The 144,179-nt window shown below is 40.1% G+C and overlaps 2 protein-coding genes and 1 long non-coding RNA gene across 3 annotated transcripts; 1 reads left to right on the forward strand and 2 right to left on the reverse strand.

Moving 5' to 3' along the window:
* Window positions 1-8,103: 8,103 nt before the first annotated feature.
* ptf1a (pancreas associated transcription factor 1a) lies at window positions 8,104-9,159 on the reverse strand. The gene is made up of 2 exons (XM_061083693.1): window positions 8,541-9,159; window positions 8,104-8,321 (listed from the first exon to the last, which is right to left on the reverse strand). Exons 1-2 carry the CDS (start codon window positions 9,157-9,159, stop codon window positions 8,104-8,106), a joined length of 837 nt encoding a protein of 278 aa, XP_060939676.1.
* Window positions 9,160-25,061: 15,902 nt separating this feature from the next.
* On the reverse strand, window positions 25,062-110,186 carry dlgap1a (discs, large (Drosophila) homolog-associated protein 1a). The gene is made up of 15 exons (XM_061083694.1): window positions 109,568-110,186; window positions 108,780-109,519; window positions 99,104-99,318; window positions 89,458-89,653; window positions 66,631-66,913; window positions 47,015-47,139; window positions 43,924-44,049; window positions 43,669-43,827; window positions 43,373-43,455; window positions 42,900-42,945; window positions 40,090-40,341; window positions 38,236-38,368; window positions 37,610-37,701; window positions 30,724-30,876; window positions 25,062-25,286 (listed from the first exon to the last, which is right to left on the reverse strand). Exons 1-15 carry the CDS (start codon window positions 110,184-110,186, stop codon window positions 25,062-25,064), a joined length of 3,447 nt encoding a protein of 1,148 aa, XP_060939677.1.
* LOC133017883 (uncharacterized) lies at window positions 82,116-82,764 on the forward strand. The gene is made up of 3 exons (XR_009682789.1): window positions 82,116-82,198; window positions 82,309-82,402; window positions 82,494-82,764. It is a non-coding gene; the product is annotated as an uncharacterized LOC133017883 (long non-coding RNA).
* Window positions 110,187-144,179: the final 33,993 nt, after the last annotated feature.

A 144,179-nucleotide genomic window follows, 5' to 3' on the forward strand; every position in this document is an offset into this window, starting at 1 on the left:
TGGAAAGTGGATAAATAGCAGTAGCTGGTTGTAGGAGGCTTCCTGCCGAGTTTGACCGCTCCTGGGTTAATCACAGTCCCTCTGAGGCTGAAAGCTTTCCCAGTCAACACTGGCCACCAGCCACTGGAAGCTCTGGCTTACAGCACAGCCAGCTGGGGTTCAGCTGCAGGGAGAGGAAGAGGCAACTGTTAGATGTATTTTTTAGACCTAATGATATTCACTAAATGTATTCCAATCCACATATACTGTATTTGTTTGACCATTTCCATTTAGTCTTATTTTTACCCATTTTATCTATTCCCTATGTTTCACAAGAAAGGTTGGAAGTAAAAAAAAAAAGTTAGAATTACACAAATGTTAATACTTAGTTAGCAGTGAATGACAGACTAGTTAAAGGGTCTTATCAGAACCAACCTATTAACAGTTTATATGAATTTACATTGTAATACAGTTGTACATAGATACTTTTTTTTCTGTTTTCCTGTTTTTTATATTGCCAATCGATGATACACCCTCTGTTTCCACATTGGCTGTGTTGTTGTACAGTTTACAATGAACAGAGTGAGGCTGTTAGTAAGTAAAATTATCTAATTAAGACGAAGGAAAACGGAAATTATTTTCTTAATAAAAAACTAATAATAATTAAACATTCCTCCACGTGTTAACAAGTAATCATTTAAAACTTTCCATTTTTGGGAACTTCTCCTTTTAGTTCTTGTTTTACATCTCAAATCCGAAAAAAAACGGGGATTCTTGTTGTTGAAAAAAACACATTAGCCTTAAAAAAGTTATATCCTCAGCTTATTTTTCCAATTGTCACAGGAGAACTGGCACTAGTTAAAGAGAAATACGTGGCTCTCATGGGGACTTTAGGCTGAAACTGTGATTATTCTGTATAAAAAATACATACAAAGTGGTTTATTCGCAGGGACTTAAAGTGTTTTGACCGTTTATTTAACTTTGCTGACAGCACAAATCACGCAAGACTGTTTCACTGCAGTATTTAACAAAAAATAAGCTGCCATTTCAACAGCAAAAAACTATTTTCTGCATGCGGCTTTTGTTTTTGATTGATTTGACGTTCGCATAATGCTGACTTTCTCCATCCCATCGGCTGACTGAAACGGCCTTTTTGTGCCACTTGACTCCGTCTTACACACTCAGCTGCATTTGTCTTGCAAATACATCCCCGCTGCGCCTCGTTCAGACGAGGAAAAGAGAGCAGTCGGACATCAGTGAAGTTCAAGCCAGCGAACAAGCGGAGAGGCTGTTCCATGGCAGCCGCTTTTGTCGATATCAAAACGGAGAGCTGGTGAAAAATGATGCATGCTTTTACACCTCTGAATCCTGGCAACTGACAGAGTGGGGATGTTGGGTAACTTAAAAAAAACACTCCCCTCCCTTGCGACTGAAGTCAGTGTTGGAGGCGAACAAAGGAGTCACGGTATAACCGGGTTGAGTGTCCTCCAGCGCACGACGGGGATCAGCAGCGCAGAATGCAGGAGATGGATGGTGACGCACACGTACAAACGGCCGTGACCTAAATTAGCATTTTAGTGATTTATCATTTGTGGTTTTAGTCGTAGATTTTTTCAGAATTAAAAAAGAAAATCGACTAGTTGTCAGTACATGAGGGCTGCAGTTTGGGAGTTTTTCTGCAGAACATTTATTTGTGATCGTATGAGGATGTTTTGCTGGTAAAGGCCTGAGCTTTGCCTGAAAAATGCAATAACTAATTACGAATATTTGTTTGTTCAGGCCTATTTATTTCTTGCTCTTTGTCCACTGCCTTGAAATCCGCGCTGACATCAGCCCAGCCTAGTTCATTTCAATAGCTTTTCAAAGGATCTTAATCGTGAATAGACTGTAATATTTCATGATGGGGCACGCAAAAGCTGTGCACAATGCCTCTCATATCCACTCTGCTTTCAACCGCAACAAAGATCATAGCAAGACGTCTTTGTGGCTAATTCAGTCAAAGGCGCATCTCCCGTGCTCCAGCGTGGAGGTCAGGCCGCCGTGTTCCGTCCACCAGGGGGGTTTTCAGGGGCCAAAGGCAGCCAGCTGGCTCCGACACACCGAAAGACAAACACACACACACACACACACACAAACAAACACACACACACATACACACACGCACACACAAACACAAACACCGAAAGAGAAACACACACACACACACACAAACAAACACACACACACACACACACACACAAACACAAACACACGCACACACGCACGCACGCACACACACACACACACACACACACACACACACACACACACACACACACACACACAAACACAAACACACGCACACACACACATGCCATTCAGTTATTTCTGAATGAAAATAGGTTAATGCTCGGACTGACTGACTGACTGAAGGAAAGATGTTCAAAACAAGTCTTGCTTTTAATCAGACAAAGATGACATCTAATTCCTCTAATAAAATCGACCTGGGAGAAGGATCCCTCACCTGTAACTCTTGCCGTGGTTTCTGTATTTGTTCGTCTATTTAAGTTTTTTTCATGTATTTGTTCTCACTCTCAAAGGTTATGGACAGAGGGTAGAGGAATATGGGCCATACAAATATATTTATTTTATTTTTATGTGAAAATAAAATAGAATGAAATAAAACGAAATACAACGTAAGTAAACAATTTAGGGTTTGGAAGGATGTTATACGAGTGATTTTTCCACCAGAATCAAAATGCAGTGACATTACGTAAATACAATTTTAACTCTAACCAAATGCCCGGCATATCGAGGTACCAGACGGAGAAACATGTTTGAATCAATTGCAGTAAAACACACTACAACAACACCGTGCATCCGTCTCAATCACTTTACTGTATTATGTTGAGATGCCAATTAAACATATTGTGTGTTGTCCTTGACTGGACGCGGGCATTTTTTCATCACATCCCTGTTAAATTGCATTGATAGCAAACTTATATTGGATCATTATGAATCTATCAGGGGAAGCTTGATGTCAGGCCGCACTAATGGAATGTTGCCTAAAATCACACAGGGAGCATTGTCAGACCATCAATCTGGCTTGTCATCGTCACTTCACATATAAACCACGTCTTAAAAATACAAGGAACTGCTCCTGTCTGTTGATTCGACAGATCACGATGCTCTCGTGAGGGTGTGAGCTGCAGCCAAGTGCAAGAACATTCAACCTGTGCACGACAGACGCACTATTACGCAATACGCAGGCGAAACTGGAAACAAGCATTCAGCTTTTACGCATGAATGCACAAGCGCTTGGGATCAGAGTTTATGGAGGAATATTATTTTCACTGGAAGTTTTGTGGGTAGAATTTTTATTTGACAAATTATATGACAAATTATTAGCCATACACAACATACACACATTCACTAAAATTCCCATTTTATTTGTACCATAGAACAGACAGTAGTTTTACAACACACTATTCATCATTAAGATGCAGAAAAAGTGAGCTGTCGTACTAATCAAGCTCATTTTATTATAGCTTCGTCATACAAGGTCCGTAAAAGGTTCGAATTTAGTCCATGCACACTTACGTCAGCCAAAGTATGTCCATGCGCTTCACGGATATTCGTGCGCAAAAACAACAGCCAAATCCAAGGTTATGCATCTCCTACCAACATCAGTAACATACAGTAAATTCCTTAAACTGAATGCCACAAAAAATATAATCATTCTCTAATTATTTCCCCACTCATTCTTCTGTCTGTGCCACTCATATTTTCTCAATAAGAGAAGCTGTCCGTGCGTCCCATAAGTGTTGATGGCGCATAAAGTTGGAGCTTTTGAGAAGTTAAATATCCCGGAAAAAACACAAGTTAGTGTCTCAAGGGCTTCACGTGGACAAAAGACCAGCGCCTTAGCACCATATGCTTAATGGCTACAGCCGTCCAGCCTTTATTAAAGGTAAAAAGTGGCCCTTAAAAAGTTGGAAAGGCTCCTTTATTTGAGTTAGATGGAGCACTTGCGCACAAAACCAGAAGCGCGCATTGCCATTGACTCGCCCCTTTCTCTCTCTCTTTCAGGAGTCTGGAGCAGCCACCGTCATCGCCCGTTTCACTCCAACATAAGCTTTTCATCACCCTGCTTTGTTCTCAGTGAAAGTAATGCTGCGAATCAAAGAGATGACAATATTTTCCATCAGCTTGGAGACCCAAGACAAGAGCCCTCGAGCTTTGGCAAAAATCAGGGCCGGTTATTCATCCTGTCACTCCGCACCTGTGGTCCCGCATTCAAAGTATACAAACCTGTCCCTATTAACATTAATTATTCACAAACAACACAAAGGCTGAAATAGAGCAGGTTGAAGTCTGTTTATGGCTTCTAAATGTTTTATTCCTCTGAAGATGTGCCCAAAGCTTTTTACTCGCCCTTGCTCGCACCGAGTGCCGTCTCTCTTTCAGCCTTGAGTAGCCCTACAGTTTGGGATTTTACAATCGTAGCATCTGCTTAATCTTATAAATGAAAATATGACACAAAACATAGCGGACAGAAGGTTTGGTAAATCCTGGTAATGAGTGATCAACGCGGGAAACAATAGTGCGGGATGGCGAGAGCCGTATGGTTCCGGGGGCATTTGGGCAGTTTGCTCTCTTGTGGAGAAAGCGCCAGGTGATGGCTAGAAAATCGCCGTTCTGAGGCGGAGAAAACATCAAATCCACCTCCTTTCTCTCTTTGAAAAAAATAGAAGACATAAATTTAATTGGCTTATCAAGGCGCGGCAAAGGCCTCGCTGTTAATTGGCTGGGGGCGCACAAAACAAACGTGGGGACATGTTTAGCCTGGCTGGCCGACGCTGCTCTTTCAGCCTGGTGTCACGTCATTGAAAATGTGTTTTATTATTGCAAAATGTCATGCTCTACAGTTGCCATATTGTGTCCTAGACAAAGGCTGATAGAACATTAAGACGTGGAAAACGGTGCCAACCCGTCTCGAAGACACTGCAAGGGCCTCTCTCTTTGCTTGCTTTTAGGCAGCTGCTGTCCAGAGACTCAGGCGCAAGGACATGAAAAGAGACAACGTTTGAGCCACCAGGTGCATCCCCAGAGAACACGGCAGAGAGCGTGCCTGTTTCAGCAGGACATGGAGGGACTCATAAAGGTGTCATTTAGATTGGAAGGTCACATCTGAAGGGAAATAGCACACTAGAAGGGTGAACCTAGCTGTACCCTCCCCTTGCCACACATCACCTCCTGCTTCTTCATCTGTCAGTAAGAACACATCAGACACCTGTTGGTTGCTAGCGGTTCACCGCGGCCACAGCTGAGCCATTTTGCTGGCAAATCTGAGTTATTGGCAGACAAATAGGGTTTAATACCTCCACTGATGTATAGGGCCTAATAACATTTTCTCTTTATTTATTGTTAATAGCCTACCATTTTCTTTTTCAGCTGTGTGTGCAAACCAAAACACAGCCACGAATGCATTAAGGTTCTAATCGACGCTTTTCTTTTCCTTTTAAAGACATCAAGAGACCGTTATCATCACTACCACTGCATCGCAAATAACAAATGCCTTAACGTAATAGAAGAGAGGCGACTCATTGATAAGCTCCCTGGTATCGTTATTAATGCGTGTTCAGTGATGAGCAGAGAAAAATAATAACTACTTTTATAATAGTATATTAATGTTACTCCTGCAAGCCCATGGAATTATTATTTAGAGCGTTTCGTGTTCTAATGTATGTGAAATGTATTTTAAGAGTTAAAGCAGTCGACCTCAATTATTGTTTTATTGATCCAATAAAACCACCTTGAGATCATATTAAAATAAAATAATCCGATCTGAATAGAATCTACTTTATTTGATATCATCTTTTGTATTATGGATATATAAATACATATTGAAGTCTTAGGGTTAGTAAATAAAGTTATAGTTCTGTAGTTGTTTTCTAGTATTGTATTAGCCTATAAACTTGTTTACGTCCATAGATTTGGAATTTAAATCTAAAAGGACCATTCACGATTATAGAACAGATAGACTGACAACGGCGATTACATAAAGTCATATAAAACCCCGTGATTCCCCTGAGGCAAACTACTTAAATTGAGAGGTTTAATGAACTTTGGAGAACCTTTAGTTCCATCCTGTGGAAAAGGGTAACGGGTCCTTTTTACTCAGAAAAGTGGACTCAATACTAGTCGTGAAATATGACTGTATCGGTGTTCATCGTGTGATCAGAATTTACCTCACAGTTTCTGAGGGTCATCTCCATCCTCTCACACGCGATGTGTTCAACTTCTTTGCTGTCTACCCTGTACTGTAGGTATGAAAGCGCTGCGCCTGTCTATGGTGCATCAGCGGCCTTTGCGCTCAGCGCCGAGCCTTTCTCAACCAAATTACCGCTTGGCGTGGCCAATAATGTCCAGGCCTGCCGAGGGCTGTGGAAAATAAAACCTGTCACACAGTAAAATCGTCGTGTCCTTTTAAGCCTTGCCAAGCCCGGGCCGGAGTGACAAGATAGTCGGGGATATTTCAGCCTGTCCTTTACGCTTCGCTGCGACCGCACCAAAGGATGCTGAGAGGCGTTCTGCGCTCCGCTCTCCAAGAACCATCAACGAAACAAAGACGTTAAGGTGCGAGAAACTACAAAGCTACCACTGTTTTAACCCAATGCTTTGCTGCTGCACAATCAAAGAGGAACCTTCCCTCCTGCCAAAGAGATGAAGTTGCCAGCATTGACTCCCTAACATTTGACTTTCTAATGGCTTTAATAGGATTACATGCTCTTGACGCGCTGGTAATGAGAAGCGGACGGGGGGGGGGGGGCAGAGAGAGAGAGAGAGAGAGAGAGAGAGAGAGAGAGAGAGAGAGAGAGAGAGAGAGAGAGAGAGAGAGAGAGAGAGAGAGAGAGAGAGAGAGTGTGTGTGTGTGTGTATAGAAATATAAGATAACTCACCTGTTTTGTGTTCAGACTTTCAGAATCCAAACATTCCGCATCCCAAGATCGACCTTGCATCCCTGCGTTTCCCGTCACGCTAGTGTCGTGTTTGCAGCTTTTAGGAACGCACGGTCCATAAATGCAGCATGGAGGGGGGGGGGGGGGGGGGGTAGTTCGTGCGGAAATATTGGAGGGATCCGCTACCACGGGAAAATCTGTCCTGGCAGCACCTGGCCGCGTAGAGAGCAGCATTCAACAGATTCCCACCATACTGCTGCCTGCGCTTTCAACACATTCAGCTGTTGTTGGTATACAGCGTCTACGCGTTAGCATCTCATTAGCGTATTGATGTCACAGCATTAGTTTGTGTTAACTCTCTGCGTCCCCCTCTACTTCTCAGAGTTGGACCTCCCTTTGTCCATTGGCAAGGAAACACCATTGCAGTAGGCATCATTATGTAGGTGATGAGGTGTGTATCGGTGTGTATTTTATAGACATGCTTAGTTGCAATTTCCAACCGAATATGTCTTTGCTATGATCTCCCGGGGAGGAAAATAAAGGGTGATAGGATTGACAGGTGATTTGGCGTGCTTTTTCAAAACAGGTGATTGAGATTCAGTAGCCTTTTGTGTTTAAATGTCAGATCACCTGAGCGACACCTTGAGCGACACCTTGTTTGCACTATATGCGTTTTCAGTTACATTCGTTGGACCTCATTTTAAAGCCAATTTAATCAGTTAAATCTTGCGTAACATGTCTACTGGATGAGCCTTGGTATACTAATTTCAGTTTCCCAGGATAAAAAATGTGTTATGTAGGCTAATAAATAATTATAGCTAATTAAGGTTCGTAGTATAGTAAAGACAAATGGTTGAGGAAAGAAAGATCGTTTTTATAAACAGGTGCTTTTATTTGCAGATTGTATATAAATATACGAAATCATGTACAATAGTATAAAAATAATTTAAATTCAGTAGAATTAAATTAAAACATATTATCACTTGTGACAAAATAAATACATGATTGTCAGTTGCCTGAATTACAAAGAAATTATCAACATGATAAAAAAAATTACGACATTGAATACAACAACTGTACAGTGAACTCTGGTTCTCACATTTTTCAACAGTGCATTTGGAAAAATAGTAACGTAATGCATTTCTTAGTCTTCACATTTACAGTGTGCGTTGTACAAGGCTCATCAGATGGACTGGTAATTTGCCACAAGGCCGAGAGGAGGCTCGTTTTCAATATCCGTGTGGCCCGGTTTGTTGGGCCGTTTTCTCGGATCTTCAGGGGTCCAGACCTTGGTAGTGCGGATGATGTTCTGCTCCCGGAGTTGTTTTTCATCCGACCATGACAGAGAGTGACCGGCCAGCGGAGGCAGGCCGTAGTCCGGGTCGCTAGGGGAGGGAGACCCTGAGGGAAAAGAAGAAGAACATGTAACTTTTTTTATATCTCTATATACAAACTATTATTGTCGTAGAGTTTTTGTAGACCAAGACCATGCAGGCTTTTATTAAGTATACATATAAATGACTGCAGACGACTGTTCTGAACATTTTTCTACATAGTCTCGTCATCAATAATGGGACTACACCACAGAATTGGTCGGCTAAGATCTTTAGATGGACTTACTTGTTCCCCTGTGACAGATGATAACTTTCTTGGGTTGCACGTGGATTTCAGTGCTGGAGTTTCTGATTGGCAGATCGGATTGCACAAGCTCGGCAAGGAAGTTGATGTAGCCGATGGCGAGCCGCAGAGTGTCCACCTTGGACAGTCTCTTTTCGTAGGGCAGAGTGGGGATGTGGGTGCGGAGACCCTCGAACGCGTCATTGATGGACTGCATCCGTCGTCGCTCCCTGACGTTGGCCGCCTGTCTCAAGTGCTGCATCTCCCTGTCAGACCGCATCCGCCTCCTCCGCTTCAGTAGTGGTCCGCCGTGATGGCCCGTCTGTGGGGACAGGTCCGACGTGCTGTCCGCACAGCCGTATGAGAAGGTGGAGGATGAGGAGGAAAAGGACATGTTGCCGATGTCGTAGTCCCCATCATTAGGCGCTGCTCTGCTGCAGTCGTCTTTGCTGTAATAGTCTTGGAAATGACTGGTGAGGAAGTCGACGTCGTCCTCCAAAAAGTCATCAGTGTCCAAGTGTCCGTCTCTTGACGAGTGGTCGGTGAAAAAGTCGTCATCGTCGAAATAAGGAGGAGAGGAGAAAGAGTCGAGTGCAGAGAAAGGGTCCAGCACACTGTCCATCTTTGTCTGCGCTGCTTCTTTTCTCTTGTGATAACAATGACACGCTGTTTCTTCCGTGCTCACTGCTCACGCTCAACACGTAGTTTTAGTTGAGAACCGGCACGCGAAGGTTGTTTATAGCGACATTCATTGTCGCGTGCCGTTCGCCAGTAAAGCCAACCAATCACAGCTCTGTCCGAAGGCGCAACTCGAGATATTCTCCGGCAACGCCCCGCCCCTTGGACTCCAGTCAGCATCTGAGCCTGCTCTCCTGTGCTGCACGAGACTCTGTGCACAAATCAACCCTTTAACAAACAGCTCCGAACCAGTCAACAGCTTTATGACACAGACTTATAGACACAATGTAGCCAGCATACAAACACGTTCCAACAATCATTTGTCTGTCTGCAATGAAGAATGTGTCCGAATTTAGGCGTCTTAAAACAGACTGGTAGTCTATCGAAATACGCCCAGCTCATAGTGAACTAACTTCCCTTTTGACATATCTGCAGGATATGGTGACACGTTGAGGAAAATGCAATGTAAAGTGTTTCATAAATGTGCGCGTATTAATCAATAATGATGATTCGAACAAATTGCAACCTGTCCGATACATCAACCCCCCCCCCCCTTACATTAAAATATTTGTTTTATTTACAGAGAAGACACTACAAGTTGAATTGAAAAACTGATACTTCTTGATAATCGCTCAGTTTGAGATCTTAGCTGTCATACAAACGGATTCATGTGAGTCATTAATGTTTAACATGACGAACACATAAAAGAGAGTTCAATGATAGGCTGCTCTCCCTCCAGTGACCCGGTGCTGCGGCGGGTGATGTGTAATAACTCGGTCATTTGTTCCCTAATAAGTGGGTAGCACTGCCGCCATAAACACATTTACCAGTAGAGTGGTCGATGCGCCACTTGTGCCAGCCAGTGCTGTTTCGATTGGGAGAACTGGTTGACATTTAAAGGCACAGTGGTGGGCCTCGGGGCGCGCGCCTCTCTGACACCTCACACGACAAATTAACGCTCTTTGGTATACCAAGAGAAGGCTGCCTACTGGTCTGGGGTCTGTAAGTATGCATCTATTCAGTCCATTGAGTGAATGGGCTCACTTTGTTCTGTGGCGAAAGGGGAGTATTTGCCGGGCGGGCTGCGTGTGCATGCACTGCGTGTAGTGGATAATGGTGTTAAGACAGGATGTTGCCACACGGGCCGTGACCGTGGGAAGACGACCACTTGCGTTCCCATCGCTGGTCAATGCAACATGTCGTGTTATAAATGGGGCCTGTGCTGCTGTCTATAATAAAGCTGTAGACCGCGTGCCTCAGAACAGACACACAATACACACACATCGCGGTACCAACCAGGTGCTGAACACAACACCAAACACTGACAGGATCCTGCTGCAGCATCATCAGGAGAGGCCCCCAACTGGCTCCCACCAGCTTCATGTGCATGGCTTCCTCTTCTACCTATAACCGGGCCGCTATTTAACCTACAGAACTGCTGCTATATGCAACCCACAGCATTCCTCTCTGTCATCCAGTCATTTATTGGAATAGCCACAAATATGAGGAATATGGTGTCAACTATGACCAATTCCAGAGCATCTATATTGAATTTTTGTGTAATGTAGATGGTCATTTTTCGCACGCAGACAGAATCTGATACTCAAGTACAGGGGTTTATTTGATAGGAACCAACATGTAAAAATGGGGCTGGGGTTAAGTAAATTAATAAATGCAATCAAGTTATTTACTTAAGATAGTAAAAGACTATTAAATCAAAGTTGATGATGTATTTTTGTTATGACACCGTTGACATTATAATTGATATGCAAGAGAAACTACTATAACTGAGATGGGGCGTTAACGTCTGTTGCGTGTAAACAAAAAGTCATCTAAAATAAATTAATAAAAATAATACATTACATGCCAGCCACACAAAATAAAATGATTAAATAAAATATTTAAGTAACTTTGGTAGGTCAGGATTTAGTTTTAAGTGGCAATAAATCCCAACAGCTTGAAATATCCAAATATCGAAATTCAAGATCCAAATTGTCTGTATTTTTTTTTTTCATTACTTCCACTTTGAATCGTCTTGTTAGTCCTGGGTTATGTCAGGGATTCATTTTTGGTTCGGCTTTCTGCCAGGAATGGATATAATATCCTAATATGGATGATTGAGAAAACCTATGTGTGTTAAGCAGTGGCATGTTAGAAAAGTGTTTACCCAACCCCTCACTTTGCTGAAAACCAAATGATAATTCGAACCATGCAGGTTTTTAATGCGCCGTGACTGCGCGCTCCACGCCGTCCTATTGATGAAAGCGCTGTGATTCTGTACGGACCGACCTGCGCGAGCGGAGCAAGTGTTTCGGTTCCCATGTAGCTCCTCGCTCTGCAGCATGCAGTAGGCTGCATGGTGCACACCAGGGGTAATGGTGTCGTATACGGCTGTGTGTGTGTGTGTGTGTGTGTGTGTGTGTGTGTGTGTCGGGGGGGTTAAGCAGATGAATAAATACAATCAACTAAATTACTTACAAATAGTAGTCGCCTATATGATAAATCAAAGTTGATATGAAAGAAGAACTAATAGCACAGATAAGTGGCGTTATCGTATGTTCCCTGTAAGTCAAGCATCGTTTAAAAAAATCTAAAATAAGGAACATATTGCATGCCCCCCTTACAAAATAATAGGAATATATAAAAAACACTTTTGCAGGTCAGGATTTATTTTAAGTGTCAAGAAATCCCAAATAGTTTAATAATCAAGATAGACTGTATTTGTTTCTGCTCTAAATAATATTATAAAAATGTTCAATCTTAATAAATGTATTAATCACTTTAACACTTTAAAATGAATTTATATTTAGTATGGATACTGTATATATACAATTATTTGCCGTAAAAAAAATTGTCACATAGGTTTTTTCAGGAAACGATCATTGAATTTAAATGAGACCTTTAACATAGATTTCAAAGCAGCCTACAGTTTCATCTAATTTATGACACCGCTGTTAGTTTCTTCCAGGTGCTGCCAAAGTGTTTATGGGCACCTCGCTTGTCAGGAAGTGGAAAAGGAAAACCTGAAAGTGAACTAACGCTGACAAAATGTGTGGAGCTAATCCTCCCTGGGAGTTATTCAGTGGTAATCCCTGTAATCTCTTTTTACAGGGGATTATCCATCTGGATGACAAAAACAAATTAAAAGGATTTACGGAACAGTAATTTAACAACTTGATTAGATGAATCCCCAGCCCTCACCATAATCTTTGGTTGTTTGTCACTTAAGGTAGCTGCATTTAATTGATTCTTGGTTCATACCCTTTAGATTTAAAAAAAAAATTCAAGGTCAGATTTAAGTGAGATGGTTCCAGGTAAATGGTCTGGACCACTCCAAGCTCTTATAGTACAGTATTTCATTCACCCATTCACAGACACATTTCATTGCACATAGAGTGCATCTAGGTGCAGCACTTTTCTCTATGAGAAGGGGCAATTTGGGGTTTAGTATCTTGCCCAAGGACACTTTGGCATTCAGAAATTGAAAACACCCACTGACCTTCTGGTAAGAAGTCGACCACTAACCCCTGAGCTGCTAGGTGGCAATGTTCTAACAGCATTCTACCATTTTTGTGCACAACAAATTTTTGTTGTTGTTAATTTTTCAATTTTTAACAGTTATACCATTGAACCCACCTACGGAATTTGTATACACTTTCATATAGGTGGGTTGGGTTACTGGGAGAATTTAGAGCCACAAGCTAAGTATTTCTTAAACTGTGACAACACTGAAAGTAATTTGTTGCATGTTCACATTGTAGCAATTATGCACAGATTAATAAGTGATTTCATAATACAAAATTTTAATTTCTGCTGAGTCATCTTGTGTGTTGTCATCTCTGGTGATAATCATGAGTGGTTCAACAACTTCTCTACTCAGAGAATGTATAAAAACTTTGATTGATCTGATCACATGCGTGGCTTTAGGAGAATGTATCAATAACCATCTCCAGTGTTAAAAATTAAGACAATGTACATGCACACTCATTCACCACTCTGATTTCTGCACCCTTAGTTTAGATTTCAAGAATTTATCTAATTTCCTCTTGCTTCAAAACTCTACATACTCACATGTTTGCTGTCCTAGCTCCTAAATGGTGGAATGAGCTCCCACTCGACATCCGGACATCTGAAAGTTTACACATCCTTCGCCGAAAACTAAAAACACACCTCTTCCGACTGTACCTTGAATAATATAAAAAAAATAAAAAAAAAAAAAAAAAAACTAACCACTTTTGAAAAATAACACTTTGGTAGCACTAAAATGGCACTTACTTATAGCACTCTGTAGTTTTGCTTTATTTCGAATAAATTTTACTGTCTTGATTCTTGTTGTTCTTGGTTTGTACCCTCAGGGTTGAATGCACTTATTGTAAGTCGCTTTGGATAAAAGCGTCAGCTAAATGAAATGTAATGTAATGTGGTTATAAGCTGTTTGCGCTGCTGACTGTCTTTGACAGACAGTTTTGTGTGTCTTCAGCAGCCTAATGGCACAGACTAAAAAGGTTCTGCCGTCACACTGTTGACTGTTTGATTTTTGGTACAACGAACAATACACAACCAGAGACATTGTCTGGACCAACCAGTATCATCATTTCTACCCACCTGTTAAAATATACTGTATAAAAAGCAGGTCACAGGATGTCAGTATTCGAGTTGCTGCCTGGGCAGCAGGGAGGCCTGGGAATTCTGTCACATGCAGGCAGGACGCAGACAGCACATGGACAGACATCATGCTGGCCTGGCTTTCAGATCACACAATATGGTGGATGCACATATTGATACCTCCATATTTCATATAACAACACCCATAGTCAAGTGTGTTGTCTAAAGTTTAGCTTTTTGCCCACCTTAAGAAAGAGATACAATAGGGACAGAAATTATGCCGTACTTCATAAATTAGAATACAAGCAACTAAATTAAATTTCTAATGTGGGTTGGGGGGCATTCCACTGAAAATGTGTAAAATGCCCATAATCCTGAAGAAATAAAAATGTTTTTTGAAGCAGAATGACCATACATGTGTTTTGAATTTTCAAACATTTCTGCACAAATAATTACACTTTTAAGTGAAGCCCAAACTTCTGTCTCACACTGTGAGCATCACCTAAAACTGCACCTACCTCTAATGTCACTTTCAAATTACAGTATAACATGCCTGACAAAATAATTTCATTTAACAGATAAATAAAATAGCACTAAGGAGAGCGCATATTCACCAAGGCCCAACAGTCCCCCTATGAAACCACATTTAAATTGACTACATCCATATTTTTATTTTCAGGTCTTGCACCAGCCCTCTACAAAATCGAATGTAAATCGGTAAAGTTGTTTTTTTAGCATAATCCTGCCAACAAACTAATTAGAAGGCTTTTCTTATGGTGCATACCTCTGCCAAGGCTAATGCGTTTTATCATCATGTACAAGCAGTGTTTCCTATTAATAATGTAGACTATGTTGGCCTGCCATAATCTAATTTGACCCACCAGAGTTGCATAATGAACCAAAAACGTGTTATAATGGGTACTTCCACTAGTTGATTGTATCTTGCTTACAAAAACAAACCATCCAACAAAACACAAGCTTAAAAACAAACGTAGAAAGGCATGATCAAATGTTTGCTTTATCTCACATTTCTGAAGATTTAAGCATTTCTGGTTCAATTAGAAGTTCATTGCCCTACTCAAGGACGCCTAAACAGTAGCTGTAAGACGATAGGGGTTATTTCACCGTCTTTCCCCTGCCAGACACTTCTAGGCAATTTAGAGATTCAGACTCACCATTCCGCCTCTTTAACCTCCTAACAACCACATCACAATTAGACCAAAAACCCCTCCCTTTTCCTTTCTCCTACAAGATGATAAGTATAAACACCACTTAAGGCTATAATATAATCCTCAAAAGTCCTTGAGGGCGCTAGTTTGGGAGAGAGTGGGGGGGGGGGGAGTCAGTCTGGGGGGGTTAACTAACTCATCTGCTGCTTGCTCTAATTGATTTGGGCGTTAATCTGGTGGCTCCTGATTTAGCCAGGCCAATATGTGAAGAGACTGGAGAGAGTTTAGCTCTGCCTGGGGGCTTCTTATGACTGAGAGGAGGATTGGAGAAGATTAGAGGAGATTTCTCAGCGTCTGGTATGATGAATTCAAAAAAATAAAAATAATAACTGTTTATCCGCTTGTCTGGTGGACAAGATCTGATCAGGATCTAGTTTTGCAAGCAAATATGGACACGATTACTGCACATTCAAATATATTAAAGTGTGGGCTTAGAGGGGAGCTTCTGGGGCCCTTGTTTGGCTCCCACGTGCTTGTCAAGGGACTCTGGCCATCTTCACCCGGGATTTATGTGGTCTCTTTTACCAGGTATAAGTGTCCTTTCCAGTGTGGGTATAGATCTTGGACTGGAAACAATGGGGATCTATGGTGATCTTGAAAGTGCTGTTGATATCATTGACTACATGTCTGTGGTCCTTAACCATTTTTAAGGATTTTGTTCTGGAGGTATATTACTTTGTTCTATTAGTTTTGATATTGCACCGACCTGCAGGAGAGGGTTAGTAACACAAATAGGGCATTGTGGTAAAGTCTCCTGCCACTGTGGGGCTCCCAACACCAACCAGACAACAGGTGCTCACAGGGACCATACATTTATTTCACATAAATTCAATAAATCAAACATAAATTGTCCTGTGCACAGCCTGGCTTATTTCACTCACTGGACCAACTCTTGTCAGTAGTACCCTTCTCTGTCTGTAGCAGCTATATCAAATATAAGCAGGGGAGGGATATGCTAACTGGAGTCAGCTCTGGTAATCAAGCTCCTGCTGCAGCTGGAGGTGCTTAACTGAGCCACCTCACCACCACAGCCACACTTACCAGTTTTGTGTAAAAAAGCTTGGAACTTCTCAAGTGACAAATTTGTACTGTTGAGGCGTGGATTATATATTTGCACTGGAGGATTGATGATCATTTATATTAGAAAGCTGCTAGGAGGTAATCACACTTTATTGTTCATGTAGCTTTCAGTGATGTGGATCTCATCTATTTTTTCTTTCCTTATCTCAGCATAAATCACCCCATGGAATTATTCCTATAAACTATTTGCTTTGGATATGAAAAAGACTCCCCTATATGCCACTGTCTAAGTGTCCCTGAGCAAGGCACCTTACTCCCCTAACATCTGCTCCCTGTGCGCTTTCCATAGCTGCCCACTCTCCATGTGGTCACTGTGTGTGTTACGTCCGTGTGCTGTGTTCACACGGAGAGTCTATTTCTCCATTGCATCTGCGGGACAATAAAGGAATCTTAATCTTATCATAGAGAGACAACTGAAACACCTTTCCTCCACATACTGTCTGTAAAAAAAATCTGCAAAACATGATTACATGGTGTCAGCAAGCTTTGAAAACAGTTGAAGGTTATCTTCCCAACAATCATTTGAATGTGGATGCACTGCGTACTAGATATTCACTGCAGGGGCGTAAATAACTGTTTTACTTAAAGCAAATAACCAAGTTATTTGCTTTAAACTGTTACTCTGCAATAATGCCATGTGTTTCCTGTATTTTTATAAGCAAGGAATATGAAGGACACCACTGTGCTGACCATGTTCTGTCTCCAATGGCATAGAAGAAATATTGATCACATGGTTATTATCTCAAGTTTATAAAATTCTTAAATGAACTAGAATTCAGTAGAAAGAAAAAGATGAAAAGCTGATGTTGTCTTTGTATTTTGGAAGCCCCCTAGGAGACATTATTCATGTTAGATGATGAGAGTGTCTTGTGGATATTGCACAATTATCATGAAAAAGGCAAAACACACAATCGGCTTACAGAATGCACATAGTAGCATGAGATGCATCAGCTGAACTGTTACTTCTATTCCCCTAACGTAATTTATTCTCAATGTTTTATTTGTATTGTATGAGTTGATTATCTTTGAAATTGACGCAGAAGACCTGTGTGCAATCAGACTCCCATCCATGGCTCCGTTGACCAAACCACATCCCCGTTCTCTCCCTGCTGCAGTTGACGCTGTCCACACTCCACTCCCACAGTAAGTGCTGCAAATATATACATAATTTATTTAAATGTGTCACTTGGATGACACCACAGGAGCAGTATGGAAGCATTTTATGTTTGTTTCTGTTATTTTTAACCCTGAAACTCCAAAGTGTTTTTTGGACTCATACACTTCACCCACCCCTCCTTCGTCATAGAGTGAATTTTCTTTCTTTGGTGAACTATCCCTTTGAGCTGAGAACATTTTTCTGGCAAATTGTTTCAAAGTGTAGGGGACCTCACGTCAAAGGTTCTATCTTCGTTGGTTTTCAGCCTTAATTTTGGAATGACACTTTACCAGAGGATCTCATACTGTGTCCTAGCTCTAAGGGAGATAAAATGTCTGAAATATAGGCCTAAATTGTGCAGAAGAATTTCAAATGTACATATGATATTCAACATCTCGTCCTATTTTCTATAAAAGAAAAAAAGAATATAAACAGTTAGCCAGTACAAGGATGCTAAAACAGTGGTCCTATGGTTCCATTTTTGGGATTGTGCCAAAAGCCTAGTGTCAGCATTCTGGATTAGCTGTCGTTATAATCAATGATATACGTCCATTAACGGGTATGACCTTGTGTCGAAAGTCGAGGTGGTGTCGTAGGAGTAGGTGGTCGAGCACATCACACATCACACACACACTGTCGGCACAACTGTCAGGGGCAATTTGCCCAAGGAGACTGAGATTGAACTGCCAACCTTCCATACAGTGGACGACACGCTCTACCTTCTGAGCCACAGCCACCTGCAAAAAGTGGTATAGATGGATAAATGGATGTATGGCTAGATGGAAAACCTGAAATGATGAAATGAAATGATGGTTGAACTTTAACATTGTAAATCACATACGGAAATAGAGACTGTGTTATTTCGGCACTGCTTCCTCTGGGGGGACAGTCACTAATATTGTGCAGCAGATGTACAATTAATTATCTGTGCACTACTGCCATCATGTGGTTACAGAGGTGAAAAGCATCAAGGCCAGGGTGAAGGCTGATTACTGTACCAGTTATTTTATCAAATACCTATTTGTGACATGTGGCGCTCCTTAGAGGCTACATTTATAATAACACTTGAGAGTGTGGCAGGAATAATATTCTGCTATTTTTACAGTTAGAAGAGAAAAGGCAACAGAAGCAAACAAATTCAGCAAATTTCATGAGGATGACAAAGATTATGTAAAAGTTGAATTTTGGGCATGATGGGTCAGTAAAAATATAAAAATTCTTGACAAGCATTATGAATTTCAAATGATTTGATCCAATAAAAAATTCTGTTGGTATTTGTCGCATATACAATGTCAAATTGTTTATTTCATGTTTGAAAGGAAAAGGTCAAAATTAGAACATTTTGAACAATCAAGTTTCAGTACAAACGCAAGCCAATCGCAAATATAACGCGAATAGCCCCAGAACTCAAAGGCATACATTCGCTTGGGCTTAAATAGTCCCTTAAATTAAATTGCCACTAAATGGCTTGAAGTCCCATAAATGTAAGTATGAAATATGAAAGTCAAAAAAGAAGATAGATCCACCTTCAGATCTGGATCTGCACCAAAATTAAATGGGGTTTTCCTTGGGTCATACCCCGCCCCTACAATAAGGTGAGTCATAGTTTGTGATTGCATTAAAAGTAAGCATACTGTGGAATGTATTTCAAAAACGTATTAGCTACTATAATTGCTGCCAGCCAGTTACTGTACATTTCACTCTTTTCTTTAAAGCTGCACTGGCTCTGTACGTTTCAAGTAGCTAAAAAGATGAGTCATGGAAGGGGAGTCGATAATTCATTTTATTATGGGTTCATCAATAGTTAAGGACATATAAACATCTCTTTACAGTACAACATAAGATCAGAGAAGCATGATTGACCATATCAACAGAGTCTCAGTTTAAAAAACAATAAGAGCATAAATAAACCAAATACACATATTTTAAATTAGATATAGGTTCTTAGGAACTAATTGTATGTCTGCATGCGTCAATAATCACACTCTGTCATTTTTTTGTACAAACACAAGAAATCGGTCGCAGGTTCAGGTGGAGAGTAAATATACAGCATGGTTCTATGAGGCTACTACGTACTGAGGAAAGGCCCGACATAGAATAGAAGGACTCGGGAAGCACTTTAGAGACTACACACAACCACACACAGTGCATTTTATGTATATATATATGTATATATATACATACGTATATACTCTCTCTCTCTCTCTCTCTCTCTCTCTCTCTCTCTCTCTCTCTCTCTCTCTCTCTCTCTCTCTCTCTCTCTCTCTCTCTCTCTCTCTCTCTCTCTCTCTCTCTCTCTCTCTCTCTCTCTCTCTCTCTCTCTCTCTCTCTCTCTCTCTCTCTCTCTCTCTCTCTCTCTCTCTCTCTCTCTCTCTCTCTCACACTCTCTCTCTCTCACACTCTCTCTCTCTCACACTCTCTCTCTCTCACACTCTCTCACACACACACACATTCATTAAAAAACAGACCACCATGTCTGGGAGACCCTGATTTTAAACTACTAAATACATTTGCCATATTTTCCTGAGGAAAAAAAACACACAAATCCGGCTCAAGTGCACCACTGGTTGGAGTGATATGTGTTTTCAGCAGCAATACATCCAAGGTCGTCCACTCTGAAAGTCCAGGACTACCTGGGCTGAAATTATAAGCAAAATCATTGTGAAATTGAAATTTTCCATTTTGTGTGTACATTTTGTATGATTGATTTAAACAAATAGTAAAAAAATCCCGGACCCTTGGATTTTTAATTTTAAAACCTTAGTTAATTTGTTAAAGACCATAAAAAGACAGTTTTCATTTCACTTTCATTAAATATGAACTTAATTATACATCTCAAATTAAAGATGATGCTTAGTAATTACTAAATTGAATTACCTACACACATTTTAAAGGTATATTGATTTGATGAGAAACTGGAAAGTACTTATGAAAGAAATTTCAATTCAATTAATATTTGTTTAAGAATATTGGCAACCCTCCATTAATAAAACCATGTTTTATGTAATTTTTGACAAATAACTTTACAGTCTGGTTGCTCCCGAAAAACATTTTACATCACAAGTGTTCAACTTAATGTTTTCATTTAAGAAGCTTCCAGAGCCTCAAAGAGACATTAAAGATTCACTGTGTGCGCTTCATCCTGTCCCTCTGGTTCACCCTGGAGTCATGTTGTTCCTGCTCTCCTGCTCCTCCCAAACACACAGACACAAGCTTGCTACTTGAACACTAAAAATAAATGACTCACTAAATGTTGAAAAAAAAAGACAATTTCAGCTTCTGTATGGCCCTTTCCTCTTCAGAAGTATTTCACAATGAATATGGCTCACTTTTATGGTCACTGTCATTATCACAGAGGTAAATACAGAGGTTATCAGATCCTGTACAACTCCCCCCCCCCCACAACCAAAACCACACACCCAACCTTTACAAAAGAATAGTAAGTGGTCTGTATATATATATACACTGCTCTAGTCTTGATGACCACTCAAAGCGCTTTACAGTACAAAATAAGAAAATAAATACAGAATACTTTGATCCACAACACATCATCATCATCACCATCTGTATAATCCTATGAAAGAAAATTGATTTCCAGATTGTTTCTCTGTAGAAATGAATGGCAGTTATATCACTTAGTTATAAACAAATGAAGGCTTAAGTAGAAGTTATATAAATGTCGTTATCACAAATAAACAACATGGCTGTAGTGGCTCTAATAAGATGTTTTCTTTGAAACTGTTAACACCAGGAGTTCAGCTGTACAATATGTAGGAGATGAAACTTGTGAATCCAAACAAGTTGTGCAAGTTTTGGAGTGCTTCCTAATTGCTTGTTTTGGCTTTCTTTCGTTTTTGCCTGCGGCAATTTTGTGATGAAGTTAGAGTTCTTATGAGAGACGGATCATAAAGAGTGGTCAAAAATGAAGTAGCAGAGGTTGAGAGATCCTGATCTTTTGACTTAGTGTGGGACAAGCGTCAGAAACGCCTTATTCTTCTTTTCAAATAAAGCAAGTTGAAAGTATCTTTCTTTTAGACCCTTTCTATCAAGTAAACCCCAGCCTCTTTAAACGCAACATATGCAGTTTGTAACCCAATCTCTCTGTTTTCCACTTGCAGTCAAATAAGATATAACCCTGTTGACATCACTCTGACATCATGGTTATTTTTTGGGACCGAATATCTTCCAGATAAAAATTGGACTATTGTTTTCACATGCTAAGTAGGACTGAAAGATAAGTAAACAGGCTTTGAGTTGTGACTTCTCTTTCAATGTGACTGGAGCAGAAATTACAATAATAATGTTATTTTGAAGATGCAAAGTCAAAATATGATTAATATTTTTGTTTGATTTATCATAGGAAAATCCATTGTAAAACACTTAAGTATGTGAGGCGAGCTAAGTTAATAATAAAAATAAAAAACAAATTTGTCTCATGTGTATCTATTGTAATTCAGTGTGCCGGCGGAATTTAATGAATATAGTATATACCATATTTTAAAGAACTTAAAATAAATTGGGTATAAACCAGTCATATATTTTGTTGCATACACCAATCAGCTGCAACATTAAAACTGTTGACTGATTTATATAGAGCTTTTCTAAACTTGAAAACCTCTCAAAGTGCTTAACAGTACAGTTTTTCCATTCACCCACATCATACACACATATCGTGTATCCATATGCAGCACTTCCTGGATCAAACTTCAATCACACACTAATGGCACAGATGCAGGCGCAATTGGGGGTTCACTATCTTGCCCAAGATCACTACAGCACGCAGAATGGTGGAGACTTGGATCGAACCACCAACCCTCTGGTTAGTGGACAACCCACTCTATCTCCTTAGCCGCAGTAGATTGTGGCTGATTAGACACAGTTCATTCATTTGGATCAAAGAGAGTTGGATACTTAAAACGTCTTTTACCAGCTTTAATGTATAATGTTTTATCTCTATGAACTTTAGGGATCAGCTTAACTCTACTACACTTCAAAACTCAAAAAAACGAATTATGTGCAGTTTTATTAACGTGTGCAAAACAAGAATGTTTCACATTGCATTTGTATTATAAGTATTATTGTCATTCCTGTCCCTGTCATTCGAATGTCAGATAGTGTCTGGATATTTTAGGGGAATTGATTAATTTTCGTACTTAGTCAGAGTCACACAAAGCCTTACATACATGACAACTTAAAAAACTTCTCTGGATGGAGAAGCTGATTATTATTGAATCTGCTTATGGAATTTTAACCATGCAGTGTTCCCTCTCTTTCAAATAACATGCACAGGAAAAAAGGACTCTGGCTAAGAAGAAAAAATAGGACCATTCCCATTGACTATGAAACATTTTAAATCCTTACAGGTTTTACTGAGCGCCTGGTAACACAAATAATTTCACAAAAACAATTGTGATATGCTCAACACTCGTTAAACAAGTAGAAAAAATGCATTGGTTCTCCTGCCCTGTTCCTCAGCAATTTCAATTTGGGTTACGATAGCCGTTGAGTTGGCCGGTTTGCTATCTCCACTGATGGTATATTGGGTACTGCCCATAATCACCACAGCCTCCCATTAAAACTATTACAGCAATGTTAAAGAGTAGGTGATCATTTCAGGCAAACTCGTTTTGAGTTTCTGTCAGATTTTCTGTTATTGGAGACTTATTATAAAACTGCAACTTTTCACTGCTCTTTATTTGGTTTACTGGGGAGGCTACCAATACAAAAAGGCCATATCTCAAGCCGGGGGTTGCCTAGGACTGAAAACATGTAAATCAGTGGGCCATTCAAATCTGGAGCCCCAAATGATCTCAAGTTAGACCCATCGGAATCTGAACACAAGATTCAACTGGATTGAGTTTGTTTATAATGGCAAATAGGCACTCCTAATTCCCCACTATCAATACATCAGCCCTGCCTTACACAGTATTCCTTGCACACAATATTGCTTAAGAGTAATTATACCTTGTAAAAGATACATCACCCCTAAATCTAAAGAAGAGGAGCAATGTAAACATTTAACCAACATAGTTGAAATGATGAAAATCATCCACACACCCAAATTAATTAATTTCCCATCATTATTACAAATAGTTAATTCCCCCTATAACCATGTCTCTTTCACTTAGAACTATATAATTTCCACTAATGGTAACTATGTTACACAACGAAGATTAAAGATTAAAATTCTGTGCATTTATAACTTAACATTTGACACAAATTCTCATTCAGAATCTGAATAAACCTGTGTGATGCCCTGTGGAGTCCACCTGACCCAAAATGAATGATGTCCACATACATGTATACATCTAAATTGTAAGGGTTGTTGTAAGAAAAACAGTGATCATGGCGTTCTCTTTTCAAGAGGGAAGAGAAAGACACTGCTCTTATATTACAAGGGCCTAATGTGTTCATACAACTGCAAGACCTGAAAGAATTACCTCTAAGTACTGATCTTTTCAGAGTGTTTGAACCATTGTGGATGTGCAGTGTTGTCAGATGACACAGGGATTGTGATTTTTTTGTGATTTTGTGTTTACTACTGTGTGTGTTTGTGTCGGATAGTCTATCACCTCTGTAAATACGATAAGACCCAAAGAACAACATTCAACATCGACCAAAGGTCAAACCAAGTCCTGTCTGATTTGACAAAACCTGTGAATCCGAAAATACACAGCTACCACTCTGCAGCACATCACATGCAGCAATGCTCTGCAGGGTAAAGAATGTCCAAGTGCTTCTTCCTGTTCTACACCGGGAATCTGAGTCAAATAAAGTCTGTCCCTCCTCCTGGCTGCCTCTTTCCCCCCCAAGTCCTCTCAACAACTGACTTCTTTGTGTCTTCCAACTCTAAACATAGTGGACTGTATGAATTGATATTACTGCTCACACTTGAGGACAGTCTTCCCTGAAAACACTGAGGAACTAACACTTTCGTGTTCACATAAAGAGTGACAGACTTTGATTGAAAAGAGGAAAATATGACACCTTCTAATACCTTAATCCCAATCAACCACAATCTTTCACTCAAATTAACCAAGTTGGAGATTTAACAATCTCAACTTCTACTCAGTCCAATTTTTTAGAGCCCCTGATTATACCAGGGAGGTTTTGAGGTTTGAGGCAACCCACTGATAGACACAGTGACCAGGATCTGATGGGTCTTATATTATCAACATTGTTAATGATGTTTTTAATACAGGTTGGCTAACTTCACTGCATTCAGCACCTGAGCAGCTGAGCACAAGAGCAGCAAACAGAAACATGTACTGCTACTCTGCATTATGCTGTCTCGTTTTGCATCACAGTTTTGTAGTTAGGTCACTTTGAGAGAGCGTTGTTTTTTTTAAAGTTAAAAGCCTGTCATGCAGTTGCTTCTGTGTTGCTCTGTGTTCAATGGAGCAGCAGTTTAAAAAAATGCTATGATTCTTGTAACGACATTGCTGCAGTGATGTACTGGTGAATTGATTAACTGTGTTTAGCAGACACAGACCCAAGGAGGGAAGCTGAATGCAGTGCTGTCACATTTGTGGTAATTTGATTAAATCTGCAGACATGATGGGAGAGTGGTGGGGGTTGAATATCAGTGAAATATTTTCAAGGTTGTCTTGAGAGTGCATTCATTGTGCATATCTGGATTAAATATATATGTGTGTGTGTGTGTGTGTGTGTGTGTGTGTGTGTGTGTGTGTGTGTGTGTGTGTGTGTGTGTTCGGTGTGTGTGTGTGTGTGTGTGTGTGTGTGTGTGTGTGAGTATGAGAGTATCTGGAATTGTCCTCATAGCCTTGTTTGAGCTTCTGGAATGTAGATCTCAATGCTGTCTGCGCTCTCTGTTGCTGAGTTTTGTCGTACAGATGCAGCTCTTTTTGCTGCCATCAGGCGCTTCCTGGCCTCCTGACGCTGTTTCTCTGAGCTCTCCAATGAGCGGTCCCTGGCCAGAGGAGGGTGGTGGTGGGGGCCCTTGGGTGGCTTTTTTGGTACTGGAGGTGGAAGTCGCCTCTCCTAGTGGGAGAGGATGGTAGGGGAGGGAGGGCAAAACATTTCAGGGAAAGACAGACGTGTGTTTTGGGATTCTTAACGCGTTCCTTAAATGTGTGGAGTAACTGTTTCCATTTTCAAACATATGAACTTTGCTGTACAATAATCTATCTACACGACTAAACTGTAAATTAGCGTACATTACATTATTGACACATGTGGGTAACATGGCTCTGTATTGGCTTTCTTTTTTAATAATATAGAAGGGAATTTCAGTTCATTACATGTAAGTCTATCTTGTGCCAGGATTTGTCTTTGCACGAATTGTTGTCTTTAATTAGTAGTGCAAATATAAATATTTTTCAAGCATAATTAAAGCATATTTCTTTTTTCATACTTTGTCCATCACTACTATAAGTTATGGCAACACTATACTCAGCAAATTAAAGGCTGACATCCTACAACACAAGGCTCCATCAAAGTCTGAGGTATCATGACACACAAGACACAAGCATGAATTATCTGACAGGTGGAGAATCCGAACCAGTTTATCTGAAGGTCAAATTGGGGTTGAGTGCACCCAAAATGATTCTGGGTTCATACAACTGCAGGAAGTAAAGTGGGAACAATTTTAAGCAGGATATTGGTCTGTGAACTTTGACGAATGGACAGAAAAAGTTTGTTCATTTCGTATCTGTCTTATCATCTGCCAGCTCATGTTTCTTGTACTGTCAGACATATTTCTAACATATGCTGCCATGTCTGTGGACCTTAACAATCATCTTGGAAGTACAGCGTTGAGACTATGGACAGAAGTCTGAATATGAGACCAATGTTGTAACAAATAAGACATATCCTAAAACAAGTCTACTCATTTGCTATGGAGTATACTTAAAACCACAAGACATACAAACTTAATTATATTAAGAGGGCGTGAATTAATGGTCGTGAAATGCACATGCATTTAATGAAAACAAAATCAGCATTGTCCAGCAATGACAGCTACTAATAGAAGTGTTATTATTGTTTACGGTAACTGAGATGTAAAGCAGAGCCAAGAGAATGAGTGAACAATTTCCTGTAAAATTTAATATTCCCTTGTGTATTGTTTTCATTTATTTATTGCTGAAATTTAAATAGAATTAAATACTGAGCTGCCAGTCCAATAAACAGATAACATAGTACACAGGTACCCCGAACATAGACAAATTGACCAGAAGGCGATTAGTAAGACTTACTTAGCATACCCATTGTTTTACTGGTATTAGTCTCATAATTTATTTCTACTTTGATATTTTACAGATGTAATGTATAAATCTCTCTTGTCCAGCTTTCTTTACCCTGACAGCTAAATCACAAACAACAAAAAATGCACATGCTGAGAAAGTAGCAGGCAACAGAAAGAACGGAGTAAGTAAGTAAGTTAGTAAGTAAGTAAGTAAGTAAGTAAGTAAGTAAGTAAGTAAGTAAGTAAGTAAGTAAGTAAGTAAGTAAGTAAGTAAGTAAGTAAGTAAGTAAGTAAGTAAGTAAGTAAGTAAGTAAGTAAGTAAGTAAGTAAGTAATTCAGTAAGTAATTCAGTAAGTAAGTAAGTAAGTAAGTGAGTAAGTGAGTTAGTAAGGAAGGAAGGAAGGAAGGAAGGAAGGAAGGAAGGAAGGAAGGAAGGAAGGAAGGAAGGAAGGAAGGAAGGAAGGAAGGAAGGAAGGAAGGAAGGAAGGAAGGAAGGAAGGAAGGAAGGAAGGAAGGAAGGAAGGAAGGAAGGAAGGAAGGAAGGATGGAGAGACAGACATGATGGATCTACGGAGGCCCAGAGGTGTCAAGGCTTTTTTGGTGTTGGAATTGCAGTTAAGTTGACTGATGCGTGGCTGTTTGCAAGCACCTTCACTGTAAACGAAAAAAAGAAAGAAAAAGACAACGATGACAGCAAATGAGGAAGCCGTCAGAGGCAACAATCACAATGATGCAAAATCACAACCCACACTGCTGAGAGAGAGCAACAGAACAGGGAGCAGATACATGTCACAAACTAACATCATCCCCCTGCCTCTTTTTTCAGAGTAAGCTACAATAACAAGTTGAGGCCATGGATCAGGCCGTTTTTTTTGCAGCCTATTGTTTATATCTTTGTGACTGTGTTGCAATTAATATATAGATTCAGCAACATTCAAACATATTTGCCTCACAATGACAAATACAATACAAACCACTTAGCTCCTGTATATAATTGTGGGGATGACCGTGGCAGGTAGATTTTGTGTGGAAAAACACAATAAACCATAAATGATTCTGTTCACAAAGTGCATCTTACTCCAGAAGACTATGGGCAACATGAGACATGTCTTATACTTTGGATATATCAGAGGGATATTTCACATGTTACACATACACGACTTGATCAAAGATTGTGCCTCCCTTGTGCCAGCCTGTTACAGCAGCTCCTGCTCACTTTAAACGAGTTAGGAGTAAAGGAAGGGAGCTGGCAGTGTTTGTGAATGAGAGATGGTGTAACTCTGGTTACATCTCTATTAAAGGATACACCATTGTCGGGATATTTTACTGTTAGTGCTTTGCATGAGACCAAGAGACATGCCACACAAGAGAACATAAAATTATAGGACCTAGACCCATGCCTGCGCATAAGCAGGTCACCAGCTGTGACTTGCACAAAGAAGAGGTGGTCAGATGAGTCTGATGAGGCTCTGAAGGACTGTATCTAGTCAATTGTGTCATAAGAAGGGTCATGGGGAAGACATCAACATCCTCACTTACTGCATCACGGAATACATTGACGTCTGTATGGAAAACCTCCAGAACTGTACATTTCTTCCCCAAAAAACAAACTGTGGATTAATCCTGATATAAAGGTCCTCCTAAAGTGAATAAAAGAGGGGTTTTTGGCCAGAATACAAGGAGGAGCTTAAGGGTGTACAGAAGGAGCTGAGAAGAAGGATCAGGGAGGTGAAGAACAGCTACAGGAAGAAGATGAGAACCTGCTGCAGCAGAACAACATCAGTGGTGTCTATAGAGGCCTGAAAACCATCTCTGGCCACAAGAAAAGTGACTCCCTGGCTACGAGTAGCCAAGGGACCAAGGGAATGGGCAAATCATCTGAACCTGTGCTTCAAAAGGCTTGATCTATCAACTGCACCTTCCCCCACCCTGAAAGCACTGCGGCAATTCCCCTTGTGTGCACCCCCAGTATACTTTGTCGAGCACGTGTTCAACATGAACCTGACACTATGGAGAGAACTACAGCTCCAGGAGACCTCCTGCATGGCATCGGTGCCAAAAACCTCAGCAGCTACAGACAGGTGGCACTAACATCCTTCCTGATGAAGATCCTGGAGCGGCTTCCCCTTAAACATCTCTGCCCCTTGGTAAGACCATTGACATGATACATGATAATCATGTTCTTGATTTCCCTGTACGCCGTAGGTATGAACACAGCCTACACACAGGGTCAAGCATTCATAGTTGTGTGTAGGTGTGTGTGAGACACGCTGCACTACGCTACTGGCGGTATAGTTTCTTTGCAGGTGTTGTGCCTTCCGATTTCTGGTCCACTCATTTCCAAATTCTCTGGCATCTCTGTTTACTTCAGAACAAAGGCAAGTGTTACTAAGCGGATCATGTTGGAGTTGGAGCTGATAGATGTTGAAAAGCATTTATTTTTTCTTAAAGAACTGCAAGGAAAATATAAATATGTGGTCCATGCTTGTTCCTTCAACTGGGGAGGTGCACGTCAGGGTTCGGCATAAGACTCAATTAGGCCCCCTTTGTTTTTGTTTTTTTGCCCTTTTCTCCCAGCCTGAGTCAACCCTTGACTCTGCCACCTCACTGCTTCAAACCTAAAGCAGCTGCAGTGCTTCCTTGGCTTTCCAACCTTCCCATTGGACATCTGAAGCCCAGAAGGCTTTTTAGAAGCTCAAGCATTGCTTTGTCTCTGCGACAGTCCTCATACAACCAGATCCTACCCTTCAGTTGATTGTGGAGGTGGATGCTTAAAACACAGAGGTAGGTGCATTGTTAGCTCAAAGATCACCTGTTGACAATAAACTCCATCCATGTGCATTCAAATGTAGGCTTTCTACTGCAAAGAAGAACTCCCTGCACCCCATTCTGCTGTGTACCTACGTCATTACCATGCTCACTACAATCCAGACTTCTGCAAAGACTCAGCTTTGCCACACTTATATTGCTGGATCGTGGTGCCTGATTAGTCAGTCTGCGTTCCAGCTTTTACTAGTTTTGCTTGTTGCCAGCTTTAACTATAATTTTCCTCTTCTGAAACTCCACTCCAGACTCTGCTCTCCTTGCCCTTCCCACTCTGCAGGGGTCTGCTCATCTGTTTGCTAGCTAAATGCTTAGGTCTACAAGCCAACAGCATCAAAGTCGTCAGAGATCCTCAGCCACTCTCCACTTGCCACCAGCCTCCACCAGCAGAGCTCCACCAGCCACCAGCTCAGTTTCACATTGCCCAGGTCATCTGTGCTCATAATTATTTAAGAACTGAAAATACACTTCGATTGATTCTAACTCCAGTCTCCTGCCTCTTTGTAGCTAGGTCTTGGGTAGACCTGTGTAGCTGTAACGTATTTAGCTTTCATATTCGTACAAAATCATTGCTGACATGATTGAAACTTAAATTTCGGGATTTCCGCGATGGTAACAGGGAAAAAAATTTTTTTATGTCATGTTGTCACATGTGTTCAGACAGAACATAATATTTATTTTCAGAAGACCTTTCCCAGATGTTTGTTCTTTAAGAATGTAATGGGAACACACTGTATTTTAATCTTCGCTTGAGGTATGATCAGCTGGTTTCTATTGAGCATGGATAGTATGTGTGTATTGGCTTACATGAATATACTGCAAAGCATTGTGTTTGTTGTTTTGAACAGCGGTAGCGTGAAATACTTTGCAGTGTTTGTGTATATTCGATTTTGGAAAAAGAAAATATTAACAGAGGTATGCTGAATTTTTTGTTGGCAAATGAGACATTCATTAGTCCAATAAATATGAATGGAGTGATATTTCAGTGTATAGGAAAGTGTGCTTAGGTAAATTGACTTGCTTGTGTTTCTTGAAGACATTTCCCTTCTCATCCAAGAGGCTTCATTTGCTCTAAATGACTGGTGGGAAGTTTGAGGTACAGCATAAAAAAGGGATAGTTCACAAAAAGAAGAAAATCCACTCATGATCTGCTAAAATCGGACTCGAAACCCTCAGGTTAAATACCTGAAACATCCAATTTTTCAGTTACACCTGAATAAGAGTTTGGGATGAGAGGTGAAAACATCTTCAAGGAACACATCAAATAAAGTTGGCTATGTACACATATATAAATTCTGATGATACCATGATTTGAAAACCTTCACAGACACAATGTAATACCCATTTAGATGATGGTGTCATCGCTCGTCAAGCAGTGAACTAGTGAACTAGGAGCTTCTGTGAGTGTACCTTTCTCTCAGGGGGATCCAGGGGTCTCCAGTTGTTTGCCCTGAGCTGGTGAAGCTCATCAAATTTCAGGCTTATGTTCTCGATTGACAGCTGAAGCATATCCCAAAAACCAGCCAGGTCTGAGGCCACGGGACGAGGGTGGGCTTTGGGGTTCTGTGACAACAGAAAAGAATGAGAAGGTAGAGAATAAGTGAATTATTTCAAACATTACGTCATTTAATCAAAATTAAATTTTGTCATATTTTTGACCAAAGGTGATGCAAAACATATAAAATAAAGAATTCCAAACCTATTAGGCAATACAAAAACTAATACAATGCCTGGTGTTAAGATTTAATAAATAAGTGGACTCAAAGGCAGACTCTGGGACCATCGGAGTGAACTCTGATGTGTGGCAGGTGTGTGGAGCAGGCCGAGAAGGAAGGAACACGCCGCCCGTTGAACACATATACACACACACACAGAGTGAGCCAGGGGGAATGAAAGGGATAGGGGAAAGACACAAAAAGGGGAGAAGAGGGCAGCTATGGCACGGATAATAACACCTGGATTGGGGCCTGTTCAGCCTCTTACTTTGTTTGCTCCAGCATGTGAACCGTCTTTAGATGCTGCCATATGTCATATTCCTGAAGTTGACTGTACATGATGTATTATTTGAGAAGATTACTGATATATGTCCAGTTGTTTCTGTTTCCTTTTGAATAGCAATAATGCTCTGATACGTTGCCCCCATCATTTTCCCATTAGCTCAACAACCCCACCCATGCCATCCAGTGCTCATCCCCCCTGCTTGAATCTGTTCCACATAAGAACACAGGTGAGGGAGGAGTTCAGAAAGATGATAAAAGCTACAGGTCATGTTGGGATCAGTTCCAGGCTCCTTGAGTCCTGTGCAGATCAGCTGATCAGGATTGTAGAGCACATCTTCAACATGAGCCTGACGCAGGGAAGATTGCCACAGCTGGGGAAGACCTCCTGCGTAGTACTGGTGCCAAGACCCTGCACCCCAATATCTCAGCAGCTAAAGGCCTGAGGCACTCACATCTCCCCTGATGAAGACCCATGAGTGGCTTGTCCTCATTCATCTGAAAACCCCCAGGTGAGACCATCAATGGACCTACTGCAGTTCTCCTACCAGCATAACATTAGGGTTGATGACAAACAGTTCTGTTTAACCCGAAGAAGCCGTGCAGCACTGCGATAATCATATATTTTCTCTCATTTTATTTCTCCAGTGCTTTCAACACATACACATTATTTTCTGCTGTATAAGGTGCATGGCTGAGGCACAAATCGTGGGAACACCATCTCCAAAAACCTTTACTCTAGCTGGGTATATTAAATCAGGATTAACTTGTTTACTTTAATTGTTCTCTTATTGGACCTGCCATTTATCATCTCTGTTTTTCTTTCCTGGAAAAATTTGATTTAGTTTTCTTCAAACATAATGTCCTTTTTTTAACCAAGATGCTTACAAAATGGTAATATACAGTCTGCACTTCTGTGGGACATACACAGGATCCCACATCGCATCCTGGATCTTGAACAACCTGACCAACCCACCCCAATATAGGGACTGTCTGTCTGTTAGACATGGCAATCTGCAGTACAGGGGCCCTGAAGGAAACATCTCCGACAAATCACCCTCCTCCTGATGACTCTGCAAATGTTAGCGTCATCATAGATGAAGACTGAACAAATTCTAAATGGACTTTTGCCAGTGGAACCATCTCCAGATTTGAAAAAACAAGGAACTGGCAGTGGAATCTTACCTGGGTTTTCACTTGATCAGTAAACTGGACTTTATAAGACGGGTAGAAGCAAACATAATCTTATTTTACAGTGCAGGGTGCACTCCTAAAGACCTTCTATGACTCGGTGGTCATCTTCTTCTATGTGGACTGGTGGCTCAGAGAGAACTAGCTGAGCAGTCATCTTTAATGAAGAACCAGCCTCAGCCCCTATCTTTTTTTTCAGAGTTAATATTGTTTCTTAAAATTAGCTTTAATTTGTCTTCAAGCTTTTTAAATCATCCGTCAACTTCAAGCGGAAAACCTTTGGAAATGTCTTTGGAAAAGAAAAACTGTTATCAAAAGAGGGAGCCAGGCGAAGGATGGAAAATACCTTCATAATAAAGAATATGGTTATGCAGCTTTTCACAAGGAAAGACACATTAAAGAGGCAGCAACACACACACATAGATATTATTTTTCAAGTTAATCTGATGGTGAATCTGAGACAGAGAGTGAAGATAGTATGCCAAACATGGCACAGATTAAGTACACTCAAATACGTGTTAAGACTTCTATTTTTATAAAGCACCTGCATGATGATCTTGTCACAGTCTGCTCATCTCCTGTCTGCTGGTATTTTTCCACTCCTCTGTCTCTGCTCCACTCTACCTGTTAGCCACGCCTCCTCATCAGGCCAACTCTCCACACCTGTGACAGCCCTGGCTGCATTTAAGCCTGCTCCTGTCTCTGCTTCAGTGCCAGATTGTCTTGTGTTATGCCTGACCTCCAGCATTTCTTTCCCCGGACTGATCACCTGTTGCCGACCAGCCTGCCTCGTCTCTGCCCTGGATATTACCTCAGCCTTCTGTCTTCGACCACGAGTTTCGCCTATCCCCTCCTGGAAATGCACCTGCTCGGCTCTGTGGCTACACAGCTCCCCACTGGACCTGTCTGCCATCTAGGTAATCCTCCTGCTGTTGACTTTGCCTCCAGTCAGCAACACCAGGCTCACTCCTTTCCAGATTGCTGAAGATCACTGGGAACAAAGACTTTTCACCCTGCCACTGTAAAGAACTGTTAAAGACTGCAGTGTATAATAAAGTTCATTACCGATTAAGATCTCGTCTGCCTGTGCTGCTTTTGGGTCCTCACCATACCCGTGACAGATCTACCTTACAGCCCTGGAAAGGAATGTTCAGAATCTGCAATAAAGGCCTGCCCTGCTTCTTCTCCTGTCCAGGCGCCTCCAGCCACTTCACCACTTGAGCCGCTCCAAGCTCTTCCTCCTCTGCAGGTATCTCTCACCCCTTTGCCACATCAGGCGCCCACAGCTGCTTCTCTCCAGGCTCATGTGAATGACGGAGCCCTATCATTCACATGAGCAGAGGTCTAAACACTCCTTTAACAGCCTCAGTCACAAAGTTCCAAGATGATTTTTCCCGAACTTTAGTCTGAAAAGGTCATTACAGAGTTCAGATGGTCATACTGGAGTCTCCATGGCTGGTAAGACATTGAGCCTCACCAGCTTATTGGATAGAGAGCAGGAAGTTTAGACATAAGCCTATAACCCCCAAAATGGCTGACCTGCTCCAATCTTGAGTCTGTTAATGTATAACATGATTTGGCGCTATACAACTAAAATTGAATTAAATTGATCAAAGACTAAATGTGTGAATTGATTAAGGAATATCTGAAAGTAAATTAATTAATTAATAATTTTGTTGAGGACCCAGTCATTAATAACAGAATCAAATAATTAGAAAGAGCTGACTTGAATGAGATAGATGGATACTTTATTAATCCCGAGTGAAATTTAGAGTATCACCGAGCTGAGGACTGCCTCAGCTCAGATCGTGGTTGATAGCTGTTGACCAGAGATGACCTCTCCCAGAGGAGTTGTCAGCTACCTTGCAACAAAGTTCTACCAGCGGCCCCCTCTCCTCTGGCACTTGCGTCTGTTACTAATAACAGCATTACATCAATAAATATCCCTCTTATCATTTTCATCATAACAACCACTCTGCCAGAGCCTAATAATGACAGTTATACAACTGTTCCCGGACCCCCCCTACCCCCCCCTCATCTCTCCTGTCTCCTCCCTTTTTCTCTGCTCACCCTCAACAGTCGAGTCAGTTGGCCACCCACATTGAGTCTAGCTCAGCTAGAGTTGTTTTTTACCTTTAAAGATTAGGTTTTTTTCGTCACTGTGCTTATTTATTAAACAGTTGGGTTCGCCAATAATATTGCTAGGTCTCAACCCCGCCTTGTAAAGTGACTTGAGATAATGTATGTTGTAATTTGGTGCTATACAAATAAAATGTTATTGAATTGGATCACTGAATAAGACTGTTGGTGTAGGTGTGCAGTCAACGAGCTTAGATTGAAAGTGATTAAACACAAAAATTAACATAAATATTATAATGAATAAGATACAGATGCGGAAATGTTGAAGATAAAATCCTTGAGAAAAACATGCACCTAATTAACAGTGGGACTTTCTCCAGAACATGAATGTAAATGTTGTCTTTCAGTCAGGTTTTAGATCTCATCACAGCACGGAGACATCCTTGGGAAAAGTCACAAATTAACTTCTTATTGCTTCAGATAAAGAGTTTGTCTTTGTCCTTGTCTTGCGAGATTTCCGTGCAGCTTTTGACACCATTGGTTACCACATCCTACCAAGACACTGGAACAGTTCATTGGCATTAAAGAAAAAGCCTTAAACTGGTGCTTTAGAAATTCTGATTTCTAAGTTTGATGTTATTTATTTATTTATTACTCCTTATCTTAAAGGGACTCTTACCTTTGTTGCATTTTTACACTTTTTTTGGATAAGGTTAAATTGGTATTAATAAGGTAATGACACTCTAAAATGCAAGACAGACCCACCAGGAGTAAAAACAAACAATTATTTCACTCTCATAATATTTAGTGAAAACTTCAACCAATAAAATTCTTCGGACCGAAGGACCTTAAAGTTCTTCAAAAAAACACTGCGGATGGGAACGAGGGGGTGGGGCATTGGAGGAAGGCGGGATGATTTGAATGTGCTGTAATTCTCAAATGCAACAAAGGTAAGAGTCCCTTTAAACGTAAAATGTGTTTTTCATCTGACACAGTATTCTTTGTATTCTTCGTCAGTATCTTTGCATGACATACTTGTGCAAGCCAGCACTTCACTGCAAGTCCAAGGCTAGGAGAAATGAGCTAACCTGAAGTGCTTGCACCCACCAAAATATTGTTTCTAATGATGAGTCATCTGTGCACACTAAAACATGGGATTCCTCTGGGTTCTGTGCACGGCCCAATTTAATTTACCCAACATATGTCTCCATAAGAGAAACATTATCAGGAAAGACTTGCTGTTATACAGATGATATGCAATTAAAACCAGAAGAAAGTAATCAGCTAACTAAACTCCAAGCATGTTTTAAGGACATACAAATCTAGATGACCTGCAATTTTCAGTTAAAAGTTCTGTTAGTTGGCCCTGAAGACTTCAGAGATGCATTATCTAATGGTATAGCTACTCTGGATAACACTGCCCCTGCTCCAATTAAACCCTCAGAGATCTAGGAGTCATCATTAAACTATACATGTCCTTGGATTGTCATTTAAAACAAATTTCAATGACTGCCTTTTTTCAGATACATATATTGCAAAAAACCTGGCAGATCATGTCTCTAAAAGATCCATCAATCTAGTGAACGCCTTTGTTACCTCCAGACTTGATTCTTGTAATCCTTTTTAAATAACATGCCTAAATTGTGAACAAAACATAAAATAAAATGATAATCTAATGGCTCAAGTGAAACACAAACAAATACACAAAAATACAAAATAATTGGTTCTAAAATCTAAAAAAGACAGAATAAATAAATAAAGTCAGAAAACTTCAATAAAAATTATACAAATAGTTGGTTAGTATTGTCACAGTGGAAAGATCTCATTGCTACATAGAATCAGAGCACATCTAATCAGGTTAAGCTAATGGTCAGAGGTCCATACAAGGTTCCCATCCCAAACACTCAATAGATGTGTAGAGTTAGGATATATCCTACTCAAACGTATTGGGGTAAGGTACATCCTGTGCGCAAATTAAAAATTTAGTTCAATTATTGTATCACAAGAAAATTTAGTAAATACATTTTGACACATAACATCCCAGCCCTAAAATCCCATCCCAGATCCTGCCATTCAGTCTTCAGTGGGGTCAAGGAGGAACTATGATGTTCTGACAGAGTACTGTAGATGAAAGAAATGTTCCCTTTCAATGATATAGAGTTCTCCAGAATTCTGAATTCTGATCTTAAATCTAATGAGAAAGGAATTAAATTGATGTATAACTTCCCATAGTCTCTCTCTCTCTCTCTCTCTCTCTCTCTCTCTCTCTCTCTCTCTCTCTCTCTCTCTCTCTCTCTCTCTCTCTCTCTCTCTCTCTCTCTCTCTCTCTCTCTCTCTCTCTCTCTCTCTCTCTCTCTCTCTCTCTCTCTCTCTCTCTCTCTCTCTCTCTCTCTCTCTCTCTCTCTCTCTCTCTCTCTCTCTCTCTCTTGCTAACCAGTGCTGTAAAGTTGTACATAGGCACAGCAGTTCTTTCAGCTAAATGATAACATGAGCATTCTAACTATAATGAATAAATAATGCAGATATTTAGCAGATATAATGTCCATCATCTTAACTAGCATTGTAGCATGTTCAGATTTGATCATTTATTGTAGAATATCATTTGTTCATACACCAAGGTGAGTGGACAAATGACCTGATGGTGTAATTTAAGGAAAGTCAGCGAGAAAACTGCCATTTGTACAGCAATGCCAGCAGCACGACAGGTTTAGAGATTGTGGGCTTCATATCTATAGGCGAACTGAACGTCAAACCATACATAGGAACCAGATCATTGAGATATCAGAGAAGACAGATACAAGGGCTGAGGAGAAAGGTTTCAAGAAAAGAGGTGTCAAAAGGAAATTGATGGAGCAAATAGGAAAAAATAAATGAACAGGCAAAGGAAATGGATAGAATATAGCAGTAGGGGATATGTTAATCAAGTATTTGTTTGTTCAAAAGTCTGTTGCACAGAAAGTTAAAGATGACAGATCTTTGAAAATGTCTGACTGTATGTCTTCAGTGGGAGTAAAAGTGTTGTGACTCACCAGGTTCTCCTCACACAGTTCCCTGAACTGCTGGAACTTCTGAGACATCAGAAGCTGAGCGCTTCCCATTGCACTCCTCATCTTCCCAAGGACTACAAGCAAAGACAAAGTTTATAAAGAGACTGCGCTATCAGTCCAATTCATCTGTGTTGGAGAATATGTACAACTTACTATTCTAAACCCTACGAGGCCAATTCTGATCTGGGGATATGAGCTATACTAATAGAATTTGACTGACTGACATGTTATTGTCCTGCATACCAAGGACATAGTATGTCTTTGTTATAATGTATAATTTGCAGTTTGTTTGAATACATAAGTAATGATTTTAATACATACATGTATTAAACACGAACATTACCTTACATTAATATAACAGTATATTTTTCAAGTCATGTTAAAGGTAATGGAATTAGGTCGTAGGTATGTTTCCTCTGAAACAGTTGAGTTAAACAGAAAGGAGACTAAGATCTAAATGTCTTATCATTACATGACAAATTAGTTTCAGTTTTTCACTCTTCACCTTCCACAGGTGTCAGATGTCAGATTTGTTTGTGTGTAATTTATTTCATAGTCACAGAAATACTTGCAACCTAGACATGATGAACACACACACAAAAACATACTATCTTCAGGCAGGTCATTTTCGCGTTGGTCGAGCTCCATCTGGTCACACCAGCCCTCCATGCGGTCTGTCTCAGCCTGAAGCAGCTTTAGGAACCAGCGTCCATCTCTATGACACACTGAACGCTGCACCACCTGCCAGTCAAACATCCAGACTTTCACAACATGCAGAGACTCACCTGCAAAAGCAGTCTTTATTCACATAATGATTAAATCAGCTAATAATGTGGAAATTATCATTTTAAACTTTTTTCCTAATTTGCAAGGTCAGAATTCATTGATTGACTGATGAGTTAAATATCATAAAACATAACATAAAAAAATAATAAACTGTATGCTTTTGCAGCTTTTAAAAAACTGTAGACCTCACTTTATTTTCACAGTTATAGGACAACAACTATTTAGGTTACCATGTCATGACTCAAAAAATGTCTTCAACAAAAATGATGTATACTTTACATATTTGCTGGGTGTTTTCTAATACACTTGTTGTACATGCACTACCTCGTTTGACATGTAACTCTGTTGGAAATCCAACTTGATTTTAAGTATGATGAAGTGAGCTCAAAAAGCTTGATGAGTATACTAAATATTCTCTAATGCTTACACACAACAAAAGTGCTGCTATGTGATAAATATTCCTGCTGTATTGCCACATCACTGATTTGTTAGCAATAATGCTCCAAAAAATATAGCAAAATGGGTTAGGGGTATTTATCACAGCTGTGTTGCTGCTCGGAAAACTCCAAATAAAGGGCCTCATTCTCCAATACCTTCTTACGTTTTTTCTTAAATCTGCTCTGAAGAATGTTCCAAAAAAATTGGTCAGATTCATGATGTTTTCTTAAACTGCAGTAGTCTTCGAACATATGTTCTTATATCGATGAATCCATTATTTTTAGTTGAAAGCACGTGCCAGTTATTCCAAATTACAATAGGTAAAGACCCCTTCAATCTCCATAAAAGGGCATCATCACACACAGAATTCACAGAAAAGGAAAATAACTTTCAAGAATGCCTAAACAAAAATGGAAAGACAAAGTTTTACCAGACTCAAATGCATTTTTTTTTGTTGTTTATAGTGTCAGCAGTGTATATGAAATACATATAAAAAATTATATATAGGAAAAAATTATAAAGTGTACAGTCTCACTGTAAATATTTACAGTCTCACTCTCCAGAAAAAGAACCTTAATATTTTGTTCAATGTGATTATTAATTGATTGATAACTGAGAGAAGCTTGCAGGCACTAAATAAACAAAAACAAATTTGATTCGAGTCTTGTGAAGTGAATTTGACCTAATAAAGTTTGTACTGAAGGATTTTGGTTACCCTTATCAAAAATGTATCTTGATGATGTTCTCCTTTACACTTGACATTTATTGCACTTCTGTCTGTCCTGAGAGAGGGATCCCTCACATGTGGCTCTCTCTGAGGTTTCTAAGTTCTTTTACTCAGTTAAAAGTGTTTTTTAGTAGTTTTTCCTTAATCTTGTTGAGGGTTAAGGGCAGAGGTAGTCACACCTGCCCTATGAGACAAATTGTGATTTGTGATTATGGGCTATACAAATAAAATTGGATTGATGGATTAGTGAATATGCTCTGTTGGTATATCACAACTTTTGCATTACAGATAATTGTTTATTCATTATCATAAGTTGTTTATAAGTGCAGCTTTAAAAACAGCTCAATTTAAGCAAAGTATGAAAAATGCAAATTTACTGCAGTTGCTGTGTGTGCCAATTTAATGCAGTGAAGGATATTTCTGCTGTAATGAATCATCATGGACCTATTATAATAATTACTTTGAATAAGACCGCACATACCTCCAATATCGTTGAGCTGTTAAAGTTGGCATCAAGTGGGTCATCTATTACACTGTCTATCCAAGGGTCTGGAGGGGGGAGAATGGACGGGTCGAATTCCACATCCTCATAATCATCGGAGGCACAGGCATGGTAGTGGTTCCCTGAGCCCTGGATGCTGACGGTGGACGTGGCAGCATCGCGGGAGAATTGTCGACAGAGGCCACCCGATGACAAGACATCTATATCAGTGTCTGAGGAGTCCAAGGGAGTGTCTGGCAAGTCAGGCATGTCAAGATCTGCCTGGATGGATTAAAAAACATATTAATGACTTATATTATTGGACAAACAAATGGTTCTTCAAGTAATACCAGTCTCTTAGCAATTACACGATATGCAAATAAAAACGGCAAGGATAAAAAGATTTAGTAAGAATTGTAATCGGTACCATATTTTGTTTTCTATTGACAGCTATAATGAGGAATTGTTAATTATAAAATTAATACATTGTTTTATCAAATGAATGTTGAGGGTTTCCACTGGCAGTGGCTGACATTTCATGAATTTTCAAAATTCATTTTATATATACATATATAGATATCAACACCTGTAAACACTCAACAACATGGAGACCAGTCGGGCAACCCTTGAGTCCACCTGTAAAGCCCTGTCGCAAGAAAACAAAACTCTCAAACTTAAGATGGTAGATCCTGAAAATAAATTGAGGCGAAACAACATTCAATCAACCGACTTACCTGAAAAAAAATTATGTGCCACTTTTGTAGTCGTATTCCTGAAGGAGACGTTTCATACAGAGGTCTTTACTGTTGTGCGACTTCAAATTCCAAACTGAATTAATTTTTTTAGAATACTATGAATGTAGATTTTTAATCACGTAACGTTAAATTCTTTCGTGAGAATAATACAAATAAATGACCGTATCAGGAGCAGAGAGTAGCTTTTCTAAGCTGAAGCCCATCAAGTCCTACCTGAGGTCAACCACGTCAAAGGAACACATAAGTGGCCTATTTGACTATTTGCTAATTTCATTGCATATAAGGCCAGCAACTTTTTTCCTCACACATGGTGGTACAACTTACACCATACATTGCACCTATCGGCAGCACATTTTTCTGTGAGAACGGAACCTTGAGATAATGTATGTTGTGATTTGGCAATTGAATTTACATGGAGGTCGAATTCTGATGATCTGATGTTCCCATAAAACAGCAATACCGCCAAATATTACTTTAACTCTATTGAAATCCAATTAATTTAGATGAAAGCTGGCCTAACTCTAACATTATTGTTCTTGATCTACTATTGATGTCCATCTTGTCTAGTAGTTTTTCTTGGACTATCAGCTGCCTCATATTGACCTGTAATATATACTTTTTTAGACTTATCACTGTCCATATGTTAAATTATTTGTAGCCAATGGCAATATTAACACTCATGCACTTATGCCCACCACTTTCTCTTTCTCTCTCTTGCCTGACACACACACACACACACACACACACACACACACACACACACACATACACACAAACACACACACACACACACACACACACACACACAGACAGACACACATCAAGTATTCAGAATAGGTGTAAACATGCTTCAAACAAACACAAATGAGGTAAGGGTTTATGACAAGTGTGCACAGGAGACACAAAGAATCTGAGTCTTACTGCCGTCAGCAGTGTTTCTCTAATTTAGATTTTTACCTCAACACAAACATCTGTGTTTTTTTCTCCCTTACACTGTTTTACTGCTGGCTTTCTGCTACTCTATATAATTTGGGGTAACAGCACATTATCATTGGTTGAAGGAAAAGGTAGGGGTGCCTTTTTTTGTTGTAGACAATCGTTGTCATCTAGAAATATGGTTTGAAACAAGATCATGATTTTATTATGGTTAATAGTGCAGCCCCCAAGATCTTGATGATTCTATATTGTTAAAATTGTGAGTTGTATTGAAGTGGCAGTACTGTAAAACACAGAACAGCTTGTTGTAACTCAAGCATACATTGTCTAATCTGCTCCAAATTCCATCCTTTTAAAAAGAGTCCCTACCTGAGGTCAATAACATGGCAATATTCAGTCACCTGTCTGTGGCCAGTGCCACCTACTGGGACATAAAGTACGCCTCATGTCACAATAATCATTTCATGTGCACGACAATTTCAATGTCTGGTCTACATGTTATCAACTACAAAATGCATGTTAAAGGGACTCTTACCTTTGTTGCATTTGAGAATTACAGCACATTCGAATCATCCCGCCTTCCTCCAATGCCCCACCCCCTCGATCCCATCCGCGGTGTTTTTTCTTTTGTTTTTCCCCCTGGGAGCGGCTGTTTCAGTACGCCGTGGACCACTTTGGTCTGCCATCGTCAGTCGCTACGGTCGATACGGTCGCTACTCGCTACTGTCTGCCGTGGAATCAAAACAAACCCTATAGTTGAGGACGCGCCTTGATGACGCGGGCCCGAATGCGCCAGAAGAAGCAGACGGGCTTCCTGTCTGTTTCCATGCAGCAAACAGACAGGTCTGTCGGCCAATAAGGTCCTTCGGTCCGAAGAATTTTATTGGTTGAAGTTTTCACTAAATATTACGAGAGTGAAATAATTGTTTGCTTTAACTCCTGGTGGGTCTGTCTTGCATTTTAGAGTGTCATTACCTTATTAATACCAATTTAACCTTATCCACAAAAAGTGTAAAAATGCAACAAAGGTAAGAGTCCCTTTAAGTCTGGTGACAAGTGGTGGACACAGGAATTGATGAGCAAGAAATTACATCTTACACATTTGCTCAGTGTCAGGTCTATAAGAAAACAACTGGACTGGAGGCTTACCTGCACAGCTGCTGTAACACTGTTTGAGCGTTGAAACCGACGATATCTAACAACCAGAAGAAAACAATCAGTAAATACAGCAATACAACACAACACAATATTTTGAGAAAAGATCCCAAAAAACTAGAATATACTAGATTTAATTATTTATTTGTCACTCGCACATATTTCTCATCAATGTTAATAATAATTACCAATAACCTTGTAACCATTGATATTACCACTGGCACTAGGCTTGTGTTGCCCACTCTACACCTTATAGATATGAGCATTTTAGTATCCCTGGAAGCTGTATTGTTGGAGGCAATTACTTGTATGGTCTCCAAATTGGAAATTTGCATGTCAGACATTTTTGTCTGGGGTCACAGCCTGGCTCAAGACTGTTGACAAGAAGTGCAATGGATGAGGTGGTAGCTCAGAGAGGAGAGGAGGATTTAACTAAGAATAAGTCCAGGGTTAAAAAAAAACCTCACCCCCTATCATCTTCTACTTGTATTCCCACAGAGGTGAATTTAGATGGGTCCTCTGGATCGGTAATCTCGTCTGGTCCATCCACCTAGAGGGGAAAGGCAGGATAAATTTGAAAAAGAGTCAAGACAAATAATACAAATTTAAGCATAGTATTTCTTAACATAGATTTAGTGTTTCTTTATCTTCATTTAGTACAAAGGGATATTTTAGCAATCTTAGATACAGGCTCTATAATGTGAGTACTAACATTGTTCTATCATTGCATTTTTCTTCACATCCACTTCTGTCTCAAGAATACCTGGATGCCTATGGAGAGACATTTGCCCTTCCTGAGTGCTTCTTTCCTGTATTCATTCTGCTGCTCTTCAAGAAAAGCCCCCCTGCTGAGAACTGAGGAGGTGGGGGGGCTGACTACCATGCTGCTGTTACTCACATGCTGACTGGCTGGTCCGTGGACCTACACATTAGTATTAAGGACAGAAATGTAAGTACACTGTGAATACAAGAGTCAGAAAACAAATACACCTTAGCAATATACTTAAAAAAAACGAACCTGTGCATTAGCAGCTTCTATTGCAGCTGTCAAGGCCTTCATGCTGTCAATACTTTCTGTTGAATTACTGAGCCCTGATTGGATGGTCATGTCACCTCTGGGTGCCTCCTCTTCCATGTATGCATCCTGATTAGCATTAGAAAACATGGAATATTGCTTTCAAAGAGAGTTGGGACAAGTTAATATCACAGCACATTTGGCGAGGGTGAAAACAAAGACCAAGATTTCAGACACTTAAATTGGTAGGACTCCAATAACTAAAGGATTATTACACATCTGCTCAATTGAAAATATTGATTTGTTGGTGCAAACCTAATCAAAAAGCACAATGAAAAGAAAATGAGGAGAACTTATCTGGGGTTGAACCAATTCAGGCAAGGTTAAGCGATAAAAGATTAATCAAAAACTTAATGGATAAAGATAAGTGGAACAACTTATCCCTAAAAATGTGACTGGAATTTATCAACAAGAATGGTTGGCTCAAAGATGGTGCTCCCATGATCTTGAGTTGGATGGAACCTATAAAAGATGGACTAAGTGAGGATAAGTTAACCGATCTGACTTTTGCACAGCTAATAACTGTATGCTCAATTCAGAGATAAAATGTAGAACAGAAGTACAAGAAAATAAGTGTTGATGACACAAACTCAGTAATGTTTGCTACCATAATTAAGCCATAAGGTACTGGTTGATGTCGTAAACCTGGTATTTTCAAGCATACCAGTGCAGGTACCTGTAGGTCTTATTATTTTTATAGCACATTTTCATTTAGAGAGGTGGATTCAGTGGGCCTCATTCACTATTATCTTTTAATGTTTTTTTCTTAAATTTTCTCTTGAAGTGATAGTTCACAGAAAAATGAAAATTCACTCATTATCTACTTACCACTATGCCAATGGAGGGGTGGGGGAAGTGTTGAGTACACAAAACACTAGGAGTTTCAGGGGCAACAGTGTTGCAAATGAAGTGCATAGTCTATCTTCAAAAAGGGGGGATACAGCATAGAATTATGTAAAAATACGAGATTATCATACAAAAAAAAGGATCGCTGTCAAGCTAATGTGCTAGCGATTTATTAAAAAGGTTGTTCTGAAAAAAATTATATTAAATTAAGATATTGCAATTAAAATCTTTATTAATTAAATACTACAGCTTGCCGGTGATTCAAAAAGTCATTCTGGGAAATTGTCGTAGCCCCCAGTTTTAAGTGTGGGTCTGAAAAATCAGTTTCGAGGGCTCTAGAGCCCTAACACTTGCTAGAGAACGCGCAAAACAAAGGGTTAGGAGGCTGTCCCTCCTAATCTTGATGACATCACATTGGGGTCTAATATAACTTTCACATCAAAATGTTGAATCGAAGTCTCTCTTGAGGTGTGTGGCCAAATGTAACAGAGTAGAAGTAATTGTTTCCCATTGAAGATGTAACTAAGTAGGAGTTAAAAGTATTCTGCAAAAAAACTACTCTCAGAAGTGCAATGGATTGAAATAACTAGTACAAGTACAGTAACAGCAAAATGTGACGCTTTGTACACCCGCCTCTAGATGTCATCAGTGCATCTGACAAGATTGAATACAGAACCAAGGTTGTCCAAGGTAAGTGAGACATAGTAGGGATGTCATCAGTCTAGGGATGAAAGGAAACACTCCATGTTTGTTTGATGGTACAAAGAGTGAGAATATATATAAACTATAGAAATAGTGGAGCAAGGATTGACTCATTTGGAACACCACAAAAAATGTCAACTTCTTTCAATTAAAATTACTTTTTGGCTAAGGAGAAGGTCCGTCCTTTTAAATATATTGAGAAACCTTAATATTGAAAAAATAGAGATGTATGAATAGAGAGATTTTTGCATCACTATCGACTACAAGAATCATTGATTAATTTGAAAAGAGCTGTTTAAGTGTTCTTATTCAAACTAAACCTGACTGATATACATCTTACAGATTGTTGGGGGTTATATATTTGTGCAGTTGTTTGTATACAATCTTTTCAGGGATCTCACTTATAACAGGATGGGTCAAGCCTACTTTTTAATAATATGCAGGAGATCATCTGATGAGCACTGAAGGATACAATTAAACCGTTTTCTGGTTATATTGTCAAGAGAACTGGTGGAAGATTTAGGTTGATGGACTTTGTCTCCAAGATTACAGAGTTAACAGGCGAAAAATTGCTCAAAGTAGCCAGGATGGTATACTGATGTGAGGGAGAATGAGAGGGTAAAGAGTGGTTTCAGCTTTACATGATATTGAAGTATTATTTCAGATGCTAAGTACATTTATTTAAAAAAAATGTCTATATACACAGGTCATGCTAAAATGATACAGATTGGATCGTCTAGGGTGGCATTAACTGTTATATCATATGCTATAAGTCAAGGGTGTGTCTTTATTTTTGTGCAATGCAGTCAGTCAGCTTTTTGACAGTAGCTCAGCAAACTCATCAGTAAATAATGCTTTGAGCTCGGTGATAGACTGTGAGTAGCAAAGTAGGAGATACAGATTTAACAACAACTGCTCAAAAATTGTGAAATAACCAAGGGAAACACTTAAAAAGTGTATAGGATCAGCATAGCGAGCAGCAAACCCAATCAGTCAAATCTATTGCCACATATTAACCAGGAATGTTTTGCAAACAAAGGATCTCACATTGGACCAGGAAATCTGTCTGTCACAACAGCCTGAATGGAGAGACTGGCTGCTTAGGCAGTAAATGACAGGATGGGACAGTTGGGGAGATCTGTCAATTGGCAAGCCTGAATGGTGGCACCATAGAGGAAGAGTGAGGCGTGTGTGTGGGTGGCATTCGGGCAATCATGTGGACAGGATTGCACGGTGTGGTGTATTTTAGCTGCTGGCATGCATCAACACAGAATATTTGGAGGAATGCCACCTCTTTTATGTCCGAAAAACTACAGAGGGAATCTCGCCTCACCACAATGTGTGTTGTTCCACATGTGCTGCATGTTAAAAAGCCCTCAGGATAAAGTTTCACCCTTACCTTTCCTATACAGTACAATTTTTCACAGATGGATGTTCTAATGCTCTGTAACTACACAGGGGCAGATTAACATTAGAGTCTCTATACCTGTGCAGACTCTGTGCTGCTCTGGGCTGTGATGGAGATGTAAGGCTTGGAGGCTGTGGAGCAGGTGGAGGTTCGGGGTGGCACTGGTGGAGGGGTTTTCTTATATGTTGTAATGCAAGATGAAACTGCAAAAGAAGCAGAAAAAGTAGGGGGAAAAGACATGTTAGATTTCTAATCAGAACCAGTTAAACAAGCAAGGTTCCCTTGTTCACAGTGCCACTACATTAAATTAGAATAGGTTACATTAAAGTTTAAACATTTATTCCACATACAATTTATTTGAGGTGAGTCAGCTTCATATAGACCAAAATAAAATATATGACAATCTGCAGTGGGCGGTCGAAGTGATCTGTAAAAGCAGGCTGTTGTATGGCAGTGTAGGTGCAGAGTTCAGATAACTGTCTCTGTACGCTAATAACGTAGGCAGTCCTAACATCATTTTGAAGCAGGATTGGTCAGCTGGCCAAACCAGACAGAAGCAAACACTTCCAATGAAATCGGACACAAGCTAGCTTGCCTCACTTGTTATTTGGACAAAATGGCTTTGAGTGAGAAGACTGACAAGATACATTTTTTTTACTAGTTTTTATGTTAAATTGCAATTGTTATTTTTATTGTTAGTGTTTTCTCTCATAGTAGCAGTGGTTGTTTGTTTGTATTTAGATTTTTGTAAAAGTACAAAAATTAAAAATATTAATAAATCAAAAAAACGTTTGGCTCCATAATGCTAAGATGGTGAAGGCCAAAATAGGACCTAAAGAAAGTTTATTATTACGTAGTACGAAGTTGGTTATAATTCGCTGGTATTCTGTGCAATCCAAGTCACTGGTCTTCTACTGGGGAAACTGAGAATACAGTTTCTGTGGCAAATGCCCTTGTAAGGCTCATTGTGGCACTTACAGCAATGTGCTTATTTTTCACTCAATGCAAACCAATTACATCAACATTACCTCATGATAAAGACACTGGACGGACAAAGCTGTTTCAAAAGTGCTAGTTTAATTGTGGATGATACTTTAATTATAACTCTGTGCCAGCAACAGCCAGTGTTCCTAGAAATTTGACAGAAACATTGCTTGGACTTATTGATGAACTGATTAGAATTTGTTGTCCAAAGGTCAAATGTGTAGGTCACAGTGAACTCCCAAAACAAATTTTGGCCTATTGAACGTGATATCTTTACCTTGGCATGAGAGAATTTCTTTTTCTTTTTCAATTGAAATCAAAGTCCATCGAATAGATGTTGATGTCTGGAAGTTAAAGGTCAAGGTCGTGGTGACCTGTAGGGAATTTCATGACATCAGGCACAATTCACTTGGATCATGGATGACCTGATTGGAATTTGGTGGCCAAAGTGCAAGGTCATTGTGGCCTCACAAAACATGCTTTTGGGCTGTTTAATATAATATCTTACAAATTTCTTCAACATTTAATTAGTTACCAATTGGACCAAAAGATTAGCTGACTAGATTTCAGTGGTCAAAGGTCACGTTGACCTTATATGAAAAGATGTATGTTGACAGAAACTGCAGTGTGGTATTTCTTTTGTTGACATTTTATAATTTGTGCTTTGAATTATTACTTCAAGAGTTGGGAAATATGAAGATAATCCTGAGTGAGGTAGGTTTTTTCCCTGTCAAAGTCAAATATGCGGCAAGGAAATTATTTTTCCTCCTCCATGTCTCTACTGTATGTATCTTCCACAGTGCTGAGCCTGCAGACTAACATCAGCAGAATATTTATGTTGCTTATGGACAGGGTAAGAGCAGGGCATCGCTTGGCTTCTGATTTATCAGCAGAAAGATAAAGGTTCTATGGGGGCACTTTTGAAAGGGCACTCGTTAGCCTCTTGGCTCTTGCTTGTTTGACTGACGTTATATACTGAGAAACCGCATGGCTCTTTTGATGGTCTGTAAAAGAATATGCTGTGATTTTAAAGGTGATCTTTACCATTTACCAGGAGTCTCGAGTGAGTCTGATGTCATTGATTGCATTTGTTTAGCTCTTAAAGCCTTAGTCACAATGACACACACATTCATACACATGCGTTCATATAGTGTTTCTCTATCAAATATCCTATCGACAACACAGCTGGAAGTGTGTGAATGGGATTGTACTTCAGTGTCTTGCTCAAAGGCATATAGATAGGAGAAGCAGGGATATTCTACCCCCTGACCACTGCCACCCAAGTAAGAAAATATTGGATTTTAAAAAAGAAGTGAGTTAGCCTACATAATGTGTGGAATACAAAGGATAATATTCCTGGTTCTGCCTCATAAATTTTGATCTTTAAAACAACAATAAAATAAACTACCGATTATGAGTCTGACATTAGGCCTCATGCAATAACATTAATCTAATCTCTGTCTTAAACTTCTCTCTCTATATGAAAGACATTACATCACATATCATTTAGCTGACGCTTTTATCCGAAGCGACTTACAATAAGTGCATTCAACAAACCCAGAACAGCAAGAATCATGTAAGTACAATTAACCAAAAAATGCCAAACTACAAGTGCTACATGTTAGTGCAACATATGAGAGCAATTAACTTTTTTTACATATAAACACCAGAGTTGACGATGGTTATTAGACATCATCTTCTGAACCAAAGTGTAGAGATGTGTCTTTAGTCTGCTGTGGAAGATGTGTAGACTTTCTGCTGTCCTGATGTCAATGGCTAGCTCGTTTCCACCATTTGGGAGCCAGCAAAGAGTTGTTATTTTGTTGAGGTGTTCCTCACAGTGAGGGAGCAGCAAGCCGATTGGCTGATGCAGAGCAGGGTGTGAGGGCAGCCTCAGGGCGGAAATCAGTGTCCTTAAGCCCTGACATTCAAATTCAACTAAATGCTTTGTCATTTACACCATGTTTTTAACCTTAATGTCAACTGTTATCCTCAGCCCGGAGCTGGTTCAAAACAGAATCTACACACACCAAAGTGCACTCTTACGCACACTTGATAACTGATAGGCTTGTGTAAAATATAATGTTATTTAGTTTTTTTTACTTTTAATTCAATAGTTGTAGTTGATAAGATTTACATATTAAATGTGTCACATGTTCCATAGTTTTAAATCTTTAAGATACATGTGCCATCTAAGTGTAGCTGGTAAATTCTGAAAACAGTCTATTTCTGTCAAGAGACGAGACATGTTTTCGAGCAGGGCCTGAACCCCGAATTAAACATGTTCACTGCTGACAGTGAAATATAAGAAATAGAACAACTTTATTTATGGTCTTAGTAAAGTGTGGTGCTGTCTTTACATTTTCCTTCAGATTACTTCTGGCTTTTGAAATGTTCTTTTCAGTTTCATTGATTTCCGTTGTGCACATAGTACTGCAGTCCCATGCCCTCTAATTAGCATTGGCTGGGACTATGCTAATTAGCAAAAAATGACACGCACTTTCAACTAGCGAAGACATGGCATTCATCAATATAAGACCACAGATGCAGTTTGAGAAAGCGCCATGAATCTGATGAAGAGTTTTCTTAGAAACAAATTTAATAAATTCTTAAGAAGATACTGGTGAATAAGGCCCAGTCTCGTAGGCTTCTCAATCACTCACGAATTCATCATTCTGAATGATTATGACGATTATGATGCTGATCACAATTGTCGTTCCCCCTCCGGCGTGATGCGCATGATGGGAGCAGCGGTCATGGGTATGAAGCAGTGTTAATTTTGGCAGCTATTTTTGATTTAGTGTTAGTCTTAGTCTTTTGACGAAAATGCATATTAGTTTTAGTCTAGTTTTAGTCATTTTTATCCTTCTTAGTTTTAGTCTAGTTTTAGTCGACGAAAACAAATTACATTTTAGTCTTGTTTTAGTCGACGAAAACAAATTACATTTTAGTCTAGTTTTAGTCGACGAAAACAAATTACATTTTAGTCTAGTTTTAGTCACATTTAATAGCCACATTAAACTCCTTATCTTCCCTTCTCAGGTCCAGGGACCCCCTGTGTTGTGTCTACAACTGCATACTAGCTTGCAGTACTTAGGTTGTCCATTAGATGTCCCTCCTATAGGTCTATAGCAGGGGTTGGCAACCTTTACTATCAAAAGAGCCATTTTGCCCCCTCTTCCCCCAAATAAAATTTGTCTGGAGCCGCAAAACATATTTGATAACAAAGCTGATAAAATTTTATATAAAGTTATACTATACTAATCTATAGATTATTGCATTTATGAAATTATAGAACAACAATAAAGAAAACTGTTGACATTTTATTTATTTTTACCTGTTACAACAAAGGGAAACACCAAATGCTTATGAAGAGGAGAAGAAAATACACAGGCAAGTGTAGGCCTACTTTGAAATAAATTAAACGCAGAACTATGTAGGGTTATTTGAGTCATCCCCATATTTGTGGGAAATGTATGAAATAAAAAGTACCCTATTTTGATAAATAAATAAAAACATATAGCTGCAGCCTATATATTTTAGCTGGCGTTGGCGAAATGTGAAAACAAAAATTGAAAGCAGATCAGACCGGAGGAGGAAGCTGAAGCTCGGTAGAAACCAGCTGCAGCCTCTGCTCTGATCCAGAAGCTGCGGCGCTGATCTCAGTGCAGCTGAGACCAGAAAAACTCTGTGTTTTCACTGTTTCCATAGTTAAGAAGCAGTGAGTGAGCAGTGAGTCAGTGACCGGCTGCTTCAAGTGAACGAGCTCTGATCTCTGTCTCTCTGAGCGAGTGCGCGGGGGCAGGGGGCGGAGCCTCGGGACCGGTGCGGTGTCTGGCAGCACACAGACACACACGCACACACACACAGACACACACACTCGCCGCTCCGGGTACTTCATGACGGCCTGATACGATTATGTTTTTAAAAATTGTTGTGACTTAGTCAACCACCAACATTTTCGTTTCGTCTCGTCTCGTTAACGAAAATTAAAATAGATTTCGTCATAGTTTTTATTTTCAAAGATCCATTTCGTTACGTCTTCGTCTCGTCTTAGTCATGGGAAAAGGGGCGTTAACAAATATTTTTCGTTATCGTTATCGTCAACGAAATTAACACTGGTATGAAGAAAACCTGTTAAGAACAGTTGCATTGAGGTCAACCCAGCTGAGTCTGTTTTTACTCTGTATACCTATTTTTTTTGTTAAAAAATATATATAACTAAAATATATTTTTAATTACTGCCTACTAAGGAATTGATTTAGAATCAATAAACACTTTTTAAGTTGATTACTCATTGAAATTAATTTGTTCCATTTACTTTTTCTACATTATTGAAAAGGAATTGTGGAAGGAAGTGTTTTGTTCTTGTTCTGAATAATTATTATAACAAGGTTTTAAGTTAACCCTTTGAAATCGCTCCAATTAGATATTCCTCTGTACTATAGCTTTTAAAAAATGCAGTCATTCAAATACAAAATTGTTTGGCAATAAGCTTTATTATTTTGAACAACAGTTATGTACTGAACACTGACTCATCTTCATCTTAAATTTTATCAACTCAAATTTTCACAATAATTATCTTGAGATGTTTTACTTTGGTACTGGTTTTCCATCAAGTCAACAGCTTCTGAAACACTTGCCTATCAAGGCTTTCCTCAGACTCTTTGGTGTCCTGCAAAGCAAATGAAAAGATTAGTTAGCATGTTTGAGATAATGAACTGGATGACTACGGCACACTTTTTACAGTCATTCCATTCAGTTGATCAATGGAGCCATTATTTATTTTATTTCAACACTTATACAAACACACACAATAACAGATACACACCCAATTACTCAAATGGTCTAAATAACCCATGCTTAAATTTATCTTATCAATAATTTTAAATTACATGTTATACAGTATGACCAAACTGGCCCACTTGAAAAACAATTACTTACTCCAGGTTAGTCCAGTAAAGTATCGAGCTAAGTTGTTGGGACAAATGCCAGGTACGGCAGCAAAAGGCATTTCGGTGATAGATGAATTGCAAACAAGCACTGTAAAGCACTTTGAGTGGTCATCAAGCCTAAAAAAAAACAATAAGTTTACTGTATAAAACAGATTCTAGTTTGCTTTGTGGGAAAATTAGGGATGACTACAACTTGGGTCTTATTTTTGCAGATTTGTCCATCATTCCTAATAGTTATCTCAACATGCTCTATGATAAATAATAAAATCTGAAAACCCTGTAATATAAATAAACCAAGGTTGGTCAAAACATCTAGAGAGGCAGCAGTGCAGTCAATTACACTCTGCCTAGTGTGGATTTAATTTTCTTTCAAGATGTTGAATTGCTGAAATCAAAATCCTGTCTATTGCTCTGCATGCTACTTAAATGAATATAATCTTAATGAGCGCCTGTAAACAATTATTACTAAATTATAATTAGTTGTACAAGTCTTCATGATAGCTGATGTATTCAAGAAACTCAAGAAGGTTCAGTTGCCTTCTGAACTTCTGAAGATACCATGACCTGTATGAATCTTCACAGACATTCACCATAGAGGTTACTTGAATTCAAAGACCACCAGTGAACAAGACATGACGTTTGACCACTGAAATGTAATCACTTCTTCTTTGAGTCCAAGTGACAACTGATCACAACTTAAAGAAATTTCCAGTCCTGGGCCAGTCTTTGGCCATTCAATACGCCAACACTTGTTTTTATTGAGGCCACCTTGAACTTGACCTTTGACCACCAAAATCAAATCAGTGAATCAGTGAGTCCAAGTGAGCATATGTGCCAGATTAGATGTTCCTGGGATATGACATTTACACGGCAGAACATGTGTTTGAGTGGTCACGGTGACCTTTGACCACCCAATTCTAATCAGGTCATTCATCAGTTAAAGTGAAGCCAGATGTAATAAAATGATCACAAATTACCTTTGACCACCAAATTCTATTCAGGTCATCCTTGGGTCTAAATGAAAGGTTGCCACATTTTATGACAACGTTGCAGAGATATCATCCCCCAAAATCCAAAGAGTGTGATTTGTGAAGTCACTGTGACCTTGACCTTTGACCAAGAAATCCAACCAGATCATCCTGGAGTCCAAGTGAATATTTGTACAAAAAGTGAAGAAATTCGCTCAAAGCATTCTTGTTCACCAGAATGGCAAGTACAGGCCTGGCCGAAAACATAATGCCTTCAGCATGAAGGCATAAAAGGCATATTTGAAAAATTATAAGGGCATAGTTTGTAAAGACAAAACTGTTATATCTTATTGTGATTACATTAAAGTTACGTAAAGTTGATAGGCCTTCGCACAGCAACTTATGGCAGAATTAGAGAGAGTTATTGTTAAAGAGGCAGTGGTGGAAAAAGTACACAACTTTATTACTTGAGTGAAAGTATAGATACTCCTGATAAAATATGCATCCAACACAAATGAAAGTTGCTCAGTCAAATTTTTACTAAAGAAGGTACTTGAGTACTTGCCTTTAAAAAATAATTTAGAAAAAGATCTTTGTATTTTTACAATGCATGAGTGCAGTCAAGAATACATGGCTATACATTCTGCTATGTTATTATATATTATATAATATATATATATATATATTATTAAGAAAACATTGTTAACAGTTTTCACAAGTCACATGGTACAGATGTTAAGATGTTGAAGCTCCAAAATACACAATAATAGGAACAACCAAAAATACCTAATGACCAGGGGGAAAGCAAGGCTTTAAACAGTTAGAAAACATTCCAACAGAAACTTCACATAATCACTCAGCCTGCGGGTAATTGTGGGTAAGTAGTCATGGTAGACAGCTGTTTGGCTCTGGTAAGAGACATGTTGCCCACTAACCAGAAGGTTATTATTTCGATCCCTTGCTCCTCCAGTCTGCATCTCAAAAGGTCCTTAGACATTTTTTTTAATTAATTACTTGATTTATTGTCTTATTATGTCCAAACCTTACATTGACTGGTTGAGAAAAATGTGGTCCGTGGCTAAACTAAGTTGCAAACCCCTGTTTTATTTTTTTACCCAGTCTTTGGATTTTACTAGGGATGAGTGAGTACAGCATTATCTGTATCTATATCTGTATCTGTTAACCATATGAATTATCCGTATCCGTACTCGGAGTGGGCGGGGCCTAACCCGGAAGTGGGTGTGATTTAACCCGGAAGTGGGCTGGTTCAACATAACTTTCTTTTTTAACTTTGAAATTTTTTTATGATTTTTTTATTTTTATTTTTTTTTAATTTATTTCCACACCAGGTGTGTGTGTGTGTGTGTGTGTGTGTGTGTGAGTGAGATGCGAGGGACGTTCGCTGTCTCCCGGAGAGGTGAGCGCTCTGTGTTTTTGGTGTAGAGCAGGGGTGTCCAAACTTTTTATCCCGAGGGCCACATACAGAAAAAAATACAAAGGTCTGGGCCACTCACGCCGCCACGCCCCCCTGCCCTGGAGCAGACTGTTGACAATCGCGTCGCTTAGGGCGGGGGGGGGGGGGCGTAACGGTGTTAACTGAGAAGTACAATACAGTGGGCCATAGTCCATTACATTACATTTAGCTGACGCTTTTATCCAAAGCTACTTATAATAAGTGCATTCAAGGGTACCCGAGTGTACAAACCCAGAACAACAAGAATAAAGAAAGTACAATTTCTTAAAAAATAGAGCAAAACTACAATAAGTGTGCTATAAGAAAGTGCCATTTAAGTGCTACTAAATTGTTAGTTTAAAAAAAAAAAAAAAAGTTTTTTTTTTATTTATTTTTTTTAATTTTAATTTTTTTGAGGCGGGCCAATTTAAAATGGATGGCGGGCCGCAGATGGCCCACGGGCCGTAGTTTGGACACCCCTGGTGTAGAGGGACGTGAATTATGTTCGTTCATGGGTCATACAGACTGGTTTTGTTGTTTTCACTTTACATTAACACTTAAAGTTTAGTGCAGTGTAATTGTTTTCCGTGATAATTAAATGCCAGTGTGATAATAAATGACAATTTCAAACCATACAAACTGTCATGTTGTACTGTATTTAATAGAGGTTTACTTTACTGTAAAGTAAGTGTGAATGTAGGGTGAAAATAACGGGGCCGGTCATTTTTGACTTGTGGGCGAGTGTAGTTCGCGTCTTTCTGTGCTGGGAACGCGGAGTGTTCGTTTCTCCGGGAGACAGTGAACGTCCCTCGCTACATCTGCAGCGCTCCTCTACTGAGTCAATGCAGGTCTCGTGAAAAATTTTCCAAAGACTTGTACCCGAAGACCCAGTCGGGAAATGAACGAATCATTTCTGCTTCCTTGACTGAGCCTATGGAACAGTCCCGATGCGCAGTGAACCTGAGTGACTGAGAGACAGAGAGCTGTTCTGTGAGTGAGTGAGCAGAGCCGTGTGTGACGGGAGGAGTGCTGTGACGCTGTGTGAGGATTTTCATTCAGTCCGAGCACAGATAATGACTCCGATTACTCGTATAATAATCGTACTCGGCAAAAGTGCTTTATCCGTACCGGATACTCGTTTCAGCCGAGTATCCGACTAAACACCAGAAAAAATGAACTGGGCCTCAGTCACATACTCATCCCATATGAAGTAACCGCTGCTTTAATATGACAAGGACAGTTGTGGAGATTTACTGTGAAAACCTCACGTCACCCGCTCGCGTCATCAGCTGATGGGCTCGTCCAATCACAGCCTCGTAAACGCAGTGCAGCAGCATCGAGTGTCCCGTAGACATGTAACTCCGGCTTGTGTTAAGTTTGTTCCGTACAAGTGACTCTGTCTTCGGGGTAAATAACTTGCTGAAGTCGACACGACGCTGTTCCCTGGAGGAGAAGATGAGTGCGTGTGTAAGCAGAGCCGCGGGCCCGGTGTGGACGAGTCGAGGCGGAGAAGACAGGCGCACAGTCCCTGAGTTAAGGTGAGAGCTAAGCTAGGAGCCGCCATGCTAACCACTAAGCTAACCCTACATCTGAAAGCATGTCCGCCACTTTGGGATAGTGAGAAAGTTGCTAAAATACGAATACAGCATTGAGTGCTTGAGCAGATCTAGTGCATGTGTAAATATGTATGAATTACTTAGATGTAACAGTTTGTTCGCGTTAAGTGTTTTCATCAACGTGACTTTTTTCTCTATGTTTTCACAGCCTCAGGCCCCCCCCCACACACAAACAAAGAGGCGGTCACTGCGCGTGAGGCCGAGACGCTGAAAGTCCGGATTTAAAGTGCAGAAAATTAAGCCATTGAATGTAAGTAACTGTTTATGAATTGTTTTGGTGTTTTTTTGCTGTGGATCTTCCAACGGTGATGCAGCGCGGCTATTTCCGTTTATTAATAATAAACTCATGTTACTCGTGTTGTTTTCCAGCTGCCTGTCCATGACGTACAAAGACACACTATGAGCCAGTTTGATCCAACAAGACCATACATCAGCATTGAGGAGTTCAGGAGTTGTCGGAGAAGAAAGAGGGTAAGGTTATATATATATATATCATTAAATAATTTTCCAGTTACATGTGGAGGTGTATGTTGTCATTGAACTGTGCTACTTTTACTGATTGTGTTTACAGCTGATTGAAGTGGGACAGATGACATGGATCCATCCTTCCACAGCCAGGAGCGCACCGACCTGTGTCCCACACTTCATATAAGACTGGAAGCTACACTGGATCTCACAGCTACACACCACAGACGTCTACACACTGGAGAAGATTCAGGCAGAGTCCCACAAAGAAGTCATGACCCAGAGGCTGCAGAGAAACATTTCAAGCCTCACCTGAGTTTTTGTACAATATTTTTGCTGTATGTAAATAAAGCTTTGACTCCACATATACCTTGTTCACATTTGTTCCCTGTACAATATGTTCACCTATAACATCAAGCATCACATGAATGTTTAGTTTTAATTAACTGCAGTGCTTTTGGTAAAGGCTTACTAATAAATAATAATAAATATTAATATATACATTTTTATTATTAATATTGTGTGGGAGGGGCTTACCCCACGTGTGGAATGCTGTGACCCCACGTGTGCACTGCAATGACCCAGGGTGACCAATAGCAACACTTCTACCAGCCAATCACGAGTGACATTTAGTTTCAAGGGTCTGTGGTTTCCTCCAATGGTGAGTAGAGAGAGGTTCTTGCCAGCGGCTGGACTCCGATTCATATGCTAATTAGATCACAAGTCGCGATCGGTCCGCGAGGCTCTGCGAGCCCCCCCACGGCTCTCTCCTTTGTTCTCCAGATCTCCCATAAGGTTCGCAAACGCCGATTGACTCAGCTTATTGTCACTGGCGAACGCCGAGGTAACGTCATGGAAACAGTAGGTAAATGCGGGGGGATTAGGCCTGTCCGAAGAGGTTTCCTGTGACAATAATACTGCTTTTCGTCTAGTGACACTGTTTACCAAGGCTGCAGCCCTCCCCTCTCTACATGATAGAGCTGTTCCAGACTATGCATGCAAGCACTCTCTCAGCCTACTTTACTGGCCAGAATTGTGTCAAGGCATTTCACCCCACATACCACCTGTCCTTTTGACTCGTTTGTGACGGAAATGCGCCTGAGATGGAACCCCAGCATTGTGTCTCCTTCCGCCCAGTCCACAGCATATCCTCCCAGGACATTTTTCATTGTTGTGTCATGGTCCATGCTAGTGAAACTAAGTTAACAATTTAACTTAGGTTCGGGAGCAGGAACCAGCCTCAACCCCCCCTCCAATTACCCATCAACTCATCATATACCTGGTCAACCCATCCTTCTCAGTTTGACTCAGATGTCTCCATCCAACCTCCATTCACCTAATCCATTTACCTCCCTACTCCATCCACATCCCTACCTAAGTCCTTCATCCCTCAATGTTCTTGCCTCATCTCTTCTGTATCCTCATCCCTACCTACATCCCATCAACCTCCCTACCTCATCCTCATCCCTACCTACATCCCTTTATCCTACCTTCCCTCATCCCTCAGCCCTTTCAGCTCAATCAGGTGCAGGTTTCTTTAATTTCTCTCCCTAGGTTCCGTTTTGGGGGTCAAACATCAGCTTGGGTGGAGATGAGCCTGAGATGGAACCCCCACACTGAGCCTCAATCGGCACAGAGACATTCTTTATCCATTTCCATCCTCGCTCTTCACATCCATTCATCCATCTGCAATTTCCAATACAGCCTGAATTTCCATTAAAAGATTTAACAATACATTGTTTTGTTGTGGTCTATGTTAGTTAAAGAGTTGAATTCCTCCTAATGTTGTTGAAACCAGTACATGCAGTCTCCTTATGGGTCAGATTCCTTTGTGGAAAAAAGTGAAAAGAGGGCAAAAACAAAATGATGTATAGCTCCTATAGACAGATCTCAATTTTAAAATCAAGATTATAAACTGCATGCGTCAATTGTGCCTGGGAGACTAAATTCTTTTGTTCCTGAACTAATGGATAATGACCAGACTAGATTTTGAGGACGCCAAACACAGGACAATATTAGAAGATCTTTACAAATAATATAACACATCAAAAAGATGAAAATGAATTCAGTGTTTTGACTGCGTTAGTTGAGACTATTTGTTTTTGGTCTCAGAAATTTTTTTTCTGTAAAAGCAGTAACCAGCGCAGCTGATGACTGTTAGCTGATTACTCCTCAGGTTTAAAAGGCAGTAGAAAAAGCTGCGAGAGAGACACACGCAGGGGGCGAGACACATGATAGAATGGAGAGAACTGAACTGAGCTGTTGAGAGGACAGCATCAACCGTCGGACACTTTAAATTGAGTTGTCAAAAAGAGCTGGCCAGACCATAGGCTGTATGCTGGTTTCCACCTTCATGGAATATGTAACTGGGAGTTCACGAAGCTCATTGTTGTATGGGTCTCTGTATTAAGAGAAAACTGTTTGCTGAAGTCTGTGTCGCTCTCCATGGTATTCTGATGGACATTTAGCCTCATTTAAACAATTCCCATGTTCACACAAGCAAAAAATCCCTGCAGTGTCAGCACCTCATAGTCTACCATGAAGAAGAGTAATTGGTGGTACTGTTTCTTTATAAAGCATGACAGTGTAACTGTTCCATTTTTTTCAATCCTGGTGCCATAATAAGCAACAAGATTTGTGGCTTTTTTTGGCATTGACATTTTCTAACAATTAGTCACTTGTTCTCTCTGTTGTGCCATCACTTTGCATTTTGCATTATTTTCCTCCTCTTCATTCTGCTTTTTAGTTTGAGACTTGACAAAGTCTAAACAATTTTAATTTCAACACCATCCACATAAAAGGTTTCATCTTCACATGTTGTGGGCTGTTCCATGGTCACTTCATATCCTTTTGTGTAAATTACTTGAGCTTTTTGAAAATATAGCACTGTAGTATGTAAGCTGGACACTGTTTCCACAGTTATTGCAGTGTGTGATGGTCAGTGATGCCAGTAATGCGCTACTTAGTAATGCGTTACTCTAATCTGACCCCTTTTTTCAGTAACCAGTAATCTAACGCGTTACTATTTCCAAACCAGTAATCAGATTAAAGTTACTCCTTCAAGCCACTGTGCGTTACTATTTTGTCTACTATTTGTTACTTATATTATCATCTTCCGTCACTCGCACCGTCAGTCGCACTCCATCACTCGCACACATCAACAACCCTTCACTTCCTCATTGCCCCCCCATCCCCAACACAACCAGCCAATGAGGGCCTGACATTCCCAACAACCCCATCTTATTGGTCCAAACAGTCACATGTCCCACCCCGACCCCTTCACTGACCCTCATATCGGAACGCTCCTTCAACACAGTGTTTTACTGAACATACATCAAATCCAAACATAAACATAGACCCAGTCCGTTACAATATATTTGATTTTCTTCTTGCATCTCTGGTTGCGTGCCATAATAAACAAGATCCCTACTACTGTCAATGCCGGGCTGCCTCACAGAACAGCTTTTTGTAAAACCACTCCTTGCTTCTCTAATGCTGTGAACAGGTACAATATTCATAAAACATGTTGAAAAGAATTTAATAGTTACATTTATAAACAATGTAGATCATAAGTAGTAAGTTTTTCCATTACGGTGTTAACAGTTAAATATGTCAGGTCAAGAAAGACTGTCTTTATTTTATTTTTTATTTTTTTATAAAAAAAACAAGTTTTTATGTTAAGTGAATTCAAGAAAGACTGTCATTCTTTTATTTTTTATAAAAACAAGTATTTATGTTAAGTGAAGTCAAGAAAGGCTGTCTTTATTTTATTTTTATAAAAACATGTATTTTTTCAGGAAATAGTTTTTAAGTTCAACTTAAAATGTCAGGAGATACATTATACGTTGTTGTTGTGTACATTACTGTTAAAAATGCACTTCTAATAAAGTGAGTGTTGGCAAAACTGGTTGTCATTTTTATGTTGAGGCGGCGGGGGTGTTGTCGGCAGCTGTTGAATGTAACTAATAAAGTAACTTGTAATCTAACTTAGTTACTTTTAAAATCAAGTAATCTGTAAAGTAACTAAGTAACTTTTAAAATCAAGTAATCTGTAAAGTAACTAAGTTACTTTTTCAAAGTAACTGTGGCAACACTGGTGATGGTCTGAGAGAATGATTGGGATTTTTACTCCTGCTTTCTCCTTGAAACTGGCTTTACTTCATCAACACTAGTGGCTTGTGTGGTTAGCTTCTTTCTACTTTATTCTGTCATCTTTTGAATGCAGCTGATTTAAAGGGTTAACTCGCTATCTGAGAGATTTTCTTGAAGAGTTCCTAGTAGTGCCACACACTATATGATCAGAGATTAGCTTTAACTTTTAGCTCTGATTCTTAAATTACTGATAAATTACTAGATATCTCCGGTTGTTTCAGATTTCTGGAATGAAACTCATGTCTTTCCATTGTTTTGTTGTTTTGTGAATTTCAGACTTTCACTAAACTTCCGCATCAGCCAGTCAGGATCTTCCCTGGGTATAAGAGCTCTGTCTGTCCTGGGTCAGCACACTTTAGCTGCATAGACTAATGAAACTCTCACTTGCTGTCCAGCAATGTTAAAGAGAATAAAATGTATTTGCAGGCTTACTGGAGAAAGCTGCAGTGATAAATATATTGTACTCCCACTCGAAAAATATGCCAATTGTCTGCGACATTTCCATCAAGACAACAGGGTGGGGTCTGCGAAATCCATCTGCCATTACTTCCAGATAGTATATCCCCCGCTAGCCGCTAATACAATCCAGGAAAAAAACAGCAACACATTGACAGATGACTCCAAGTGAGGAGTTCATTATGACAGCATGGAGAATTCCGTCCATGTGTATGTGACTGAGCTGACTGAACAACAAACATGCTGATTGGCTTGCCATAAATAGAACTACAAGTACGGTGGCTCATAGAGGACAAACAGAACAACATTTGGCAAGTATAGCAATGCTATATCATGATACCTTATGATTAATACAAGATGGTAGGCTGCTGAGTAGCTGAAGCCTTTGAGCTATCACATCACAGGTCTAATGGCTACAGCATATAAGTGAGATTGGTTGGTTGAACACGTTGTAGAGTTATTAAAATGCTGTATTAGTTGAAGAAAATATCCTTATATTCAAACAATTTAAACCAAATAGAATGAAATAATAACGTAAATAACATTTTGTAACTAATTATGAAGAAAGTATTCACATTATATAGGAGAACATTAGACATTACCCGACCACCTTTTTTTGACATTTGTAACAAACAAGAGTGACTTAATTAGATGTTGGTGTCACATATTCAGTTTAATTGTTACAGAAAAAACAATGTTCGGTTCTATATTTCAGCCACATACACCACATTTGGAGAGTGTAATTAGTGCATTTGTTAGTGCATATCTGTGTACCTTTTTGACTGTGAAGAACTGATCCTCCTCAATGTGTGAAAATTGCCAGTTCACTTCAACAATTGCTTCAGTCTGTCAGCCCCTGGAAGATTGATGGCTATTAAAAAACATACAAAAGCATATGAGCACAGAGAAATAGTAAAAGTATGCAAGAATTAGCAGGCAAAAGGCAGTCTATCTGGTACAGAAAATCCAATATTCACAGACCAGGGAGAATCACTCATATGGATCTAATGTAGTAAACTTTTTGGTAGATGCTATTTCTACCAAGTCAACATAATCTGCATAAAGCTACATAATACTTTTTTCAACTGTTGAAATTTAGACTGTAGGCATTCAGAACTAACAAAAATCAATGCAGAACAGTTTCTGCTGTTTTACCACATTGAAGTTACCTAAACATTATAACATTAATGTAGTGCAGAAACATTGTAATATTACATTTTTTTTATCAAGGTTAACATGAATGCATTGCACCCCACAGCCTGTTGTTAACACAGGTTATCAGCCTGGGAAGGACATGTACTGTTAGCAAGACAAAGGCTATCCGCTTATGCTAGTGCTACCTTGCTAGCTTGATAAGTAACATACACCCACAATTTACATTAACTGTGACAGATATTAGAATGTTAATTGGCTCCCCTTCTAAAAAAAGTTGACACACGCCAACTTTTGAAATCTGTTATACACATGTGAACATGAAAACTGTAAAACATTAAGAAAACAAGTTTTTACTTACCAAAATAAAAAAAAGCTCCCTCTTGTGTCTATTAGTACCGGAGAACAAGAATTAATCATAACTTAAAATTGAGCCCAAAAAAACCCCACCAGAACATTGGTAAAAAGTGACTTTAACTATTGAAACCATAATGACCTGTGGAGAAAATATATTGGGATGCTGCTCAGGAGATACAGCGGGTCGTCCAACAATCAGATCCCAGTCTCCCCTTCTACACACCAAAGTGTCTTGGGTAAGATTCTGATCTCCCAATAGCCTCTGACAGTTGTACCAGCAGTGTATGTATGCTGTATGATAGAGAAAGTGCTGCACCTAGATGCATTGTATGAATGTACGTATATTAATGGATGAATGGCAAAATTGTACTGACAAGTGTTTTTTGTGGTCATTGACTAGAAAATCGTTATATATTTTTCCATCATTTCCCATTCATTGAAATGGAAGTTCATGAGAGAAGTTGATGTTTTCTGAATGGCAATCTATTGAGGCAGACATTTTTGGAGCCATCCCCTGGCAATCCTCTGTGTTATTGCACTTAGCATCCCTGCCTATTTTAATATACAGTCTATGCATACCCCCATAACGAACCAAGGTTAAGCAAGAGCAGAGAGCAACATTTCCTTCACATGGTGGAAGCGGTCGATCTAGCACAACACTGTAAGCTAGGAAGGCAAAAAAAGCAGACTAGGCTTTACAGGGAGGGGGGCCCCAATTTTTCAGACAGAGGTTGACATGAGGTATGGAAAGTATGAGGAAATTTATGTGTTTTCTGAACAGTAGAGCTTGTTAACCTTCCTAAGTAATAATAAAAATCTAACTGGTGAACCTGAATATGCGCACATCATTTAACCCCAGGTTGATATTGGGAGTCTTTGCCATTTTAGGCCAAAATTTAAATTAGTTTCTCCAAAGCAGTCTGGCAAACCCCCCTTAAACCTTTAAAAAATGCTCTGAAAATACAACAGAGAAAATAAAAGATAGGACTGTTACAAAACTTGATTCTCAATTGTCATCTGTTGGGGTTATTTTTCCAAAGGGGTAATGTTATGTTGTGTGCTTTCCTGCCTTGGAGTCCTGTTAAATACAATTACACCACACTGTAGATCAGTCAATAAATAAAAAAGGCCAATTAAGGTTATTAAAGTCCACAGGTGACAAATCAGCTATACAACAAGCCTGAGAAGATGATGTACTTCAATACACTAAGGAGCAACATTTACCAGCCCAATCTCTAGTCATGTGGTATAAGAGCTGACCATATACTGTCCTCAGTGACTGCAGTGCAATGGTAAGATTGTGCATGAGTGAAAACACTGTACTTACACATTCTTGCTTGTTTGTGTGTGTATATCCATATATCCTCTTGATTAACTAAGAATTCCCAGAGGAGCAGTAAATGTAGGTCATCTCCAGTTGAGCATTTAAAAAAAAAAAGGGCAATCCTAATACCAGACAGCTGACACAAAGCCCATGCGAGTTTCATTCGAATACCATGTATAAAGACAGCATTTTTTGCTTTGAAAAGATTATCTTTGTGTGATATCTGGTTTGTTGTTACAGCATACATCAGATTGCACAGTACATGTTATGGGTGCAACTGCAGCCCCAAGCATTTTGTAATTATTTCTCCTGTTATGTGTGTAACTACACCATCTTGTAGACTCAAGCAAGTAAAGTGTTTTTTTTGCGGGAAAGGGTTGTCTGCAGTAAACACTGTTTATTATACCAGATTAAAAGAATAACAATAACAAAATGACCACTGTTAAACCAGTGGCCTGCCTCGTTTTCAAGAGGAACCATGATTGTCAATTTCTTTCATACACAGAATGCTACACCCTTCTCTTTTGTATATGCCATCACTGATTACAGGGTCAAACCCAAAAAACGCTTTTTCAAATGTCACTTTCCATTTTTGTGAAAAACAGTCTATTCTCATGAGACCCCACAGAATGAAGTCACTTGAAGATGGAAACCAGAAAATCATCAGCGCTGAGAGGTAGAGAGAGACAGATCATTGTATCAATTATTATATAAATTATATCGGACTCATTATATCAACACAGATCGGATAATATAATAGATCTGTGATTAATCTTCCCAGATTAAAGGTCTTGTTACTTAATTTGATTAGCCAATAATGTACCAATGCTGGAATTATCATACAAAAAAATGTAAGACGTGAGAAATAAATGTGAAAAGGAAAAAAGATATGGTCAAAAAGGTATGGAAAGGAAATGAAAATAAAATACAGTATATATTTGATGATGATGTTCCAAGCCCATATAAAACAACCCCATAGGTCATTTGCATAGATTGTAAACAAGTAAGGATTACCTGTCTCCTACTATCCAGAATTCAAGCTAAAATATATTAGATATGAACGCTTACCCTTTTACATTCGGAGCCATAGTTAGGTTTTTGGTATAGCATCAAAAACCTACTACTACCAACTAACTTACTGGAAAAATGTACATTTGAACATCGAACAATCTTTGAGAATTTTTTTAAATGTATTTAATCTTTTAAGTTTTGTGCATGTCCCATCCACTTACATAGCGTGATATGTGATCTGTATTGTAGTAAGCCACCAGATATCGTTCGATAAGCTTTGGCTTCCCTTTAAGAGAACAGTCATGTTGTCCATTTATATAACTATAGTCGTCTGTGAAGCAATTTATTACTCTAGTTGCGTTTTATTGCCAGGGGATTCTAGTGGCTAAAATAATTACTAGCTGCTCTGCTCCCGCATCTGGAACTCTCTACCAACAGCCATTCAAAACATTGACTCTCTCTCCATTTTTAAATCTCATCTCAAAACTCTATTTTTTCAAAACTCTAGTTATATTGCCTTCCATTTGACAAAACTGAAAGGGCCATTAAGTATAAGTATTATAAGCGTTATTATTATCCTTGTGCATCTTTGCTTGAGTATGCACAGGTGGCATTCATCATCTTTATGCAGGTCATTGACACACTTTTCTGAAGTTAGAAGTGTTTGCTGAATCTGACATTTTGTGGTTTTATGAACTAAAATAACAGACGTGTGAGAGAAATTTAGGATAAGAGTTACAAAATGTTCTTGTATGAGACCTTCTGAAATGAATCATTCATTGCTGCCATGTAGTGCCCTACCTGTACTGCTCTGGATGGTCCTGACAGTAGTGGCAGAGGTGCGTGTTGGGGAGGATGGCAGCAGGAGCAGTGGTTTCCCCTCTTCTCCTTCTTCATCCCCCGAACAGCCCTGGTCAATTGCCCTCACATAGCTGGGACTTCGCATCCGGAAGCATCCTGGCATTGGCAGAGTGTCCATGGTTTCCAGGCTGTCAATGGCAGCCTCCATGGCCTGTGACTGCATCTCACTGTAGACCTGCTCACACAACTGCTCAATTTGCCCATTCACCTCCACTTCACTCAGCTGGTGGAAGAGCAGGAAGAGAGAGAGGATTTATTTAAAACATTATAAAGCTTTTTCAGGGTCACTGTAGTTAGTCACAGATTGCACTATAAGAGGTATTTTTAGTTAGCAATGCAAGTCAAAAAGTTTGTTTGTGAAAATCATTTTATCATACAGATTGTTCCTGTCGTTGATTGGTTGAGCCTTGGTCCAAGCTGTTGTAAAATACTCCTTAAACATTAACCTGTGACCACATCCCAACAGTAGCACTGTGCCAACAATTAAACCATTAATCGAAAGCACAAAAAGCCACAAAGATGCCTTATTGTTTGTTTGGTAGCTGTGTAATGGTTGCTAGGCAGATTATTAATTATTTGTTATAAAAACATTCTTAACTAGGGCTACGTTGTAGCACTTGCGGGCCCGAGCACCTGCACGTTGAAGCCTGTTGCAGTCGGGGGAGAGAGCGGTCGATGACCAAGCGCACGTCTCCGCGTTGGATGCGTTTTCCTCTCTGTGGCAAGGGTAAAAGCTTCACTTCCTGTAGCCACCAGGGGGCGCTGTGATTTAAAGTCATGATTTCTGTGTAGATGTCATCAGGCTGGGACTCTAGTCTTACATGTCTAGTTTGGACTCAATTGGACAATAAACGCTTCACTTCCTGTAGCCACCAGGGGGCGCTGTGATTTAAAGTCATGATTTCTGTGTAGATGTCATCAGGCTGGGACTCTAGTCTTACATGTCTAGTTTGGACTCAATTGGACAATAAATGCTTCACTTCCTGTAGCCACCAGGGGGCGCTGTGATTTAAAGTCATGATTTCTGTGTAGATGTCATCAGGCTGGGACTCTAGTCTTACATGTCTAGTTTGGACTCAATTGGACAATAAACGCTTCACTTCCTGTAGTCACCAGGGGGCGCTGTGATTTAAAGTCATGATTTCTGTGTAGATGTCATCAGGCTGGGACTCTAGTCTTACATGGCTAGTTTGGACTCAATTGGACAATAAACGCTTCACTTCCTGTAGCCACCAGGGGGCGCTGTGATTTAAAGTCATGATTTCTGTGTAGATGTCATCAGGCCGGGACTCTAGTCTTACATGTCTAGTTTGGAGTTGATTGGACAATATATGTCCGAGTAAGGAACCTCGTGTTTTGATGGCGTTTAATCAAACTTCGACGCCACGGTCACACGGCCTTAAAACCATATGAAGATCTTCAGGGAGGGGGGCTGTTGATACACACATGTAGTTTGAGTGAGATAGAACCATGAACACTGAAGTTACAGCATTTCGTGTTTAACGGCGAGTTGATGAACTTTGACGCCACGCCACGGTCACACGGTGTGACGAAAAAACAATCCCTAAATCATTTTTTATCTCCATCTTGTTGTGATGACACTCATCTGAATTTAAAGATGAACTGATGAAAGCCCTGGGACAAGTATGTCAAAGTAAAAATGTGGAATATGGTCAAAATGGCCACTAAATCCAAAATGGCGGACTTCCTGTTTGGTCTAACATATCGATCCAAGAGACTTATTTGTTTGTTATGAAAAGACACATGCCATAATCAATTTTTGTACATGTCAACCAATCGTAGTGCCGGGGCTGCCCTTTAGAGGGCGCTAGTCAGTTTTTTTGCCACGCCCATTTCTTAAAACCATATGAATATCTTAAGGGGGGGGATGTTAACACAGACGTGTAGTTTGAGTGAGATGGAACCATGAACACGGAAGTTACAGCAATTTCGTGTGTCATGGCGAGTTGATGAACTTTGATGCCACGCCATTAGTATGGCGTTTGACGAAAAGTCACAGTAATCTTATATCTTCATTATCAATGTCTTGAGACCCATTTGATACAGTTTGACATGGTTGAGGTCAGTGGATGAGGAGAAATACATCCAAGTGTAAGACATGCAAAAAAACATACATTTCCTGATGCCACCAGGGTGCGCTGTGATATTAAGTCATGATTTCAGTGCAGATGTCATCAGGCCGGGTCTCTTGTCTTATTTGTCTAGTTTGGACTTGATTGGATCGTGTTTGTCCGAGATACAGAACCTCGTGTTTTGATGGCGTTTAATCAAACTTTGATGCCACACCAAGGTCACACGGTGTGGCGAAAAGTTGATTTTTTAAGTCAACTTTTTTCTCCATCTTGTTGTGATGACACTCACGCTTCACTTCCTGTAGCCACAAGGGGGCGCTGTGATTTAAAGTCATGATTTCTGTGTAGATGTCATCAGGCCGGGACTCTAGTCTTACATGTATAGTTTGGACTCGATTGGACAATAAACGCTTCACTTCCTCTAGCCACCAGGGGGCGCTGTGATTTAAAGTCATGATTTCTGTGTAGATGTCATCAGGCCGGGACTCTAGTCTTACATGTCTAGTTTGGACTTAATTGGACAATAAACGCTGCACTTCCTGTAGCCACCAGGGGGCGCTGTGATTTAAAGTCATGATTTCTATGTAGATGTCATCAGGCTGGGACTCTAGTCTTACATGTCTAGTTTGGACTTGATTGGACAATATATGTCAGAGATACAGAACCTCGTGTTTTGATGGCGTTTAATCAAACTTCGACGCCACGGTCACACGGCCTTACAACCATATGAATATCTTCGGGGGGGCTGTTGATACACACATGTAGTTTGAGTGAGATAGAACCTTGAACACTGAAGTAACTGCATTTTGTGTTTCACGGCGAGTTGATGAACTTTGACGCCACGCCACGGTCACACGGTTTGACGAAGGATAAATCCCTAAATCAGATTTTATCTCCATCTTGTTGTGATGACACTCATCTGAATTTGAAGTTGAACTGATGAAAGCCCTGGGACAAGTACATCAAAGTAAAAATGGTGAATATGGTCAAAATGGCCACTAAATTCAAAATGGCGGACTTCCTGTTTGATCTAACATATCGATCCAAGAGACTTATTTGTTTGTAATGAAAAGACACATGTCCCCATAGATTTTTGTACATGTCGGCCAATCGTAGTGCCGGGGCTGCCCTTTAGGGGGCGCTAGTCAGTTTTTTTGCCACGCCCATTTCTTAAAACCATATGAATATCTTCAGGGGGGGGGATGTTAACACACACATGTAGTTTGAGTGAGATGGAACCATGAACACTGAAGTTACAGCAATTTCGTGTTTCACGGCGAGCTGATGAACTTTGATGCCACGCCATTAATACTGTGTTTGACGAAAAGACACAGTAATCTTATATCTTCATTATCAATGTCTTGAGACCCATTTGGTACAGTTTGACATGGTTGAGGTCAGTGGATGAGGAGAAATACATCCAAGTGTAAGACATGCAAAAAAAAAGACATTTCCTGTTGCCACCAGGGGGCGCTGTGATATTAAGTCATGATTTCAGTGTAGATATCATCAGTCCGGGACCCTTGTCTTATGTGTGTAGTTTGGAATTGATTGGTCCAAATATGTCTGAGATACAGAACCTCGTGTTTTGATGGCGTTTAATCAAACTTTGACGCCAAGCCACGGTCACACGGTGTGACGAAAAGTTGATTTTTTAAGTCAACTTTTTTCTCCATCTTGTTGTGATGACACTCATCTGAATTTGAAGTTGATCTGATGAAAGCCCTGGGACAAGTACATTAAAGTAAAAATCGCCAAAATGGCCAAAATGGCCACTAAATCCAAAATGGCGGGCTTCCTGTTGCGTTTTTCATAATGCCCTTTGTGACTTTTTTTCATGATTAGTCACGATACACCTCTTGCCCGATTTTGGTGAAAATCGGTTATGTGGAAACCTAGGGGCTGGGTTCCAGGGGGCGCTGTTGAGCCATTTTGCCACGCCCATTTCCAAATACACCAGAATACGTAAATTTTCACCACTCTCTAATTTTCTGCAAAGTTTGGTAAGAAGTTCAGCATGTTAAAGCCCTCAAAAAGCCAATTCACTTTAGTCACAATAATAATAATAATAATAATAAGAATAATCCTTACAATTTCAATAGGGCCTCTCACCATTCGGTGCTCGGGCCCTAATAATAATAATAATAAGAATAATCCTTACAATTTCAATAGGGCCTCTCACCATTCGGTGCTCGGGCCCTAACCAGGGCTACGTTGTAGCACTTGCGGGCCCGAGCACCTGCACGTTGAAGCCTGTTGCGGTCGGGGGAGAGAGCGGTCGATGACCAAGCGCACGTCTCCGCGTTGGATGAGTTTTCCTCTCTGTGGCAAGGATAAACGCTTCACTTCCTGTAGCCACCAGGGGGCGCTGTGATTTCAAGTCATAATTTCTGTGTAGATGTCATCAGGCTGGGACTCTAGTCTTACATGTCTAGTTTGGACTCAATTGGACAATAAACGCTTCACTTCCTGTAGCCACCAGGGGGCGCTGTGATTTAAAGTCATGACTTCTGTGTAGATGTCATCAGGCTGGGACTCTAGTCTTACATGTCTAGTTTGGACTCAATTGGACAATAAACGCTTCACTTCCTGTAGCCACCAGGGGGCGCTGTGATTTAAAGTCATGATTTCTGTGTAGATGTCATCAGGCCGGGACTCTTGTCTTACATGTCTAGTTTGGACTTAATTGGACAATATATGTCCGAGATACAGAGCCTCGTGTTTTGATGGCGTGTAATCAAACTTCGACGCCACGGTCACACGGACTTGAAACCATATGAAAATCTTCAGGGGGGGGGGCTGTTGATACACACATGTAGTTTGAGTGAGATAGAACCATGAACACTGAAGTAACAGCATTTTGTGTTTCACGGCGAGTTGATGAACTTTGACGCCACGCCATGGTCACACGGTGTGACGAAAAAACAATCCCTAAGTCAATTTTTATCTCCATCTTGTTGTGATGACACTCATCTGAATTTAAAGATGAACTGATAAAAGCCCTGGGACAAGTACATCAAAGTAAAAATGGTGAATATGGTCAAAATGGCCACTAAATTCAAAATGGCGGACTTCCTGTTTGATCTAACATATCGATCCAAGAGACTTATTTGTTTGTTATGAAAAGACACATGCCAAAATGGATTTTTGTACATGTCGGTCAATCGTAGTGCCGGGGCTGCCCTTTAGGTGGCGCTAGTCATTTTTTTTAGGCCACGCCCATTTCTTAAAACCCTATTAATATCTTCAGGGGGGGGCTGTTGATACACACATGTAGTTTGAGGGAGATGGAACCATGAACACGGAAGTTACAGCAATTTCGTGTTTCACGGCGAGTTGATGAACTTTGATGCCACGCCATTAATACTGTGTTTGACGAAAAGTCACAGTAATCTTATATCTTCATTATCAATGTCTTGAGACCCATTTGATAGAGTTTGACATGGTTGAGGTCAGTGGATGAGGAGAAATACATCCAAGTGTAAGACATGCAAAAAAAAATACATTTCCTGTAGCCACCAGGGGGCGCTGTGATTTTAAGAAATGATTTCAGTGTAGATGTCTTCAGGCCGGGACTCTTGTCTTATGTGTGTAGTTTGGATTTGATTGGATCATGTATGTGCGAGATATAGAAGCTCGTGTTTTGATGGCGTTTAATCAAACTTTGACGCCACGCCAAGGTCACACGGTGTGGCGAAAAGTTGATTTTTTCAGTCAACTTTTTTCTCCATCTTGTTGTGATGACACTCATCTAAATTTAAAGTTGATTTGATGAAAGCCCTGGGACAAGTACGTCAAAGCAAAAATGGCCAAAATGGCCAAAATGGCCAATAAATCCAAAATGGTGGGCTTCCTGTTGCGTTTTTCATAATGCCCTTTGTGACTTTTTTTCATGATTAGTCACGATACACCTCTTGCCCGATTTTGGTGAAAATCGGTTATGTGGAAACCTAGGGGCTGGGTTCCAGGGGGCGCTGTTGAGCCATTTTGCCACGCCCATTTCCAAATACACCAGAATACGTAAATTTTCACCACTCTCTAATTTTCTGCAAAGTTTGGTAAGAAGTTCAGCATGTTAAAGCCCTCAAAAAGCCAATTCACTTTAGTCACAATAATAATAATAACTAGGGCTACGTTGTAGCACTTGCGGGCCCGAGCACCTGCACGTTGAAGCCTGTTGCAGTCGGGGGAGAGAGCGGTCGATGACCAAGCGCACGTCTCCGCGTTGGATGCGTTTTCTTCTCTGTGGCAAGGGTAAAAGCTTCACTTCCTGTAGCCACCAGGGGGCGCTGTGATTTAAAGTCATGATTTCTGTGTAGATGTCATCAGGCTGGGACTCTAGTCCAACATGTCTAGTTTGGACTCAATTGGACAATAAACGCTTCACTTCCTGTAGCCACCAGGGGGCGCTGTGATTTAAAGTCATGATTTCTGTGTAGATGTCATCAGGCTGGGACTCTAGTCTTACATGTCTAGTTTGGACTCAATTGGACAATAAACGCTTCACTTCCTGTAGCCACCAGGGGACGCTGTGATTTAAAGTCATGATTTCTGTGTAGATGTCATCAGGCCGGGACTCTAGTTTTTCATGTGTAGTTTGGACTAGATTGGACAATATATGTCAGAGATACAGAACCTCGTGTTTTGATGGCGTGTAATCAAACTTCGACGCCACGGTCACACGGACTTGAAACCATATGAAGATCTTCGGGGGGGGGCTGTCGATACACACATGTAGTTTGAGTGAGATAGAACCATGAACACTGAAGTAACAACATTTCGTGTTTCACGGCGAGTTGATGAACTTTGACGCCACGCCACGGTCACACGGTGTGACGAAAAAACAATCCCTAAATCATTTTTTATCTCCATCTTGTTGTGATGACACTCATCTGAATTTAAAGTTAAACTGATGAAAGCCCTTGGACAAGTACATCAAAGTAAAAATGGTGAATATGGTCAAAATGGCCACTAAATTAAAAATGGCGGGCTTCCTGTTTGGTCTAACATATCGATCCAAGAGACTTATTTGTTTGTAATGAAAAGACATATGTCCCCATAGATTTTTGTACATGTCGGCCAATCGTAGTGCCGGGGCTGCCCTTTAGGGGGCGCTAGTCAGTTTTTTTGCCACGCCCATTTCTTAAAACCATATGAATATCTTCAGGGGGGGGATGTTAACACACCCATGTAGTTTGAGTGAGATGGAACCATGAACACGGAAGTTACAGCAATTTCGTGTTTCACGGCGAGCTGATGAACTTTGATGCCACGCCATTAATACTGTGTTTGACGAAAAGTCACAGTAATCTTATATCTTCATTATCAATGTCTTGAGACCCATTTGATAGAGTTTGACATGGTTAAGGTCAGTGGATGAGGAGAAATACATCCAAGTGTAAGACATGCAAAAAACAAGACATTTCCTGTAGCCACCAGGGGGCGCTGTGATTTTAAGAAATTATTTCAGTGTAGATGTCTTCAGGCCGGGACTCTTGTCTTATGTGTGTAGTTTGGATTTGATTGGATCATGTATGTGCGAGATACAGAAGCTTGTGTTTTGATGGCGTTTAATCAAACTTTGACGCCACGCCAAGGACACAGGGTGTGACGAAAAGTTGATTTTTTAAGTCAGTTTTTTTCTCCATCATGTTGTGATGACACTCATCTAAATTTAAAGTTGATTTGATGAAAGCCCTGGGACAAGTACGTCAAAGCAAAAATCGCCAAAATGGCCAAAATGGCCACTAAATCCAAAATGGTGGGCTTCCTGTTGCGTTTTTCATAATGCCCTTTGAGACTTTTTTTCATGATTAGTCACGATACACCTCGTGCCCGATTTTGGTGAAAATCGGTTATGTGGAAACCTAGGGGCTGGGTTCCAGGGGGCGCTGTTGAGCCATTTTGCCACGCCCATTTCCAAATACTCCGGAATACGTACATTTTCACCACTCTCTAATTATCTGCAAAGTTTGGTAAGAAGTTCAGCATGTTAAAGCCCTCAAAAAGCCAATTCACTTTAGTCACAATAATAATAATAACTAGGGCTACGTTGTAGCACTTGCGGGCCCGAGCACCTGCACGTTGAAGCCTGTTGCAGTCGGGGGAGAGAGCGGTCGATGACCAAGCGCACGTCTCCGAGTTGGATGCGTTTTCCTCTCTGTGGCAAGGATAAAAGCTTCACTTCCTGTAGCCACCAGGGGGCGCTGTGATTTTAAGTCATGATTTCTGTGTAGATGTCATCAGGTCGCGACTCTTGTCTTATGTTTGGACTCAATTAGACAATAAACGCTTCACTTCCTGTAGCCACCAAGGGGCGCTGTGATTTTAAGTCATGATTTCTGTGTAGATGTCATCAGGTCGCGACTCTTGTCCTATGTGTCGAGTTTGGACTCAATTGGACAATAAACGCTTCGCTTCCTGTAGCCACCAGGGGGCTCTGTGATTTAAAGTCATGATTTCTGTGTAGATGTCATCAGGCCGGGACTCTAGTCTTACATGTCTAGTTTGGACTCAATTGGACAATAAACCCTTCACTTCCTGTAGCCACCAGGGGGCGCTGTGATTTAAAATCATGATTTCTGTGTAGATGTCATCAGGCCGGGACTCTAGTCTTACATGTCTAGTTTGGACTTAATTGGACAATAAACGCTTCACTTCCTGTAGCCACCAGGGGGCGCTGTGATTTAAAGTCATGATTTCTGTGTAGATGTCATCAGGCCGGGACTCTAGTCTTACATGTCTAGTTTGGACTTGATTGGACAATAAACCCTTCACTTCCTGTAGCCACCAGGGGGCGCTGTGATTTAAAGTCATGATTTCTGTGTAGATGTCATCAGGCCGGGACTCTAGTCTTACATGTCTAGTTTGGACTTGATTGGACAATATATGTCAGAGATACAGAACCTCGTGTTTTGATGGCGTTTAATCAAACTTCGACGCCACGGTCACACGGCCTTAAAACCATATGAATATCTTCAGGGGGGGGGGGGCTGATGATACACACCTGTAGTTTGAGTGAGATAGAACCTTGAACACTGAAGTAACTGCATTTTGTGTTTCACGGCGAGTTGATGAACTTTGACGCCACGCCACGGTTACACGGTTTGACGAAGGATAAATCCCTAAATCAGATTTTATCTCCATCTTGTTGTGATGACACTCATCTGAATTTAAAGTTAAACTGATGAAAGCCCTGGGACAAGTACATCAAAGTAAAAATGGTGAATATGGTCAAAATGGCCACTAAATTCAAAATGGCGGACTTCCTGTTTGATCTAACATATTGATCCAAGAGACTTATTTGTTTGTAATGAGAAGACACATGCCCTAATCATTTTTTGTACAAGTCGGCCAATCGTAGCGCCGGGGCTGCCCTTTAGGGGGCGCTAGTCAGTTTTTTTGCCACGCCCATTTCTTAAAACCATATGAATATCTTCAGGGGGGGGCTGTTGATACACACATGTAGTTTGAGTGAGATGGAACCATGAACACTGAAGTTACAGCAATTTCGTGTTTCGCGGCGAGTCGATGAACTTTGACGCCACGCCACGGTTACACGGTGTGACGAAGGACGAATCCCTAAATCATTTTTTATCTCCATCTTGTTGTGATGACACTCATCTGAATTTGAAGTTGATCTGATGAAAGCCCTGGGACAAGTATGTCAAAGTAAAAATGGTGAATATGGTCAAAATGGCCACCAAATCCAAAATGGCGGGCTTCCTGTTTGATCTAACATATCAATCCAAGAGACTTATTTGTTTGTTATGAAAAGACACATGTCCCCATAGATTTTTGTACATGTCGGCCAATCGTAGTGCCGGGGCTGCCCTTTAGGGGGCGCTAGTCAGTTTTTTTGCCACGCCCATTTCTTAAAACCATATGAATATCTTCAGGGGGGGGATGTTAACACACACATGTAGTTTGAGTGAGATGGAACCATGAACATGGAAGTTACAGCAATTTCGTGTTTCACGGCGAGCTGATGAACTTTGATGTCACGCCATTAATACTGTGTTTGACGAAAAGTCACAGTAATCTTATATCTTCATTTTCAATGTCTTGAGACCCATTTGATAGAGTTTGACATGGTTGAGGTCAGTGGATGAGGAGAAATACATCCAAGTGTAAGACATGCAAAAAAAAAGACATTTCCTGTTTGCCACCAGGGGGCGCTGTGATATTAAGTCATGATTTCAGTGCAGATGTCATCAGGCCGGGACCCTTGTCTTATGTGTCTAGTTTGGACTCAATTGGACAATAAACGCTTCACTTCCTGTATCCACCAGGGGGCGCTGTGATTTAAAGTCATGATTTCTGTGTAGATGTCATCAGGCCGGGACTCTAGTCTTACATGTCTAGTTTGGACTCAATTGGACAATAAACGCTTCACTTCCTGTAGCCACCAGGGGGCGTTGTGATGTAAAGTCATGATTTCTGTGTAGATGTCATAAGGCTGGGACTCTAGTCTTACATGTCTAGTTTGGACTCAATTCGACAATAAACGCTTCACTTCCTGTAGCCACCAGGGGGCGCTGTGATTTAAAGTCATGATTTCTGTGTAGATGTCATCAGGACGGGACTCTAGTCTTACATGTCTAGTTTGGACTTAATTGGACAATATATGTCCGAGATACAGAACCTCGTGTTTTGATGGCGTTTAATCAAACTTCGACGCCACGGTCACACGGCCTTAAAACCATATGAATATCTTGAAGGGGGGGCTGTTGATACACACATGTAGTTTGAGTGAGATAGAACCATGAACACTGAAGTTACAGCATTTCGTGTTTCACGGCGAGTTGATGAACTTTGACGCAACGCCACGGTCACACAGTGTGACGAAAAAACAATCCCTAAATCATTTTTTATCTCCATCTTGTTGTGATGACACTCATCTGAATTTAAAGTTGAACTGATGAAAGCCCTGGGACAAGTACATCAAAGTAAAAATGGTGAATATGGTCAAAATGGCCACTTAATTCAAAATGGCGGACTTCCTGTTTGATCTAACATATTGATCCAAGAGACTTATTTGTTTGTAATGAAAAGACACATGCCCTAATCATTTTTTGTACAAGTCGGCCAATCGTAGCGCCGGGGCTGCCCTTTAGGGGGCGCTAGTCAGTTTTTTTGCCACGCCCGTTGCCTAAAACCATATGAATATCTTCAGGGGGGGGCTGTTAATACATACATGTAGTTTGAGTGAGATGGAACCATGAACATGGAAGTTACAGCAATTTCGTGTTTCAAGGCGAGCTGATGAACTTTGATGCCACGCCATTAATACTGTGTTTGACGAAAAGTCACAGTAATCTTATATCTTCATTATCAATGTCTTGAGACCCATTTGATAGAGTTTGACATGGTTGAGGTCAGTTGATGAGGAGAAATACATCCAAGTGTAAGACATGCAAAAAAAAAGACATTTCCTGTTGCCACCAAGGGGCGCTGTGATATTAAGTCATGATTTCAGTGTAGATATCATCAGTCCGGGACTCTTGTCTTATGTGTATAGTTTGGAATCGATTGGTCCAAATATGTCTGAGATACAGAACCTCGTGTTTTGATGGCGTTTAATCAAACTTTGACGCCACGCCACGGTCACACGGTGTGACGAAAAGTTGATTTTTTTAAGTCAACTTTTTTCTCCATCTTGTTGTGATGACACTCATCTGAATTTGAAGTTGATTTGATGAAAGCCCTGGGACAAGTACATTAAAGTAAAAATCGCCAAAATGGCCAAAATGGCCACTAAATCCAAAATGGCGGGCTTCGTGTTGCGTTTTTCATAATGCCCCTTGTGACTTTTTTTCATGATTAGTCACGATACACCTCTTGCCCGATTTTGGTGAAAAACGGTTATGTGGAAACCTAGGGGCTGGGTTCCAGGGGGCGCTGTTGAGCCATTTTGCCACGCCCATTTCAAATTACTCCAGAATACGTAAATTTTCACCACTTACTAATTTACTGCAAAGTTTCATAACTTTTTGAGCACGTTAAAGCCCTCAAAAAGCCATTAATAATAATAATAATAATCATTACAATTTCAATAGGGCCTCTCACCATTCGGTGCTCGGGCCCTAACTAGGGCTACGTTGTAGCACTAACGGGCCCGAGCACACGCGCGTTCCAAGTCTGTTGCGGTCGGGGAAGAGAGAACGTTGGATGAGCAAGCGCTCGTCTCCGCGTTGCATGCGTTCGGCACTGCGTCAAGGATAAACGCTTCACTTCCTGTAGCCACCAGGGGGCGTTGTGATTTTAAGTCACGATTTCTGTGTAGATGTCTTCAGGTCGGGAATCTTGTCTTATGTGTCTAGTTTGGATTTGATCAGACCAAATATGTCTGAGATACAGAAACTCGTGTGTTGATGGCGTTTCATCAAACTTTGACGCCACGCCATGGTCAGAGGCTCTGACGAAAAAATAAAATTTTGATAACTTTGAATCTCCATCTTGTTGTGATTAGACTCATATAAATTTTAAGTTGATCTGAGGAAAGCTCTACGACAAGTATATCAAAGTAAATATGCAGAATATGGCCAAAATGGCCACCAAATCCAAAATGGCCGGCTTCCTGTTTACTCTAGCATATCTATCCAAGAGACTTATTTCTTTGTCATGAAAAGACACATGTCCCCGTCAATTTTCGTAGCTGTAGGCCAATCGTAGTGCCGGGGCTACCCTTTAGGGGGCGCTAGTCAGTTATATTGCCACGCCCATTCCTTAAACCCGTCTGACAGCTTTCAGGGGGGGGCTGTTGACACACACATGTAATTTGAGAGAGATTGAACCTTGAACACCGAAGTTATAGCAATTTCGTGTGTCATGGCGAATTGATGAACTTTGATGCCACGCCATTAATATGGCGTTTGACGAAAAGTCACAGAAATCTAATATCTTCATTATCAATGTCTTGAGACCCATTTGACATAGTTTCACATGGTTGTGCAAAGGGGATGAGGAGAAATACTTCCAAGTGTGAGACGTACCAAAAACAAGACATTTCCTGCTGCCACCAGGGGGCGCTGTGATTTTAAGTCACTATTTCTGTGTTGTTGTCTTCGGGTCGTGACTCTTGTCTTATGTGTCTAGTTTGGACTTGATTGGACCAAATATGTCCAAGATACAGACGCCCGTGTTTTGATGGCGTTTCATCAAACTTTGACGCCACGCCACGGTCACACGCTCTGACGAAAAGTTGATTTTTTTGATAACTTTAGTAGTCCATATTGTTGTGATGACACTCGTCTAAATTTTAAGGTGATCCGATGAAAGCTCTATGACAAGTATATCAAAGTAAAAACGTGTATTTCAATAGGGCCTCTCACCATTCGGTGCTCGGGCCCTAATAATAAAAATCCTTACAATTTCAATAGGGCCTCTCACCATTCGGTGCTCGGGCCCTAATAAAAATCCTTACAATTTCAATAGGGCCTCTCACCATTCGGTGCTCGGGCCCTAATAATCCTTACAGATTCAATAGGGCCTCTCACCATTCGGTGCTCGGGCCCTAAATATGTCCATTGTTGTAGCAGGGTTTCCCCCAGTGCTGTATAGGCCTGGCGGGCCGCCAGGCTTTTCTCCCCCCCCCCGCCAGGCTAAGCGTCGCTTGTTTTTTTTATTTAAACAAAAAAATAAAAATCCGTCACTTCACTTCCTCATTGAGCCCCGATCCCCAAGCAACCATCCTATTGGTCCAAACAGTCACATGTCCCACCCAGACCCCTTCACTGACCCTCGGACATCAGAACGCTCCTTCAACACAGTGTTTTACTGAACATACGTCCCCTTCACTGACCCTCAGACAACAGAACGCTCCTTCAACACAGTGTTTTACTGAACATAAGTCAAAACCAAACATAAACATAAACCTAGTCCGTTACACGATTAGGCAGCAGCTATTTGGTTTTATTTATTTAAAAATAGGGTACTTCTTATTTCATACATTTTCCACAAATATGAGGAGGACTCAAATAGCCCTACAAAGTTCTGTGTTTAATTTATTTCAAAGTTGGCCGACACTTGCCTGTGTATTTTGTTTGTTTGTTATTTTGTTGCTTGTCTGTTTGAGTAGCTGGCTGAAAGCAAAGAAGTAGTAGGCTTACCTTTTATTGGTCAACAAACTGTTACGGTTCATTTTTTCTGAAATAAGAGGCCTGACTGCTATGTTCACAGCAAACTTTAATTTTTTTTAATATTGAGTAGGGCTGCCACTAACGACTATTTTATCGATTAGTCGATTAATCTAAACGATTAATTTCCCTCCAAAAAAATCAAATTGACCATTTCAATTCAGTTAATTTTATTTTGATAACAACAAACTGTATGTCACCATATAATGCAGCACAAAACAAAATGTAAACAAAGGCTCAAATATTAAAGTGCAAAACTGTAGGTTTAAACTAGCAACTCCAACGTGATAAAAATAAATAAAAAAGAGGACTTATAAGTTAACACTGCATGAAAAGAAGCGTTTGTGTCAATCTGTGTCGCAGGAAAGTGTTGGCACATCCTTCGGTTAACGACTTTCACACGTATCTGCAGGCAGCTAAGGAAACGCTCAGGGTTCCTGCAGTTGTCAAGCCTGTGAGCTGTTGAGAGGTGACCCCCCTGCTCCAACACCTAGAGGACGCTTTCACATGCAAATGACAATGCTCTGAGCTTAACAAATGCAAATCAGTTTCCCTGAGAGCAGATAACACCTTTGTGTAAGAGGCACAAAACAAACTATCTGGCTGAGTAAACCAGGCTTAAAATAGATATGAAACCTGAAATTTTAAATTGTTCTTAAGTAAGTAAGTGTGCTATAATGAATTATATTGTATACCACGAACAAAGGTCAATGCAGTCAAAAGAAATATCGTATACGCAGTGCAGCAGCGTCGAGTCTTCCGCACACACGAAGCGGCTCATGTTTAGCATGGTCGGAATGAGTGACTCTGTCTTCGGGGTAAATAACTTGCTGAAGTCGACGCGACGCTGTTCCCTGGAGGAGAAGATGAGTGCGTGGGAAGCAGAGCCACGGGCCCGGTGTGGACGAGTCGAGGCGGAGAAGAAGGATGCACAGTCCCTGAGTTAAGGTGAAAGCTAAGCTAGGAGCCGCCATGCTAACTACGAAGCTAACTGGTACATCTGAAAGCATGTCCGCCACTTTGGGATAGCGAGAAAGTTGCTAAAATACGAATACAGCATCGAGTGCTGGAGCAGATCTAGTGCATGTGTAAATATGTATGAATTACTTAGATGTAACAGTTTGTTCTCGTTAAGTTTTTTCATCAACGTGACTTTTCTGTATGTTTTCACAGCCTCAGCCCCCCCCCCCCACCCACACACACACACACAAACAAAGAGGCGTTAGGCTGAGACGCTGAAAGTCCGGATTTAAAGTGCAGAAAATTAAGCCATTGAATGTAAGTAACTGTTTATGAATTGTTTTGGTGTTTTTTTGCTGTGGATCTTCCAACGGTGATGCAGCGCGGCTATTTCCGTTTATTAATAATAAACTCATGTTGTTTTCCAGCTGCCTGTCCATGACGTACAAAGACACACTATGAGCCAGTATGATCCGACCAGACCTTACATCAGCATTGAGGAGTTGTCGGAGAAGAAAGAGGGTAAGGTTATATTCATTAAATAATTTTCCAGTTACATGTAAAGGTGTATGTTGTCATTGAACTGTGCTAATTTTACTGAATGTGTTTACAGCTGATTGAAGCGGGACAGATGACATGGATCCATCCTTCCACAGCCAGGAGCGCACCGACCTGTGTCCCACACTTCATATAAGACTGGAAGCTACACTGATCTCACAGCTACACACCACAGACGTCTACACACTGGAGAAGATTCAGACAGAGTCCCACAAAGAAGTCATGACCCAGAGGCTGCAGAGAAACATTTCAAGCCTCACCTGAGTTTTTGTACAATATATTTGCTGTATGTAAATAAAGCTTTGACTCCACATATACCTTGTTCACATTTGTTCCCTGTACAATATGTTCACCTATAACATCAAGCATCACATGAATGTTTAGTTTTTATTAACTGCAGTGCTTTTGGTAAAGGCTTACTAATAAATAATAATAAATAATATATACATTTTTATTATTAATATTGTGTGGGAGGGGCTTACCCCACGTGCGGAATGCTGTGACCCCACTTGTGCACTGCAATGACCCATAAGGTGACCAATAGCAACACTTCTACCAACCGATCACGAGTGACATTAGTTTCAGGGGTCTGTGGTATCCTCCAATGGTGAGTAGAGAGAGGTTCTAGCCAGCGGCTGGACTCCGATTCATATGCTAATTAGATCACACGTCGCGATCGGTCCGCGCGGCGGAGCGAGCCCCCCCGCGGCTCTCTCCTTTGTTCTCCATATCCCCCATAAGGTCCGCAAACGCCGATAGACCCAGCTTATTGTCACTGGCGAACGCCGAGGTAACATCATGGAAACAGTAGGTTACAGCAGGGGATTAGGCCTGTCCGAAGAGGTTTACTGTGACAATAATACTGCTTTTCGTCCAGTGTAAGTCAGCAGTGAAACTCAAAAAGATATCAAAGTATCTATTTAACCCCTTATCAAAATAAAAAAGTTAGGTGTGCATATTAAACAAAGTGCAAATATGTTTAGAGCATAAGAAACAATGGTGTCCAGCTCAAAATCCGACTCAACACCCCCCCCCCCCGCGGGTGCCTTCTAGCAGCCCTACCACCAGGCTTAGCAAGTTTTCTGGGGGAAACCCTGGTTGTGGGTTTTTTATGAAAGGTTTCCAGAAATATGTAGACACCATTTTATGAAAGTCAAGTTGTTCAGATAGATTGTTGCTAAATAATAGCCATAATAAATGGATAGCATTCTCAAAGGTAAAATATGATTTATATCTGAACCGCACTCCTGATTTTTTAAATATCAGAGCTGTAATATGTAACTTGATCTTCAGACAGGACTGCCGCCTCTCATGTGTGAGGTGGGAGTGATATTTGTATTTTATGTCATTCATGTTTCAGAAGACCTGTAGGGTCTGAGCTGGGGGTGGCTTCTGGAGCTGCAGACTCGAATGTTTGTTCAAAAGCCACAAATATTTATTTTACAGTACAATTAAATTATAGTTGTAGCGTAATCTAGAATATTTTCAGTAGTTTACCCAGTTACAGATGTTCCTTGGATGCATTGCTTTTTAGAAAAAAATTACCAGAAAATGTAAATGCACTCATTATCCTAGCTGCTAAATTTAGCTGATTAGGATGAATCGTGCATTTTAGTTCATTTCAGGAATTCAGTGAGCAAATCTAGTTAGGACGTTGTGATGTGATGCTGTCAGAAAGTTAGGGTTTGGTTGTGTAGCTGTTGACAATACAGCACTGTTCACACACACTTTAACGTGTAGTCAGATACACATAGCGTAAACACACAAACATAACACATAGTTCTTCTCCTGCTTTTCAACCTCAGAATGTTTCATACTCCTTAAAAAGGGAGTCTGGCATAGCGGACAGACAACAGGTTTTCAAACCTCTGGCTTCATGAATCACTTCATTATATTAGTTCTGAGACTCCCTCACACACACACAGCGGACAGATTAGACTAGAGGTTTTCATGCCTTTCTCACAGTTTTCAATGACCTCACTTCACTTCACACACACATAAAATAAGCGCACACGCGAGGCAATATGCTCATGAACTTTAGTAACCGCAACACGGCTTGCACGTCATCACGCAACGCCAGGAGGAGGACCAAACGACGCCAGGAGGACGACCCGACGAGATCCGACCAATCCCAATCGAAGAAGGACCTCTATCATGCCCAGTATCAATATATAAGCTTTCTGCGTACTCTGCCTCACCGCCATTTTTTCCTGTACAGGATCAGTGGACCATGCATGATCATTTGCTAGACACCGCAGTTTCCTGACCTGTGACCTCTGAATAAACCTGCTTAATTTTAACTTGAGAACGACGCCTCCTGCCTTTGATTTCCACCCGCAACATAGCCCAACTAAAAAATTGACCTAATAAGCAAGTTATTAACAGTTAAATAAATATGCATTCTGGTTTGAAAGAACTGTTTGAGTAAATAAAGTTTAAAATGTAGATGACAAATCATGATTTAAAAAATTATGTTGTAATAAGTTTGAAAAGCTCCATACGTAACAAATAATGTTTTTAGTTTGTAAAAGTTAATTGTGGTGAAAGAAAGTAGTGGCTGTGTAAAACAGCAACCCTGGTCTTTGATTGGTGAAGGTGTGGGGTGTGTAGGGTTGGACATTTTTTTAATTGTATTGATTCCGATTCGGCTTATGGATAACCCAATTTCGATTCCAAAATGGTATAAAAAAAAAAGGAGCTCAAATATTTATATAACAAAAATAGCTTTATTGGACTGGACTGATGCACGGTAGCTGTCAATGTATTTAACCAAACTGTGTAAATTAGTAGTTACTGAGATAGAGGCAATGTTGAAACTTTTTGCCTTGAAAATACTGCTGTTTAAATAAACCAAACAACACATAGTCGAATTTGTAGATAATTAGTAGAAGAAAATTTTCAAATTCTTCCTGTAAGCTAAAGTTACATCATTAATTTTCAACTTTAAGATCTGTGATGAATATTAATCTCTCACTTTTTTCCATAACAACACAGTGGAAATCAGTTGCAGTTGAACGGTTTGTGGATTATAACATTTTTGCGTCTTATTTATAGGACACCTACTTATATAATTCATTTTATATAATTCACCCAACATTTAAAGGATGGAAGGATGCAACGTGGTCTCATGGAACGGTTTGTAAGATATCTTACGAAAAGTTATGTACAAATTTTCATAGAGAATCTTACGAAATGCACAGTGCTACAAACGACAAGTGCGCATGCGCAGACCTTTGCAGCGCTCTGATCAAGCAAGATGGCGGAGATTGCTGTATTCTTGGTCAAAAACGCTATATTTTAGCAATGTTTCTTTATAAAAGTGCGTTTTAATGATATTTATGGCGAGATATGTGTGTTTCAGTTTCAATATTTTCATTCAGGGTTCAAAAACAATCCGCTAATATATTTTCTAAACCCTATTTTCACAACCCTAATGTCAACCCGGAATAATGATACAAAGAACTACAAATTGAACAGTGTTCCAGTGTGTGTGTTTTCACTATTATGTGAGATTGCGACCGGGAACCTTGCATGCTTTTTTATGTTCTTTTACCGTTTTACTAATAAAACGGTAAAATCTATTTTTTTCAAGGTTTTGGCCCTACTCAGTGGCGCCCCCATAGGCTTGCATCTGGCTATGGTAGTGGAGTTCAAGACCTTTCCAAAACAGTTCATACCATGTCTGTTGCATATTTAGTTTCCATCCTGTAAGCCATCAAAACTGACTAAGGTGCAAGGTTCGAAGGTCATCCCTGAGAAGCAGGAGCCATCCACAATTTTCCCACGGACATAATGTTACTCCCGAGGTCAAGACCTTTACGATGATGTCTTTGCTTTTGTCTTACGACAAAGTTTACATTTCATCTGGCTCCAAGCACAAGCCCTTTCGGGTATACTTTCTTAGACCCCTTTGAGGTCCAAATCTGTCAAATATGTTTTAAGTGGTATTTAATGGCCAGATATGGTCAAAATATGTTTGTTTGCTTTATACACAATCATATGTTTCCCTTAGGACCAAGTAAAAGACACCTTTGTTCATTAACAACCCAATTTCTCACACCCCAGCCACAGACTGTTTGCCCTCTTCCCCTCTGGCAGGCACTACAGGGTCCTCTGTTCCCGGACCAGCAGCTTCAGGAACAGCTTCTTCCTGCGGCTGTCACCCTGATGAATCACCGTGGTGCAGAGTTCATATGTATTTTTCATATTAGGGTTAGGGTTAGATGAATGTCCGCCATGTTTTTTGTTTTCATGAAGAGAGAGAAGCTCATGGGTCACATGTCCCCAGCCTCCTGACACACGATTACGTGGAATTCATACTAATTCCATTGCATTACTTTTACTAACATTTCCTACGAAATTTGGATGAGACCAGCCTGTCTCGTTAGTGACACTGCCGCTATGCACTCTTTCCCAACATGGAGTTAATGTCACAGACCATACGTAGAGGACGAGGATGGTTTTCACCCTGAGCAGTACTGTGCTCACCTGGACAAAGTGGCAACAGAGTTCAATCAGCGTTTTGGTGAGTTAGATGTCATGGAAGATATTGCTGCATTTGTCTCAAATCCATTTTTGCCCATTGAGTTGAAGTATTCGCTTTGCCATGTGGAGTTGACATAGAGATGTTTGATCAAGGACAGTAACTGTTGGGAACTTGTCAGAAGAGAGAACCTTTCTTCACTGCATGTGTACTAAGAGTGAAGGCCTACTTTGGATCCACTAACCTCTGCAAAATGGTGTTTTCACAAATGCAAATAATCAAATCAAAGTACAATACAAGAGCCAGCTTACTAACAGACACTTCACAGACTGCCTCAGACTGTCTGTCAGTAGCTATGAGCCAAACTACAAAGCAATCACAGACAATATTCAGTCAAAGCCATCACATTGGGTGAGGAAAATGACTGCAACAGTTTTTCCTTCTAAAGGCATTGTGACATTGTAAATAAGATAAGATTGGACATAGAACTGCACTTAGCTTCATATCACTGGGAATTTTGTTATTGTTTTTGTAGTTTTGTTTTGCACATTACAGTTTTAGTTTCCAAAATGCTAATTGTAAAAGTAGTAACTTGCATGAAGCTTCAATATCAGTACCGATACCGATACAAATATCGGATCAGTGCATCCCTAAACAAGAGTAGGGCAAAACTACCATAAAATTCCTGAAAGTGACGTCAACAGGAAGCCTTGAAGCCCAAATTGGCTCGATAGTGTTTTTTACATCACCCGCAGGGGAGATGGTGATATATTTTGATTGAATTTCATTCATAACTATAAGGGCAGATTTCATTCGAGCAGAGGATTGATACTTCAGCGGATCCAGGAATGTAGTTTTGTCTGCCCTTGAGTAGATATCTGCAGATACAGGAAGCAGTTCCTGGTACAGCTAGCACTTCTTTGTCGAAGAAGCAGCTTTGGGAGGAGTGCTGTTGGTAACGCTGTTTCCAGCGTTTGAATTGAAATGTTTTAAAAATACGTTTTTAAAACATTTCAGAGTCAGGAAGTAATTGAAGACTTCCTTGTGGTCAAGGCCTGCACGGGTGGTATAGGCAGACTTCTTTCGAGAGATAAGCGATCCAAGGAGCCAGGAGGCAAGATACTGATCACATGAGCAACAATGCTGAGACGCTGAAGCAACTGGCAGCAAAACTGATGCAGCAGTGGGGGCAAGTAAAAGTATGGGGAATTTCTGCAACTGAAATAGACCACCAAATTGGGTGGGTGTGTACTATAGATTATTGTGGAATGTGAGGTAGGTCACATGATTGGAGCCGCGCAGTTCGCGTTGGCTGCCTGAATTAGCTCGCAAGCATCGCTCCATTTAAAATTCAAAAAGGAATAAAATGCTAAACATGTGTCATCTTTCCTGGAGTTATTCATGTTTTTTCTTTTTGTTATTAAAATCTTAAATCAATGTTGTGCCACTCAAAGACAAATATCAATGTGTGCCTAGTGAAGATAAAAAAGTTCTATAATTCAGATGCATTGTTTCATTTCTTCAACATGCTTAATAATAACAGCAGCACACTCTAGTTTTTAGCAAAGGTAATTCATACTCAATGAAAAAGTATATGAAATTATTTTCAGCAGTGAATAAATCCAGATTTTGTGCTGTTGTAAGTATTTGGGAAGGTAAGACTATTTATCCTGATAGGGAGATCACATGATTTTGTTTACAGCACATCGCCCCCTGCATCAGCTCTTATAACTTCAAGCTCTCTTGACATCTTTCAATTCGATTAAATTCAATTCAATTATATTTGTGTCGCACCAAACAATAATATACAATATTTTCTCAAGGCACTTTATCATCTTCAATGTGTATTGGATCCTTTTTGTTCATCCTAGATTTTGTTTAATTTTTATGTAGTTATTTATTAGATCTGTCGCATGTTCATCACGTGACAGATCCCCCCCCCCCCCCTTATATTTCATGTTTCATAGGACAACAAATAACTGATGACTTTCTTTCTGTCTGATAAGTCTTCAAAGTAATGGTTCTCTCTATCAGACGGGAATATATTTATTTTTCATCCTTTTCACCCATCTAGTCATTTTTTAACACAGGATTGACACTTGCCACCTTACATGTAAGACTGTAACAGGATTGGTTGCAGTTGATGTACACACTTGATGTTATCTCTCTATTTATATGATAAATCCTCCTGCCCTCTGATGTATCTCATATTTTTACTGCCCCCGAATTTATGTTTTCAATCCTCTTTGTTGCTTTGTTTCCTTTTTTTGTTTGTATGTCAGTAAGACAGTGCGACAGTAACAGATTTCCACAAAACAAATGTGGAAGGATAGGACAAAGGCCAAGAAAGAACCTAATCACATTATTTTTGCTGTGTAAACGCAAATGTGTCCTCATACTTATTTTAAGGTTACAATACAGTGGACCCATCTGCAAAGTGTGACTGGGTACAAACATCATATGACAGCAGAGTGCATGAGAAATGATTTGTGGGGGTTTTACTGTAAATATAAAGTCAGCAGTTTTGGCAACCAACCTGACTGATGGTGCTCATGGCCCTCATGTAGCTTTCATTGCGAGAACGGTATTGGGGTGAGGACAGCAGCGATTTAGGGTCGAGGAGGGTTTTGGGGTCCAGGGTATCCAGGCTTCTATTGATTGAAACCTCACTCACCGCACGCAGGTAACTGTGGCTCCTGATCTGCAGCTTGGGAGAATGTTCCGATGAAATCCTGACAGAAAGAGAACAAAGATGTAGAATTAAATAAACAGTTAACTCTGAACTTACTTTAATCCTCTATGTCATGTTCACTATCCACGTCACATGAAAAACCACAGTGATTAAGTAGCTGAAGTTATTCAACATGCACATTTATCAATGCAGCATTATTGGAAAGTGGCAGAGTCTCAGCTGTGACAAATCTGGGTCATACTGATCAAAAAGGTAAGCAGTGGCAAAGAAGGTGGAATTAAGGGGATTAAACTGGATCACCTCAGGCTTCACTGAATTTAAGAAAATCGTGGGCCATCCAGGATTAACTTTTAGAGAGGCAGGATGTGAGATTTGTTCAACTGGTGAACACTGGTGCAAAGGGATAGCCCTATTATCTTCTCACCACTATGCTCATGGTAGGGGGTGTTTGAGTTGACATAACACTTAAAGATTTTCAGGCGTTAAGAGCATTGCAGCCAAATCTAATACAATTGAAGTAAATGGTGACCAATTTTTCAATAACAGAAATACAACAAATGCCTCCATACTGCTCCTGTGGTGTCAGCCAAGTGTCCTTAAGCCCCAAAATTCTGATTCTACTTTACACCATGGCGTAAATGATGTTGTTTCAAGTGGAACAATGCACCTACCCCTCCATCGGCATAGTGGTGAGTGGATAATGAGTGAATTTTAAATTTTGGGAAAACTATCCCTTATTTTTATCCACTGCTTTGATGAGTTCTGAGAAGGCTACAACCTCCGGTGTTCGGATTTTGACCCAGGTGTCACAAAAATATGAATCAATGGCTGTAGGCGGTTCCTGCAATGGAGGTCAGGTATCTGCTTTCAACTTCTTCCATGTAGGGGTTAGCCACTATAGGAGTTAGGGATGAGCGAGTACAGCATTATCTGTATCTGTATCTGAATCTGTTAACCATATGAATTATCCGTATCCGTACTTGGAGTGGGCGGGGCCTTATCCGGAAGTGGGTGTGATTTAACCCGGAAGTGGGCTGGTTCAACATAACTTTCTTTTTTAACTTTGAAATTTTTTTATGATTTTTTTATTTTTATTTTTTTTAAATTTATTTCCACACCAGGTGTGCGTGTGTGTGTGTGTGTGAGTGAGATGCGAGGGACGTTCACTGTCTCCCGGAGAAATGAACACTCTGTGTTTTTAGTATAGAAAGACGTGAATTATATTTGTTCACAAGTCATACAGACTGGTTTTGTTATTCTAACTTTACATTAACACTTAAAGTTTAGTGCAGTGTAATTGTTTGCCGTGATAATTAAATGCCAGTGTGATAATAGATGACAATTTCAAACCATACAAACTGTCATGTTGTACTGTATTTAATAGAGGTTTACTTTACTGTAAAGTAAGTGTAAATGTAAAGTGAAAATAACAAAACCAGTCATTATGACTTGTGAACAAATATAATTCACGTCTTTCTATACTAAAAACACAGAGTGTTCATTTCTCCGGGAGACAGTGAACGTCCCTCGCATCTCCAGCGCTCCTCTACTGAGCCATTGCAGGTCTCGTGAAAATTTTTCCAAAGACTCGTACCCGAAGACCCAGTCGGGAAATGAACGAATCATTTCTGCTTCCTTGACTGAGCCAATGGAACAGTCCCGATGCGCAGTGAACCTGAGTGACTGAGAGCTGTTCTGTGAGTGAGAGAGCAGAGCCGTGTGTGATGGGAGGAGCGCTGTGACGCTGTGTGAGGATTTTCATTCAGTCCGAGCACAGATAATGACTCCGATTACTTGTATTATACTCGTAATCGGCAAAAGTGCTTTATCCGTACCGGATACTCGTTTCAGCCGAGTATCCGGCTCATCTCTAATAGGAGTCAGTTGTGAATCCACGGCAAATTCCTGTTTCCGCCTGTGGCAACCTTCATTGCATTTAATGTAGATTGTAATCAGGCAGAGGTCATGCAGAGCACATGTTTAATAATATTATTATCATTATTACTACCTGGTATCATTGATAACATCGTTACTTTTTTGGGGTTATATCACTGTTATTATTTTTATGATAACAACCAGTCTGACAGAGCTTACATATGATGGTGACACAACTGTTTCCTGCCTTTCACATATGAACAATGCAGCAGAAGATTCTCTGCTCAAACGCGTTCACATCAACACACAGATCTCTGCAGCATTCAGAAGGAGGCCACAGCGTATAAATTCCGCTGTAGACATCAGTAGTTTTTGTTTGCAGCACATAGCCGTTGGCCCTCATCACCAAAGGTCTCTTGACATCTGCTGCAGGGTCTTCTATATGTATGGCACCACTTATTCATCCTTGGATCTGTTGTTTGTTAGACATTTTCATCAATACTAGCAGATGCAGTAAATACTAGGAGGCTAGGTAGAAATTTCTTCTTAAAACCAACTTACACCGTTTTTATGAAGATTCTGAGATTCAACAGTGTTTTGTAGGAACAGAAGCTATGTACTCTGAAGAGCACTCTATACGCACATTTGACAACTGAAATGATTCTGTAAAATAATCAGTTATTGTGTTTTCAACTTTGAATTTGTATAATTTGTAAAATGTTAAAATGTTTAATAATATTTTATTATTTTATACTTAGAAAATACTGACAAGCTTCAATGCATATAATTTTTTTTTTAAATGCATGGGAATATAACAGAGAATATTTAGTTACAAAAATAGTCTCCCATTGTTACACACTAGTGTTTGTATGTTAAATGTGTCACCAAAGTATAACAGCTTTTAGTAAAAATGTTCCATCAAAGTGTAGCTAGTAAAAAAAGAAAGAAAACGGAGTTTATTTAATTTCTGAGACGAGAGATGGCTCAGGAGATGCAACCGCACAACACTGTGCGCACCACACCCAGGTCTATGGATGCACTGCACACCAAGCGGGACCTTCACCAGATAATAAATAAAAAATAAATAAAAGATTGAAAACATTTTGTCTGAGCCCATCCCGATGTCCAGTTCTGATGGGTCCTGTCAGGCTAGATTATCCACAGATTCTCAGCTGAGGGTTTACTTGCAGTGCTCTGTTTCCAATGATGTGCAGATCCAGGTCAGATAACTCTGTGCACCTCATTTTTCTTTTACCTTCCCTCTCTTCAGGGTTTGACAGTATTTATTTTGACTTCAAATCTGAGATCAAACTATTATGCGATTTTTTCCCGATACATTTTTCACTGAAAGTGTAACCGTTTCTTGTGTATTGTTTTTTGTGGTATTTTATGTCCACTGCTGACACATCAAAAGGCTAAATTAAAATATTTTAAAAAATGTTATGTTTAAGCCTGCTGTGGCGACTTCTTCAGATTTTTGTTCAGTGATTCCTGGCTTTGAAGAATTTCTTTGTGCGGGTCCCACTGGAGGCTGAAGCGCCGCGCTGCGCCAAGGCTGCCTAGCGCCGTGCAGCGATAGTTTCAGCTTCGAGTCTATTTGTTGCGTATCGCACCAGGAAACACACTGAACATTTTTTAAACGATATTGATGACATATTTTATATGATATAAATGATAAAATGTGCATCCCATAGTTTGTAATCCCTTCTGTTGTCCTTTAGTTTTAATTTTACCAATCTTACCAATCACATTATTAAATGTTCCCCTCTGCCCATCCATACAGACACACAAGCAGTCCTGAAGATAAAAAGAGAGGGGGGGGGGGTTGTTTAGGTACTCTCCCCATAGGCTTGAGTGGAGAATACGTAATTTACCCTTGACACCCGACATTGTTGCAGTTAATGTTGGAGCAACAAATGACTATATGCGTTAATACTACTGGGTCAACGGGTGATATTATTAGCGCTGCCCGTCGCTTCAGCGTCCGGTGTAAACAACAAAGCGCCGGCGCGCTACAGATTAGCGCCCAGCGTAAACCCGGCGTAAGGAAAAACTACTAAAAAGCCCTTTAACAGGGTAAAAACAATGTAGACACCTCAGAGAGAGCCACACGTGAGGGATCCCTCTACCAGGACAGACAGAAGAGCAAAAGATGCCATATGTAATGGGTAGAGATGAGCCGGATACTCGGCTGAAACGAGTATCCGGTACGGATAAAGCACTTTTGCCGATTACGAGTATAAGACGAGTAATCGGAGTCATTATCTGTGCTCGGACTGAATGAAAATCCTCACACAGCGTCACAGCGCTCCTCCCCGTCACACACGGCTCTGCTCACTCACTCACAGAAAAGCTCTCTGTCTCTCAGTCACTCAGGTTCACTGCGCATCGGGACTGTGTGTGTGTGGGTGTGTGTGTGTGTGTGTGTGTCATTGTCATTTATTATCACACTGGCATTTAATTATCACGGCAAACAATTACACTGCGCTAAACTTTAAGTGTTAATGTAAAGTGAAAATAACAAAACCAGTCTGTATGACTTGTGAACGAATATAATTCACGTCTTTATATACTAAAAACACAGAGTGTTCATTTCTCCGGGAGACAGTGAACGTCCCTCACATCTCACTCACACACACGCACACACACACCCCAAACACACACACACCTGGTGTGGAAATAAATTAAAAAAAAATAAAAATAAAAAAATCATAAAAAAATTAAAAGTTAAAAAAGAAAGTTATGTTGAACCAGCCCACTTCCGGGTTAAATCACACCCACTTCCGGGTTAAGCCCCGCCCACTCTGAGTACGGATATGGATAATTCATATGGTTAGCAGATACAGATAATGCTGTACTCGCTCATCCCTAGTAATGGGGAACATCAGAGAGATAAGAGTATTTTCAGCATTCATTAGAATAAACACTTTATAGCATAATGGAAGGTAAAATAATGAATGGATTATTGTCAGTAATGGTCGAGTATCTGAAGAGAAATACTATATATCAAACAGTCTTGTTGTTATCATAATCCATGGTCAGCAGCCACCACGATCGGATGCCACTTTAGTCCGTAGTCATTGTCCACTGCCGCTATCAGGATCCACCATCAGCTGCCACCTCAATCGTGGTCCACCAACATTATTATCACAGTCAGCCAGCATGATACAGAATCCGCCATACAAGATCCACCAATACAATCACCATCTCTGATACGTGATCACTGGCTCTCAAACCATTTTCTGTAATGCCATTCAAGTTCGTTGAACACGTTCATTTTTATGAGAACGATGAACTGAACGCAACGTAATGACAAATAATGAATTTGAACGGTGAACACGTTCATATTGTAGCGTCCTTGCTTATAGACAACAGGAAACTTCTCTCTTTATGTGTAACTTTATTAAAGTCCAACAAACACGACACACTTTTTGTTCGTAACTCCGACACTTCTAACATCCACCACTGCACTTCTTCACTGCACTTCCTCATTCACCCTTGACCCTCCAACTCATCAGCCAATGAGAGCCGACCATCCCACACAACCCCACAGCCATTGGTCTAGAACTGGCACGTGCCCCACCCCGACCTGTCCCGACCTCAGGAAATCTCAATACTTATTTAACATGATGAAGTTAGCTGAACATAAGTCATAACAAACACAGAGCAGTCAAAGAGAACATAAACCAAACTACCAGTCCGTTACAACATTATCTGAGGTCTAACTAAAACGTTACTGAATGTTTTACTTCTCCTGAGGAGAGTCTAAATCGAATGCTTGCACCATGTCGTTGCTCAGTGCCCGTAAAATGTCCGCGATGTAGCCTAACCTAAACCAACTAACTCTACTTCGCACTACGTTACCCATGATTCATCGCACACAAATGTAGACCAAATAAGCAACGTATTCCAAGTGTTTTCATCTCTGGCCAGTGTCTCGGCTCCGAACCGTATTTGGGAGCTCAGCTCACGGGTTATTTTGGCTCGCTTTCTGAGACGTTTCTTTACTTGGAATGCAGCCACTTTATTTCTCGGATATACAGCAGGAGCAACACTCTCATCACCTCTAGGTGGTCCGTCACTTCTCATCATACACACACTTTTAACGTATTTTCCCACAATACCCAGGTGCGCTACGTCACACACTACAAACATCCTTAAAGGGGCAGGCCACACCTGCAACACAATACAACAGCTCTCGGTCTCATAAAAATGGCAAGTGAAAGCAGAGATGCAGACTCAGTGACTACAACCGATGCACCTTATTATTATCTGAGGGATCTTTACACACTACTATAAATATTTCGACAGTAAAGGCAAGTGGTAGTGATGGATAGTTAAGTTAAGTCTTTCATTCTCCCTTTCCACCTTAAAACTATGAAATGAACTGAACTATGAACTAGTTCAGAATTTTAATGGTGGCATGAGAGGTGTGAACTTGCACAACACTGCGCCTCTCCCTCCACACCGATAATCCTTCAAAATTTTGCAACAGAATTGTCTTACCCCGACTCTGTATTTGTAGACCATTTAATCACAGGACTCTCAGGGTTTCTGGTTGGGGATCCTTTCCTCTCATACATTACAGCTTTCACTGAACATGTAACTGCATTTCAAGTATCACTGTTTTAAAAATATTTACTTTTTTAAGGTTTAGTCATTCCTAAGTTTTTGAGATTTGTGTGTCCACATGGCCCTGTAGCCTCATGCCCTTTTGATGGGCATTTGCGGGGTGTTGACCTATGCTAATAAGGCATTCAAGCGAAAAAATGGAAGAGTCCCATCGAGTTTAGAGACTGTTATTGACAGTTTGTTCTAGGGCTGAACGATTAATTGCATTTGCGATAAAATCGCGATATGATAAAACGCGATTTCCTTATCGCAACGTGCGCGATTATAACATGTGAACGAGAGTAGGGGCTCCACACACTCTGTCTGTTGCATGACGTGTTTTCGAAAGGGTTAAAAATCAAGGTCTGAGGAGTGGGACCATTTCATTAGCTTCAGGAAACTGTTCATACATGCAGTTGTACTGTTTGACTCTGTGGCCTGTGCATTTCTCCGTTTTTTATCCCTAACCCTAACTTTATTTACTTTGATTTTACAAAATATTTTCAAAGTAAAGTAGAGGCAAATTCTATGTTTCAGTTGTGTGAAATGTTGCTGACTTGGGAGCAGTAAGACACCTATAATTTTAAAGAATATTTTACACTAAATGTGTCTAATATTGTGTTGGTCATATTTAAATCATTCATTACGTTTTTTGGGGGAAAAAATTGCATATTAAATCGCAATTAGCTTATTTTCCCAAATCGTTCAGCCCTAGTTTGTTCATATTCTTTGTGAATGCTGAACCGAACAAATCAGTCTACAAATGATGAACATAAACTTGCACAGTGAGATATGAGGCATGTTCACATGAAGCAGCTGCTCAGTGAAACAGTGGAAACAAACAGTGAAAACACAGAGTTGACTCTATGATCCACAGCTTCTCAAAGATCAGAAGGCAACTGACATTTATATTCAACCCGAAACAAGGTCATTTAAACCGTGTTTTAAGCCTAAATATCCGCTAATATCTTACCAACGAATTGCATTCAGGGACCGTCGGAAATGCTAGCGTCCGCTAGCTTAGTCACTTCCTGTGGATCTTTATGAACCTAACATTTGTACAGTGATTTGGGGGAGATTTCAAAATATTGAGATAAATATATCTTGTATCATGATATAGCCTAAAAATATTGTGATATTTTTTTAGGCCATATCGCAAAGCCCTCTGCTAGAGTCACTGTCTACATCTCTACGCCTATACTCTGTAAATGAAACCACGAACTGGCACTATTTCAAATGATATATAAAATGATACATATATTCATTCATTCAGTCCAACCAGACTACGCTCATTCACTTTTCTCTCTCTCTTGCATTGATATGCAGACACACACACACATACACACACACTGATATTCAGCTGACGTCTCTGACCCACTACATTTTAACGTTGATTTGTTTGTAACCACCCTACACATTATAAAGACTGATCACCACATAATGAGCAATACCTCTCGTCAATGTGTACCCACCCCAAACCCCCCAACATTGCTGGCTCACTCACTCTGCTCCTATCAGACACACACCATGTTTTTGGACAAATTTAGACTCAGAATGGGTAAAGAAAACACATTTTGGTCTTCCCCAACACAAATGTTGTGTTTTACACACATAGCTGTGAAGTGAGATCCAATCACAAGTGGTCACAATAATCCTGCCCCCAGCCTTTGATGTAGGTGGCTTTTTCATCTAGACCAACTACCCTTGTGCTAGCCTGGAACCAGTTTTGCTGACCAAGAGCCAGATCTTTGGCTGTTGAAACACAAATAACTAGTTACAACTGGCGCCGCTGGATAGGCAGTGCCGCTGCTAGCCATGTTGGTGCCCTAAGCATAACTCCTTAATGATGCCCCCCCCCGCCCCCCGAGAAAAAAACGTTTGTTTCTGCCAGTTTAACATATTATTAAAACAAAAAAGGAAAATCTACTTTGTAAACATAGTACACAAAAAAACCAAAACATACATACACTCAAGTATTGGGATGTGCAAAATCTTCGTAGAAATTAAATAGTCATCCATAAATACAAACTTAAAAGCAGAAGTATACAAGTTAGCAATCTTCTTCAATAAAGCAAAGATTTAGAAGCAGATAATTCACACAATTTTACTTTACTTTGTAAACACACTATGTAGCTAAAACACACACATTCAAGTATTGAGAAAATCTTCACAGCTTTGCTTTGTTGCGAGTAAACAAGCCAGCTTCTCGTGTTTTTCTCTCCATTTGAGAGTGTTTTGAATTGTAGGCTACTATAAAAACGCCCTGCCATCTAGTCCCCTTGGAAAATTAAAATTTGATGGGATTTTAAATGGACCTCTTCATACTATTTCAACACGATCCGCGTCTAAAACTTGTGGCAGCCAAAGAGCAGGATCAGTTGGAGGGGGCACACAGGTCTCTACATTGTCACCTGCTGATGGACTCTCAATGACAGGACTTGTGCTTTCAGAGCACCATCTTAAAGCAATTAAATATATCTCTTGTTCTGCCTGTTTTGTGATATACATGCCTAAAAGGTGCCTAATATTCATATACTGAAATAATATCGGCATTATAATTGTAAGCTATTTTATTTAATGACGTTATTTTTGAGGGTTGATTTGTATTTCCTGTTCTAAGCGGGTTGTTGGTAGTGACTCTTATTTTGAAAGGGGGTTTTAAAGAAAGTGGGCTCTGTGATGAGTGAAGTTGTAAAATGAACGGAGAATAAACGGGTGTGCTGTCCCGAGCGCATGACCTGCTCTTGTGTCCTTTGTCGGCTGAGGTCGGACCTATGATACAACCAAACGTTCGGCTACATAATTATTATAACTATGATGATTTTTCAGTTGCCTATTCAGGTGCCCCCTCAGGACTTGGTGCCCTACGCACAGCGCGTAGTGTGCGTTATGGGAGCGGCAGCGCTGTGGACAGGGGTATTGGAGGCCTATAAAGTAAGATGCAGAGTAGGAATAAAAATTACAAATACTCAAGCTGATAAGGACAGAAACAATGAAATCTTACTGTAGAGTGGTCATCTCAGTCAGTGATGGCTGTGTGGCCTTCAGGTAGCTGGCCCGGCGGGCCTGGATCTTGGGTGAGGGTTTAGGACTCCCATCAGAGTCTCCGCTGTCATCCTCAGCCATGGCTTTGACGTAGCTGCCACTCCTCATCCTCCGACAGGGGATGTCGTCCTCCTTCCCTAGTGGAGAGAAGCCACTCCACTCATCCTGAGGTACCTGATGACCAGGCAGAGAGGGCAGAGAAACATTGTCAGGAGGCTCCGCTTCACTGCTGTCTGAGGCCCAGCTTCCAAATTGGCTGCCTAAACTGTCCTGATGACACATGTAACTAAAAAGATACATCTAATATAGTTAGCAGTACAATATCAACACAACACAGAGCAAGAATTGACAAGGATAGCAGGCATTCTTTTCTCATTCATACATAGATATTCGTAACCAGCTCCCACTCTGCTGTGGTACAATCAGTTGGGTACTTAGCTTGGCTAATTCATATATCTGCTTTCCAGGAGTCAGCCCAGTTCATCAACACAGAGCTGTCCATACAGCACAGGAGGGTTTGTGTGTGTCATAGGCTATCTTTTGGGGCAAAGACAAATGAAAGGCTTTGTTAAGGTGATTTTCTTATTATTTTTTAGAGATGTTTTGGAAAATTGTAATTGTGTAGACAATATGACTGTTGACAAAAGCCGTGTCCCCAAAATCAGATATATTTTGGGGGCTGATGTAAGTAGATTGTTGTTTTTTGACAGAAGTATGTCCCTGAAAAGAGATACTTTACAAATGTAAATGTTATGACAATAATGTAAAATATACTGCATAGAATATATTATACGTATAGCTTTTTCATGAAGGCCTGTGTTACCACAGCTCTCTGCCACAGTGGCCATATATACCTGGAGGAGAAACCCAGGGATTAAAGCAAAAAAAAATCATCTGACTGAAAAAAAAAATCGGCACTCACTTTGGGTTGTGGCTGCTTACCGCCTCGATATTTGAACTTCACGTGGTCCATTATCACTTACTAGTTTAAAGCTAGGGCATAAAACCAATATTTTTTTGCAAGACTTCACCATTCGTGTTAATGGGCTATAAATGACAAAACGTCTGCACAAGTTGTCAGAGCAAGCATTTATTTCCACAATGCTTTCAAGAACAATTATATGCCAACGCATGGATTTCTTTTTAAAATGCCGCGTCAACTTATCCATTCAAACATGAGAAAGACGCAAGGCATGGTTCACAAACAAAAGGTTAAAAAAATCACAGCTGATTGGTGAAGTTATTGCAAATCATATCAGTGTTACACCCCCCCCCCCTATTTTTTTTTCTCTTCGGATCTGCATCGATCTAATTTTTAAGGCCGATTTATAGTCGTTTTTTACGCACGCACGCACGCACACAGCTTCTACGGACTCGTTTTGGTTTATAGTTCCCCTACAGTGGCGCGTGTTGCAATGCAATTCACCGCCAGACCACTAGCCGGAGTAATGTTTTTTGTTGAAGTCGGCTCTTCTTCGTGTGTGGCATACGTTTATATACATCGCCACGGCGGCTCCTCAGAGCCTTTTTCTGGCGGACAAATCCGCCGGTCAGTGACGGGTTATACTAGTGTTCATAGTTTCGGATCTTTTCTGCCAAGTGCTCTTCTATTTTGGTCTATATTCGTTCTTCTAAATCTTCCGTGGTTTCCGCAGTTTCCGGGTATGAAACCGGAAATGCGACTCCGGAAGGCCGATTTATACTCGGCTTTTTACGCCTTATGCGAGCGGAGTTGACGGAAATCCGTCATAGCGACGGAAAACTTTAATCCATGGAAACCCAGGCAGATCTAATAAAACTATGGTGCCTAATTTAACCCTGTGCCACTAAGCCTTAATGATAAAGAACCACACAACTTTCAAATTCAAATTAAGTTATGTTGAACACATTTGCTGGTGTTGGATATAGTAAAAGATAATCTTGCCTGTCCTTCAAATGCACACAGCTAAAGCAAATATCATTGCCCCTGTCTGACAAAATTGTCAGCAGCACAGTAGGAAGGATACTCCACCATAAGGTATTTCAGTCAAATCAATTATGCTCATTCATGCACGTTCCAGTAAATAAATGATACAATAAGTTGTCTTCAGCTTGAGAAAACTTAACCCTCACAGTCATTTTCTCAGACTGGTGGGTCTCACCAAAGGCTGCTGAACTAAAAGTAGGCTCCATCATGTCAGCATCTGTAGCTTAAATGGTTTGGATGGTATAGGCCTATTCCACTGCAGCTCATTAGTTTCAATTAGCCAAAACTTTTAAGTGTACTTCTCCTAGGTGGATTGATTCCAGCAGCGTATCATACTTGTGAGGAATTCTGAGTTCAGACTGGAGGCCAGAGAGTGTGAGAATTTGAGAGGAAATAACAGACAGCAGGAGAATAGCACTGCTACTCTGGCTAATTTATATATGAATCACTGATCTCTGTCTCTTTCACTCTCTCCCTCTGTCTCTCTCTCTCTCTGTAATATATGTGTGCATGTGTTTGTGTGGGCGTGAGCGTGTGCGTGTATGTGTGTGTGTCTGTGACGTCAAAGAGACACAAATGAGCAGTTTGGCTATAAAAAGAGAATGCGGGGAAAGGACCAGCTGCAGTGGCATCAGCAGCATCTCTCACCCACGCACAGGCCTCATTTCCACTGCAGCTCAAAACTCATTCAACTGTAATGGGTAAGGAACAGTGGAACATTGCTTTCTACAGTGGAATCTGTGCAGATGCTAGGGGGTGGACATTTAATGCATTTCTGGGGGTTTTGAAATAACAATATCTGTCTATGTGACATTGCCAGTGACTCGATGTGTAGTGTCCACAGCATCATCAATGTATTTTATATTATAGCCTGACAAGGAGTTTGTAACATAATCTTCTAAATACCTGTTATTTTGTAAAATAGTGTAGGTCTGAAAGCAGCTTAACAGTGTTTTGGGCCATTGTAGAGCTGTGTGCAGTGCACTTTGCACCGGCTAGTAAGATTTTTATACTGCTTGTGTCTGTAATCTAAGAAAACAAGCAATAACCATTTGTGTCACACACACACTCTCCTGGGCAATTCCTGTCACAGAGTCAGAAAGCCAGCTCGTTTTTCATAGTACAATTAGACGGAACATTTTGACCATAAGCTGAAAAACCATGGAACATGTGACACATTTAACACATTTAATGCATTGTCTAAAATCTAATGTTGGATGGTATTTTTGTGAATAAGTGTCTCTTTTTCAAAATTATCCTGTTTCAAATCTCTGACACCCATGCAAAAAGTTGCAAAAATAGCAACTTGCAATGAAACCTGTCTGTCTTTTTCGTATAATAATTGAAATCTTTCCATACAACTGAAGATCAAAGAAAACTGATTATTTTGCACACGCATGTCATTGATCAAATGTAAGAGTGCTCCTATGTGTGCATAGATTCTGGTCTAACCTAAGCAACAAATCCCAGTTGAGAAAACGTTGGTGATTGCCAGAATAAACTCAGAAGTGTTTTTTAATTACGAAGAAATGTATTTTTAAAAACGGTTGGTGAATGACGTCTAATTTGGGCTACTTGACTTTTTCTTAATGTTGATTTATTTAATGATAATTATTTTCTTCCCTAAACTCAAGAAGTTTTAATTGTCTAACCAAGTGTCAGGAGAAGCATGGCAACCAGTGCTTAACCTAATAAAACTAAAAATAGACATCAATTAGACAATAACTGATTGAAAGCAATATCTCTCCTTACATTTGACATCAGAACAGTGTCTCATAAAAGATAAGGGCTGAAATTCTTAATTCAAATTCGAACATTAATTTGAACGTGAGGTGAAATGTTCAAATCCGAACTGTAATGATCTGTTCAAAATACAAATTTTAGAAGCACATCAAACCTGAAGTAGTTTGCCTCATGATCCATCCGCGGGTGCTTACTACCAACTTGACCTATTGCACGCTCTCTTGTGTTTCTGGTTGCACACCAGGCTAGGCTGGTAAGGTAAGGCCAACATCAGGCGTTTAACCCTGTCTGACCCATCATGTTCATGATCCCCAAGTAACTGTGGTTTTAAACTGCCCTTCATTCAGCTTCCACCATCATAAGTCACGATGTTGCAGTTGCCTGTAGACTCAATATTTTTTAACTTTAAGTACTTTGCACTTTAAGTAGTGCAGCTGCTTTAAGAGTCAGTGGTCAGGCTGGGGACTTGAGCAGACAGTTCAGGGTTAGCAGTGAACTAAATCTGAAGCTCTGGCTTTGTCAGTTAATAAATGCTACAACTACTCAAGACAAATGGCAAGCTGCCACACTCTCACTGCAGTAAGATGTCTTGGTCCGTCTCAGTGCTGTCATATTCAATAGCTAGCAGAATGAATCTAAAAAATGCTCTCAGCTAACAAAAGGGTGTTAAGTTGAGTAATCATTGACATGAAAATGTCATTATACACATTTTTAAATTTTTGCTTTATGAACATCATTAAAACAATCCTGACACATTACTTCCTGGGATTTATTAGGATAACTGATGTTTCATGGTTGTGGTTGTTCATACCTTTAACACTTGTGAAGAATAAATCAAAACGAATTATTCCTGATGCATTACGTTCAAATGTTGAATATCCATGATACATTTGACTAAATGTATCACATTTAATATATGACTCATACAGTTGCTTGGTGAGACTGGCAAGAGGCAAAGGGAGAACAGGGAGTGAATGTGAAAGTCTAGGCCACTAAATAATCTTCTACCCACACAGGTCTAACCGCCTGAAATAAACAGTGCTTCCAATGATCTGTTCCATCAGCTGAGGATACCTCTAGTTTGAGCCTCTCATGTATAAGGTTACTGAGGTAACCATCCGTTTCCTTACAACATAATTACCTGGCAATGTTTGGAAGCCGAATCCAGATTCAAAACCTGTTTTGGCATTCAGTGGACAGAATGTTTGGATTTGGAGACTCTGGAAAGACTATTAGAAATGGGAAAGTGTTTTTTTGTTGGTAGGCTTTTCAATTGCAATTTCAAATTCAACTCAAAACGGCATAATTTACACCATGATTTTGGCCCAAATTTCCTCTATTATCCTTCTCTCTCGCCACGTTCGCACCCACATACCGCTAGCGGAAATTTACTCTTAAAACATGGTGTAAATGACGTGGTTTCGAGTCGAATTTGAATGTCAGGGCTTACTTGGATGACACCACAGGAGCAGTATGGAGGCATGTTATGTTTTTTCTGTTGTTTTTTTTGTTTAAAGACGTGGTTGCCAGTTACTTCAGTTTTATTGGATTTGGCTGCAATGCTGTTTACCCCTGAAACTGTTTTAGTGTTTTGTGGACTCAAAACACTTCACCCACCCCTCATTCGGCACAGCGGTGAGTAGATGATGAGTGAATTTTCTTTTTTCTGTGAACTATCCCTCAGTTAGAAGAAAGTTGAAGCCACGTTAGAATGACGAAACAGGTTGTACAGATCCTATATTAGAAAGTATTTATCAAGGCAAAAGGTAAACATAGACAATGTGTTCTGTGTATTGACTGCAAACATAATTAAAAACTAAAATGGGAGCAGATCAGGAAAAAGAAAATAAGGATAAATAGCCAAATCAGGGTAAATATATGTAGTCTATGCCATGTGTCACAGAATTCCTAAGACTCACACACGCATACACAGAGAGAGAGAGAGAGAGAGAGAGAGAGAGAGATTATTGCACACAGGACAGTATTGAAAACAGAATCAGTGGGAGCTGGGGAGCACATTTGACTTTTACAGCTAGTTCGAACACATTGGAGTAAGCTAAGAGTATTAATCAGTGGAGGAACAGAGCTCAAACAATGTTTGTAGATTGCAAATGAGTAATTATTCTTTTATATATTCATTATTAGATCTGAATCCAGTATTGAATGTTCTTTCCTGCTGACTGATTTAATACAGAACTACCTAGTAGGATTATAATGTTTTTGTCCACCAGAATAGTGATACATGAGTGTGGAATGGTTTTTGGGAGAATTTACAGTGGGTGTATCACAACTTTAAAACTCGAAACAGGTAGATGATTAAAGATAAGATCAAATAGATTTTTATGCCTCAGCTGATGACTGGCGCTGGCTTTCAAAACCACTGGTATGGTCCTTTAAGCCTTCATAATTCAGGCATGGATTCACTGTAACAAGTTGTTAATTCAGTCTGGCAGTTTAGTCAAATGAAAATCCTTAAATGATGATTCAAAATTGTCAATGAACCCAAAGTTAAATTGTGTTGAATTACAAATATTTTATTACTATACATGAATATATAGTGTGTAGTTAAACACCTCCCCAGCACCCTGTCTAGCACTTCAAAGAACAGCACAGCAAAACACAACAAACCATCAGGAAGGACATATTGAGGAGAGGTACAATAACTGATAGAGAGGCAGGAAGGGAAGGCACTACTAAATTAAAAATGAAGTCTACAAACAGGAAAGGATGTCATTCTTCATGAGTTCATGTCATTACCTAGTATTCAGAGAGTAAGGCTGCAACTGGTTCTGCACTTACTTCTCTCTTAAACTCAAAAGGAGGACAGAGGAGGGAGAGGACAAGGAAGAGGCAGGCTCTCCAAACCAAGAGGAAGTAAAGGAGGTGGGTTGGTGGGTAGTGGGGGGTTGGGTGGAAAGAAAGCGTGGGTGTGAGATGGGTGAGTGGAGGAAAGGTAGGAGGGGAGGAGTGGTACAGAAGAGGAAGGGGGTTGCAGTGGGGTTCTCTAGAGATAAAAGTAATAGACCGGTGAAAAAATAACAATGTTCACTCTAAGGCTGTGGACACAATACATTCTGACTCTGAGAACACACTGCACAGTTAATCTATGGACATTACATTCTGATGGAGCACAAGTTAGCTCTACTTGAAAGGCAAAGATGTGTAGATATTTTGCTCATTCACTATCATAACAGCTGTTAAAGCCAAATAATAAAGTGATAATTTACTATTTACTGGTCTTTGGATGATGGGAGGCTTGTACTGTTTATAAGGCTGCACAGTTAATCAAATTGTAGTTTAAGGGTGATCAATTATACTGTAACAGTTCAAGTATAATTTATCAATAACACCTTGTTATTGCCTTAACTGCATAGGCCTGAATTGTTTTCATTTGGTTGCATTCTGTGATGGCATATTTATTTTTAGATAGTCCTTTATTTTGGGTACATTTTTTTTAAAATTTTGCTTCAGGTGAATAAGAACCGTATAAGTTATATTTTGATGCAAAGACGTGTACATTAGCTGGAATGTAGCACAACAATTGAAGTGGAAGCAGTGTTCTTGTTAATTTAAACGTGAATCATATGAAGTTATATTAAAGCAAGTGATGTTCAAAATCTGAAAACCTGAACATTACTCCTTTATGAAAATATCAGACAAGCAGCATTAATCAATGCCATGGAATTACAATTTCATTTGTCTGGTAATTATTTCACTACAATGACCAGAATTTGCATCTGGTTATTTTACTAACAATTTCTCAATTTGACTTCCAGAAAATGTATTCTATATTGTCCCATAATCCACAATGCCACTGCCCTAATTTGTTTGACACTAACCATGATAAATTCAGGATTATTAATTTCTGGTTATACGAACGTGGTGAATGACACTAAAGCAGGGGGTCTCTTCAGTCATATCTGCTTTTTTATGAATAGATTACAAACTAAATTCTGCCATCTGAAAATGAGAGGAAGGCCAAACTAAGAAAAAGACCAACAACTGATTATAATGATAATAATGATACTGATTATCAGATTAAAATAAAATAATTTAAAATTTTAATTTACTCTCTTAAAGGTTCAATGTGTAGAATTTAGTGATGTCTAGTGGTGAAGTTACTTATTGCAGCTGAATACCCCTCATCTCACCCTCCGAACATGAAAGAGAACCCGTGGAAACCTTCAGTTGTCATAACATGAAAGGCCCATACTAGGGTAAAGAAAACAACAATTTAGATGAAACCTACTATTGCGAACATCACTAGGATTATTTATATTCAATTTCTGCCCAGGGATACCCTAACACCTAAATATTACACACTGTACCTTTAATAACCAGGTTGGTCAGATGTTATATTTGACTGTCATATGGCAAAATTTTAAGTATTTTGTTAGCTACAATGCACAGGGTAATTAAAAAGCTAAAACATCATCTGCAATCAATGCTAGGTGCAACTGATCGATAGTATGAACATTTGTTGTGTGCATTTAAAGCCTACTATTAGATTATCTGTTTCTCATACTTTGTTCATGCACATTAGCATTAGCATTTCAATAATAATTTAAAGGGTACGTCAGACATGTGTCAGGTGATGTAACCATCGGTTACAGAATGCAACATCGCCAAATCCTGAGAGAGGAAGTAAACTTCACTCCCTGTTGTTAGCAGCCAGTAACAAGTAATCAGCCAGTTATTAATCATAGCTGTGCATATGGCACATAAACTATTTCAACCCATGTCATCCAACGTTATGCCTATTACAGATGAAACAATAAGCTGATTCATTGATTAGTTGATCAGCGTAAAATATAATTTTCAACTATATGGATGGTTGATTAAATGTAACAGTATGTTTTTTTTCTATTTCATCAACTTGAACAAATAGTGAATGGCCCCAATGATCAAAAATAATACATACTATGATTTTAAGTCAATATAAATTAATAATAATAAATTATCTAACCAACTAAATAATGCGAAATATTTTAAAGCAACCTTTACAAAAATGCAAGGATCCATTGTCTGTGGTGCTGATCACATAGACGGATTGATAGGATCGATTGATATCCTGCAGATAGGAAAATTTGAATCATAAGTTGATGAATGTGTTCAAGATTGCATCATGCTGAAAGGCCAACTCTAGTGTGTCCCCAGCCTTAGCCGATGATATCCAGTCATGTTTGCAGTAATGTGAATGTTCAGTTGTCATTCCACCCAAACACTAAGCAATGCAGGGACTGAGGAAGAAATCACGCTTGGCTTTGACTCAGACCAGCCAAGCAAACTGAATTGCCGTTTACTAACACCTGGTATGATTGTCATGTCAAGATCCATTTACTAAAAAACATAAAATTAGGGATACACCTGTCCTAAGCACTCTTGACTGTTGTCCAACCCCTGCAGATCTATTTAATTAGAAAGATACCTGTAAAACTATCATGTTTCCCTAAAAAGACAAAAGCTATAAGCTTTTGGTTATCATGGAGCCATGAGAAGGCTCAGACTGATCAAGTCATACTGCAAGATCCACACAGCCCAAAGTAGCTTGTCTTCTACTTGAAGCTTTAATAGAAGGACAGCATATTAGGTTTGATTGTTTTAGTCTTAACATAGCAATTTTTTTTTCTAAATAAGGAGGTATGTCTTCGATCATTAAATATACCTTTCTTTACTCTGGTCACTGACTTAGTGAATGTCAAGACACCTTCAGAACGGTGACTTAGCAGGCTTAACACAGTGATAGCTAATGCCCTGAGAGAGTAGTGTTTGGAAAGATTGAAAACCTGAAGTTTCACAGGACTGGACACCAGTGTGTTGGAGGAAAAATAAGTGAGGAAAATAAATCGTGAGGGAAAGGGGATCAACAGAGGGTAGAAGGGTGAATCGATTGGTTTTGAATGGGAGTCGGGGAGGAATTATTTACCTGTAAGAAATGGCAAGAGTGCTCCTGATGCTGACTGCCCTTAGATTTGTCTAGAGCTCTATCTAGGTTTAGGTTACCGGATCCTGCGCTGGCTCGTAGGTGGTTGTAGCTGTTGCTGTTGGTGTAAACCTCTCTCGCCCTGCTCACCGTTAGGCTCGATGACCATGCCCCTTTCTTCGCCAGGGGCACATCCACAAGACTCAGTGGCAGCAAGGGGCCACTTCCTCCACCGATACGGCCACTGCTGCTACCACTAACTGGCACACATGCTGATGGGGCTGCATACTTCACATCATTGATGCTCCGGGAGGTTTTGAGTGCAGGATGGTGGTGTGTGTGGCCATGGGGTGCATGGGTGCGTGTATGTTCATTGAGTGTGCCGTAGGGGTCCATCATGAAGTACTGCTGGGACTGCGAGGAAGAGAGACTGGGGATGGGCGTCTGGGGGAACATGTCGGGGTGGTTGCTGGGGTAGCGCCCCATTGTCATAGCAATGGGTGAGGGAGAAATGGAGGGTGAGGGTGAGGGTGGTGGTTGGTGGTGGTGAGGGTGGTAAAGACACAGCTCCCGTTCCAGGTTGTCATCTGAGCTCCAATATCCAGAGCCCGGAGCAGATGCTGAGCCGTGGAGCTGCTGGTGGTGGTGGTGGTGGCTACGATGCTTGGGCTCGGCTGAACGACAGCGTTCGCGGCTCTTGCTGCGCTTCCGGTGGCGCACTCCCACTGATGGAGTTTCACCCTCTGGGCAGGCCCTTGAACCACCACCACCACCTCCTCCAACACCACCACCGCCACCATTAATGCTCCCATTATTGGCCCCTTTTGATGACTGTGTGTGGTGTGGGCCCTCCAATGAATGTGACTTGGTGAAGAGTTTCTGAACTGAGTGGACAAGGTGACGAATTCTCCCAGGGCTGTCATTGTTGTTGTTGTTGGCCGACATCCCCCCAATGTGGGGCTGCATTCCTCGTTTGTACTGCAGTGTATGGTAGCCTTCTCTTGAAAATGATAGCTGATGCTCAAATTGGTCTGCAAAGTGTGCTGGAACCCGGTTGGGCATTTTACCTCCATAGCCTCCTCCAGCTCCTCCTCCTCCCCCTCCTCCTCCTATATATGGTACCATGGCCATACACTCATCCTTTACCTCGGGATGGTGAGATGAGGAGGTTGAGTGGCACCTCCTTGGGAAGGTTCCATATGGGACGATATTGTTGCTGTCAGAGGGGTACGAGGTACGCTGAGAATTGTAGAAGGGCAGATCAGCTGGATGCGGCATGGGGATGGGCATAGGAATGTCCATCTGACTGATCAAATATGGCTTGCGGTCAACATGGTAACCAACTGGATCATATGATGGTTCATAGGAGACCACATGATGGTGGCTCCGACTACTAGATAAGCCCTTCATGACAGGGGGAAGGATGTGAGGATGGAAAGAGGAAAAGTTATAGATGAGAGATGCCAGACAAGCCCGGGATCAACCAAGGGCTGCAGAAGACTGTCCCTGAGAGAAGAGCTGAAGACTCTGGAAGACAGCAAGAGAGAGGAGCAACATGACAGAATTAATGAAAGTCAACAAGTCCAACATAGACAAACAGGTCGAACCATGGGAATGATATACAATCCAATGTATCCTGACATTAAAGTATGTTGGTGTTGTATTGTGCTTTAGGCAGAAAAATATGACTCAGATCATGATTCAGAGTTTAATCCAAAATATTTTAAAACTGGACAAAACTCAATTTTTGTTCATTACATCATGCATACATAATGAAAATCAGCAAGAAGGTAAAACATACTTATTTCAAAGACTGATCAGTTCTGATTTTTCACAACTAACACTTTATTTATTTTGTGTTTTTTCGATTCATGCTTGCAAATTATCCTCTGTGTAACTCAAGGTACTAGAGTTTATCCCTAATACATTGTCATGAATCATGTTGTCAGTCTTTCACACTTAACAAATTAAAACTCACATTAAATTTAACTGGCAATGTAGTGTCTCCTGTTTACCTAGCCTGTGTGTCTTTGGGCTGGAGGAAGAGACCAGCACACCCAGAGATAACACACACAGACACATGGAAAGCATGAAACTCTAACAGATTCAAATACACCGCTTACCCCTCAGACACCTTTTTTATGCCATGTGATGTTACTAATGCTGCTTTCAGTTATGCACTCCGTATAATCACCTGACATTCTCTGGTGGGGCTGTATTTGAGAATGCAAATGTCAGAGCGAGAGGCTCCAGACTTTCTCCAGCCCCCGTGAAAAAGATTTTCAAAATGAGCCCATGTGAGTACTAATATTAAGTTTATTTATATAGCACATTTCAAAACCAAAGTTACAAAGTGCTTTACAATAATGATATATGTAAGATTCACAAAATCTAACAATATGACATCATAGGAAATTGTTAGAAAACAAATCTCAACATTTAAAAATAGGTAATTTTTTAAAAGTGAGTCTTAAGAAGAGAATTAAAAGAAGATCTTGAGTTTGCCTGCCTAATATATTATTGTGTGTTCCCTTTTTAAACTTAGATACCTGTCCAAAATCAAACCAGTGCTTATCTTATCCATTCCTATGGAACAGTAAATAATCAGATCAGCAAGGTCTTTCGATTCCTTAAAAAAACTTCTGCATGAACTTTGCATGGAGGTACTAAGCAGAGAATAAACTACTGTTCAAGAAATAATATCAGCACATAAGTTCACACTAAACAAAAAAAATTGTGATTTAGACAATTGAAGTTAAATAAAAAATATTTAAATCCAGACTAATTAAACCAAATAGATCATGTTATCGGACTGCTTCAAAAGTGCTGCAGTTGTAATAATGAACTTTGAACATAGTCAGTGGACCGGTTTTCCCTGCTTCCAGAGACTCCAGCTCTGTACTTTACACAGAATGATAGCTCATGTAACTCTTTGATATTTTATTCCAAATCAGGAGGACAAATTACTTTAGTTCTTCAGTACTTAAAAAAAAGCTAAATGTAGAGTGCAGTGTTGCCCATAGAAACCCATGTTCAATTTGTAACACATTTTGCAGCTTTGGCAGGAGGTAAGCTGCTGAAGAATAGTGTCATGTGAAAATAATGCAACAAACTGAGCTGCAGAAAGAAGAAAACCATAACCCTTAATCAGAAATAGTTAATTGTCTACTGGTGTCACCAAAATGTGCTTGTTATACGTACTTTTTTTCCTGACTAAATGGAGAGCAAGAGCACATTGTTATCTGCAGTGGAAATGAGCTAATTCTATAACTGACACTTAAATGCTTATCTCTAGGAGGTGAAGTGTGAGAAGAGTTCATTTGTGAAACCAAACAACCACCCATCTTTTTCCACCATCTCCTGCTACATCTTTCAAAGAGCCATATGTGGCAGGCAGGCTGGGTTGATGCTGTGTGTGTAGGAGGAAGGAGAAATGAAAATAGGGCTGAGATCAAGTTATTTAGGGCTAAATGGAGGCTGGTGAACAATAAGCCTTTGAGTCACCCTCTAAAGGTTGATAGCAGCAACGGAGGCAGACAGCATACTCTTTTACTGTGGTCCAATGGACATTTACTTCCTCATACAAGAGATTTACCTCAATATTAAATTCTATGAAATTCATATTTTGTGTCTTTGTGTGAAGTAACTATTGTCAGAATTTTCTCCATCAAAAATGAATTAAATAGCAAGATAAATAAGAGTTCTGTTGTACCAACTTAGCCATCTCTTTAAATTCACATATTCATAAATCAATCAATGAAAAGCCTTATTATTAGGAGCTGTATTTGTGTTACTAAGTTTGACAAATCAGACCTTGCAGTCAAGTCAATAAACGTTGTGTCCTAGATGTTATGTTTGTATCCAACTAGTCTGCAATTTCCATACAGTGATATTTCTAACAGGACAGTTTTGGCACCCTGTAACCCTAACAACAGCAGCAAAGAGGACTGCAAATTCCAAAAGTGTTCCCTAGAGCTACCTTCATATTGTGAGTGACAAATGGCCAGTTTATGCAAGACATATTTACTAGTTCGTATAAAATCACCTAAGCTCAGTAGTTTAACTGTTTAATAATATGTTTAATATTTTGTCCTAACACAAATTTTGAGTTTGAATTGACTTGATCTTCAGGATCTTTCAGGGTTTCCCATTTCAGTTACAGATATGATGTGACTTTCCAGTGGGGAAGGAACCATTTAACCAACACATAGCATATTCTAACAAGCAGGCTGCATATGCATTATAAAGTGTGTGTACTTGTACTTAAATGTGTGTAGAGCTTTTTGTGCTACGAAGTGAGGACATTTTGGGAAAGTGACAAAATTTAGGCCATTCTTACCTTTTTCAAAAGGCCGAGGGTTGAGACTTGCTTCTTGGTTTAGAGTTAGGTTTAGGTCAGGTTGAAGCATTTAGTTTTGAGAGCTAAGGTTAAAGGGTAGGAAATGCATTGTGATAAATGTGTGTGCCTGCAAAGGGAATTTGGGAGTGTGTGTGTGTATTTCTTTTCTTTATCTCTCTTTCTGTCTCTCCTTGCCTTAAAAATACAAAGGATGTGTCACCATAGCAACCACAGCTGTGTGTGATAGATGCTATCATTCACTATAAAATATGCTCGTGTATCATGTACAGTATCTATCCTGGATACCATTCATCCATTAGCAATACGCCTTTTCCTTTGAGGATTGGATCCAATCCCAGCTGACATTGGGTGAGAGGTGGAATATTTTCTGTACTGGTCACCAGTACATCACAGGGTCAACATACAGAGACAAACAATCATTCCAACTAACACACCATCAGGTTATTGAATCTGCTTTTAGACATGCACTGAACTTTTTCTGCAGACCTTCTCAGGCCAGTCCCCTACGTAAAGTCAGTAGAAAGTCCAAAGAAGCCTACAGCAAGAGATCCTCTGCAGGATTCACTGGGAGTATGTTCTGGGGCATGTTGATGACTTTGTAACACATGCAAAAATGCTAAAATGAATATTTTTTAACTATCTGGAGGAAAAAGCGGTGCCATACACTTAGACGACACTGACAAAGACGCCGAGAGAGCATATGGTGATAAGGGCTGATTTTGTTTATATGCTGTAAACAAAGACAAGTAATCTCAAAAGGAGAATTCAGACATTACAGCCTGTGTTCCACATCTATGCCACATAATAATTGTGATTTGATAATATAGGCTGTACAAATAAAACTTGACTGATTGATTGATTGATAGATAATGTATAGTAGAGTACTGTAAGGCCGAATCCCATTTCACCCCTTAGCCCTAGCCGTTAGCCCTTCCTCTTTGTTTTGCGCGTTCCCCTGAAGGGGTAGGGTGTACTTGTTGGGATGGAGGCGGAGGGCCAAGTGATAGGGTTGTCCAGCCCTTGAAACAGAATGTTTGCAGACCCACAAACCAAGGACTATGATCATTTCCCAGCATGCCTTGCGAATCATCAAGAAGCTGGGAGAGAGAGACACAAATGTAGTATCTTCTTAAATTAATAAGGATTTAAAAATTATGATAACAATTGTAATATTGTAGTTTAATATTTTTTTGATGTACTGTGGTGATCATTTTCTGCTAGTGCCTTTTTTTTTGCATGATGTATCACATATTTTCACTTTATTTCATGTTGCATGTACTTGATTTAACGCAGCAAGGGTACTAAACTTAACTGCTCCTCGTATAACAAAGCATCAATGCAGGGTTGCTTACAGGTCACTGCTAGTAGCCTGAAGCTGTGTGCTTTTGATTTGTATGTGAAATAATGCAGAGCATCTAAGCTTTTCCATTTCAAAATGTTATTACAATGACATCCCAGGCAAAACTTTTTGTCTTGTCTGTTTACATCGACAACTACTGATGACCTACCATTGTGACTCCGTTTCAAGGGGCAAGATAACCCTCGAAAACAAAGGGTAGGGGTAAGGAGAAGGGGTGAAATGGGATTGTGCCTAAGTGTTAGTAAGAATGAAACATGTATGCACCCTTGTATTTGAACTACCAAAGTGATGCAAAACATGCTGATAAATTTCAGCTAAACTAATACTTTGCAAATCAAATTTTAATTCCAAGGGTAAAATATATGGTTTGAACAAGGCATAACTGCAGATTGTATTATTGGTGTAAGAGAGAATAATGTTCTGAAGTAGCTGTAGCTCAGAGGGTGGTTGTCCACTAATCCTTAGGTCATTTGTAAAGTTCCCAGGAGGTACATATACTTTACTGAAGAGAATAAAGATGGTATTTTTGCATGTCATACCACATAGAGATCACAGAAACCTCATCGAAAGATCAGTTTGTGTTGGCTGATGTGTCTGACAAAAAGCAATGCAAGCATGCAAGTTGTATTATGTGAATACATGAAACATTTTGAATATTTAACAGGATATTAGATATAATAAATCATAACCTACTTACTATAGCACTATTGTAGTAGAAGCACTAAAGACCATTGGCACTATATGTTTGAATACAGTCTCTGGCCCCCCCACCCCATTCATTTATTTATCTTAAAACATGTCACTTACTATGTGTCTTTTTCATCCCTTAGTCTCTCTCTCTTTCTCTCTCTCTCTTTGCAACTATCTCTGACTCAAGAGCTGCAGGATAACAACAATTATAATTATTAATACTATTGCTATTATTGTTAACATGATTCCAATTTGTGCAAATTAATGATGAGTCATCTGTGTGCATCAAAGTTAACCAAGGTGTTCCACAGGGCTCTGTGCTCGGCCCAATTTTATTCTCGTTATTTATGCATCCACTAGGAAACATTATCAGGACACACTCTATACATTTCCACTGCTCTAGAGATGAAGCCCAGTTATACTTGTCAATAAAACCAGACGGTGTATTCAACTAACTATACTCTAAATGTCTCAAGGACATAAAAACCTGGATGACCTGCAACTTTCACTTATTAAACTCAGATAAAGCAGAGGTTCTAATACTTGTCCCTAAACACCTAAGAGACATACATAATCTAATGGTATAGCTGCGCTAGACGACATTGCCCTTGCTTTCAATTAAACAGTCAGGAACTTGGGAGTGATCTTCAATCCCGATTTGTCCTTTAATTTTTAATTAACCCTTGTGTTGTTCCTGGGTCGGATTGACCCACAGTGTGTGTGTGTGTGTGTGTATGTGTATTTGTGTCTCTGTGGGCTCATTTAGACCCACAGCCGATTCCATTTGTTATCTTGTGGGGGTCAATTAGACCCATAGAGAAGTCGGTGTGTTTCTCCGTGTGCCATTCTCCCTGACCAGGTCACGATGTCACGTCAAGCGTGTTTCACCAGAGAACAGGTTCTCCAACAGCTACTCACCCAGCAACAATCGTCTGATCCTGAAAAGGACGCGGAAGAGCAAGACCGAGAAGTGGACGGAGAAGGAGACCGAGAAGAAGACGGAGACGACGAAGACGACGAAGACGACGATGACGAAGACAGTGGGTGAGTAGAGTAGGAGCTGTGGAATCATCTCCAACTTTCAGTTTGGGAGGCAGACAGCAACTGTACATTTAAGAGTAGGCTTAAAACCTTCCTTTACAGCAAAGCTTACAGTTAGAGCTGGAACAGGCTTGTCTTGGACCTGCTCTTAGTTATGCTGCTATAGATCTAGAATGTCGGGGGACATATGACACCTGGAGCTTCTCTTCCCAGCTTCTCCTACCTCTTCTAAATCCCTATCACATCAAAGAAATTAATATCTCATCAATAAATGTACATAGATCCAGGGCCCTGGCCGTATCGTTGATTGCGTATCAGAGGTCGTGATCGTGTCGGCGAATTCTGTGTTGTGCTGGGTGATCGTGATAATAATGGCGGATCCTGTATCTAGCTGGCATCTGATAATGGGGATGAACCCCGATCGAGGTGGCAGCTGAAGGTGAATACTGGCGGCAGTGGACAATGACTGTGGACTATAGTGGCATCTGTTCTTGATGGTGGATCATGATCGTGGTGGCTGCTGACCATGGACTATGTTTACAATAAGACTGCTTGATATACAACATTTCTCCTCAGATACTCAACCCTTCAATTCATTTAACTTCCATTATGCTACCAAGTCTTTATTCTCATCAATGCTGCAAATACCCTAATCCTTGTGATGTTCTCCATTAAATTTGGCATCTATTGCACTTCTGTCCGTCCTGGGAGAGGGTTCCCTCACATGTGGCTCTCTCTGAGGTTTCTACGTTCTTTTTACCCTGTTAACAGGGTTTTTTAGTAGATTTTCCTTACTCTTGTTGAGGGTTAAGGACAGATGATGTCACACCTTGTTAAAGCCCTATGAAAGAAATTGTCATTTGTGAATATGGGCTATACAAATAACATTTGATTGATTTATTATTAACAATAATACTTATTCTTTATTAATTAGCATGTGAATTGTTGCTGATATCATTAATAATCATTACCACTTATACACTGTTATTGTTTTATTATAACTAGTCAGAGCTGATACCTTGTGTTGCACAAGGGTTCCTGGTCTCTCTATGGTCTCTCCCCTCTCCTCCCCCTCACCCTGTCTCTCTCTCTCTCTACTGTCCCCTCTTTTCCACCCATTTTTCCTCACCTCCCCATTTTTCCCTGCTCACCCCAACCGGTCTAGGAAGATGGCCCCCCCCAACTTAGTTTTTTCTCTCTAGAGATGCCAAAGTATCGTCATTGTGGGAACTGTTGGGTTTCTCTATACATTTTAAGGCCTTGATCTTCAATGTAAAGTGCCTTGAGATAATATATAATATGATTTGGCGCGATACAAATACAAGTTAATTGTATTGAATACATGTTGAAAAAATTATTTGTACCATTTAAAGTAAATAAGCAAAGTAATTTTACCTGTGTGGTTTGCTTTTATTTTGTCAATACCAATGTGACAGCCCTAATTCTTTTATTATGAAGAACAGGAAACAATTGTTTGCTGTGAGAGTGATGCTAGTCAAACTACTCTGCAAACTCCAGAACTATGAAGCAAGGCTCTTTTTGTTTACTCCTCTTTAATTCTTCCTCGTAATACCACACCATATGTACATGTAAAGTAAATGTTCCGTTTGAACAGCACCTATTTCCCTCATAATTGGACGTTTCCACAACACAAAACTTCAATGTATTGATCAGATCATCTTTTCTACAACAGAGTGCTCAAATGATCACATTGCCATCTTATATATTGCTCAAAAAAATTAAGTGAACACTTAAATCACACATGAGATCTTGATGAACGGATTATACCAAGTTAAAAATGTTGGAAACTAAAATCATCATCCATTGAGGACTGGATTCAAAGCGACACCGAAAATCAAAGTAAAAGATTTTGCCAACCACTGCACTGTCAAGAACTCCATATCCTTCAACTTTGCTAACTATCTATATGGTAATTTTGGTTATAGTTATTAATTTAATTGTCAATCAGAGTTCCAAATTTGTAGTTAGTACTTTCATGAGACTTAAACAATAAAGTGGCTATATTTTCCTTTCCTTTGAAAGGTGGTGCCCGAGGTAACTTTAATCAATTAAAGTTATTATTTTTATATTCATATTTTGAATATAAGTATTCAATATTTGTTATATACATATCCAAATATGATTAAAAAACAAAATATTGCTTATCCAGATGAAGTATTACCATTAGCATTATCATATTTAATCAATCATTCCATTTATTAATCAATCAATAACCATAGTCAATCAACCATTTAAATAAATCCAATTTTATTACATTTAATCATCTAAGTTATATTTTGAATATGTACTCAGATCTCATTAATCATTTTATTATGATTGTTTTTATTGTCATTTATTCATTCATTTATCATTATATAATGATTGTTACGGTTGTAATTTCTTCATTTAGATTGTTTTGATTTTAATCTATTCATTTTGATTGTAACGATTATCATTTATTAATTTTGATTGTTGTATTGCTCATTTTTAATACCATATACTCATGCTGTAAGAAGAGTTTCAAAGAATCTCACTGAAAAGTCCCTTCCACACATACTTAAGGGCAGAAAGAAAACCTGCTAATGCCATCTGACCTTTGCAGCTCATTCAGAATGCAGGTTTTTAACCAACCTAAATTCACTAACACTACTCCGCTCCCTTCACTGGCTACCAGTGGCCGCACGCATCCGCTTCAAAATATTAGTACTTGCGTACCATGCTGTGAACGGATCAGGTCCTGTCTACATCCAGGACATGGTCAAATGTTACCCCCCATCACGTTCACACCGTTCTGCTTCGGCCAATCGGCTTGTTGCTCCTTCACTGTGAGCTAAACACTCATCAAATTCACGACTGTTTGCTGTCCTGGCTCATAAATGGTGGAATTAGCTCCCCATCGACATCCGGACAGCAGAAAGTTTACACATCTTCCGCCGCAAACTAAAAACGTACCTCTTCCGACTATACCTTGAATAAAAAAAAAAAAATACTAAACATTTTTGGAAAATAACAATTTAGTAGCACTTAAATGGCACTTACTTATAGCACTTTGTAGTTTGCTTTATTTTTGAAGAAATTGTACTTTCTTGATTCTTGTTGTTCTTGGTTTGTACCCTCTGGGTTGAATGCACTTATTGTAAGTCGCTTTGGATAAAAGCGTCAGCTAAATGAAATGTAATGTAATAATGTAATGTAACTGGAGTTACCGTAAAAATCCTCTATGGTTGCAACTCTCAGCGGAAGAGGTTTGGTTTTAATAAAAGGCTGTTCCGGTTTCAGCACAGCACAGTATAAATACAGCCGCGTCAGACTCCAACAAATGAGTAATTCGATATTCATTACCTCAGCTCTCGAGCTAGAGAAGCCAATTCTGGCAGTAGAGATGAGGACAGATAAATAAAACGCTGCTGCGACGCGCTCATGGGTTGTTGCTAACTATATGCAATTAGCCATAAAAGTTGGCCTCCCGCTTAACATCATCAACCAGAGCACAGCAATGAACGTGAGGGTACTTAGAAAACTAACACGCTGTTGCTGACATGCTCATGGGATGCTGCTTACTTATAGCATATTAGCCATAATAGATGGGTACCCGCTTTAACAGCATAAAACCAGAGTGTAGCAAGTAAGCGTGAAGGATAGAATTAGGAGAGGCATGAAACCCTTTGACTTTTGATGTAAACCGCTTTTATTTACTGTGCTAAATAGTTTTGCATTGTATTTTCTTTGAATATAGGAAAACCCCTGTAATCTGTTTCATAAGGTTAAATAAAACAGCCTTGTTTGATAGCTTCATCTGTTGTTGATTTTTCTGTGGCAACACCCCGAGCACCAACACATAAGCGAAGATAAGCTCCAGCACATCCACACCACGGCAACATTGGTGACGACTTTAGGGCACACACACACCTCATATCAGGGTAGAGAAGTGCTGTAGGGATCTCTCCTCCGGGTCGAACCAGGTGGTTCGGGCCCGGTGAGTATATGCCTTAATTATTAGCTATTGAGAAGGTTTTTTAGTTGAATCATGCGGATGTCCCCGCACCGGAGACAGACCTGTGAAGCGGTGTCACAGGGGGCCTCCTCAGGGGGGGTCTGAGTCGACTCGCAGAGGCCAGTGGAGAGTATCACATAAGAGGGCCATTCTGCCCCTCTCCCCAGGGGACAGGGGTCCACGGTAGCAACCGGACAGGATAGAGAAAAAAACTCTAATTTGAATGCCGTTTAGGGATACTTGGATGACACCACAGGAGCAGTATGGAGGCATTTTTATGTTTTTCTACAGTTGTTTTTTTACGTTTGAAGAACTAACTTCAATTCTATTGGATTTGGCTGCAACACTGTTTACCACTGAAACTCAAAAGTGCTTTGTCGACTCAGACACTTCACCCACCCCTCCTTCGGCATAGTGCTGAGTAGATAATGAGTGAATTTATATTTTTCAGTGGACTATCCCTTAACCTGCTCCTCCTTGTCTCGCTCTCTCTATCTCGGTACATGCTAGTAGTCTGCACAGAGCTGAAAACCTGCTCTCTTATATTAAGAAACGCAATCCTGTGTATGTGCCTGCCTAAGAAGCTCATAATAGACACAGACAGAGGGGAACAGCTCAGTGGTGGGATGTGTTGAGGAGGTAGGGCCCGAAATGGCCAGCTGACTGCAAAAGGACCATGAGTCATATCTTTAGCGCCTATCTTCTTTCAATATTCTTAAGATCCCTTAGTGATTAGGCTGTTTTTGGACTTCATCCATTATAAGTCTGGCTTGACCTCACTGCAGACCCGTGGCTTGAACCAACCCTCTAGCTGACCATCTACCGTCAAGGATCTCCAACGGATGTTAGATGTACTGTGAAATATTTTTATAATAGAGGACTGAATACAACCTATTAACTGCAGCAAGCAACCTTTCGTTGGATGGGTCTGATTAAAAATGTTCTTTTAAAGATGAAAGCATAAAAGCTGCTAATAGTAAAGCTAACTGTACTACTCCAAGCTGCTAAGTATCTCTTCTGGTACCGGCTGCTGGAGAGCTCACGAGGTTGATTTGTCCTTCTATCTGATTTCTAAACAGAAAGTGAAATGCAGGTAATTTTGAAGTGTACGAACTAAAATCTTTGTGAAAGTAGCATAATTGAATTTAAAGGTACTGAAGTACAAGATATTAATAGTGTGATTAAGTCCATCTTTACTTACCTCCTTTAGATCCCCATTGCCAAAGAGTTGTCAATTGATTGACATCTCTGTGTAGCTGGCCTCACATCAGTCGCCTAGGACAAGACAATGAGCACACATATGGACACACACAAACAACAGAGATAGACAAAGACACAAAGTTACAAAAGTTACATGAATGAAATATTAATCTTCATTAGAAATGTTGTGTGATCTAAAGTCCTCTGTCTGATCAATGTCACCTAAGTGTAAAGCATGCTGCACATTTTAACCCTGGCTTATCTCTACTGTGTTGCCTTCAAGGGTTTTGTGTCACTTCCACAAACCTCAACAATCACTTTATTTTTTTTAGTTGTTAGTGATTGAAAAGTATAACTTAAACAGCTATACATTGTTATGTGTGAATGTAAAACATGATGTTTGCAGATACTGAATAAACTTTACTATTGTTCATTGCATATCTCAACAAGCCATAATCACATATTATTCAGTATTTTAACATACTCTTACAGAGCACTGTTATTGAAGATGACTGTACACCTACTCATTCATGTATTTATGCAAACAGCAGTGCTGTCTTGAATATACTGTAGTTACAAGTTAGAATCTTCAGTTAATGTTCAGATCACAATGGTGAATCCTCCTTTAAAGAAAATGTCATGCTGACGGCATAAAGCATTCAAGTGACAATACATATGCAATGGTCGCGATATAGTCATGTTTTACATCGCTGTGGTACAAGCCGGGGTACAAGACTTGGTACAAGCCGGGGTACAAGCCGTGAAACATCGAGTATATTGAATAAACAGTATCGCCCACCCCTACAGAGATTTTTAAATATGACAGCCTTCTTTTTACACAGAATGGAGCCAAAAACTAAAAAACATCCACCTCCAACTTCCAAGAATTGCCAGACTGGTTGGAGCTATGGTAGAGCAATGGAAACTCAAATAATTTACAACTGTTGTGAGCTCAAAAGCATCTCAGAATAAAATTGTTTAACCTTAAGGTGGATGATCTACAACAGCAAAAGACAACATCATGTTTCTTATCATTTTATTAGGGACGAACAAGCCTGCGTGACACCTCTGTGCTGACCATGTTCTCTCTATTATGGCAAGAAGACAAAAGAAACATTGGACTTTTATCTCCAGTGTATCAAACAGTGACGGCTTGTCAATAAGGTGTGCCGCTCCCCTCCAACATCCTGAGACAAAAAAGCCTGTAAAAAAGACAAAGATGTTGTGACTTTGAGTGGAACTGCTTCTTTACAAAAACACCCCAACAAGAAAGAAAGAGGACAAAGGAGCTTGGTCCCGAGCGACCCAATTTACAGATTTAGCAGCAAGTGATTGTTATGACAAACAGAGTTGGCTAACCAGTAAGGGGTAAGTAATGTATTTGTATTGCTCCCCCTGTTTGCTGTTTCAAAGTGTTGGCACGGAAATACAATGAACGCTAAGTGCGAGACATAACACATACAGAAAAACGGCATTAAAGTTTAGGTTAGTTATTGATAGTGTTGTGCAGGTTAAACGTGTCCTGGTCATCCTCATGTTAAACCAGCCTGGAGCTGACGATTTCCCCTAATGTTGCTGCTGCCACAGTAGATGTTGAGGACATCAGGGGCTGCTCTTCCTTACAGAGAGTAGGAAAACAGGGAGGGAAAACCTTTCCACTACAATCCATCACTGACAGGCCAACACACACAAATGTGCAGAGCACCACTCTTTGGGCACGATCATTACAGCAATTCAAACTGTGATGTAGTAGGAGAAGAAAAAATAAATGTGTTATAAACGCTTAATGTAATGAAAAAAACGTTCATGATAAATGGTGCTTTATGCTGAAATCACTAGTATTTCACATCGGTAAAATAACATGGAAAAAAGGAGCAACACCTCAGATTATAGATGGACAATCTTTAAATACTTTTATGACCTTTTGACACAGACTATGTTATATCAGCTATGTAAAGTCAAGCAGCTCACAGATGACCTCAGAAAGCACTGATGTACTGAAATAAATAAATATTGCAACAAAAATATAAAATGTCTTTCTTTCTCAGCAATTGTATTCAAGGTGATAATCTCTCATATCGCAGCTGATGGCAGTCAAGTTAAATCCCGACTATCAGTGTTAGAATATATAAATATATGATAAATATGAGCACTATTTACAATAGCAGTGTGGAGATTATAATCATAACTAAACCGTCAACCAAGGTGACTTGCTTCAAATTGTTCATCAGAAATGTATTTAATAAACTTTACACTAAAACATAAAACTTACACACACTGTAAATTACCACAATAATAAATAAAAATAATGTCAGCTTTTTTATAATGCTTTAGCATTCAAGCATGTGTAGTGTGGTTATGACAACAGATGAAACAATACTTTTTTTGTTATATACTTTCAGTGTAACTTACTTCTAGGTACATTCGTTGGGACAACCAATACCATCCCGGCGTTACAAGCCCGCAGAAGCAGATTAGCAACACTGGGTATCATCTAGCCAAGCTCCTAAACCGCAGCTAACCAGGTATCATTGAGCACTGTGGGCGTGACTAAGCAGTCAGTTTTCACTCTGCCCACCTCACTTTGAATCGTACTACACGCCATTTTTGGATTAGCCAGGAATTAAGAGGAGTTAGGCACCGGCAAGCTGGCGACAAAAAAAAATGGCCACTATGAGCTTCATAATTGCTCTTCACTTTGGACTCTGTAAATCAGCTAAAGAATTAATGAAAAGGAAAATAGTAGTCCTGGATAATAAGTTAAAATTTGCTTTTTCACTTTGTTGAAGAGAAATTAATGTTAGGATATGAAGTTATAACTATATTTGTAAAATGCATAAGCATAATAGCAAACCACTTTCAATACCCTTTGCATACTTTTCCCAGTGACAAATATGTATGCTGCCTATTAGAACATTACAGCTGTTTCCACACTTGTGCTACTCTAAAAAAATCTGTGAAAATTCATACTGTGCAATGTGATGAATGCCGGTGCACAGGACTAGTTCAAAATGTTGTGCTTTTACTAAGAAAGGACTCATGTTTCAGTTTGTGCGTCAAATCGTTCCACTGCAGTGACTAAAAGCTTAAGAAAACCAATGCTATATTTCTCAAAAGGAAAGCATGGCTTTAATATTTAAATAAGCTCTGTGTGGTGTAGCTTGCTAACAGTCAGCAGTTTGAAGTGCAATAGCTGTCTGATCCTTTTATCACACCGAGTATAGGCTGAACACGTCTGCCACTCAAGCTGCACATTTCTGTTGAGCCTGTTTCCAGGCAACAATTTCATCAGACTTCCACCAGAAAAAAAGGAATCTTAATCGGGCCCCTGGGTGTCCTTTCCCATCATTAGCTGTGGGACAAATCTCAGATGGTTAACAAATCTGAAACACAGGAGCTAGAAACTGCTTATTTGTAGACAATTAAGTACCAACTGTTGGTGTGTGTCTACACACCAAGCAGCCACCTCTGTGGTTAATGGCCGATGGAGAAGAACCTCAAGCTATACCACCTCGTAAAATTTGGACCAGCATTGGAATTTGCCTCCAAATCTGCAGAAATTTCAAAGTTGGGTATAGGTGGTTACGCAAATCTTAACTCAACTAACCCAACTTAAGATATTTTAGTTGAGCCGAATACTCGGATAAAACGAGTATCCAGTACAGATAATGTAGTTTTAAGAGCACGAATACCGTCCGAGTAAAATGTGTCAATATCCGTAATCGTGATGAATGAAAATCCTCTTTGGATAGCTGTGTCCACATCATTCCTTGATAGGCCAGCCACACACAGAGCTCCTCCCCTACACAGAGCCTACCCAGATAGCAGCTGACTCTGGCCCGGATCAGACTGGCAGATCTGTGTTACAGTCACGCCAGTTTTACGGCCCCGCTCCATATACGGACCGCGTCCAGGCTGTGTACTCAGCAGTGGGCGGTGTCATTGGAACTCACTGTCAAACAGCAGAATCAAAGCAGTTACGGGCCACAACTGTTGGAACGAGTGTGCAAATTCATTTTTTCTTCAGACAGGGTCAGATTAGAGTTTTACTTACTACTTAATACTGCATGTGTTGTGTTCATTGATTCATTGAAGATTATTCCCTTAAGTTTCTGGAGAAAGCAGCTGCGGAAGAACAGGGGTCTCTGGAGAAGGCAGCTCTCGTCTGCCACAAGGACCTGAAACTTGGTTGAGGCTGCGGGGTCCTCCAGAAGCCAGACAGGTCCCAAGGTAAGGAGTAATTAGTAGCCCATAGTGCAAGCTGAAAAAAAATACTGCTCTGCATGTCATGAAGGTAACTGAATTTTTTTTTGCTCTGCTGGCTCCATGATTTGGTGTTTTGTGGGTTGCGGGAAGACCCAAAAATGCAGAAGCAAATTAAGTAGCAATACAAAAGTATAATTTAATTAAATGCAAAGGGTACATAAAGGGTGCAAAAAATACACAAAATAGAAAATCACTGGGAACCAGAAAAGAACAAGGAAACACGAGGAACGACAAAGGTGTGAAGGTGAATGACAACGAACTGACAAAGGGAAGCTCAAAGACTTATATACACAAGGGAGGCAGGGATAATTTATTACAGGACAAAGGCAGGAAAAAAAATGACATAAACACAAGGTGCAACATTTCTAAATAAAACAGGGAACATATAACTCACGGGGAAAAACAACTGAAAACAATGGAAATACAGGTAATAGTCAATAAACAAAACACAAGCAAAATGTCAACAAAGAGAAGCGTCCAACAAAAACCATGACACTTGTCCTTGATCCTACGAATAGTAAAAACAGTACAAGGTTTCATACATGGATTCAGAGTTTCCTTCTAGTCTCTCCGGAAGCTTCATGCAGTGACCCAAGTAATCACACACCTGCATATACATCATCAAGTCTCCAATTAGGTCTATTATTGTTATCATTATTACTTCTGTTGTATCTTGTTTATGTAATTTTTTTTCACTATTTTTACACATTTGCATTGCAATTATTTATCTTACAAAAAATATATTCATATTGCCCCCCATAAATATTTGTTAATTTCACTGAAATGAAAAGTGCAATTATAAAAAAGACATTAACAGATTTACAGTATTTATTTTATAAAAATATTATCTACATAAACTTTATTTTTATTTTTACAAAGGGTGATGTAATACTACTTTGTTAATGATATATTACAAGTATATTCTTCCATTCAACGTCTTTTCTGTTCGCAAACTTCCTACAGACCTTTCATTAAAACCTCCTGGACTTCTTCTAGGATATTTTACAGCTGTGATTCTTCTTCTTCTTCTGTTGAATTCATGCTGCTTCTTTAGTACACATACTCTGACCGTTTTGTCCGCTCCGCGCATCTATAGCAATACAGGGATCTAACATGGCGCCGGGGGACCGGCGTTCATTGAGGTATCTATGAATTCATAAGGCTCATTCTATCGAAATACAATCCTGAATTGAAAAACACAACACAATAAATATAACTTGCAGTAGATATGAGGATGATATCCTGTTTTTGGCAAAGACAGAGTTAGAGAGCCTTAGAAATCTTACAAACTTCCCCTTTAAGTAACAAAATGGAAAGGAGGAAATAACTGCAGAAGTTGTTGCTGAATCTCTGATTGACAAATAATTCATCTCAATGTTTCAGTCGCAGTAATACAAAAGCGTTTTGTTGCCACAGCAGAGAAAAGAAAACATGGAACAGTATCATGGTAAAAAGTAAAATGCATCATGATATGATAACTTATTGTTAAAACATTAAACCTCATGTAAATAAATAAATTTAAAATACTATGGTCCTGAAGAGCTGGAGGAGGGGTATTTGGTGCTGAAAGAGAAGCAGACGTATTGCCCACGCAGGAACGCTGTTCCTCCTAATGCAAGTCTTGCTGAAGCTCACCACCTCTATCGTCTTGCGCCAGTGCCTCTTCCACAGCGTTCAAGTGTATCTCTATCTCTGAGGCAGACAATTTACCAAATGGCACAACAAGCAGCAACCTAAATTTCTAAAACAGGGTCTACTTCTAGAGAGTTCAAAAATATTGCTCGCCACCTGGACTTCATAATGCTGAATGCCCTTTCAACCAAATTGGTCTTTGCATGATGCCAGTTTACTTTTCTGCAAGTGCAGTTCTCACTTGCTCCCTGAAAGCTGTACTGAGTGAGATGGGTTGTTACATACAGCCTCATTTTGACCCATTCCCTGTTTGCTCTGATTCTCTGTCTCCTCCTGAGGCGGGCTGCACACACACACACACACACACACACACACACACACACACACACACACAAACCCCCACACAAATGCTGACACACGACTTGACTCTTGCACAAACCGTATCAAAGCGGATACAATGATGGACACAGTGTACCAGGTGAAGTGACATTAACTCGAGTTGACAACAACTACACTTGTTATTAAGAAGCTTAACCTTGTCCTGCCCAAAATTACAACATCCTCAGTCAGTCTAATAAAATACAAAGGGCTATTCTTTTTTAGAACTTTTCAAACATGGAGTGACAATGGGTAATCACTAAATATGTTCAGGAACTGACAATTTTCATCACACATTGCTTCTATTTTGAGCAGAATAAAACAATTTTCTATTAATGTAGCACAAACATCTACACATGTGGGCTTCGTTATTCTATGGCAGCTATCACTGCTGCCCACAACCTTGGCAAATCCTGCAGAACCAAAAGCTTGATACTCTTGATATTCTGTGAGTTCAAAGTGTCAAATATTGTTTGTGTAGTTAAATTAATAGACCCAAAACCAAATTTTATGCACAACTCAAAACAGCCATACCAATTATCCAGCAGCTGCAACAACATGAATCAGCTGTCTGTCAGTATCACCACTGAAAGTGATATGGAATGATTACTGTTAATTATTTGATTATTGTTGTATATTTTTTGGGAACTTAAAGCTTGGCCTGACGTTTCGATTTACTCCACCTCCCGTTAACTTCTTAAATTTGTCATTTAGTTCTCATCTTGTTGTTTACATTTTAATAGTAAAGTGTATGTAAAGTAAAGTACAGTATGGTAAAGTGTTGGGTATAGGTGAGTAAAAGAACATCACTTAATAGTAGAACAAAAAACCCTCAACACCAAAGCCAAACACACCATTTCAATTATCAGGGTTATGTGTTACTAGGGCTGCAACAACTAATCAAACTAATCGATGATAATCGATTATAAAAAAAGTTGATAAGTTTGTCTGTTATAAAACACAGCACAAACTATGACACTAATGATACAGCAGAGACAAGTCGATAAAGGTGTTAGAACAAGTCTTCCGAGAAGACATGAAAACAAGTTGGAGGCCTCTGCTTCTTCATCATATTCATGGTTCATGCTGCTGTTTCATGTAAAATCAGCTTTACACAGGTTTTCTTTGAGGTTTTAACATAAAATGTTTCCACACTTTTAACAACTGTGGCTTCACAGACTCAACGAGGAGAGAGAAAGAGCATCGGTGGTCGAGACACCTAAAGGCTGAACGACGAGAGGGAGCGCGGAACAAAGCAGTGACACAAAGATGCTAAATGTAATTTCCTGATTGTTTCACAGAGGTAATGTTCTAAAGCACAAATACAACCTGCTGAGGATGTTGCATCGCTAAGTATTATTTAAATAAAGAGATGAATTCAGCTCAGTACAGCTGGTCTGCTGTGAGTCACCGACATATCTCTCTCTCAGGCACTTTCAGCAGGACAAATAGTTTCAACATTTGGAGTTTTAAGTGTGATTATCCTCAATTAACTTAACATATCAGCGATTTCACTTTCATTAGTCATACTTTCACTGAGACGAGTAAGACGTTTCATAGAAGAGCAGTATTAATATTCAAAACAATTTCTTTGATTCTGTTTTAAAAACTCATTTTTACACCTGTCTGTTTAAATGGAAGAGTCTTCATAGCAGGACACATGTCTCTTATTCCCAAAGATGGATGTGCTATCTAAAATAGCACAGGGTGGCAAAATGCCTGTGTTTTTTGGTTCATTGTCACTAAGTAAAGGTTTATTAAGGGGTTTATATTGAAATGTAACAGTATTAAATATGCTACACACAATGTTTTACATTCTGTACTGCCAACTGGGAAACACCACCTTCAGTGACATGCAGGTCTGCTGAATATGAGAGGAACCCCACACAGGAAGGACATGCGACTGAATTACCACAGTAAATTCCAACTCAAAACTTATAAATATAATAAATATAACTTCTTATTGGCTTACAAAAATTCATTCATGAAAGTCTAGCACACATTGATTTTTATGTAAATGATCAAAGTGACTTTTACCATTTTAACTAGGGATGTGTTGTTCATGAACGATTCGTTCATTTTGAACGAATCCTTACAAGGACTCAGGGGTAACGAGTCCTCTCAAAGAGAGATTCGTTTATTTTCTTGTGGCCGCGCATCGGGACTGTTGCATGGCCTCAGCCAAGGAAACAGAAATGATTCGTTCATTTCCCGACTGGGTTTTCGGGTACGAGTCTTTGGATAATTTTTCACGTGACCTGCATAGGCTCAGTACTGGTAGCTACAGGAAACAGAAATGATTTGTTCATTTCCCGATTGGGTCTATGTACGAGTCTTTGGATCCTTTTTGACGTGACCTGCATTGGTTTAGTAGAGGAAAAAGTTACCTCATTCCCTTTCGTGTGACCACTGTTTTAGAAAGACGTGAATGATATTCGTTCACAAGTCATACTGTCAACTGTCAGGCGGGATCTCATATTGTCATATATGTGCATTGCGTTCCCAGAATTCAGGCTTACTTGTCATCCCTAAAGTCTTAAGCCCCTCCCGTGGAATCATCTTCCATTTTCAGTTCGGGAGGCAAACACCGTCTGTACGTTTAAGACTCAGCTTAAAACCTTCCTTTACGATAAAGCTTATAGTTATAGAGTCGGTCAAGGCTTGTCTTAGACCTGCTCTTAGTTATGATGCTATAGGTCTAGAATGTCGGGGGACACATGACACTTGGAGCTTCTCTTCCCATCCTTATCACATCAAAGAAATGAATATCTCATCAATACATGTTACTGACTTGACTTCTTCCCCACAGTCCCTATGCCTTATCGTCCGCAGGTCCAGGGCCACGGCTGCGGCCACATCGTGGATTATGATGATGGATCGCATATCAGAGATCGAGGTTGGAATGGTGGATTCTGAAGGGCAGATTCTGTATCGTGCTGGCTGATGTGATAATAATGGCGGATCCTGTATCGTGTTGGCATCTGATAGTGGTGATGGACCACGATTGAGGTGGCAGCTGATGGTGGATTCTGATGGCGGCAGTGGACAATGACTGTGGATTATCGTGGCATCCGATCTTGATGGTGGATCATGATCGTGGTGGCTGCTGACCATGGACTATGTTTACAATAAGACTGCTTGATATACAAAATATCTAATCAGATACTCGACCATTACTGACAATAACCCATCAATTCATTAACCTTCAATTATGCTACAAAGTGTTTATTCTAATCAATGCTGAAAATACCCTTATCTTTCTGATCTGTTCTCCTTTACACGTGGCATTTATTGCTCTCTCTGAAGTTCTACTTTCTACTACTACCCTGCTAAAAGGTTGTTTTTTTGTATTTTTCCTGCTCTTGTTGAGGGTTAAGTGCAGAGGGTGTCACACCTTGTTAAAGTCCCGTGAGACAAATTGTGATTTGTAAATATGGGCTAAAAAAATACAATTTGATTCATTGATTGTTGATTTCCACTGAACATTTTCCTTGTGTAAAGTGCAATAGCCTCTAAAACCATGGTGAATAGTGATGTTGGTATGTCTCTCCTCCCTACCAGAGAAATCAATTTTCTTTTAGGTTGTCATGGGCCGCCCTTGAGGCCAGCTACTTAATTACGCAGGTAATCTCTAACACTATCTGTTAATTGTGGCCATCAACACTTAGAGTAGATATTACTTCTGTGGATATAGATGATTCAAAATATAATTTACTCCACAGCAGTGTTGTGTTTGGATATAGAATCATGTGTAAACCACCTTTGCGTATTTGAGTAGGGATGGGTATCGTTTGGTTTTTATCCGATACCGGTTCCTAACCGATACTTTTAAAACGATACCAGTGCCTAAACGGTGCCTGAACCGATACTTTTTTCAAAAAAAGTGCACAAAACGATGCTTGACTAAGAAAGGCTTTTTTTATTGCCAAATATATTAACTGTTTAAAGTAGATTATAAATATAAATAAATACACAACCCTTTTTAACTTAAAACTATGAATAACATACGAACTGTTAACAAAAGTTTACACTATACTTAAATAAATACAAATACACACTCTGACTCGTGACTCTGACTTCGGTGCCTGAGCCAAATGAAGACTAATGGGTCGCTTTTCCATCACTCGGAGACCCCCGTGTCTCCGCGGCGGGGGCTGTCGCAGGGGGGCTTCGGCCCGCCTTCGTCCCCCTAAAATGCGGTCGCTTTTATGAAACATTTCTCGGTGTGGTCTTCGTTCCTCCCGCCCCGACCCGGCCGCGGCGCACCGCCGAGGAGGAAATGCGCCCGGCGGGGGGGAGAGGTCTCGCGAGGATATCCCCCCCCCCACCCACACCTGCACGCGGGGCGCAGGCAGCGCGGGGACAAGAGTCTGTCCACCGGCAGCCCGGCGGGGGCCACTGCTTCCCGTGAAGGAAGAAGCGGAAGTGTGAGGAGGCGGGACGAGCGGAGACCTCAGGCTTCGATTGGCTCAGGCACCGAAATGAGGCACCGAAATCTCCGTTGCATTTCGGTCCGGGTAGGTACCGGTTGTATTGGAACCGGTTCCATATTGGAACCGGTTCTCGGTACCCAACCCTATATTTGAGCGTGCAAAAGGATAGCAAATTAGCATAATGAATTCACCATTAATACAATTGTATCATATCCATAATAGAGACTAGCCTCACTGTTATGGATAAAAAACATGTGCCACAATATGTGATGTCAATTCACCTTCACCCATTGTAATATAACACATTGTGCCGCAACACAAATTGGGCGAGGAGTCTCCTACCAGCTCTGACACCATCGTGCCCCCACCATGTGTGGTTGGTGTGCTCAACTGGAAGGTAGAGGCCACAGTCAGAGAGGCCCAATTCAGTGACCTGGACCCTGGTACTGGACCTGGTCCCCCAAACTGTCTCTTTGTGCTGGTTCTTCAGTCTTCCAGTGGGGCAACATTTCTGCTGGCCCACTATGGAGACCAACACCCAAGCTTTTGTCCGTGCCTCTACCGTGTTTGTCAGGAGCAAGGCCTCTCATAGCCCTCATGCGGGGCTGCTCCACTCTCTTCCCATCCCTAGAGGTCCTTGGTCACATATTGCTCTGGACTTTGTTACTGAACTCCCTCTCTCAGAAGCTAACACAGTCATTCTAACCATTGTTGATTGGTTCTCCACGGCCGCCCATTTGTTCCTCTGCTCGCGAAACTGCAGACCTTCTGCTCCATCATGTTTTGCTTCTCCATGTCATCCCTTCCGATATCGTCTCTACCGGGCCCCTCAGTTCATCGTTAGAGTGTGGAGAGCTTTGGCCAGGGTTTGGATACCACTGTCCGTTCATCTTCTGCTTTCCACCCCCAGATCAATTGGCAGACTTAGAGGTTAAACCAGGATTTGGAGGCAGCCCTCCGCTGCGTCACCTCCACCAATCCATCCTGCGGGAGCTCCCAGCTGGGGTGGATTGAGTACGTTTACAACTCCCTCACTTCCTCAGCTACAGGCAAGTCCCCCTTTGAGAGCTCCTTGAGCTACCAACCACCACTATTTACCACTCAGGAGAGAGAAATTGCAGTACCTTCTGACCAGTCCCATCACGATGCTGCCGCAAAGTTTAAAGGGGGCCCCAAGCAGCCCTGCTTGGAACCGCATTCCTAAACAGATTAATCGCCATCGGGCCCTGGCCCCCAACTACATCCCAGGACAGAAAGTTTGGTTATCCTACAGAGACATTCCACTTAAGACACAGTCTAAGAAACTTTCACTCAGTTACATTGGCCCGTTTGAGATTGAAATGATTAAACCCAACAGCTATCAGACTTAAACTGGCGAAGACTTTCAGGATTCACCCATCTTTTAATGTCTTTATGCTCAAGCCTGTAAACTCCAGCCCATTGTGCCCTCCTTCCGGACCCCTCCTCTCAGCTGGATTATCTAAAACCATCTGACCTGCACGGTCAGACATGTGCTTGACTTGCGTCGCCGGAGCCGGGGTCTCAAATATCTGGTGGATTGGGAAGAATGTGGTCAGGAAAAACACTCCTGGGTCACCCGCTTGCTCATCATGGATCCAAAGATGGTTAGGGAGTTCCATCCTCCGGAGTCTCCTATCTTACTGTAATTATCTCCACCTCTCCTCCAGTCTCTCTGTGACCCCACCCCCCTTGTCTCTATGTCTGACATTTGTTCTGTTACCTTGCCTGTGCTCGTACCTAACTTCTTGTTTCCTTGTGTACAGAACCATCCAAGCCTGCCAGCTCCTGATCAACACCACCTGCTAACCTGTCCGCTGCCAGCCATCTTCAGCCATCGCCTGCTGAGGTGACTGGATCCCTTGCTGCTACTCTACCGCTTGTCTGTGCGCATTATGGGTCCAAATCTCCATTGAACATAACAATTTCGATTTCTGAATTTTAACATTTCTACTGTAATTTCTACTCACTTAAGTTGAAGCACTGGAGATTAATATTTTGAGGGTTAAGATCATGTTTACCTTGATCCACTACTGTATTTCATTTTTTGTTTAAATGTAAATTATTGATGTATTCAAAAGTGAAATAAAGATATCTTTGAAGGTTAACTACTCCTGATTTCATGGAGAACATATGATATAAAGTAACAATAGCATGCACAGTATTGTAATCATACAAGAACGCATTGATGGACGTGTGAATCACAGGTCTTTTACATTTTAGTTTTAATGTAATTAATCATTGACAATTAAGATATTTGAGTAAATACTTTGTGTCTCATGACATATCAAATTCAATGACAATGAAAACATTAATTCACCAAAGTGTTGTGATTGATTTATTATGGAAAAGGGTAAGTGTTCCAAGACCAGGCAAACCAATGGAACTCAGCACAGTTTAATCATGTTAGGTACATGTGTTCAACACACTGTTCAATCATATAAACTGTGGGTTTTATTTAAACACCAAAATTTGGAACAGTAAAGACAAGAACACTAAAGAGCTTGGACTAAACTTCACATGAAACGAAATAAACAAAACTAACCAAAAAATAAGTAAACAGAAGATAAGCGTCCGTGTCGCTTCAATAACAACAAAGTTCCAATATTCAACATTCATGGTACACAATATTCATGGTACCATCGATGGTCAAGTCGGTCACTGAGTGGTGTATAAACCGGCTGGAAGCTCTACCGGGAATAAACAATCCACCTGACTGTGATACCTAATTTCATCCTGATCCAGACTTCTGAGACGAGGCGTCTGCTCCAGAGCAGCGACAACATGCAGACTTTACAACTCACTTTTGTAAATGTAAAACAGATGATCACCTGCGACCACACACCACCCGGAAGCTACTAGTCAATTCTGTGTGATTATCCAGATTACGCAGGGTTGTGATTATATTGGACTGTGATTGGACACACATAAGAACACACACGCAAACAGGCTGCACCTGCTGTTGTGGCAGCCTGTGGGGTTGGGCAGGGAGACGTGTTGCAGTTTTGGTTTGATTATCGTTACAGACCTACTATATTTTAGAACTGTTTGAGGAAGACTCACAAGTGACAAGGATTAATTCTGAAGTAGACTGTGGGGCATTTCCATAGGCCAAGCAACCCACTCCACTAACAGACATGCTTAGAACGGGCACAGCACAAGCAATCCTTAATGATTAACTAACTTCTTAAAGTTCAATTCAGCCAAAATAATAATTTTTTTCATACACACACACTCTTTTTCTGATGAGGTTTTGTGAGTATTTCTAGCTCCACAATGTAATTTGACTCAGTAATTAATGAAAAAAATTGGGCTTGAAATTATTTTGTTCATCTGATTGATTGATTGATTGATTTAACTGTTGAAAGGAAATAACAGGAAGCAACTAAGGGTAAAATGGCTCACTTCATCTATGTGTTCTGTTTTTAGATAGTGTGTGTCTAGACTTGACACACACAAGTAAAGAAAGAGTAACCAAATGTCTGAGTTCCACTACATCTTCCTCTGCAAAACTAAGCGAGGATATTCTTGCTAGCTGTACCAGGATTACCCACCCTATCTTTAACAATACAAACCTCACCATGCCAATTTCCATGGTATCTGTGCTATTTGTGTTTAATAAATATCAATGAAAAATGTTTTGACTTCATTGAGCAACACAAACCCAAACAGAATTTGGCTTTGTCTGTGACTAATTATTTCATATAGAAAAACATATTAGGATGATTATACAATATTCTGGTATGTTGAATGTAGACACAAAAGGTATAGGCTTTATAGGTAAATCACTGATGCTATTTCTAGAGAGAGAACATGAAATCAAATATAAAAACTGCTCATCTCAGTGCCGAGGCTCTGCCCACACTCCTTCCATCGCCATTTGGTCATGATTTTTATAAACACGCGGGTTCTGCGTGTCCTCTCATCCTCAGCCACGGGCCAATACTGACATGAGCTGGGCAACACAACTTCTCATTGAGGCGAAAAATTAGCGCCCACATCACTGCAGACATGACTGCGCCACGCAGCATCGATGACCGAGGACACCATGCAAACCATCCACGTCTCATCTCTGGCTGATAAATTATCGACAATTGTGCGCATCAGTTGTGTATGTTTGTCCAGCTGTGGTACTCCCGTGTGGCGGCGAGCCCTGGACATACCTCATCACATTTATCACACCTCAAAGCTATGGTCACAAACGAGTATCTTGGGCGAGTGTTGAAGACGAGAAGCCCCGTTGGTTCCGCTATACACATATGTCTCAGCGTTTATCCAACCAAACTTTGATTTGTATTTTAATGAACGGCGCGATGAGAGTGAGTCCAGTCTTCGCCGTGTCGTATGAGGCATTGTATGACATTACAATTGGAAAAAAATGCGAGGCTACAGTAAACTGGCAAAGATGGAACTGGCGACAGCAGCGTCTCACTGGGCTGCAACCGCTGGAGCGTCCGTTAACGGCAATTCAGCTGAGAGCACCGCCAATGTGCAGCACACTGTACAACATTCAAATATACACCTCTTTCCCGGTGTGAGTCATAGGCAGAAAGGTAGCGGTCACGCACTGAACCTGGTACCAGCTCGCAGTGTTATGCTCGTCTTACCAGTAGCGGATCCTCACATCATCTCTTGACGGGGCCACCGGCATTCACATCCAAATGCACGTCCGTTCCTGGAAGAGAGGCACTGAGGAAAGAGAGTCACTGGTGGAATGTATCTGTGTGTGTGTGTGTGTGTGTGAGAGAGAGAGAGAGAGAGAGAGAGAGAGAGAGAGAGAGAGAGAGAGAGAGAGCGTGGATGTGGGGAATCAAGTGATGCTCGATGCAAGTTAAAAGCAATCAGTTCGGATGGTACCGGAAGACAGGTGATTTTACTTTAAAGAATAAAAGCACACACACGTTTCGTTTGCAGCAAAGGCTAAAATAAACATTTAACTAATGTATCTACAAATATAAATGTTAAAAGGAAATATCATCTGCGTTGCAATTTCCAGAACGTCTGGCTATTTTATATATTATTATTAAACTTTTAAATGTTGGCATTCTGTACTCATCTTTTGACTGAGGTTTGGTTTCACTGCATCTCTCAGTCCTGTTAATATTACGGTTCACCCAGTATTTTCCTGTCCCCTCCCTTGTCTCTATGTTTTGGCTGTGTGTTTTGGTGGACTCACCTGAATCACATTTACCTTATCAGGTCCATGTGTAAAGCCCAGATCTAAATTGTTTCATCCAGTCATCGGTTCTGTGCTCTCGTGCTCTTGTGAGTTTTCTACTTGGAATGTTTCATCTTGCTTGTTTGTTTTATGCCTTGTTAGTAATCTGTGCTTTTCTTGTCACTCTATTGCCACTTCCCCAGAATGCCCTCTAACCCTAGTCCCTCTTTTTATTGTTGTATTCTCATGTAAAATGTGGTCAGAGCTAATAAAAAAGTGCTAACACCATGTTCAAGTAATCGAATGCCCTGCTCTCTGTGGCTCACAGGGAGCAGGGCGATTTTTTTTGTTAATAAAAAACATGTTATGAGGCTAGTCAGAAGGCTTCTCCGATTTATGGTTGCTAAGAAAAGTAACATTTGTTTGCCTTTCCTTAAGAAGAAAACACAAAGCAACAATGGATATACAGCAGCCATGAGCAACCGTCTTCGTTTGTTGACACAACTTCAATCAATCAATCAAATGTTTAACGTATAGTTCATATTCACAAATCACAATTTGTTTCATAGGGCTTTAACAAGGTGTGACATCCTCTTCCCTTAACCCTCAACACGTGTAATGGATAACATCAGAAAGATAAAGGTATTTGCAGCATTGATCAGAACAAACAGTTCGTACCATAATGGAAGGTCAATTAATTGATGGATTATAGTCAGTAATGGAAGAGTATGTGTGTAGACATCTTATATATCAATCTATCAATCAAATGTTATTTGTATAGCCCATATTCACAAATCCAGTTTTGTCTCATAAGGCTTTAACAGCGTGTGACATCATCTGTCCTTAACCCTCAGCAAGAGTGAGGAAAAACTACTAAAAACCCTTTTAACAGGTAAAAATACGTAGAAACCTCAGAGAGAGCCACATGTGAGGGATCCCTCTCCCAGGACGGACAGAAGTGCAATAGATGTCAATCGTAGGAAATCATCATTGGGATTAAAGTTTCAAACATTTTGAAGGATAACTTCAATACAATATATCAAGCAGTCTTTTTGTAATCATAGTCAACGGTCAGCAGTCACCAAGATCAGGTTCAACCATCATCATCATTATGCAGCTCCTGCATTCACACCCAACCAATAACATGTATTTTAGACAAGATCTCTACATATTGCATATTCATTTTGAATTGTTCTGCCTAACACCATTTTTATGCCACTACAGCCTGCCCACCCAATTAAATATGGACCGCTGTCAGATGTTTCCGAAGTTCCTATCATCTTATGGGCAAAGTGGAGGGGGCAGAGTGCTATCTTAAAGCCCACGATTAAAGACCCACCAGTTCACGTTTGAAACAGATTCTCTCCACTCACCGATGCACCTGTTGAGAAGTGTAATGGCAACATTTAACCATTATACCACAATAAATATTATCTCTGCTTATGCATACTATTTCTTCTTGTGAAACTGTTAAGTTGACATCAGAGCCACAAATCTGACTGTGCTGTCACCCTTCCACCAAGACCTTGAAGAAGGCTTCAGCATGTGTCTGTGTCTTATCTCCTGGGATTTTACTATTCACTCAGTTCACACACATAGTTCATATACATACACACACACATAGTTCACACAAACACACATAGTTCAACTCTTCACACACACACATCTCTTCACTGCATCGGCATAAAAAGCATACGCCTGCAACTGTTTCTTTGTCATTCCTTCTGCAGAATGCTCTTCGCATGCTGTATGATTGTCAGACCTTCCTTGCAAGGAATAAAGTATACTTAAAAGACTATGATTCTCGAGTCTCTTTATTTCAGAAGTCTCACCAGGTCAAATTTCACAGAAGCAAAGTCCGGTCGTTAGCGACTCGGTCCTGAGAAAAGTGAGGTTAACGACACTGGCAACCATAATCAATTGCATGACAGGGGCCAGAGCAGGCGACATCATATCTATACAGAAGGTGCTGGCTAAAGCTAAATGTAAATACAGTAAGATTGTAATTCACGTCGACAGCAATGACTCCGAGCTTCGTATGTAGGAGGTCACTAAAGTTAAAGTAGAGTCGGTCTGTGCTTTTGCAAAAACGATGTTGGACTCTTTAGTTTTCTCTGGGCCTCTTCCTAACACGACAGGTTAGGGTGTTGTCTTTTAACCGCTGGCTGTTGAGGTTGGAGATAGGGCTAGGCGGTCTTTGTCTCTGTTTTTAGACAATTGGCGGATATGGAGGCATAGTTATGTGTTAAAAAATTTTCAGAGTAGGCCTACACTTGCCTGAGTATTTTTTTCTCCTTTTGAAAAGAGTTTGGTGTTTTCCTTTGTTGTAACAGGTAAAAATAGCAATAAAATGTCAAAAGCTGTCTTTATTATTGTTCTCTAATTTCATAAATGCAACAAACTATATATAACTTGTACATATAAATATATATACATATATAGATAGTACAACAATGTATAAAACTTTATAAGCTCTGTTATCAAATATGTTTTGCAACTCCAGAAAAATTTGATTTGGGGGAAGAGGGGACAAAATGGCTATTTTTATAGTAAAGTTAGCCTACCCCTGGTCTAGATAAACTAATAACTTTTTATTTTCCAAGATTTTTGGAAGAACACAATGTGCTTGAATGAGAAAAACAATTCTAAATGTATTTAATGGTGTAGTATTGAGGTGAAAGGATCTATTGGCAGAAATTAAATATAAAATAATCCAAGTGATGTCTTCACTACTGTGTTTCATCTAAATTGTACAAATTATGGTCTTTACCCTAGACTGAGCCCTTTATATTTCAAAACTTTATATGTACATAGGGATCGGGTCTGGAAGGAGAGAGATATGTGAGGGGAACTCAGCTGCAATATGCAACTTCACCACTAGATATCCCCATATCCCACACACTAAATCTTTAAATGTGCAGCTGAATCCGGAATTGTCTGTGTAAATTCTGGCCCCCGATTTATGAAAATACTACACCTGCCTCTGGAGAACAACCCCCCCAAGCTAGTTTGTCATTAATATTGAACTCATTACTTTTCTCTTCTCGACAGTCTGTCAGGTCTTGAACATGACCTGACTGACATATACAGCCAGAAGTGACCACACTGAAAGACATGTGGGTATAATGTTTAATGTGTATATTTCCTTTGACGCAGAAAAAAACGTATATATTTCCTTTGACCTGAAAACGTAGGTTTTCAGGTTGTTTGTCTGCCCCATTTTTATAAACACATGTCAAATTCTGTACGAAGCTTCAGTTGGACTCAGAGATTAACTGAAACGATTTTGGTGACTGAGGGAAAATGTCAAGGTCACCTTCAGGGAATTTTGTTACATCCAACTCAAATATTCACTTCAAGGATGATTTGATTACAACTGAAAGTAGTTCATGGTCATCGACTTCATAAAAAGCCTTTTTTGCCTTGTTAATGTCACTTTTGTTGTATAACTGAACAAAAATGCTGCCAAAGAAACAGAACAATACAAGAAGTGCAGGGAAAAATACTTAATCAACAAAGTAAACTGCTTACACTCAGACAGCTGGTAAGAGAACTCAGGTGCTCCAAAAGCTGAAACTCAAAACAGAGACACGGGAGCTGGACTGAACAGAACCAAAGTGAAGAGACCACCTGACGGACGGAATAACTGAGCCGAGGTGAAACACATGATGTCAGGTGCACACAATCACAAGATTTAAGTAACAATGACACATAGGGGGAAAAGGAAGTGAATGTCACAATAAAACAGGAAATGGCACATAATGGACATAACTTAACTGAGGTGAGGGACACACAAGGAAGGGGAAGATTAAAGTACAAATCCCAAACCACAAATATACAAAAACAAAGTCCAAACACAATAATTTTTTCATTGCCACAGGAATTAAATACCGCAACGTGGAAAATCCCAAAGTAAATTCTAAATGTTTATTTTAAAGCTTTATTGTTAAAAAAAATACTTTAAAACATGTTCGATTATCATCTTTAAATGTGGACATAATCTTGTTTCCCACAGTTTTTGCTGAGCTCTGCTTCTATTTCTATTAAAAGGACATGTAAGGCTGTTCCTGCTGTCCTTGCTCCTCCCGTCTCTTCACCGTGAGTGCAATGCATGATGGTATATATTGTTTGGTTTATGACCATTGGTTGTACAATTCTTTTCATGATGAATTGTGGGAAACAAAGAGTCAATTGCAAAGGGTAAAAAAAGATCTTTAAACAATTGAACACAACTAAAAAATGGCGAATTCAGCATATAGTGCAGTATACAGTGATTAGTGAGGGATTTGGAACACAGCCATAGACCCACAGATGAACAGATTTGATTTCAGTGTTCGAAGGTCACGGTGACCTCATATGAGCTCAGAAAAAAAACTGAATGCAGAAATAAACTGCACAGGTTGAAGATTGCAAACAACCACAGGGCGAAAGTTTATTTCTGAGTTTCTGTTTTTGTAAATTGTCAGACAGACCTGATCCAACTGTCTTGTTGGAAACATGCAGGATGTTGTTTAATTCTTCCAGGCATTGCTGCTGTAGAGCTGCTGTTTTTGGTTGAGATTAGGAAACACACAATATGCTGGGGCTGAGTTGGTACCTGGGCCTAGAAGGACTGAATCTGAGACATGTGGTGCAAATTGTGTCTCCATGAACAAGTCCATGTTGTTAGAGTCCCTTTCGCTTATCGTCCGCAGATCCAGGGCCGCGGCTGCGGCCACATCGTGGATTATGATCTGTGGATCACCTACCAGAGATCATAATGGTGGATGCAGTATGACGGATTCTGTATCGTGCTGGCTGATCGTACTAATAATAGCGGGTCCTGTATTGTGTTGGCATCTGATAATGGTGGTGGACCATGATCTTGCTGGCTGCTGACCATGGACTATGATTGCAGCAGGACTGATTCAATATCCAGTGGGGTTACAGCATGAGGATATGCAATTGGGTAATGAGTTAATTCAATTGGATTTGTTCAGCACCAAATCTTAAAATAGATTATCTCAAGGCCCTTTACATAGTGAAGTTGAAAACTTGTAAAATTATAGAGAAATCCAACAGATCCCACAACGAGCAGCACTGACGACTGTGGAGAGAAAAAACTATTTTACTAGAACTAAGAAACCTTTAAAACCAGATTCATTGTGAGCGGCCAAAGAGAAAGAGAAGAGAGAGAGAGAAAGAGAGAGAGCTCTCTCGGTCAGAACTATCTGCATAGTGAGATGCCACCAGAGATAAACGAGAAAAATTATGTTGTTTGCATCTTTGCCTTTTTGCATTATGAGTCCCACAGAACACTGAGTATTGTCAGTAGAAGGGGAGGAGCTGGTGTTAAATTTCCCTAAATCTAACCCAGAACTAGTTCAGTTTGGTGTTATTGGTGAACACTGGCACAGACAGTCCACAGAGCAGCATCAGGATGGAAGGGATCTTCGTCGGTGTCTTGTGTCCCTCAGGTCAGTGAATTTCAGTATTTGTATGACGTCTAACAGGCAATCTTAATATAGAGATTAATTTGAGTCCTCATACATAACAAAAATAACTGGTTTCATCCTCAAGGTGCCTCACCTTCTCCACATGCCTCCCCCGTCAGTACCACTTTGTGCCTGATGCAATGAATTGGAATGAAGCTCAGAGCTAAACTGCAGAGAGACGTACACAGACCTGGCCACTATTAAAAACACTGAAGAAATGAAGAAACTTGACGACACAGTTTCTGCTGCTGGTCACAGCTCTGAGGTTTTGATTGGCCTGTACAGTCATATTGACTGGAAGTTGTCAGATGGGTTCAACCAGAGTGGAGCTGAATATAGGAGCGGGGATACCTATTCTCATAACCCAAGTAGATTTGTAACCAGGGCTCCCTGTGTGGAAATGTACAACACTGAAATATTGGAGTATTACTGTGATAGAAAGCATGGATTTGTCTGCTACAATGGTAATGATGTGCTTTATAGTGATATTTACTTACAATATAATGTATAAAATATGATTTTGAATACCATTGTGTGATCTCAACAATCCCTCTTTTGTTCTCAAACTTAACTGCAGGAACATTAGAGGATTCTGACTTTGTGCTAGTGACTACAATGATGATTTGGTCTGAGGCTCAGAGGCACTGCAGAGAACACTATACAGATCTGGCCACTGTGAGGAACAACACTGAGCACCTCAAGATACAGAAATTGCTGCTAGGTGTCCCATGGGAATGGTTCGGCTTGTACAGAAATCCTCGGGTGATTAACTCGTCCGCCGGGAGTGGCTCTTCATTCAAAACTGACACACTTGGATCGATGAAAGTCGTATGTGGTGTTGCAGAAAAGGGAGGAAAATGGAGGTTATTTTCATGTGAAGAAAGAAAACCATTTGTCTGCTACAGCTTCCCAAGTGAGTGCCTGACATTAGAATAACAGTTATTGCTGGAACTGGATTTTTGACAATATTTCTGCTCTTAGTCATTCTTAAAAAATGTATGCATAAATTTATAATTTTATTAGTTGGATGATATTGTCTCATTGTCAGAATGTGGTTGTGTGAAAGTTTCATATTCGGTGCTTAAACTCACACAAAAGAGCTATATCTCCATTTAAGAGAATTTATGTTTACAACTCATCTAATTCAACTGCAGGTTTGCTGCTGTAATGATGCTGAGATTGATATTTTTCATCGCTGTGTATACAACCTTAGTCCTTAAAGATTCAGTGTGTAGAATATAGTGAAATCTAGTGGTGAAGTTGCATGTTGCAGCTGAATACCCCTTACCCTCCCCTTCCAAACATGAAGGGACATTCATGTGCACCTGCTCCATTATTAAGTTTTAAATACAAAGGGTAAAGAAAACTAAATTTGTACAATTTAGATGATCACACTCCA

Source organism: Limanda limanda, chromosome 13 (genome assembly GCF_963576545.1).
Source record: "Limanda limanda chromosome 13, fLimLim1.1, whole genome shotgun sequence".
Classification (NCBI taxonomy): domain Eukaryota; kingdom Metazoa; phylum Chordata; class Actinopteri; order Pleuronectiformes; family Pleuronectidae; genus Limanda; species Limanda limanda.

Bases quoted from the DNA above. Each gene is read 5' to 3' on its own strand.
- ptf1a (XM_061083693.1), bottom strand. From the start codon at position 9,159: ATGGACAGTGTGCTGGACCCTTTCTCTGCACTCGACTCTTTCTCCTCT. The intron at 8,322-8,540 runs GTAAGTCCATCT...CTTTTCCCTCAG, and splicing joins CATCTGTCACAGGGGAACAA to GGTCTCCCTCCCCTAGCGAC.
- dlgap1a (XM_061083694.1), bottom strand. From the start codon at position 110,186: ATGAAGGGCTTATCTAGTAGTCGGAGCCACCATCATGTGGTCTCCTAT. The intron at 66,914-89,457 runs GTTGGTTGCCAA...CTCTTCCACCAG, and splicing joins CCATGAGCACCATCAGTCAG to CTGAGTGAAGTGGAGGTGAA. The intron at 42,946-43,372 runs GTGAGGTTTTTT...TCTGGTTGTTAG, and splicing joins CAAGTAGAAGATGATAGGGG to ATATCGTCGGTTTCAACGCT.